Source organism: Amblyomma maculatum, chromosome 11 (assembly GCF_055883805.1).
Source record: "Amblyomma maculatum isolate TAMU_Amacu chromosome 11, ASM5588380v1, whole genome shotgun sequence".
Taxonomy (NCBI): Eukaryota; Metazoa; Arthropoda; class Arachnida; order Ixodida; family Ixodidae; genus Amblyomma; species Amblyomma maculatum.
Genome location: NC_139354.1, coordinates 157,349,184 through 157,492,638, shown reverse-complemented (window position 1 = coordinate 157,492,638; position 143,455 = coordinate 157,349,184). Strand labels below are relative to the sequence as shown.

At 47.1% G+C, this 143,455-nt stretch overlaps 1 protein-coding gene and 2 pseudogenes across 1 annotated transcript; 2 read left to right on the top strand and 1 right to left on the bottom strand.

The window, feature by feature from the left end:
• Positions 1–22,512: 22,512 nt before the first annotated feature.
• LOC146175253 (uncharacterized) lies at positions 22,513–35,842 on the top strand (annotated as a pseudogene).
• Positions 35,843–37,819: 1,977 nt separating this feature from the next.
• On the top strand, positions 37,820–86,194 carry LOC146175252 (TNF receptor-associated factor 6-like). Its single transcript, XM_084584689.1, has 3 exons — positions 37,820–38,437; positions 78,057–78,412; positions 84,756–86,194. The coding sequence occupies exons 1-3, from the start codon at positions 38,380–38,382 to the stop codon at positions 84,981–84,983; spliced, it is 642 nt and encodes a 213-aa protein (XP_084440815.1). The 5' UTR covers positions 37,820–38,379; the 3' UTR covers positions 84,984–86,194.
• Positions 86,195–122,231: 36,037 nt separating this feature from the next.
• LOC146175251 (uncharacterized) lies at positions 122,232–129,027 on the bottom strand (annotated as a pseudogene).
• Between the last annotated feature and the right edge of the window lie 14,428 nt (positions 129,028–143,455).

The following is a 143,455-nucleotide window of genomic DNA, read 5'->3' as shown; positions in this document are numbered from 1 at the left end:
GTGTACAGTGGGTCAAAGCTTGAGCAAGCTATGAACAGCTCTCTGTTCCGGCAGCCAGTCACCATGATGGGTAGCGCTGCAGTGCCTCCGGTCATATTATGTGACCAGGCATTTCCGCTGACTGCCAACCTGCTGAAACCATTCAGCCACCGGGCCCATATGAGTGCCGAACAAAGGCAGTTCAACTATCGCTTGTCAAAGGCAAGGCGAGTGGTCGAAAACGCCTTTGGCAGACTGAAAGCCCGGTTCCGCTTCATTATGAAGCGCATGGAATGCACAATCGACAATTCCCGGCTGGCTGTTCGTGAGTGCTGCATTTTGAATAACGTTTGCGAGGAGCTTGGAGATGCCGTGCTGCAGCAGTGGCTCACAGAAGTGGAGAACTCCAATGATGGCCTCCAGCAGCCGCAGCACAACACGGACGCAGAAGAAAGCACCGGCAGCGAGGTCAGGACAGCACTCGTCGAATTCTTCAAGCACAGATGATTTCACATGGCTGCTGCGGCTATGTGTACACTGCAGTGTACCAGGACAAGGATGTGCCGAGTTTGTCAGGAAGACACAAAAACGGTCCTTTTCAGGACCACCAAGTGTGTGCCTTGGCAAAGCCACAGTGCAGACCCCTCCGGAACCAGTTCCCTCTCTATAGTGTGTCATTATTTACAATACACACATCTAGGCAGTCAGATTACCTCCAAACTCCCTGTAAAGTCAGAATACAACTAATTTCTACTGCAATAGGACATAATGTACCAGAGCATGGCAGTACCTTATCTTGCATGTCTGTAATAACAGACTACAATGAATATTTCAGTGCAAAATCAATGTTTGAGGCAGTGGTGACATCACCTAATGTAGTGAAGAAACAGCTTGCATAGCATTGCTATAATTTCCACTGCATCGCCATTTCTACACACAACAGAAAATGGTGAAGCTGCTATACTTATACGTCGTTTCACAAGCTGTTTGCAGCACTACGAAAGCTAAGAGCGATCTGGGCCAATAAGGATAGCACGCATTGCGTGGCTGTGTTCCTGCGTGCCTATCGCTGACGGCAGCACAAAAGATTATGAGCATAGCCATGCAATGCGCACCACCCTCATTGGCCCAGATTGCTCTCAGCTTTCGTAGTGCTGCAAAGAGCTTCTGAAACGGAGTATAGTATTTTTTCCAGAGGCATTCGTAGCAACAGGCAAAAATTTAAATGGGCTAAAAGCACCATGTCAAAAGATGTGCACCATGCATCATAAGCAGCACTGGAATGTGTGTGTATCATGTATATTCTGGAGCAGACAAATGCTTCATCAAAGCATGTGCCTACCTTCTTACGAACGAGCTTTCAGCCAATATAGAGGTCTGATTGCTGGCGTCTCTTCTGGAGCACACTAAGGTCATGTTGTTATACTCAACACAGAAGTAGCACAAATTGTTAGCAGTGTTTTATTTTACTTCTGAAAGTAATTTTTCAATATATTAATGAGTTCAACTTGCAGAGAGATCTGTCGCTCCCTCTGTTCATATTCTTTTGCGCGGGCTGCAAGCAACTGTTACCGCAGAACCTTTTGCTCTTGCAGTTGTGCAGCTTGAGCTTCTGCTTGGCAGTTTCCCTGCCGCTTTCTCTTTCTTGCCAGAGGCGTAGGGTGTGGTGGTGCGGCACACGACTGCGGTGGCGTAGGCGGTGTGGCACATGGTGTAGGCTGTGTGGCACATGGCACAGGCTGTGTGGCGCATGGCGAAGGCGGTGTGGCGCATGGCGAAGGCGGTGTGGCACATGAAGTAGGTGGTGGTGCCACCTCGAAGTCCTTTGCGCCAGGGCTGCTGCAACGCAGGCCATCGTCCGTGCTGGGCAGGGGTGCTGGGATCTCCTTCAATGCGCTGGGATCTTCCCCTCTTTCCATTTGCAGAATTATCTGCATGGCAGTCATAAGAACATTATGCAGGAGAACTGAATAGACATCAAAAGATTCTTTTCACAAAGCTCCACATTTCTATTTTTTTCATTATTTGTTCTAAGAACAAGTACACAGTCTGTTGGACCTATAACTTTTACGGCTACTGATGGGTCGAAATACAAAACAAGCACAATGTTACTGGCAGACACGGTAAAGAAAAAAACTTTAAACGCACACAAACTACTACATTCTTACATTTCGATGGACATTAGCTAGTGTTTGATAATGGGTAGCCTATATTCATTTATGTACTTAGAAGAAGTACATGCAACTGCCCTTAATGACATGGCTATGCTGAAATAAACACTGCTTTGTTTACTTTACTCCTGTTGTGCTGTTTTCCTATGACATTGTGGCACGGGCAGTGTACTGAAATAAACTTCCTATACAGGCACCCGGCACAAACGCAGACGGTGCATCAGCTCCTGTTTTCAGCTATATGAATGCTGTTTGCGATTTCAACCCATTTCTGGGCATTAACTTCATAACAAGCACTGGAATGCTCTCTACTGGAAGAACACTAATAAAGAAAAGCACGCTGTGCAGCAAATACCACTGCTAAAAGCTGCAATAAATACTACCGCTTACTTCCTCAACTGTCCCGTCGCTTTCCTGCGCCGTAGTTGGGTCATTGAGTGGGAGCGTCCCCAGAAATCCATGAATTCTCTAGAAGAATTCCCAGGGTACAGCTCCCGAGCCCGTCGTTCGCTTCCTCAGCCACTGCCTGAAAAGTGTAGGCAGTGAACTGTTCAGAAAAGATAATACAGGAAAGTGGATTGGGGGGGAAAAAAAAGGGATTTTGCGCTTATCTAGCCTAGTGCATGCAAAACTATGCTGGCTTTGACCACTTCAGCAGGTGATGTTTACAAACTTGCAAAGGCTTGTGGAATCATTTTGTTAGCGGTAAAAACACGGACACAAAGAACACGATACACAAGGGACACTTAACGCTAACAAAATTATTCGAAGAAGAAATTACCAACTAGCCCAGCTTGCAGTTTTAACGAAGTTGCAAAGGCTCTGCGCCAACATTTTAACGCGACGGACACCATGAATATAAACCCCGTGCACAAAAAAAAAAACAATCACTTACCGGTATGTTTGGCCTAAATTCTCTATCTTATTGTGGACCTGGGCGCGCGTCCTGAAGAAGCCGTAATTCCGAAGGGCTGCAGCAATATCTTCGTAAATCCCCCCGTTCCTTTTCTGACGACGGAGGTCGTTGAGTCGATCTTCCCACAGATCTATCAGCAAATACCTTTCGCGCTCACTGCACAAGCGCCGTGACGCCGGCGCGACGGAAGCACGTTTTTTATCTTGTTCGAACGTCATGTCAAAAAAAAAAAAAAAAAAAGACACGTAGAGAAAAGGAGGGACAAAAACACCTGATAACCGCTGGTTCGATTAAAAAAGAAAACGCTTTAAATGAAATTGTAAAATTTAACTAAAGAAAGGAAGAAAAATATTATTCCTAACGATCGACAGCCATGCACCGTGGTTCGAGGACTACACCAAAATGGCTGTGCTTTTCATTGTGTTTGCTTTTCTTGGCGGCGCAGGTTACAGTGGTAGATAGCACAAATATAATGCCCCGAAAATAAAAGATGCATTTTTAAATTATTACGCCCACTAATATTTTACCGAGTAAATTAAAGATATGAAATAATAAAGCTTTTTAATGTTTTGGTTGCGTTGACCCACGCGAGGGTGCGCGTGGGTCAACGCTAGCAACCTTGCGTGACGTTCGATGGCCTTCGAAATCTCGATAGAGTTCTGAGCTGTTCCGTTGACTCGATAGACTATCGACTCAATGGCCGTTGAAAACACCCGTGTGGCAGCGTTCGAAGGCCTTCGAGTCGATAGACAATCCGTTCGAGGGCCTTCGAAATGGCCGTGTGACAGCGGTATTACCCTGAATGGCTGTACAATTTAAGCGTCAATTTGGGCGAGTGGCTAAATAGCACTGATTCCTACAGTGATAGGGACGCTGTAGTCGAGCGAATTCTTTTGGAGAAGTTTTATAACTGCCAAAGAAATTGGTTACAGGACCGAGGCGACATTAAGTCGGCAACTGAAGCTGCCGAACTCATTGAGGAGTACGCTTCGCGCCGACAATTCAGCAACCCAGCAGTGGATAGGCCCCGCAATCCCCAAGTTGAGTGTGAATAACCGTCAGGAAAGGCACTTTGCTAGAGTTGCAAACGAAGATGGGAAGTCCCTAGAAAGGACGGCAGTGATAAAAGTGGGGAAGTGACCAGCGCGCGGAACACAAAGAACAAGCTTGAGGCTAGGAAGCCGCTCACATGCTTTAGGTATAATGAGCAGGGTCACAATGCCGTCAACTGCCGGAAAGATTGCTTTCTCGTATGTCAGTGACTGCGATGGAAATATGAAGCTTTTGTAACCCTACATGCATGACCTAGTAGTCAACGGGAAGCCTTGCAAGGTACTGCGCGATTCGGCCGCAACGATTGATGTTGTCCATCCGGCGTATGTGTCGCCTTCCGACTATACAGGACAGTGTGCATGGATCCGCCAGGTAGTGGAGGAACAGAGTGTGTGCTTGCCAATCGCGAACGTGGTCATCGAGGGCCCTTTCGGCGAGTTAACAACCGAGGCTGCCGTTTCAGGAAAGCTTCCTAAGTGCTATCCGTATTTGTTTTCCAACAAATCGGACATGCTACTGCGAAAGAGGGGCATCCTTTTCGGAGACAGAGTTGTGCAAGCCTTAACACGTTTAAAGGCGCGAGAACTAGCTACACTGCTCATTCCAGAAAATTCCACAGCGGAGGGAACGGCAGTTAAAACAGTGCTCGATGCGGAAGACAGTGGGTCAGAAAACTTTGAGAGCGAGGCATCTCAGATAAGTCAACTTGAAAGTGAGCTTGATGAGACGCGGAATGAGGACGTTCTTGAGAGTAACCTCTTGCCGCCAGTGTCTAGTAATCTCACGAGACTTCTAAGTGGAGCCCGAGAGGACTTAGCTATGGAGCAAGCCAATCATCCCAAGATACAGGAGATAAGGGAGCGCCACCGCGCCACTAAGACAGTAAAGATAATTTCTTTCGAGATGAGAAAGGGAGTGCTGTATCGCTTATTCAAGGATAAGCGCGGAGTAGAGCGGGACCGATTAGTCGTTCCCCAAAAGTACCGCGAAGACTTACTGCGACTTTCCCATGGCAGCTCGTGGTCATGTCACCTTGGAATAAGGAAAACAAAGCAGAGGCTGTTGCAAGAATACTATTGGCCTGGATGTTTTAAGGACACGGAGAATTTTGTACGGTCATGCGACACGTGCCAGCGGGTTGGAAGTGCGCAAGATGAGTGGAAAGCTCCGAGGGTGTTAATACCAATCATTACCGAGCCGCTTCATCGGTTAGTAATAAATGTAGTTGGGCCACTACCTGTGACAGAGTCAGGATACCGTTATACCCTCACTATGTTATGCCCAGCCACAAAGTTTCCAGAGGCTGTTCCGCTGCTCGAGGTGACGTCCGAGAGTGTAGTGGATTCGCTGCTGTCAGTGTTTGCACGAGTTGGATTCCCTTTCGAGGTCCAAAGTGATCAGGGTAGCGTTTTCACAAGTGTCCTCACCACCTCATTTCTCGAGCGATGCGGCATTACGGTAGTGCATAGCTCGATCCACCATCCGTAGAGCAACATCGTAGAAAGATGGCATTCTGTTCTCAAACGCGTCCTGAGGGGACTGTGCTATGAAAACACGCGCGAATGGGATACTTGCCTGCCTGCAGCACTTTTCGCTTTGCGGTCAGTGCCGCACGAATCCACTGGATTTAGCCCAGCCGAGTTGGTGTACGGAAGGTCACTGAGCTCACCTTTGCGAATGGTGCGCGAAGCCTGGGAGGGGCGCGAAGACCCAACAGTAGTAGAATTCATTCTGAACCTCTTGAATCGCTTACATAACACTAAGGAACTCGTTGAGGCCAGCATGAAGTCAGCCCAGGCTCGTTCCAAAGTGTACTATGATAAGTAAGCCCGTCAAAGGACGTTTCGTATGGGGGACCAGGTGATGTTGCTGAGAGGTTCAAGGCAGAATAAGCTCGAAGTACAGTGGGAAGAACCTGCTGAAGTCGTTGCAAAGCTTTCTAACACTAACTACGCAGTGAAAATCCCCGGTAGGCGTAAAGAAGTGCGCTTGCATTGTATGGGCCATTCAAAACGTGCAGTGCTATCTTGGAGGGGCCAAATTCACCGTTGAGACGAACCATTGTCCCCTGGCTTGGCTGCAAACTGCGACATCGAAGAACAGTCGCCTTCTGAGGTGGAGCTTGATTTTACAGCAGTAAAATTTTAAAATAAGATACAAAAAGGGGAAGTTAAATGGGAATGCGGACGAGCTTAGCCGCTGTTTCTAAGCGGTCCGAGGTGCTCCTCACCATGTATCCAAATTGATACTCGGGTTTTTTTCGTGCGCTTGTATATATGTGACTATATGTAAAACAGCACGTTTGGTTTTCTAGGCATACGTGGGTCCTGAGAGTCTTGAGTGTGGGCTTTTCTCGGACAACGATGACAGTTTTCTTTTGACCAGGTCTCTTCAGACGGGAGCCGAGCGCTTGCTTAGAGATGTGGTTGAGTTTCAGAGACAGCTCAAACAGTTTGGCCTACGACAATCAAGACAACTCGACAAGCGACAGTGAGCTTCAAGCATTCATGTGCAGGCCACTAAGTCGTCTCTTCATGCAGCAGCTGCGACTGCTGCCCTCCGTGACTCTTCTGGCGGGGGAGGAGGCTGTTGTGACCGTGCATGGTCCGCGCTTGCGCGCCCTATTGTTCGCCTGTTGGCATGGTGTTGATATGAGCTGTTGGTGCAAAGGCTCTAAGTGAGCCTGTTTCCATGAATCTTTTTGTGTGAGCTGCTTTGCTTTGTCCAGACCCTGCAACTGCCAAATTGGCCCTGTCAAGGGAACATCAAGAAAAATACAAAGAAATGTTGCCCTGTGGGAAATACCCGGAAGTGCTTTTGTTCAACTGTTCACCCTTCGCGTCGAGAGGCGCTATTGTCAAGTGAGGAATGCCTATTGTCCAAAGAAGACGATCGGAATGACACGTCCCCTGAATTACAGGAGAAGAAAGGAGCATGACGAATACGGCCATTAGAGGATTTCCCGGGAATGCAGGAAAGAGTTGCAATTGCCGGAAAGGGACAATGCTGGGAGCAGTATTCGTGGCGCGCACGTACACTTGGGTTTCTGAGAAGGAAATCCACTTGCCGGAACCACCATATCGGATCTTTGCAGAAGAATAGAAATGTACCTCCTCGCCATTCCCATGCTCTACCCGCCAACAAGTGACCACGCCCGACGAAGCAATACCGGACCAGTCAGTGCATCAGACCATCAGTGCAGTGATGTGTTCGATTGGATGCCGATATCTGAGGGGCGTGCCCTGGAACTGGTTGGTCAGCATCTTCAGAGAGGGGCTGGACACAGGGGGTTTTAAGGACGCTGCAGAGCACGAAATGACGCTCTGAGCCCTGGGTAAACGGCTTATCTAGACGCTTCTCGCTATGAACTCTTAACGCTTGCCATTTGGCTGATATACCCTTTTTTTCATGTAAATAATTTTTCTCAAAGTGCCACATAACCTGCTTGTATATATTTTACCAACTTCGAAGATTCAATCCTTCATTAACCCGGAGTCTCTGCACGCTACCAAGTGAAGGCCGGGTCGACTTAGTCCCAGCGTCACGACACTGTTCATAATCCCAGTCTTCTATGGGGCTTTTCTCTATTGCTTCCTCTATGTCTGCTGCTATCTGCGCTATTTGATCGTCGCTTAATTTTGCGTTTAAGTTTTGTCTAAGTTCCATTTCTCTTTTCATCAAGGGCCCCATCTGCAGACTAATATGTTTATTATCACTTCCCAGACTGCACTCCCCTTATTAATAATATTAATAATAATATTAATAATGCACCACCCCGGCGGGCCCCTTCTTTGTCTATTTCCATTTTTGTGACCTTGCTATAAATTTCCTGCGACATTAGACAATAGTCAATGGTCGTCTGTCTGCCGCGGAATTCCCACGTGATTTGGCTTCACATTTTGTTTCTCTATTTACTATAACCAGATCGTGTCACTCACAGAAATCTAGCATTAGCTTCCCGTTACAATCCGCGTATCCATCCAGATCGCCGATGTGGCCGTTCATGTCCCCAGTAGAATAATATTGGCCCTGTTTCCAAACTGGCTTATATCGTTACTGAGAGATTCAACAAGATCCTTGTTTTCTTGCCTGCATTATTGTCCTGTTCCTAAATAAACTACCCCTAGCCATGTCCTTATGCCGGCAATTGTTCCTGAAGCCCAAATATGTTCTTTACAAGATGATTTAATTCTTTGCCAATTTGTTTCCTGGTGTATCAACATACCTATCCCTCCACCCTTTTTTTCCATTCTCGTTCTGTTGCACCCTTCCCAGACGTATCCTTCTATAAACGGCGAATCTTCTAGATCCCTGAGATGAGTCTCGCAAAGAGCGTACACACCTATTTTGTCATCCTTCAACTGCTGTTCTATCTCTAGCCATTTCGCTCTTTTTCTACCTCCTTGCATGTTTATGTAGCTGATCCTAGTGTTAAATTTCTTTTTTGTACTTTTCTTTCTCGACCTACTCTTTGCCATTTTTGGGGGCTCAGCCTCCATTATTACACTTTCTTCTGCTTCCCTTCTAACTACCTCTGTGCACGCAGTCCTCGCGGACCCCCTTTAAAAAAGCTACTGCCAAGCGCCAGCCGATCCCTTCTGTTAAAGTGAATGCCATCTCGCTGAAAAGCCCTACCAAAACCTGCTTTATGTACCTCCCTGTTTACCTCAACCACTTCGAAACGCTTCTCCAGGCTTAACTTTCTTATGTCCTGATTAACTGTCACCACGTCCTTTTCCATCTTTCCGTTCAATCCTAGCACCTCTGGTACTGTGCATACAACTATCTGCGTCTGCTGTGCTATCTCCCTAATCTCGTCAACTCCCTTAGCTAAACTTTCCACCGCTCCTGCAGCGTCACCATTTAGGACATCGTTTAGCCCCGCGGCTACTATTCCATACTGCGCTCTGCGGAATTCTTCAACAGCCTATTTTTACTCTCTTTCAGCACTGCCCTCATTGTTCTCCCTGGGAAGGCTCCAACCAACACTCTCTTTTCACCCTTTACAAGTTCCAAGATATCTCGCTTGCACCTGTTCATGTTAGAATCTCCGGCGATAAGCACTTGGGCCTTCTCTCTCCCTCTCCCAACTGTTGGCTCCTGCTTTCGGTTATCTGTGTCCTTATCTCTGGGATTTTCATTCTGCCTTACTTCTTCCTTTTTTTCCGGCTTCTTAGCTGCTTCTAAATAACTCTGACGGTTCGGATCCGCCTGACCTTCTTTGCTTATGCCTTCCATGCCAGTGCTGGCCCCAGCCACGGGGCCCGCATTGGAATGTTCGTCCTAGTTGGTTCCAAGGATAAAGTCGGCCCCTTTTTTTTCAGGAAGCTGTCCAAGCAGTTTCTGATTTTCCACCCTTGATGGATGGATGGATGGAATATAGGAGCGTTTCCTTTGAAACGGGGTGGTAGCAGTAGCTATCGTGCTCATTTTTCTCCCTATATCTTAATTATTGATTTAGAATGGTGAACTAAACCATCATTCTATTTATTAAATTTTGTTCCTACATTACTAACATTATGTCACTTCTCTGCTTTTAAGTCACTAATCTTCCAGACGTTTTTTGCTAGTTTCCACCGCCGGTTTATTCAACCGGCCACTGTTATCTCTAAACCCCAGAGCTTCAGGAACAGTGATTGCGCCTGCACATACTTCCGTATGGATACCATTACATTCGAGTATAATATGGGCAATTGTTTCACGGGAGTTTCCACATACAGTTCATGCGTCATCTCCATTGTTAAATTTCTTTTTGTAGCTGTGTGTTCTAAGGCACCCTGATCTAGCTTAAAAAAGTAGGGCACTGCCTCATGAGTTATCAAAGAAATCTTCCTTCCTGATCTGCATTTTCCACTTTCAGGATAATTCCACACTCTGTTTCTTTGGATATTGCGGAGTGGTGCAGCGTGCGCATCTCTGCAATTAGTTGTTCATTTGGGCTGTGGCGTAGTGCCCCCTGCATGCCTTGAGGCACTGCTTTGGAGTCAGGGAAAACTGACCATTCTTGGGGGAGTTCCTGGTTGATGTATTCGATTGCAGCCCGTAGGGCAACTAGTTCCGCGCCACTCAAAGGTGAGATGTGTAGTCTTTTGCTTTATCAAGACGGGCCTTGCCGGTACTGCCAGAGGCCCCACGGAGCTGGCTGACGTAACTGAGCCATCTGTGTACACATGTACAGGCAACCTGCAATGGAATTTGCTGAGACAGGTGGCGCCACCTGGCGGCTGACGGGAGCTAATATTGAGGCGGCGCAAAAGCTGATGCCATGTATGTTGCAGCCGCTGTGGTCCTTCTGCGTTCGCGTTTTGTTATCCCAGTGAGTGCGATTTACTCATTTAGTGACTTCAGTGGTCTCGTGCGATGCTTCGACTACTATGGATGCGAACAAGAATCAAAATAAGCGCAGGACCGGCGAGAAAGGAAGGGGAGGAGGATGAGAAAAGGCAGGGAGGTTAACCCGTAACAGCAACCGGTTTGCTACTTTGCACTGGGGGAAGAGGGTGAGTGGATGTAAAAGTTGTGAGAGGCATGGTTGAAGTTAGTACAGTCACATCACAGACATGCCACATTACATCACGTGACAGTCATATCACTTAACATAAAAGCAAAGTCATAATCTTTCGATTAGGCCTGTGCTTTCATAAATCGGAGCAGTGCCTGGTAGGCCTTCACCGCAGACGATCGCCGTGGCCAGGGACCTAAAATCTTAATTTCAGTCAACGGGCGTCCATCTAGATGCTCCAGAGTACGGCACAGACACTGTCTTTTCTCACTGTATATCAGTTCAGTTCAGTCGTTCAGTCGTTTCCGACTCTTCGTGACCCTATGGACCATGTCACGCCACGCTTTCCGGTCTCTCACTATCTTCCTAACATCACATAACTTCATCTGTGGTGCCTCGAGGATGCCATCTAACCATCGCGTTCGCTGCCTACCCCTTCTCCGGCGACCCTTAACCTTTCCCAACTTCAAATCTTTCTCCAGCGACTCCTCTCTTCTCATCAGATGACCAAAGTAGCTGAGCTTTAACTTTAGAATTTGACCCTCCAATGAGCAGTCAGGGTTTATGGTCGACAATATCGACTGATTTGATCTTCTGGCAGTCCAAGGAACTTTCAAGAGTCTTCGCCAGCACCACAATTCAAACACGTCAATTATTCGGCGGTCAGCCTTTTTCACAGTCCAACTCTCGCATCCATACATCACAAGTGGAAAGACCATAGCACGAGTTATACGGATCTTGATTAGGCAGACTAATGTCTCTGCTCTTTACTAGGCAGTCAAGGCTAACCATTGCTCTCTTTCCCAGAAGCAGGCGTCTCCTAATTTCATGGCTGCAGTCTCCTTCCGAGCTAATTTTGGAGCCCAAGAAGAGAAAATCTGTCACGGCTTCCACCTCTCGTCCATTGATTCTGCAGGACTTGATAGGGCAAGACGTCATGATCTTTGTCTTTTTAATGTTCAGTTTAAGCCCAAACTTCTCACTCTCTTCTTGTACACGCATCAGATGTCTCTTAAGTTCCACTTCACTTTCTGCCATTAAAGTGGTATCAGCCGCACATCTAAGGTTGTTCATACGTTTTCCAGCAATCTTCACTCCAGCTGAAGACTCGTCCAGACCGGCCTTCCTCATGATGCACTCTGCATATAGGTTAAATAGGCAGGGCGACAGTATACAGCGTTGCCTCACTCCTTTCTCAATACGAAACCAATCAGTAACACAATGCCCAGTTCTGTGGCCTCTTGCCCTTCGTACAGGTTACTGAGGAGACAGATGAGGTGAATTGGAACTACCATCTCTTGGAGAGCTTGCCACAATCTGCTGTGATCTACGCAGTCAAACGCTTTCGCATAATCAATAAAGCAGTAGATGGGTTTCTAGAACTCTCTTGCTTTTTCCATGATCCAGCGAAGGTTGGCAATTTGGTCTCTAGTTTCTCTGCCCTTGCGGAACCCAGCTTGCACGTCCGGAAGCTCCCGATCCACATACTTCTGCAGCCTACCTTGGAGGATTTTCAACATCACCTTGCTAGCATGCGAATTAAGCGCGATCGTGCTGTAGTTGGAACAATCTTTGGCACTGCCTTTCTTTGGAATGGGGATGTAAACTGACCTCCTCCAATCCTGTGGCCACTGCAGGGTTGTCCAAATCTTCTGAGATGATGTATGCAGAATGTTAACAGCGTCAAGGTTGAGGTTTTGAAGCAACTCAGCTGGAATGTCATCAATTCCGCTAGCTTTGTTAGCAAGGCTGGCTAAGGCCCATTCAACTTCACTCTTCAGGATGCCCGACTCGAGATCAGTAATCACAACCCTCTTATGCTGGGTTTGCACATTCGGGTCCTTCTTGTACAGTTCTTCTGAGTATTCCTGCCACCTCTTTATCTCTGAGGCTTCAGTGAGGTCCTTGCCTCGTTTGTCCTTTAGCGCGCCCAGTTTAGCACAGAAGCTTCCTCTCATATATTTTATTGTCTTATACAAAGCTCTTGTGTTTCTTAATTGGCAGTTGTCCTCAACTGCTTGGCACTGTATATTCAGGAAGGCATTCTTATCTCTCCTTGCTATTTTCTGAAAATCCGCATTGAGAACCTTGTATCTTTCTCTTTCCCCCATAACCTTTGCCGTCCTCCTTTCCTCAGCTATCTGCAAAGCCTCTTCAGATAACCAGTTTGCTTTCTTTCATTTCTTTTGCTTTGGAACTACCTTAGTAGCAACTTCTTGTATTATATCACGAACATCAGTCCACATCTCTTCGGGCTCTCTGTCTTCTAGATCTAATTCTTGAAATCGATTGCTCACTTCCACATCATATTCTAATGGAATTTGATCCAGATCATACCTGAAAGGCCTTCTAGTTTTCTGCGTTTTCCTCAATCGAAGTTTAATTTTGGCAACAAGAAGCTGATGATCGGTGCCACAATAGGCCTCAGGTCTTGTTTTTACTGCTTGTATAGCGCTTCTCCATCTCTGCCGGCAAATAATATGATCGATCGGATTCCTGTACAGACCGTCCGGTGAAGTCCATGTGTAAAGGCGCCTCTTGTGCTGTTGAAAATGAGTATTCGCTATGGTCAGATTGTTTTCTTGACAAAACTCTACTAGCCTCTGCCCAGCTTCATTGTGCTCGCCAAGACCGAACTTGCCTATAATTCCGGATATTTCTTCACTCCCGACCTTAGCATTCCAGTCTCCTATGAGAAAAACGACGCCTGATGATGGGGTGCGGTCTAAAAGGCATTGTAGGTCCGCATAAAATCTCTCAACGTCAGCTTCTTCATCAGTAGTGGTCGGTGCATAGACTTGGATAACTGTTATGTTGAAAGGGTGACCTTGGATCCGAAGTGAAATCATTCGGTCGTTTTTGGGGTTGTACCCTAGCACTGCTTTGCCCATTCTTCTGTTTACTATGAAAGCGACCCCATTCCTTCTCTTGGATTCGCGCCCACAATAAAAGACATAATGGTCGCCGGAGTTAAACTCTCCCATTCCAGTCCACTTGAGCTCGCTGATACCCAAGATATCAATGTTCAATCTGTCCATTTCTCGCTTGACATCCAGTTTACCTTGCGTCATAGATCTTACATTCCATGTTGCTATGTGATATATCTCCTTGCAACATCGGACTTTCCGGTCGCTTCCCGATACATCCACAACTGAGCGTGCTTTTGGCTTTAGCCCAGCCGCTTCATTCGTCCTGGAGCTGCTAGGAATCGCCCTTTGTTCATCCCCAGTAACATGTGGGACGCCTTCCAACCTGGGGGGCTCATCTTCCGGCGCCATATCATTAATGGTAGTGTGACTGGCCATACGGTTTTCTTGGCAGGAACTACTGGAGTGGGTTGCCATTACATTCTCCAGTGAATCACATTTTGTCAGAACTCTCTGCCGTGACCTGTCTAACTTGGGTGGCCCTACACAGCAGAGCTGACGACTTCATCGAGTTTCGCAAGCCCCTCCGCCACGACAAGACAGTGATCCATGAAGGGGTCACTGTATATAGGGCACTCACAAAGAATGTGGCCTATAGACTCGTCGCATCCACAGTTTGCACATGTAGGGCTGTCTGTCATAAAAGAATATGAGTTTGTGAATGCTACACCAACTCACAGGCGGCACAGCCAAGTTTCTTCGCGTCGGGTTATGCCAGGTGGAAGCCGGAGCTTCAGGTCAGGGTCCAGGGACTTTAAGTGGAAGTTCACAAACTGGCCAGAATTCCACGAGTGTGTGTTCCCGCGCAAGTGCGCGAAGCCTGTCCGCTGCGTCTGCCCTGGAAAATGGAATCAACACACAGTCGCCGTGTTGTTGGGCTCTTCGTGCGACCTCGTCCGCCCGAAGATTGCCCGCTATGCCGCTGTGTCCTGGAAGCCATTGGAAGAGGATGTCATGTCCTCCATTAATTGCACAGTGATGAATTTGTCGTATTTCCGCAAAAAGTTGTTCATGGGCTCCAAGCGAAGAGCCGCTTTTAAGGCTTGCAGGGCTGCTTTTGAATCTGTGAAAATAGATCACGGGCGAGAAAGACTGCCACAATCGCGAAGGGGATAGTGGATGTGAGAGCGTAATGTAACTGAAATTCGTTTTTTTATGGGGCCAATGGCGTAAAGACGCCAAGGAGCTAAAATAAGTCGATTCCCCGATGAGCGGAGGAAATGGTATAGACTTCTGACTCGAGGAGTCGCGCGCTAGTCGGGGCACTCTTCTCAGTACGCGCTCCACGCTGTAAAATCGGGCGTCTACTGGTTTATGCTGTGCAAGATAGATTGGCATTGTCATTTTAAAGGGCGTAACGTTCAGAAAAGCAACAAAGTCGCGCAGCCGCAACATAGAATTCCAGCCGCGTTTCATCGGAGGCGAAAAAAAAAATGCTCGTGGATCTGTGAACCAGATTTCTAATGCAGTGTCTATTCGGAACCACAAAGCCAAAATATTGTCACATTAGGCGGTGCAACGCATAAGGAAAGAAGAACGCATACGCATAAGGAAAGAAGAAGAAGACTCTCGTGAGTTTTGAAGAGAAGACGACGTTCAACAGCGTCGGCTGGTGCCTACAGAGAACGTCCGTTGGAAAGCCTTGTCTTCGGTGTCCGCCCTCTGCTACAAGCTGAACTACCCCGTAACACCTTGGTGGAGGTGCGGGGTAGTCATCGAGGTAGCACAGACATGTGGTCCATTTGAGCCCGCGTAATAGGGAGTCCATCATACGCTCGAATGTCGCAGGGGCATTACATAAGCCGAAAGGCATCACCTTGAATTGGTAGAGGCCATCCGGGGTGACAAAAGCCGTCTTTTCACGATCTCTTTCGTCAACAGAGATCTGCCAATATCCAGAACGGAGATCGATGGAGGAGAAGTAGTTAGCACCGTGCAGGCAGTCGAGAGCGTCATCGATCCTTGGAAGAGGGTACACGTCTTTCTTTGTTATCTTGTTTAGGTGTCGATAATCAACGCAAAACCTCCAGCTGTTGTCTTTCTTTTTGACGAGTACTACCGGAGACGCCCAGGGGCTGCTCGACGGCTCAATAATGTTGCTTGCCAACATTTTCTCTACTTCGTCCTGAATGACCCTGCGTTCGGAAAGAGCAACTCTGTAAGGCCGTGAACCTCTGCTTCCTTTTGACAGCCTGCTCCCGTCTGTCACCACTGCCAGCTCATATGCTCGTGACGCCATAGCCCGAGCTGATGCTGCTCGCGTTTTGGCTCGCAACCGAATCGCAGCCTCTCAGCACTCCCAGAAACGTCGCTATGATTCCTGTCATCGCAACACCGAGTATTCTTGCGGCTCTCTCGTGCTGCTCTGGACTCCAGCTCGCCGCGTTGGCCTCTCGGAAAAGCTTTTGCCCCGGTATACAGGACCCTACCGTATTTTACGACAAGTGACACCAGTGACATACGAAATTGTGCCCTTGCATCCCGTCCGCCATGCCTCTACACCACGCACCGAGACGGTCCATGTTGCACGCCTAAAACCGTATTACATGGACCCTGGTTTGGACGCTAGTACGCACCGGGACGGTGCTTTTCAGCCGCCGGGGTAGTGTCACATTAGGCGGTGCAACGCATAAGGAAAGAAGAACGCATACGCATAAGGAAAGAAGAAGAAGACTCTCGTGAGTTTTGAAGAGAAGACGACGTTCAACAGCGTCGGCTGGTGCCTACAGAGAACGTCCGTTGGAAAGCCTTGTCTTCGGTGTCCGCCCTCTGCTACAAGCTGAACTACCCCGTAACAATATGCTCAAAACTTCCAATTGCAGATTTGAATAAGCATAGCTGAAAAAGCTGAAGTGGTGGAGGGTGGCGGCCCGTGATACTGTGTACGCGGAGCATGGAACTTCGTTGTATCCTTCCGCGTCAAACATTTCTTCCAGCGACCTACTCAAGCTGCTCAAGAGTTTTTTGTCCCAGACGATAGACCGTTCCATCATTAGCAGCAACAGTAAGAAATCCTAACTCTAACGACCTCATTTACGGAAGCTTGCCGTTGATTGCCAGCATTTCCCGCCGGCTTCCCCTAAGCTTGAGGTACGGAGGTACAAAATGCATGCCAGTTGTTGTTAAGAGCTTTATTTTTCCAAAGATGTAGAAAGCCCCTTACTCCCCGGCCCCGGCACGCACAGTTTTCGTTGATGACGCACGCTACAACCGCACAATGCTTGCAATCACCACGACATCCGTAGCGGGTCGTGCCCCCTGTAACTTCCGCGGCACTGTCGAAAGGTGCACCACGAACAAAAGCGTTTGTCATGGTATTAAACTGTAAAGCAAAACAGCAAGGAAATTGTCATGTTGCTGTAATAAATAGCAAGAATAAAAAAAAGAAGAAACGGCGATCAATCTCTTATCAGGTTCTCTCTGCACTTTCAATGTTTGGGTATGAGGTGTGACCGCAATAGGTAAATGAAAAGCTACGTTTACAAAATTTTTTATTCATGTATTAATTTCTTCACATATCCGACTGATGCCCTGAGACAATAAATTTCGTTACAAAAAAAAAAATCTGCGTCTACTCACGCGAAATTCAATGTTGTGCTTCGGGTGTTCCGTCGCGTGCGGCGCGCACTTCGCGGTGACTTCGACACCGTTCACGTCATAAACGACCATTCTAGAACAGGCGGTGTCCTTTCGCCAGTACTGGTTTTCGGAAGTAGCTCTCAAGACATTCGATTGCCTTAAAACCGCAGAAAATAAGAGCCGAGATGTGGCCGAGGTGCTTCCCGCCGTACAACGCGAACGCAACCCGACTGCACCGGCCTCCTCAGATTACTCGGCGCTGCCGTTGGCGGCGCTGAACGCTGCGCTTCACTAATGGTCTTTGCGCTCCACTAGGATGGATAGATGGATGGAATATAGGAGCGTCCCCTTTTAAACGGGGTGGTAGCAGTAGCTATCATGCTCATTTTTCTCCCTATATCTTAATTATTGATTTAGAATGGTTAACTAAACCAACATTCTATTTATTAAACTTTGTTCCTACATTACTAACATTATGTCACTTCTCTGCTTTTAAGCCACCAATCTTCCAGTCGTTTTTTGCTAGTTTCCACCGCCGGTTTATTCACCCGGCCATTGTTATCTCTAAAGCCCAGAGCTTCAGGAACAGTGATTGCGCCTGCACCAACTTCCGGATGGATACCATTACATTCGAGTATAATATGGTCAATTGTTTCACTGGAGTTTCCACATACAGCACAGGCGTCATCTCCATTGTTAAATTTCTTTTTGTAGCGGCGTGTTCTAAGGAACCCTGATCTAGCTTCAAAAAGTAGGGCACGTACTGCCTCTTGAGTTATCAAAGAAATCTTCCTTCCTGATCTGCATTTTCCACTTTCGGTATAATTCCACACTCTGTTTCTTTTCCATTGAATTTATCCAATTTTTACCTTCTGTGTTTTTCACCTGTTCCTTAATGTTCTTTACTTCTCCGTCCTTGTTACTAGCATACTTACTAGTTAGTTTCCTAGTTCTTTTCCTCCATTTTGAGTCAACGCTTTTTAGGTACAGGTATTTAAATACTTTAGCTGCCCATCTGTTACTGTCCAATTTCTTCAGGCGTTCCTCATATAATATTTTACTCTGAGCTTCCCGTACTTCAAAAGATGCCCAGCCCATATCTCCCTGTACCGCTTCATTTGTAGTTTTACCGTGGGCACCTAGTGCTAATCGTCCAACGGATCTCTGATTTGTTTCTAATGTCGACTGTACCTCTGATTTTAGGCACAAAACCGCATTTCCGAAAGTAAGTCCGGGCACCACAATTCCTTTCCAAATACCCCTCAAAACCTCATACCTATTGTATCCCTACAATGCCTTATGCTTCATTATCCCGGCATTCCTTCGCCCTTTGGCCTTAAGTGATTGCTCATGCTTTCCAATGTATGCCAATCCTTCGTTTACCCATACCCCCAGATATTTATATTCTGCTACTCTAGGTATTTCAAGGCCTTGTATTTTAAAACCCTGATCAGTTGAGCCATTGAAAATCATCAGACCCGACTTAACGGCGCTGAAACTGAAGCCTAGAGCGTCCCCTTCGCCTCCGCAATACTTAACTAGAGTTTGTAATTCTTCCAGACTCTCAGCTAGCAGCACAGTATCGTCTGCATACATCAAACCGGGGAGGCGCTGCTCTACCGCCTTTCCACCTAATCTATATGACAGGTTAAAACCTAGGTTACTATCTTGTATCCTCCGTTCCAGGTTTATCATATAAAGCATGAACAGCACCGGTGATAGAGGACAGCCTTGTCTTAATCCTTTGCATACTTTGACATCTTCCATACTTCTTATCCCTTCCCACATAATTTCTACTTTGTTATCCCGGTATATTTCCTTTAGGAACTCTATTATCTCATAACCGATACCTTCTTCTTTTAATATGTTCCACAGGAGTTCCCTGCTTACGTTGTCGTACGCCCCGTTTATGTCCAGGAAGGCCAAATACAAAGGTCTATTTTCCACTCTAGATATTTCGATGCATTGGGTAAGCACGAATAGGCTATCATCTAAGCGCCTATCATTTCTAAAGCCGTTCTGAAGTTCTCCGAGTATCTTGTTAATTTCAACCCATGCTTGCACCTTTAATTTCACCGCCTGCATGGCTAACCTGTACATAACAGATGTTATGGTAATCGGCCTGTAGGATTTTATGTGCATCCTGTCTCCTTTCCCTTTACAAATCAAATTCATTTTACTCTGCCGCCAGCTGTCCGGAATTTGCTTATTCGTTATGACTGTTTCCAGAGCTTTTAACAACGTTTCCTTACTTTTTGGACCGATTTCATTAATCAGCTTGATCGGAATTCCATGTATTCCTGTAGATGTGTCTTTAGGAATATTTTTTCCTGCCTTTTTCCAGTTTAGATTGGTCAGTTCTAAGCTGCTTTGTATTGCTTCCTGATTTGCGGAGATTACCCTATCGTCTTTCTTAAATGACTCGGCTATAACTGATGTAATGTAGTTCACTGCGTTATCTCCCTTTAAACAATTTCCCTCGTTATCTTGAATCCGATCCTGCTTTCTTTGATTCTTCTTCCCTAGCCAGCTTATATGGTTCCAGAATTTTCTTGCTCCGCCTCTAGAGGCATCGTGTATATCAGCCATCCAGCGATCGGTGAACTGTCTTATTTTACTTTGGACGAGGGCTGCACTTGAAGTTTTTTTTGTCGATATGATTCCCATTTTTGGTCGATCTCATCCTGAGATACCTGTGCCTTCTTTGCCATTCGGTGTTCCCTTGAAGCAGCCCGTCGTTGTTCAATAGCTTCCCTGATTTCCTTATTCCACCAGCTCCGTGGCTTCCTCTTTCCATTCCAGCGGTTTGCTACTTTAACCTCCTGAATTTTCCTCCTTACGAGTAGTTCTACCTGTTCATAATTCCAGTCTTCCATGGGGCTTTTTTCTATTGCTTCCTCTATGTCTGCTGCTATCTGCGCTATTTGATCGTCGTTTAATTTTGTGTTTACGTTTTGTCTAAGTTTCATTTCTCTTTTCATCAAGGGCCCCATCTGCAGACTAATACGTTTATGATCACTTCCCAGACTACACTCCCATTCTTCGTCTATTTCCATTTTTGTGACCTTGCTATAAACTTCCTGTGACATTAGACAATAGTCAATGGTCGTCTGCCTGTTGTGGAATTCCCATGTGATTTGGCCTTCACATTTTGTTTCTCTATTTACTATAACTAGATCGTGTCGCTCACAGAAATCTAGCATTAGCTTGCCGTTACAATCCGTGTATCCATCCAGATCGTCGATGTGGCCGTTCATGTCCCCCAGTAGAATAATATTGGCCCCGTTTCCAAACTGGCTTATATCGTCACTGAGACATTCAACAAGATCCCCGTTTTCTTGCCTGCATTGATGTCCTGTTCCTAAATAAACTACCCCTAGCCATGTCCTTATGCCGGCAATTGTTCCTGAAACCCAGATATGTTCTTTACAAGATGATTTATTATTTGCCAATTTGTTCCCTGGTGTATCAATATACCTACCCCTCCACCCTTTTTTTCCGTTCTCGTTCTGTTGCGCCATTCCCAGACGTAGCCTTCTATAAACGGCGGATCTTCTAGATCCCTGAGATGAGTCTCGCAAAGAGCGTACACACCTATTTTGTCATCCTTCAACTGCTGTTCTATCTCTAGCCATTTCGCTCTTTTTCTATCTGCTTGCATGTTTATGTAGCTGATCTTGTGCTAAATTTCTTTTTTGTACTTTTCTTTCTCGACCTACTCTTTGCCATTTTTGTGGGCTCAGCCTCCATTATTACACTTTCTTCTGCTTCACTTCTAACTACCTCTGTGCACGGAGTCCTCGCGGGCCCCCTAAAAAAGCTACAGCCCTGCCTGCCAGGCGTCAGCCGATCTCTGCTCACGCCCTTCTGTTAAAATGAATGCCATCTCGCTGAAAAGCCCTACCAAAACCTGCTTTATGTACCTCCCTGTTTACCTCAACCACTTCGAAACGCTTCTCCAGGCTTAACTTTCTTATGTCCTGATTAACTGTCACCACGTCCTTTTCCAGCTTTCCGTTCAATCCTAGCACCTCTGGTACTGTGCATACAACTATCTGCGTCTGCTGTGCTATCTCCCTGATCTCGTCAACTCCCTTAGCTAAACTTTCCACCACTGCTGCAGCGTCACCATTTAGGACATCATTTAGCCCTGCGGCTGCTATTACCATGCTGCGCTCTGCGGAATTCTTCAACAGCCTATTTTTACTCCCTTTTAGCAATGCCCTCATTGTTCTCCCTGGGAAGGCTCCAACCAACACTCTCTTATCACCCTCTACACGTTCCAAGATATCTCGCTCGCACCTGTCCATGTTAGAATCTCCGGCGATAAGCACCTGGGCCTTCTCTCCCCCTCTCCCAACTGTTGGCTCCTGCTTTCGGTTATCTGTGTCCTTATCTCTGGGATTTTCATTCTGCCTTACTTCTTCCTTTTTTTCCGGCGTCTTAGCTGCTTCTAAATAAGTCTGACGGTTCGGATCCGCCTGACCTACTTTGCTTATGCCTTCCATGCCAGTGCTGGCCCCAGCCACGTGGCCCGCACTGGAATGTTCGTCCTCATTGGTTCCAAGGACAAAGTCGGCCCCTTTCTTTTAGTTTGAGTATGCTGTCCAAGCAGTTTCTGATTTTCCGCTCTTAACAAACGTACTTCATTTTCTAAATCATCCACACGAGACACTAAACTGCCCCTTTCTTGATCAAATCTATCCAGACGCGCACTCAGTACGCAACACCGACACAAAAAGTCGCTGCCTTCCGCTTCACCTACAGAGTAAAAACGCGTTTCTTTGAGATTAACCTGCGCCTGACACTGAGTGCACTTTACCTTCTTTTGATTGCACATCTTAAGCGCTCATCGACTGGACTATATCTATTACGAATTCTGAGAATATAAAAATTGCCAAAAGAAGACAAGAAACGACTAGCAAACATGCGTTAAAAACCGATTCTGCGAATGCCAATAGCCTAGAAAAAAAAATTATTTATCTAAACAAGATAGCTAAATAATGAACGCCAAGAAAACCTAGCTGCCGACACGAAAAAACCAGGCCGCTAGGACCAAGAGTTAAAATCTATTCGTTAGGCTGCACCTAACCTAACTAGCTGAAAACGAAATAAAGTTAATAAAAGAAAGAACTCATTTTTGACGCTTCGGAAGCTCCCGCTGTCGCCAGTCCGTCCGTTTCCGGTAGCCACGTGCAATCGGAGGAGCGATGGAACACGCGTCCGCACCACACGGCTGTCAACTGTGAACTGTAATCGTGCCTCGATGCCTATGGTGCTTCGATGCCAGCGCCGCCGTTCAGGGTGTTGGCAATCTTTGAACAGCCCCACGCCGCCTCTTGCTCGCTCCGACGGCATTTTGAAGCAAAGCGGCCGGTCGGAGTGGTCGCAGTTGCTCGGCGCAAGCAGAAGCGCTTGCTTTGTGTACTGCACAGTGATGGCCGACGTCTCGCGAGTGATTTTACTTTGTGTTCGACCGTATGAATGACAAGCTTGGTAACTCCACCGAGCCAAAATGACGGGCTTTTGTGTGCCAATGTGCACCGGGTCAACGCGTAAAGGCCTACGCTGTTTTCGCTTCCCCGGGGACTCGGAACGGAGAAGGAAATGGGAAGCTCAAGTTAAGCGGGATCGGTGGAAAGCAACTGACAGCTTATCTGCGAGGTAAGTTGCAAACAAGTTTAGTCTTATCAAACCGCACTTTGCAATTAAAATATACTTGTTGACGCCGCTACTTTGTAGGTAGCGTGAACTCGCAAAGAATAACGTCGCACACATTTTTGATGCTTTCACTGGAAGCACTGGCGTTTGTTTTACAGAGAAGTTCGCGTAAGTTGTATTTAGACTGCAGAGTCAACTGCAGCGTTAAAAAAAAATAGTAAGAATGAGTGTGAAGTGCCTGATATTTTCGACAGAAGGAGTGATTTGTCTCGAGAGCGTGGCTTTTATGTTGGTGTCGCTTGAAACACCGCGAGATCGTAGGAGATATTTTGCGGCTCTCATATCAAGGCGCGTGACGTTTTCTCTTTAAATTTGAAAATATTTGAACAGTACTATTCGCAAGTGATATAGACGATGTTACGGTTGCAGGTATATTTGATTTACGCTGTTCGTAAGCAGAGGTTTTTTTTTTTTTACGAAAAGGTGTTAAGCTCGGTAATTTACCAACATATTTTTTAAATCCCGTTTAGGCACCTTAAATAACTGGTTAATTTCTTAAACGCATTTAGTTTGTATCAGTTTAAGAAAACGTCAATACTCACATCTGGTGCCTTGTTTACTTTTTAGCGCCACTTTTACGAGGACCAGTTTGAGAGGAACCGGCAGGATGGGCGCCGCCTGTTAAAATCTACAGCTTTGCCCACGCTGTTTGACTTCAGCCGTAAGTAATAATTGTAAAGGGAAATAATGAAAGAGGGAGAGGGAAAGAGGGAAAGGAGAGAGTGAGAGGGAAAGATGGAGAGAGGGAATAAGGAAAGAGGGAGAGCAGAATGAAAGAGAAAAAGAAAGGAAAAAGGGCGAGGGAGAGATGAAAAGAGGGAGAAAAAAAGAAGCAAAGTGGCAAAAGGGAATGGCTGAAAGAGGGAAGGAAGGAAACGGGAGAGAGGGAAGGAGGGCAAGAAGGAAAGAGGGAGAATGAAAGAAGGAAAAGGAGAGAGGGAAATAAGGAAAGAGGGAGAGAGGGATTGCAAGGACTGCTACTATCTCGTTCGGCAGATTGTCCCATCGAAAATGTGACGCGTCTATTTCGCAGGTCGATAACTGCTCCGTATTCTCGCAGAAAGTCAATGCCGAGGATAAGGTCACGGGAACTGTCACTCAAAACGACGCAACTAACGACGAACGTATATCTGTCAATCTGAATACGAGCCGTGCACATTCCTTTTGGGGTAACTATATGACCGCCGGCGGTTCGAAGGTACACACCTGGCCAAGCAGTGAGCACTTTCCTCAAAACAGTCGCCATGCGACCACTCAAAATCGAATAATCCGCACCGGTGTCCACTAATGCATTGACTGGAGTACGACCGTCTAAAATAACAGGAATGTCCAGAGAAACGCTTTTGGCTTCCCTAGGGAACGGTACCAGCAGCTCGCGGTCGGATCGAAGCGGCGACGACGGGAGGTCTTCAACGCAGCGACTACCAGCGGCCTCGCCCCCGAAGGTCGCTGTTTTCAGTTTTCCCGACCAGGGCTAGACGAGCGGCCTTGTCCCTCTCGCGAGGAACCTTGGGTGGACGTCAATGAGCGCCTTGGTGAAGGGGAGCGGGACTGACGCTGCGAACGAGATGAACGCTGTTCCGCCAGATACTCTTCAATAACTCGGGGTCGTTGACCAACCCGGGGAGAAGGCGCGTCGATGCGGAAGCCGTGAAGACCGAGGCGTCGATAAGGACAATCCCGGTAAAGATGGCCTGGTTCACCGCAGTGGAAGCAGAGTGGACGGCGGTCAGGCGTGCGCCAAATGTCGGCTTTGCGTCGGGGCAGGGGACGTTCGTCGAAGTACTGCACTGGTTGTACTGAGGGCAGCGAAACTGTAGGCGGCGCGGGAATGGGTGGTGGTGAAGGAGGAGCCTGACTCTGCAGAACTTCAGCATATGTGGGACGGTTTTCGGTCCCCGACAGCAATGGTGGGCTCGTAACTATAGGCGAAAGAGGGCTCTTGAGCGCCTGTCGTACCTCCTCTTGCACTATAGCAGAAATGGAAGCTGGCGATTGCTGCATGGGGTTCCAGAACTTTCTCAGTTCTTCGCGCACGACACTGCGAATCAGTTCACGCAAAGCATCAGGATGCCGCTCGGAAGATGCAAATGACTCCGCAGTTGTGCCAGTATGGAGGGGTCGGTTATAAGCCGCGGCACGTTGTTGGAGCACCCTTTCCATTGTGGTGGCCTCCGCAAGGAATCCATTTACAGTCGACGGTGGGTTGCGCACAAGGCCTGCGAACAGTTGCTCTTTCAAACCCTGCATCAAGTGCCTGACCTTTTTGTCCTCGGACATGGCGGGATCCGCTCGCCTGAAAAGGCGCATCATGTCATCGACGTACGCTTGGACACTTTCATTGGGCATCTGGATGCGGGAGTGAATGGCACGTTCTGCATGTTCGCGACGATCCGCGCTAGTGTAGGCCTCGAGCAGTTGACGACGGAATTCCCGCCACGATGTTAACATTTGCTCTCGGTTCTCGAACCAGATCCGGGCGCCATCCTCAAGGCTGAAGTAGACGTTCCTTAGTTTGGCAGCATCGTCCCACTGGTTGAATGCAGCGACACGCTCAAACTGAAGGAACCAGTCCTCCACATCCTCAAAGAGGTCACCGTGAAAAGACTTTGGTACCCGAGGGGCCTGTAAGGTGTAGTTACAGGCCGGTGCGACGCCCGTTACCTGCTGAGCAGGAGCACTAGATGTCTTGGCGGCGGGTGATGGCTGAAACTCCGGAGGCAGTCCCTGGAGCCATCGACTGCAGCGATGCACGGGGGTGTCCAATGGCACAGGGCTGGCGCGACGTCTTTCAGATGGAGACTCTTGCATAGGTGATCTTACCCAGCACCTCCACCAGAATGTCACGTACAAGGCGATTGAGGATATCAAGAATATCAAGGGGTTAGCACCGATACAACAGCGGTGAGCAGCACAGACGCAAAACCCACAAGCGACACTTCGTCGTCCTTCACTCAGTCATGCGCCACCTAGCAACGCTAGGTGGCAATAGAGAGGGGGAGGGGGAACGAAGGAAAGTGGGAGAGAGGGAAAGACTGGAATAGGGAAATATGGATAGAGGGTAAGAAGGAAAAAGGGAAAGGATGGAGGGGGAAAGATGGAGAGATGGAAAGACTGAAAAAAGGGAAATAAGGTAGAGATTGACAGGGAATGGAAAGGAGAGGGCAAGAGGGAGAGAGGGAAAGACTGGAGATGGAAAGGAGATGGGGGAAAGGGGGAGGAGGGAAGACTGAAAGAGGGAAATAAGAAGAGAGGGAGATCGAAATAAGGAAAAAGGGAGAGAGGGGAAAAGGGAAGGGTGGAAAGAGAGAGGGAGAGAGGCAAAGCAAGAGAGAGCGAGAGAGAAAAAAAGAAAGAGCCTCACGTGAAGTGCTCCCTTAGAGCCTCAGCTGCAGCAGTCCTAAAAAACCGAAGCATTCGGGAGGTACCGGGTTCAACCCCTGGTGCTGCCGGTTACCCACCGGTTTTTCAATGGGTACAAATCCCGGCCACTTGCTCAGCTCTTCTGGGGTGAAATGCTTGGGAAAAGGCTGAAAGACTGAGAGAAATAAGGAGAGAGGAAATGAGGGAGGGAAAGTAGGAGAGAGGCAAAGACTGAAAGAGGGGGAGAGCGAAGGAAGGAAAGAGGGAGAGAGGAAATGATGGAGGGAAAGATGGAGAGAGGCAAAGACTGAAAGAGGGGGAGAGCGAAGGAAGGAAGGAGGGAGAGTGAAAGGTGGAACAGGGAGAGAGCGACAGAGGGAATGAGGGAGAGGAAAAGAGTGAAGGAGGGGAAGGGAGAGAGGTAGAGACTGCAAGGAGAGAGGGAGGAGGGAAAGATGGCAAGAGGGAAAGAAGGAAGGAGGGAGAGCAAGAAAAGGAGAGAGGGGTAGAGACAAAAGGGAGGGAAAGAGGGAGAGTGAAAGACTGCAAGAGGGAGAGGGAAAGACGAGGGAGGGAAGATTGAGAGAGGGAAATACTGAAAGAGGGGGAGAGCGAAGGAAGGAAAGAGCGGAGAGGGGAAGTGAGAGAGGGAAGGAAGGAGAGCGAGAGGGAAAGATGGACTGAAAGAGGAAAGAGAAAGAGGGAAAGGAAAGAGGGAGAGAGGAAAAAAGTGGAGGAAGGGAAGTGGGAGAGAGGGAAAGAGTGGAAGAGGGAAAGGAGAGAGAGGGAAAGTGGGAGGGAGGGAAAGATGGAGAGGGAGACTGAAAAAGGGAAAGAAGGGAGATCGAGAGAGGGAAGGGAAAGAAAAAAGAGGGAGAGTGGAATAGAGAAATAGGGATAGATGGAGAGGGAAAGGAGAGAGAGAAAGGGGGATAAAGGGAAAGAGGAAAGTGGGAGAGGTGGAAATAAGGAAAGGGGGAAGGAAAGAGGGATAGAGAAAAAGGGAGGGAAAGATGGAGAGCTAAATAGGGGAAGAGGGAGAGAATGAAAGAAGGATAGAGGGAAAGAAAAGACTGCAGGTAAGAGGGAGAGAGGGAAAGGAGAGAGAAATAGAAAGAGGAAAAGGAGGAGAGGGAAAGAAAAAGAGAGGGAAGGACTTAAAGAAGGAAGGAGGGAAATAATGAAAGAGGGAGAGTGGAAGAGGGAAAGGAGAGAGTGAGAGGGAAAGATGGAGAGAGGGAATAAGGAAAGCAGGAGCACAGAATGAAAGAGGAAAAGGAAGGAAGAAGGGCGAGGGAGAGATGGAAAGAGGGAGAAGAAAAGTGGGAAAGGGAATGGCTGAAAGAGGGAAAGAAGGAAACGGGAGAGAGGGAAGGATGTCAAGAGGGAAAGGAAAGAGGGAGAGTGAAAGAAGGAAAAGTAGAGAGGGAAATAAGAAAAGCGGGAGAGAGGGAAATATGGAGAGATGGCGAGGGAGAAATGGAAAGAGCAAGACTGAAAGAAGGAAAAGGAGAGGGAAAGGAGAGAGTGAAAGAGGGAAAGATTGAGAGAGGGAAAGATGGAGAGAGGGCGAGGGAGAGATGGAAAGAGGGAAGAAGGAGAGAGGAAAAGGGAGAGAGGGAAAGTGGGAGAGCAAAAAGGAGAGAGGGAGAGGGAAAGAATGAGAGAGGGGGATATGGAGAGGGAGAGCGAAAGGGGGAAGAGGGAGAGAGCGAAAGACTGAAAGAGGGAGAGAGGAAATGAGGGAAGGAAAGTAGGAGAGAGGCAAAGACTGAAACAGGGGGAGAGCGAAGGAAGGAAATGGGGAGAGAGGAAATGAGGGAGGGAAAGATGGAGAGAGGCAAAGACTGAAAGAGGGGGAGAGCGAAGGAAAGAGGGAGAGAGGGAAAGACTGAAAGAGGGAAAAGGGGGAGAGGGAAGGAGGGAAAGATGGCCTGAAAAATTGAAAGAGAGCGGGAAAGGGAAAGGAAAGAGAGGGAGAGAGGAAAATAGAGAGGGGGAGAGGGAAAGAAGGAAAGTGGGTGAGAGGGAAAGACTGCAATAGGGAAATAAGGATAGAGGGTAAGAAGGAAATAGGGAAAGGATGGAGGGGAAAGATGGAGAGAGGGAAAGATTGAAAAAAGGGGAAAGCAGGGAGAGGTTGACAGGGAATGGAAAGAAGGAAAGAGGGAGAGGGAAAGACTGGAAGATAGAAAGAAGGAGATAGGGGAAAGGGGGAAGAGGGAAGGTTGAAAGAGGGAAAGGAGAGAGGGAGATGGAAATAAGGAAAAAGGGAGAGAGGGGAAAAGGGAAAGGTGGAAAGAGAGAGGGAGAGGGAAAAAAAGAAAGAGCCTCAGATGAAGTGCTCCCTTAGAGCCTCAGCTGCAGCAGTCCTAAATAAACCAAAGCGGTGGCCTTGTGGTAGAGCATCCGCCTCGCATTCGGGAGGTACCGGGTTCAACCCCTGGTGCTGCCGGTTACCCACCGGATTTTCAATGGGTACAAGGTGCAGCGGTGGCGTAGCGGTAGAACATCCGCCTCGCATGCAAGAAGACCGGGGTTCAAATCCCGGTGCCGCGCAATTCTCCACCGGATGAAAAAAAAAAATCCGCGTGCTGATGGAATTGCATAAACAGGTTTGGGGTGCGACCTGATGCCGGTGAACACCTCGGGCAACGCACTCCCTCACCAGAACAGGAGTTGGCCACCCTGGTGCAGTAATTGGCCGCAACCTCCTATGATAAGCTCCATAAAACCCCGGCCCTCAGTCACCAGCGGCTGCGGAACAACTGACCACGGCGGCGGTCAGACCCGTGACGCAGCAGGGGGTGCTAAGAAAGTCTGGCTGCGCTGGACAGGCCCCATTGGAAACTGACCCTGGCAACGTTTAATGAAATTCAACAAGGTTGACGACTGGGCAAGTTGGTATAGGTTCATACTTAACCAGCCAAAAGACGAGACACAGCAAAGAGGAGGACAGGACAAGGCTGCAGCTGAGGCTCTAAGGGAGCACTTCAGGTGAGGGTCAAAGGAAGTACCTTTGCAAGACAAACAGAACCACCTTTGCAGGCTGCGAGGTTCGAAACTGGGTTTGGGCCCACTGCGGAGGAGGGGCGCGCAGCGGGGTTTACGGAGGTTCTCCCAAGCGCACACCCCTGAAAAAGCCGAGCGCCAGGCCGGGGGACGCTTGTACCCATTTTTACGGGTGGGTGTCCGGCGGTGGGTTTCGAACTAACCACCTCCCGCAGTCGAGACAGGCGCTCTAACCGCTTACCAGAGAGGCGACAACTAGGAGTAGGTTTCCTTGTCAATAAGTATATAGCGGGTAATATAGATGAATTCTATAGTATTAATGAGAGGGTTGCAGGCATCGTAATTCGGCTTAATAAGCGGTATAAACTGAAGGTTGTACAGGCCTATGCACCTACATGTAGTTATGATGACCAGGCAGTTGAAAGCTTCTACGAAGATGTAGAATCGGCAATGCGAAAAGTAAAGACGCAGTATACTGTACTAATGGGTGATTTCAATGCCAAGGTAGGGAAAGAACAGGCAGGAGACAAGGTAGTAGGTGACTATGGCATTGGTTCTAGGAATAGCAGGGGGGAGTTACTAGTTGAGTTTGCAGAGCGCAATAACTTACGAATCATGAATACCTTCTTCAGCAAACGGAAGAACCGGAAATGGACATGGAAAAGTCCTAACGGAGAGACTAAAAATGAAATCGACTTCATAATGTGTTCAACCCCCGCCATTATGCAGGATGTAGAGGTAATCGGGAAAGTGCGATGCAGTGACCACAGGATGGTGAGGTCCCGAATTAGCCTAAATCTGAAGAAGGAACGCAAAAGATTAGTAAGAAAGAAACCCATCAACGAATTAGCGGTGAGGGGGAGGGCAGAAGAGTTCAGGATCTCGCTACAGAATAGGTTTTCAGCTCTAACTGAGGATGGCGACATTACCCTAGAGGCAAGGAACAATAATTTCAGAGATATCATTACTGAGTGCGCGGTAGACGTAGGCGGTAGGATGGTTAGAGAGGATACCGGTAAGCTGTCTAAGGAGACGAAAGATTTGATTAAGAAACGCCAGACTATGAAAGCTTCCAATCCAACAGGCCAGATCGAATTGGCCGAGATATCGAAGCTAATCAATAAGCGCAAGGTGGCCGATATTAGGAAGTATAACATGGAGAAAATTGAGCATGCTGTAAAGAACGGGGGAAGCCTTAAAGCGGTAAAGAAGAAATTGGGCATAGGCAAAAACCAGATTTATGCGATAAGGGACAAGGCGGGAGACGTCATCACTAATATGGAAAAGATAGTCAAAGTAGCCGAGGAGTTCTATACAGATCTCTACAGTAGCCAAAGTAGTCAGGACCGTAATGAGATTGGCGGTAGGGAAAAACAGTCAGACGTTCCACCAGTGACGAAGGACGAGGTCAAGAAAGCACTAGAAACTATGAAAAGGGGGAAATCAGCTGGAGAGGATCAGATAACTACAGATTTGCTGAAGGACGGGGGGGGATATCGTGCTAGAAAACCTGGCCACCCTGTATACGCAGTGCCTGGTGTCATCGACGGTACCGGATCCATGGAAGAATGCAAACATTATCCTCATTCACAAGAAAAGGGACTCTAAGGACCTTATAAATTGCAGACCAATCAGCTTACTGTCTGTTACGTATAAGGTAATCGCTAATAGAATCAGGACAACCTTAGACTGCAATCAAGCAAAGGATCAAGCAGGGTTTCGGAAACGGTACTCTACTATCGATCATATCCATACCATCAATCAGGTGATAGAAAAATGCTCGGAATATAACCAGCCCTTATACATAGCATTCATTGATTACGAAAAAGCATTTGACTCAGTTGAAACCTCGGCGGTGATGCAGGCATTGCGAAATCAGGGGGTAGACGAGCCATACGTGAAAGTGCTGGAAGATATATATAGCGGCTGCACAGCAACCATAGTTCTGCATAAAGAAAGTAACAAAATTCCCATAAAGAGAGGTGTTAGGCAAGGAGACACAATCTCCCCAGTACTATTCACAGCTTGCTTAGAGGAAGTATTCAGAGACTTGGAATGGGAGCAGTTAGGGATAAGGGTAGATGGAGACTACCTCAGTAATCTGCGATTTGCTGATGACATTGCCTTGCTAAGCAACTCGGGGGATGAACTGCAAATAATGATTGATGACCTAGACAGGAAAAGTAGAAAGGTAGGCTTGAAAATCAATATGCAGAAGACTAAGGTAATGTTCAACAGCCTCGGGAAGGAACAGCAGTTTACATTAGGTAGCGAAATACTGGAAGTAGGAGGCGAATATGTCTACTTAGGACAGGTAGTAACCGCAGACCCGGACCACGAAAAGGAAATAACAAGAAGAATACGATTGGGATGGAGCGCATTTGGCAAGCACTCGCAGATTATGACTAGCAGCTTACCGGTATCGCTCAAGAGGAAAGTATACAACAGTTGCATCTTGCCTGTACTCACCTATGGGGCTGAAACGTGGAGGCTAACCAAGAGAGTTCTACTTAAGTTGAGGACAACCCAGAGGGCTATGGAACGAAAAACGGTAGGGGTAACATTAAGAGATAGAAAGCGTGCAGAGTGGGTCAGAGAAATAACTCAAGTTACCGACATTCTCGTGGAAATTAAGAAGAAGAAATGGACATGGGCAGGACATGTAGTGCGAAGAGAGGATAACCGATGGTCGCTGAGGGTAACAAACTGGATTCCAAGGGAACCCTACTGAAAAAATTGTATGAGGCAATAACCTCACATTTTCTCGCACAATTACACTCAATTCACATAAGAAATCACATATATTTCGCATATAATTGCATAAGGTCTCATAGTTTCTGTGTACATTATCATAAATTATGTACGATATTTTATGATAATGATGTGCACCGTATGAGAGTCTATGCGATTAGATGAGATTTTATGAGGCTATTGCTCCGTAGAACTTTTGGTTTTTCAGTAGGGAAGGAAAGCGTAGCAGGGGGCGGCAGAAAGTTAGGTGGGCGGATGAGATTAAAAAGTTCGCAAGGGTCAAGTGGATGTAGCTAGCACAGAACCGGGTTAAGTGGAGAAATATGGGAGAGGCCTTCGCCCTGCAGTGGGTATAATCAGGCTGATGATGATGATGATGAATAATTGTACTGGAGCACATTTCCAGCTGCTGGGTACAAAACAATGAGACCCATTCTTTTTATTAAAATTTCAGCTCCACCTAAGCGAAGAAAGCTCCCTGCAAAGCGGCCTGCCCAATGTGGGCCTGCTGATGAAGAAGGAACCAGCTCCTCCTCAACTGTAGCTACAGAATCTGGCATTGACGACTTGACAGGACTCACTCGGGACAGTATCTCTGCTTTCGAAGAAAGTGCAATTGAGCATGAGAGCAGTGAAAGTATTTCCTCGCTTTCATCGTGCGAGCTACGAAAGGCTTTGCAGACATGAAAAAGAAAAACGTTGAATTGCGCGAGAGCTTGTCTTCAGCGAAAAAGAAGTTGAAGATCGCAAACAGAAAACCAAACCGCCTGGAGAAAGGTCTCTCTACGCTCACTAAAAATTTGATCTTTTTGAATGAGGACCAGAAGGCTGCTTTGAACAGAAAGAGCCGGAAAGGTAGTGCATGAAGCACAGAAACCATAAAAAACCACTGCATCTGAAATTTGCTTGCGGCTCTGCAGGTTACGATTTGCTGTTAGAACAAGGAAACCCCCTTCCTTCACGAAAGACACTTTGTAGACGAATACAACACCTGTCGTTTATGCCCGGGGTCTTGAGTGAAATTATCAACATGATGAAGGTGAAAGTGGCTGCGATGTCAAACATTGAAAAAGACTGTGTGTTATTTCTGGATGAAATGGAGATTCGGAAAGGTGCCGAGCTAGATCGAAGTAGTGCTGGCTTTCTTGGCAAAGTGGCGTTCCCTGAAACCGACCAAGCAGCAAACCATGCACTCGTCTTCATGGTTGGGGGTCTTAACACGCGCTGGAAGCAAGTAATTGCTTATCATTATACAGGTGCTTTTGTTAATGGAGACGAGTTGAGAGACTTTGCCTTACACTTATTCAACCTCTGCACAGAGATTTCTTTGCGTGTGCTGTGCGTGACATGCGACATGGGGAGCTCCAACCGTGCGATGTGGCGTAGCTTAAACCTGCCTAGTTCCCGCTTTTCTGTCACTACATGCACAGTTCCTAATCCATTCGACAATTCTACGTCGCTGTTCTTTATGCCAGATCCTTCACATGTACTAAAAACATCAGAAGGCACCTCGTGCAAAAAGACCAGATGAAACTGAGTGAAGAAATAGTGGCGAAGTGCGATTTACCAAGCACTGATGTGTCGATTGAGTATACAGAAGCTGTCCTGAAGTTGGACACAGAGCAGTTAAAGGTAACACCTAACTTAGGTGCGCTGCACGTTTCTAATGGTCACTTCACAAAGATGAAGGTAGGGGTAGCTGTTAAGTTATTCAGAGGAGCACCTGCCTCTATCAGGTACTTTGTAGAGCGGAAAAAGCTGCCACCCGAGTCTGGAACAACAGCCTGGTTTTGTGAGGTGATTTTCAAGTGGTACACAATCATGACTGCGAGGCACCCTGTTGTTGCCCTCAGTTTATCGAATGAAAGTAAATACAAAGAGGCTGTCTCAACTCTGAAACTCGCTGTCGAAGTCGCCGAGAGTTTAGGCATTGGCATCAAAAAGGTGTGGAAACAATGTCAAGGAGGTGGGCTTATGTCCACTGCTGCAGTGCTTCAACTTCACGAGTTTCTGCTAAACAAGTGTGGCTACGCATTTTTCTTAACAGGATTGTTGGCTCAAGATTGCCTGGAAAATTTGTTTTCGGTGATCCGGATGATTTCTCCCGCGCCTAGTGCATATGATGTCAAAAATGCACTCAGAATTGTTCCAGTCAGTCAGTTCCTCAAAGTACCTAAGACGTCTGGTTATGAAGCTGATGACAGCAACTACTTAGTGGATTGCTTTTCTGCAGAGATTAAAGAAGTGCAGATTGAATTCCAAGAAACCTCATATGATGATGACTGCACAGAAGTCAGGCCATTGTCTCGCATCGAAAGTGACATCACTTGGCAGGCTGGAGTTGGAGTTTTATTTCTTTCTTTTACAAGAAAGGGGAAGCCAAGGCAAAAGGCGGCAAGCCTGACTGGGCCTTGGCTCCCAAAACAGATAACAACAGACAACAGCACACACCTCAAGTGTATATATAAAAAAACATGCAACACTTACATAGGATATGTAAAAGAAATGAATACATGCAGTATTCATTGGATATGCAAATCAACAGATCACGCTGTCAATAACAAATATTTACACTAAAAGCAAAAAATATTTACACAAAAAAAGATTATACTCATGAGAAAAATACAGTTACTACCACCATTGAAATTATAGGGGATATTCATTTAAATATTGTTTTACGTTCTTTTTAAATACCCTAGCTGCCAATGAAAATTCCACATTTGGTGTGTTGTTGATTAGGGATGGCATCTGAAAAGTTAATTTCTGTTTTCTATAGTTGGTTCGGGTAATAGGTACAAGTTTTTTTCGTGTTCGCAAGTCATACGGTACTGTAGATCTATTAGGTAGAGTAGTATACAGCCTATTATGGTGAATGTACTGCAGAAGACGAAAGTAGTAAATCTGATTAGCGGCTAATATGGCATATTTTTTAAAATAAGGGTTCTGTAGGCAAGTCGCTCGGTATACTTTAATAACCTTCAATAGCTCGAAGAGATTTTTTTTGAAGAACAAGCAACTTATTAATACTTGTAGAAGTTCTGGTTCCCCATATGAGAATGCAGTATGTTAGTTTGGAATAAAAAAGAGCATAATTTTTAACCAAACGGGTACCAAATTAGAAATTTTGTAAAGATATCCTACAATTCTACTCAAGTATTTTACTAAATTTAAAATGTGCGTATTCCATGAAAGCTTTTCATTGAACCAAACGCCTAGAAACTTGTGATTCGTAACTTGCTTTATAACGTTGCTGTTATATTTAATTACTATGCTACATTGAAGAGTGGTGTTGATTAGCCTAAATATCATTGGTGAAGCCTTTTATCAGCACTAAGAAACCATGCCCTGCCTGTACTGAGGCTCTCATTGCTGACGAGGCTTCCGATGAACATGCCCTTGTGCAGCTCAAGGAGTACAATCAAGATTCTAGGAATCTGGTGTATGTGAGTCGTGCAGTCCTGCAGTTCGTTTCTTCCTGTGAATGTCTCTTTAAGAAATTCTCAGAATAAAATTATATTTGTCGTTTAGGTCACCCAATCAAGACATTGACAAGTCTTATTGAACGATCAGTTTCTCTGCCACCTAGTGAGTGCACTGACCACCCAAGCATTATGACAAAACTGTTGTGCCGTTTTGTTATCATGCGACTACGTATCTACCACCGCTAGCTGAGCGAACCGGATGCATCAGACGACAGATACGGCAGCAAGACTGTGGCTGGCGTTAACTTGTCGTAAAGCAAATTGCTTTAAATGTTACGCCATAGTGTACAGGGCCTTTTCTTGCAACTCTACCTTTCATGCTTACTTTATATTTGCATTTTTTTCATGCTTTGTTTTCTTGTTGCGAAGGTTACACCACATTGTAAAAAGCAATTTTTCCCCTATGTTGTTTTCTTATTGCACTTCACATTAAATAAATAATTTGCAGAGCTTGCTTGTCTCCCTGTATTATCTGTTAGGGGCAACCCTGACAAGTTATAATACATATATGTTTGGAACAATAATAAGGCTCGACTTTAGGTAGTACTTTTTTTGTAATAGGCTAGCCTATTGCCACGGCAATTTTGAAAGCAACGTAGCAAATTCACGCATAGGCATCGTTAAAAATGCTGTTCTTTAACTAAACATTTATGGTCGTTTTTTTTTTTTGCGCACTTGATGGCTTATTAATGTCTATAACGTTATTTCGGCTAAAAAATTAAAAAAAAAATAGAATCCTGCAGTTTAATTAATGAGCAGAGTGGACTACATGTATGGCTTGTAATGAGTACATATGGGCTTGATAAAATAAATACGAAGGAATAATACGAGCAGAACCGTGCTTCACAAACAGAGGAATCGCAGAAGAGCAACCGGTGCGTGTATGTCAATGACACAAGCGATTTCTGCATGTGAGCGCAGCAAGAACTTTCCGTTGGTGTGCACCCATCAGAAAAATGAACCAAATGAAAATTTTGTGAAAATCCGTTTTGCTAACACCAAAGAAGGGCAACTGGCTTTCTTGGGCCTCGAAAACGCAGCCGCTGTGACAGCGTTGCAATACGGCAGCATTATTTTTGTATGCCAACGACGGTCTTTAACGGATGTAGCAGCACCGCTTTGAGCAGTAAACGGACGAATAACCCACAGGCACACCTTCAAATATTAAAACCCGGAGAGACATCAGTTGTTGCGAGCTTAGCACACGAAAACTGCAAGCACAACATAAGCGAAACCAAAGCGTGCGGGCGGCTTACGACGTGCTGCCGTTAACAAACCATGGACTTAAAAAAAAAAACGCAACACCACGCGGAAAAATAAGGCAATTTCTCCCATCGGTACGTAGTGACAACAAACCGCCGCCTGTGGGTTGGTGTAGCATTAACAAACTCGTATTCTTTTATGATAGGCATGGCAAACAGCCCTGCATGTACAAACTGTGGATGCGACGAGTCTATAAGCCACATTCTTTGAGAGTGCCCGATATACAGTGAGGAAAAGCAGTGTCTGTGCCGTACGCTGGAGCATCTAGATGGACGCCCATTGAGTGAAACAAAGATTTTAGGTCCCTGGCCACGGCGATCGTCTGCGGTGAAAGCCTCCCAGGCACTCTCCGCTTTATGAGAACCACAGGCCTAATCGAAAGACTATGAGTTTGCTATGACATGACTGTGACGTGATGTGGCGTGTCTGTTATGTGACTGTACTAACTTCAACTATCCCTCTCTCACAACTTTTATATCCACTCATCCCCTTCCCCCAGTGCAGGGTAGCAAACCGATTGCTTTTACTGGTTAACCTTCCTGCCTTTCCTCCTCATCTTCCTCCTTACTCATATTCGTACTCGCGCTGGACACCTGCACGCGGGGAAATACCCACGTCTATATAGGTTAAAATGTATATATGTATATAGGTATATACATATGCTTGTGCTTATCGAACATAAAAGCGGAAGATTCCACGGGCAACAGATGTGCATTTTCCTGCTTAATTCTCGTCAAATTTAATCAGCAATAGCACGCCTCTTAGTAGCGAATTGCAATCGTGCTCTAACCCCGGAACCTTCACTCAGAAAATCGAGGTAATATGTCCGCGACTCGCATTGAGTAGTGTTCTCGGTCAGCCGAATCGGATTGAATGGTCAAAGGTAGAAAAGGCCCTTTCTTACTTCACCCAGCCAAAGCCTTCGAGGAGTGAACGTGACGAACCACTCTCCGGTCACGCCACTCTTCAATACGTTATCTGGCCAACGCTGACGTCATCGCTCAATCAGCTTTCTCGCGTCGGCGGCCGCCGCCGTCGCTGGTGACAACGCACATCACGGCGCACAGCAACCGAAGAAAGCTGGCTAATGCAAACCGCATCAACGCGACACATCGTTTGCAAGTGCACACCGCCAAACCTGCCGCAACCTTTACTTCTTTGTTCTTTCTACCGTCTTTTCATCACTTTTTTTCTTTTCACTATTTTTAAACTTTATTCAAAGCGTGCCTCTAACGTTAGAAGCCTCGCGCGGACACCCTATCGATGCTATCTCGCTTGGATGCGCAAAGCTTTCTGGGTAACGGGTAATTTCCGCAGCGTGTCAGACGGCTGCCGTCTCTGCCCTTCGCGCGAGTGCGTGTGTCAGATTTTCTTTTCTTTCCCCGCTATCTTTTCGAGAACACGCCTCGTTCCTTAGCGATTTTTAGAAACCATGTCGCGAGTCTCTCTTCTTTTAGAAACATGTCAGCACCTTTAATCTCATTAGCGCGTGTTCTCCACTAACTGATGCCGGGACATTACTTTTTCTGACCGAATAAGCGTTTCCACGCTAAGCCTACCTGTTTTGTGCCGCAAGCGACGAAGGCTTACCGACGACAGGGCTGAGAAGGTTTCTGGAACGACGAACTGTCCCCGTCGAGTCGTTCACTTTGTTCCTACGATGTCTTCCGGTCGACGACAGACTTCTGACAAGACTTGCATCTTTTACGGCGTGGACGGTGAGCCAGTTTGGTGTATTTCTTTTTTTCTTTCAAGCGTGAAAGGTTTTTTGCACAAGAGTCTCGCGGGGCCCGCGAGTCATGAATACAGGAGCAGCTTGCACCTCACTTTAGTTTTCTACTGTAAAGCTCAATGTTTGAAGCGGTAAGACGCTTGATTTTAAACTTAATTACCGCGTACTCGACGCTTTGTTGGTCTCTCCAGCATGGTTGTGCATAAATGGCGTTTTCCGGGTGATTTCGGGAGAGTTGTAGACGACTCGGTTGTGCTGCTGGCCGACGACAAGCGTGGATGCGCAGTATCACGCGGAATGTGAGGTCAGACAGCTTCCTCCCCGCTTATGTGAGCTGCACTTGTGTCGCCTGGCGAGTCAAGAAATGGCATTGGCAGTCACGTGACAATTTCATGCAGTTTCGATGCACCTTCTTTAAAACCGGGCATATAAGGCGATTTTTTTTTTTTTGCTTTAACTGGCTTAGTTATTTCGCTTCTGTTATTTTATGAATACACAGGATTGTCTGCTGTTAGATCCACGACAAACAATTCAGCCTTCTGCTTTCACATACAATGCAGCCTTCGCAGCAAGAGCATTGTTTTCGCATAATTCGGCAAAATAGTGCAACTTGTGAGGCAAACGTTCACCGACGAAAGAATTTTACTAAACCCAGCTTAGCGTTTATTGCTTTTATTTCAGCATTGCAACAGCACTTTCAAAACTTCTATCCGCTTAACTGGGAGGATTGCCGGCATTTATCGATGATAATAAATAATAAAGAGAAGAACGGAACTTCCCTCGTGGTGGAAAAAAAATTTCGAACTTATTGGGTAAATTCAGAGTTCTTAAACTGTCCTGTCGTGATTGCGGTAGCTGCGCTATGCTTTGCATAATCCCTACATGCCGTCGGGACGTTTAATATATTCAGAGCAGGAGAGAGCTTTAGTTCCCGCATAATTTTGTTCTAGAATCATAATGCTGATATACTGTATGGTGATGTTACTTAGCAATAGAGGCGTTGTCGGGAGGGTACAGACAATTTAAAAAAAAATTAAAAAAAGAGAAAAGCAGCATTTTGATTATACGCACATATAAAAATAGCACTGCGCTGTCATTTATCTGGTTTGGTGGGGTGCTTTTTCGTTTTCATTTCTGCACTAGAGAGAATGAGCTTTGCCGCGGGCTTTTTACGGCCAGTATTAGCACCTAACAACAAGGACTCGTTAATAATTAAGAACCGTAATAATACCGAAGACATCGTTTTAGCCGGTATAGACGGATTTTGGTCTGGAAATATTGTAAATTGTTTGAAACACATTGTTGCATTGCTCCTTACCTGTAGTCGCACGTGGAATTGGCTTTGCTTCTTAAGTGGAGGCATTCTGCTCTTCTTTAGGAAAGCCTGGTTTTATTATAGGGATTGTTTATTTTCCATCTTTTTTCGTATTTTGAACATTATGGGGGGGGGGGGAGGGTGACCTTTGAGGTCCTTGACCATTGTACACTGGTGAGAAGGTCTCCCCTGGTACTTGATTGATTACGTTATTTGCCGTAAATACAGCACACGCACATTAATTGGCAACAAGCCATCCTTGGTCAAGCTGAAGCGTTATGACCAGTACGGTCTTGCTTCTTTAAGAAGGCCTTTATAATAATGGGGAATCCTTGTTAGTGATTCCGAGCTCTCCAGAAATGCTTCTGAGGTGGCGTTTAGGTGGTCTGGACTGTACTACAGGACAAAGAGACCCCTGTCAATGCGTGTTGATATTATGAAGGAAATGCAGACGCTATCTGATGCAATGCTCATTGTGTCGATGACTGCACTTCGGCTCAGTGCGTCGGCCCCGACAACGGGGAGTGCCCCTTCAGATAGCAGCCGCATCAACTTGGGCCCGCATTTTTGCACAGTCTAGTGCTGCCAAGCTCTGCTGAAGCCCGCCTTCACGTCGGATCATTTCGTCGCTTGCGGTGAATGACTGGCGTGCTCAGGTCCACCAAGCGCAGCTTCAACCACGTCTTGGTGCGGCTCAAGAAGCGCAGCAGTTCGGCTTCTGGTTTCTTGAAGTGATCCTAGGTTGTGAGGTTCTTTTCTTTGAATCTTCTGGCCACCTTATTCTGTGGCTTATTCAGAAACAGCAATCTAAATAGACGACCAGACTGACCAAGCTAACAACCAATACTTTTATGTACAGACGTGGACGGGACGAAAGTAGAACGAGCAAGTGGGACGATGGCAAAACACAAATTGTCAAAAAGTCACCAAGTTGTTGGATGGATAAGCCGGTACAGACGCTCCGGGTAGTCAGAGTTTTGAAGAGTCGGTGCAGTAGGGCCTCGTTAAGCCCAGCGGAAGGCTAGGCCACCGGACGGGGCCCAGTAGAGGCAAGAGGCCTCGGGTTGCCTTTCCACGGCCGATGCGTCAGGCCTCCCCGACGTGCCTGGGCTCAGCACAGCGCCGAACGCTCGTGTCAGTGAAGAGCTGGCGCTGTGGCACTCCCGGGCCCGACCACCGTTCCGAGTTTCGTGGACGACAGGAGAACAGGACAGGATACGGCCGGCAGGCCCCAGGTCTGGATCCCCGGGACAGGCCTGGTAGAAGACGCACCGCTCTGAGCTCCTTCGACAGTCGATCGGCTCCGCTGCTCGCCTGTTCTCTCCTGCCCGTGCCTCGCGCTCCTCGAGCACACCTTCACGTTTTTCTCTTCTTCTTTCCCCAAAAGTCGTTTTCTTTCTTCGTCTTGTATCAAATTATCATACGTTCTTCACAAATATGCCCCCCCCCCCCCTTTGCTAAGCTTTTTTTTTTCGGAAAAAAAAAACTTGGGGCCATGACACTGATACTCTTTCGGAGGACGACCGCACACCACTACACTGCTGCACCCATCACTGCACACCCCACAGAGTGGCCACACCATTGCTATTGTCTGCTGAGAGTCTGAGTCACTCGCGCACACAAAATAAAAAACATTCGTACTAATACAACTAACATTAACACTCAACACTTGTCAGAAGAAATAAACTCTAAGAAACATACTATGAACAGCACGACGACACCTCCAGAAGCTTTGTACGAAATGTGCTCTAAGACATATCTCCAACGGCGTTGGAAGACAGCACAGAGATTAACATTGTCCCCCGTATCGTACTCGATTCAACAGTTCACTATTCTGTATCGAGTCTCGGTTCCCCACTCCACTCTGGGACCAAGGTTCTTCTCTGAACGTTGACAACGGAGTTTTCGACTCGACGTTATCAAGAACTACGAAGGATGAAGTTTGTAGGGCATTCACTGGCTGGCGCTCTTCGTAGCTTTTTGTGTTAATGGACATGCGTCCAATGGAGCGTTCCTCAAGTTTCCTTTCGGGACAGTCCTCTGACATGCATCGCACGACCTCACAAACCGCTTAATGTCAGCTTGCACCCCTGGCCAGTAAAAGTCATCAAGCACTCTTGCGGTAGTTTTTCTGACACCCTGGTGGCCGACAAGTGCACTCCCATGTGCCTGCACGAGGACCTGACGGCGCAAAACCTTTGGAACGACCGCTTGTTCAATCGTTTTTCCTGGACAAAGTTGATAGGTCCGGTACAAAATGCCGTCACTTAGATGGAAGGTGTAGGCCGTCTGCCCTTTTCCGTGATAGGTTTTCTTGAGCTTGCGACGACACACGTCTAACCTGGCGTCCTCTTCTTGTTTCTTGCGAAATACAGACCGAGATAAGTGGAGTACAGTTTGAGTGGCATCCAAACCAGTCCCTGAAACTTTCGCCGCCAGAGCCTGGAAAGAAGCACTGGACCCATCATCCCTGGCAGGTATGCTTCTCTGGCCCGTCAAGACTGTTGGAACGTCGGCGAATGGGACGCTTGCACCCGGAACGTTGCCGATAATTACGTCATATAATGTCGTCGGCAGGCACCTAGCAATAGCTTTGCCTGTGAAGTATGGCGACTTGATAATAACCTCCGCCTCAGGCGCTTCGATGACAGAACCATTCGCTAAACGTAAAGATGCTCGCTCACCGGTATATGCAACCTCGGGCACCAAAGCCTGACGCACCATGATGCTATTAGAACCAGTGTCGCGCAGCACCGACACTGCTTGTCTGAACACTTCTCCATGCTGCACTGGCATGTTGTTAATACTCTGAGATGGACTAAGAGCCGAATCGTCCCTTCGAACTTCTAGGCATGTTGTTCCCAGCTGAAGACCAGGGCGGGAATCTCGAAGGGACGTGCAGCAAGCAGACGTCTCCCAGTCATTTGAATTTCCGTATCGACACAACTGGGTTTCATGCCCAGATTTGCGACATAATGTGCAATATGGGGGCTTCGGTTTTGTACGGCAATCCGCCGACCTATGTCCGATCTCTTTACAGATGAAGCATCGAATTCTAGTCTTTGGGTTTGGGGCTGCGTCCTGCGGTTTCACAGAATTCTGCTCAACTCTATCTTTAAAAATCGCGAGGTTATTCTGTCGCTGAGCCTCAAGAAAGTGATCGGCGGCCTCGGCAATCTCGTCCACCGTTTTACAATCACGTTCTCGCAAGAAGAGAACTAAACGATCGTGACAGCTGTTTAAAAACTGCTCAGCCACTATCATGTCCCGAACCACTTCAAATGTGCGACCTTGTCCTCGCATCTCAACCCAGCGGTCAAAAAAACTTGACAGCCTTGTGGTGTACTGGGAAGCTGTCTCACCATCTTGCGGCTTGCTTCCACGAAACTTCTCTCTGTAGCCCTCAGTCGTGAACCGAAACCTCCGAAGCAAGGCAAGTTTCGCTACATCGTAATTGACTGAGTCCTCAGGAGAGAGTCGTCCAAAGACTCTGAGAGCTTCTCCGCCGAGGCACAGACTCAAAGCCGTGGCCCACTTCTCTTTCGGCCAGCCCTGGCCAATGGCGACATGTTCAAAACGCTTCAAATACGCGTCCAAATCGTCCCTTTCCTCATTAAACAGGGGAATTAATCCATGAGGACTAATTGGGAAAGACGGAGCTGGTACGGTACCGTGCTCAGCGCTTCCAGCAGTAGGGGCGTTTTCTCCCAATTCCGCAAGTCGTACTCGTAGCTGCAAATTCTGGTTTTCTTGCTCCAAGCGCTGCTTCGCCACTTCAGGTTCTGCAGCTCTCTCTTCGCGTTCTGCAGCTCTTTCTTCCCCTGCCTTCTGCAATTCTTTCTCTACTCACTCGCGCAACTCGATTCCCTGCAAACCTATACGTTCCCCTACCGCGAGCAACTCTGGTGCACTCATTTTTCTCAAATCTCTAGCAGCGGGAAAATGTTGCTTGGCCGGCCTGGTCCTGCCGTGGACGCCAAAATTGTGAGGTTCTTTTCTTTGAATCTTCTGGCCACCTTATTCTGTGGCTTATTCAGAAACAGCAATCTAAATAGACGACCAGACTGACCAAGCTAACAACCAATACTTTTATGTACAGACATGGACGGGACGAAAGTAGAACGAGCAAGTGGGACGATGGCAAAACAGAAATTGTCAAAAAGTCACCAAGTTGTTGGAGGGAGAAGCCGGTGCAGACGCTCCGGGTAGTCAGAGTTTTGAAGAGTCGGTGCAGTAGGGCCTCGTTAAGCCCAGCGGAAGGCTAGGCCACCGGACGGGGCCCAGTAGAGGCAAGAGGCCTCGGGTTGCCTTTCCACGGCCGATGCGTCAGGCCTCCACGACGTGCCTGGGCTCAGCACGGCGCCGAACGCTCGTGCCAGTGAAGAGCTGGCGCTGTGGCACTCCCGGGCCCGACCACCGTTCCGAGTTTCGTGGACGACAGGAGAACAGGACAGGATACGGCCGGCAGGCCCCAGGTCTGGATCCCCGGGTCAGGCCTGGCAGAAGACGCACCGCTCCGAGCTCCTTGGGCAGCCGATCGGCTCCGCTTCTTCTTCTTCTTCTTCTTCCTTGACACTTGGCACACACCCACGAAGGGGGATTGGCCAGGGTTCAGTGTGGACTGCCAAATGACCTCCGCTGCTCGCCTGTTCTCCTCTGCTCGTGCCTCGCGCTCCTCGAGCCAACCTCCACGTTTTTCTCTTCTTCTCTCTCCAAACGTGGTTTTCTTCGTCTTTTATCCAATTATCACATTTTCTTCACATAGGTATCACGTTTTAGGGCTTGATGCTTTTTGTCCGGGCTGGCGGTGAAGAAAAAGTGATAAACAGAATTATGTCCTTTTTAGTGCATGGCTAGGACCTAAGTAAGCCGCATTAGAGCGATGTTATGGTGAGGTGTGGTGTGGTGTGGTACGGCAAGGTATATTTAGTGCCGTACGGTATAGCGTGGTAGACTGTGGTGTATTACAGTTTTGTAACGTACGAAATGATGCAGTATGATATGGTCTGGTCTGGTGCAGTATTGGACGTTAAGGAAGGGTGGGGTGTGGTAGGGTATATGTGCTATATGGTACGATACAGCAGGGTATAGTGTTATCGGGCACGGGGCTCTGGAGGTTCGCACCGGCTACTCTGGACACCTTAATAGACAATATGGTGCTTTTTAGGATGCTTGAACTTCACGCAGCATAGATGCTTTACTGCGGCCAGGATTTCTTGTTCCATATTTTCACAATATGGATTTCATATCATTCCCTTGGATACACCAAAGGAATAATATGAAATAGATTTGAATCGCATCATGTCTGAGTGAAAGCTTACTCGTGGGCTTTGTTTACTGCATGGTACACCTTAGGCAAACTCATAAAATGAGAAAAATGGTAAAGGCGTTATTTACTAACGCTTCTCGCGATTATTAGTAACTCAGAGCTTCACTGATAAGACTTGGTGCAAAAGGATATCATTCACACGTAGCTTTCGCACGGCTAACTGCTCGTTTGCAGGAGCAACGTTCTTCCGCGAGAAGCGTATTGTCTGCTTTCCGCTCAGATCCTATATTGATGTCAGTTACGACCTATCAGGCTCCCGACATATCAGTCATTCTCGTTCTCCTCAGTCCTACCTGCGTCTGGTGTATAATACTAAGGCTCTTTCCACTGACATTTACCTGTTGACGGACTGTGCCAGACTACCACGCTAGAGCGGCTGCTATGACAAAAGAAGGCAGATAGGCTCGAAGTGCATCTGCATCTGTTTTTTTCCTAACATTTTGCAGCAATTAAGAAAACTATTAGGCAGTTAGTCTTCTTGTTGCTTCTGCCTAGTGAAAAAAAAAAAAAAAACCTATGAGTCACAACAACCTCAAATTCTCATACTAACCTCGTACTAAACTCATATAAATCTTATACAATCTCATACTGAACTCATTCATCATATGAGAAATATATGAGAAATTTAGAGATTTGTATGAGTTTATTATGAGAAACCTGTATGATGTTATGACTCATACGGGTTTTTTTCACCAGGGCTCTTCGGGGGAAAGCTGCGGAGTCTTGCCCAATTGTAGCAGGAACAACTACAAGATCTGCCGATTGCCTGTATATTTGCGAGTCTCAAGCACCACCTTCATCATGAGCGTCTTCTGAAATACGCTGCAGAATCCGTAGTCAGTTGCTAGGATGGGCCCATTACTTAATGCTCTTCATATGTGTTGTTCTTTGTTCCCTCTCTTGCTCTTTAAATTCTCCTTGCTGATCACGAAAGCACCCTGTCGCTGATCACGAAAGCACCCTGTCCTGTTTTTTTTTATCCGTATTTAAACGGTACGCTCACCTTTCCCAAAATTCTGAATTTTCGGTCAAGGTCACCGTTTCGTTTTGCCTCACTTTCACATTGCATTGTCATAGATGTGAGTCGATCATTTTGCTGCGTACCTTTGCACCCTTTTATTCTTCTAATCCTTCCGACACACAATCAAACATTGCCGAAATCCCCTCCAAGCGATTAGTATGTGCGTTTGAAATATGCATATTACCAGTACTAATATATGAGGCTGAAAATCAGAAGCGTAGGAAAAAGCTTTAAAGTATGTACAGTGGGCTACACAATGTAATATGATAGCTGCGCCATCAATAAACAGTAACCAAGCAAAGCGAGTCAGAGAACAACCATAATTATATCTTATTCGATATCAAGATGAAATGGGCAGGGCCTTCAATAAGAAGGCGATATATCCGAGGTTTGCTAACAACACTATATTTCAATGTAAGAAAGCATAGTTTGGAATGCGCGCTACTTCAGTGGACGTAGAGGTTAGGAAGTTTGCGGCTAGCGTGGCAGTTGTTGGAACCACATATGGTTAATTACACAGACATAGGGATGGCCTTTGCCCATCATTACACGAATTTAAGCTGTTAAGGGCGATATCGACGACGATAGAAGACGTCCTGCGTTATTTTTGTGCCGATGTTAGCTTCCAAGTTGAATAGAGCGAGACTAACCTAATTACTGTCCCGTTGAAGCGGAGGTCCTCTGTATTCCGAAAGAAGTCACTGTGATTTTAGCAATGCAAGTAATCTCCCCCCTTAATTGAGCACTACTGAATTTGAGCAAAGGTCACGCACAACTTAGTCTCGGTCAGATCGCCTCTGCTTTTCAAAGACGACTGCGCGCATTTAGGAGGGAAATAACAGTTAGCAGAGGCGCAATACGAAAAGTATGCCGAATAAAACTTTCCTTAATACGAGTACTTTTAGGCCTAGATTATGATGTAACACGCCAAATGTACTGCATAAAAATTGTCAGATTGCGCAGCATCGCTAGATCCGTAATTTGCGAATTCGCTATCTAATCACAAAGTAAATGGCTTGGGTCGGTTGACCGGGCAGAATTTTTCGCCGTCCTGCAAGTGCGTTACCGTTCAAGGCAGGCGCCTGCAGGCTGTCCCTTGTGCTAACATCTTAACACGGCTGTTAGTGTTCTGCCCTTCGCAGAACACTAACTCGTTATTCCATCCACATTGTCTAAGTTCAGAGCAAAAGAGGCGCAATATCGAAGAAAAACAACAGACAAGCTATAGAGCGACGTGTATACGTTGCTTCTCGCCATGTTCGTCGTGCAGTGTCGTGAAGCGGTGACCGAGACGCCGAAGTTCGAGGCCTAACTGAAATCGGCGAAGAAAACGCTGCAGATCCACCTGCGTTTTGCGCGCGATTCGCCAGGCAGCTTGTTTTCGAAAGCTACGCACGGATTGTTGTAAGCGGACTTTCTCGTACTGCATCTCCGTTTTCGCGCGCAACGAGTTCAGGGTCTTTCGCGTACCCGACGCCGCCATACTGCCGTTTTCGTGGGCCTTGCAAGCCCACTTTGCGAACACCAAGCGTTACGCTCGCCTCGGCGACTCCGTAATTCCTTGTTTTCGGGAGCGCATCCCTCCCGTCGCATTGTGCCTGTTCACGGAGCGAGCGAGCAGCGAAGCGCGAGTGGCGAGATTGTTGGAGAGACCCGAGTGCGCGCAAAGCATTTTCCCGTCGTCGCCGCCACCGACAATGCAACCACCTCGGCATCGTGGTGGCCTAGCCTGTTCGGCGTGCGATAGCGGCAGCCGAATCTGCTGCCGACGCTTTCGCGTCATCACGCTGCGTCGCGCTGGAAGAATCAATCACGCCCGCGCGCGCGGAGGTGTGACTCCCATGGCGGGGAGGGAGCGAAACGGCGACAAGCGGGGCATCCCAAGAGCGGCACAGCGCACAGCGGACTGGGTGAAAATAATAGCTTGCTTTTGCTGAGCATAGTTGACGTCATTTTTGGTGTTGGCATCCCGAAAGTTCAGCGACAAAGTTTGATATGAGTACGGGCAGAGAAATCGTGTTAAGCGCGCCCCGCTCTCTATGGCAATATCTGAAAAGTTGCAACAAAGGTTAGCCAAGAGCATATTGGATTAAAATTTTATATCCTATTTTATTATTGTAGTATCATCTTCATTTCATTTCACTGCATGGCAAGTTTCAAAACGCATATTAGCAAATATCTTTTAAAAAAATTGCAGGCTTATCAAGGTTAAGCATGCGAAGCATGTTAAGCAGCTGCCTCAGTGTGGATGGGGCTAAGTAACGGAGACGTGGTTTTAGGTTAATCGTCGTACTTTATTCTTTGCAGCCCGACAAACGCACTCTAATGGTCCGTAAATGCATGACTCTTGGTTTGCGCGTCACTTACGCATACACGCCCGGCGCAAAGACGCTGGCGCGGTTGCGGGCACAGAGATTGACGCGACGGTGGGCGCGCGCCGCTTCATCCCTGGCGTGACGTCACATATCACGTGATGCAGCGATGGTGGCGCCGCCGCCGCGTCGCGCGCGACCATAGAGTTAATACAAAGAGTGGCTTTTTGGGCTTGTTGGTGCGTGAACATAGCGAGACTGTAGCGCACACACGAGAAGGACACACGAGAAGAACGAACAACACGAGCGCTAACTTCCAACAATCTTTATTTCAGACATGCAGCACATTTATACGCCAAAGATAGGAAATCACTTGTGCTGACAGTATCACCGCCGGAGAAAAGAGAGTTCTTTATCGCATAAACTAATAGACGGAGTGCTAACACAAGTCTCTCCGCAAGCATTTATCTTCTCAGCTTCAATTATCATTCGCGTGGTCATGTCAAAATTTCTTGCTAGCACAACTGTTTGTTCCAAGTACGGTTTGCAAGTTTTCGATTCACAAGAAAGAATATGATCAACAAGAGTACTACCCTTCCCATTCTTGACGTTACGTGCGTGTTCCATTAATCGCTGATTTAGGCACCGTCCTGTCTGTCCGATGTAATGGCCACCGCATGATAAAGGTATCTTGTACACTACACCTTCAATGCAACTGACGTAAGGCTTCAGATGACGAGTCGTGCAAGCTCGTGCTCCGTTACTGTTTGATTTGCCAATCTTGCACAAGGAAGCGAGTTTTTTTGGAGCTGAAAATACGACAGTTTCCCTTTAAAAGGGTGCACTGAAGCATTCAAGCAAAGTATGCACTGATGCATGTGAGAAAATATTCTGAGGTAACACAATCTTTGCTCCAACAGAAGACTGGCAACTTCACCACAAAGAGGGAAAACAGCTGCCCAGGTACACTGGTACAGCACATACATCAATCGTAATAATTAGCAGACATGCATTGCAATTCACAGAATGTCAAGAAATGTGATTGCTAGGTTAAGTGTACTGGCATTAAATGTGCAAGCATATTTTGCAGATTGCCGAGATTTATTTGTTGCTTCAATTATTTATTTTATATATACGGCCGCACCTTTGGTCAAGAAAAAAAGGGTGTGCAGGTGCCAGGAAAGGGATCAGATTAGATGTGCTAGGCTTCTCTCCTGGAGGAGCAAGGAGAGAATCAACCTCCTGTAACCAGTTGACGGTGGATTCATCCAAATGTGAAGGTCCGATTTTCGACGACCCAAAAGTTACCTAAACGGGCATCACTGCCAGCCGTCGACCAGAGCATATGCAAGAGAGGTGGTCATGTGTAGCCTAAGCATGGACATCTGCACGAGAGAAGGCAAAAAAAAGAGCTCACACTTTGGGTATCACATCAAAAATGTGTAAGCCCACTCAGCAACCAAAAATGACGGACATTGTGCATGCATACAACGCATGAATATGTCAGTGCAACTTAACAGTGTTGGCCGTTCGTGTCATATTGTAATTATGGTGCAGTGAGGCTTGCTGATGAATTAAACAGGCTTTGGTCATCACAAACCTCTCAGCAGCACCTTCCCACAATCAATCAGTGTCCTGACCTTTCAGTAAGACAGCTTTCTCTTCCTCGCATTGCTAGAATGCATCAGAACGTTCTTGCTCACAGCATATAAATACAATCATTATGATAAAGCTCACCATGAATGTAATTACGGTTTCTTCCCCTCCCCCCTTATCATCTTCCTGTACTGTATGTACAGCTTTTTTGACCTATCCACATCCAAGGAGCAAAGCGTCAGAGGGGGCACTAGAAATTTTCCTTTTGTGTATTGTAGGACGCAGCCTAGCTGACAGGTGGTGTTGGCGGTATTCTAGACGCTGCCATTTGCAAAACTATTAGGACGAGCAGCAAAACACGGGGCCAAGATGAGAAGACATCAACAGCATGACAGACCACACTAGTAGGACCAGATATTCGATCGCGACTAACGACGGACACAAAGATAACTGGGAAAGGGGGGCTAATTGGTGGTTAATGCTTTAACGCATATTGCAACCGCACGAAGGACTAAGAAGAAAACAGACAGGACGGAGCGCGAGAGTAGGTATGTGCCATCAACTTAGAGAACGACGACAACTGCAATATTAAATTTCCGCGCCCCTTGCTGTACAATTTCTTTTTGTCCCTTGTCCTTCCGCGGTTGCAATAGCTCAAGGCCACAAAGACGAAACCAACAAACGAATATATGAACTCATAAACGTACAACTAGGTTGGGGCTGGCATTAAGGCATGTTATCATTTTTAAATCGAAACGGAACAAATAAGTACGCCCAGAAGAACCTGGCAGAGGAAGAAAATCACAAACCATCACAATGCATTTAAACAAATTGAGAAATAAAAACCAGAGTGCATTTTCAAAATACTAACCACGACGAAAGTTCTATGAAAACTCGGGCCACTAGCCACCTCAGTCCGATTGTATACGTACTTCCGGATGATCCAAAGGCAGTGACTCGTATAATTTCGGGAAATGCAAGTAAGTAGTACATGGAATGCTGACCATACCAGTTACTTGCAGCATACTGCAGGCATGTTCCATCGACAAGGGGGGCTGAACTAGCGTCGCAGAGTCCACAGGTCGCGGAGACTTATGTTGAGGCATGAAAAGGAAAGAAAAATAAAGAGCCTCGGAGACTGGGAATATCACAGCATGCCGCTTGACGAACAGCAGTACGCGATAACAAGTGGAAAGGAACATGGCCACACAGCCACTCGGCTACGATATTCAAACTACGATGCCAAGAAACCCGTCCGCCACCATCGCCACAGTCAAGTCCGGCTTGCGAGCGATCACGGAGCCAACGACACTGGCGACCAGCTATCGGCCTATCGCTTTTGTATTTGGCGGAATCCAACCTCTCTATCTGATTTCCCTGAAGTTCCCACCTGTGCCCGCTCAGCTTGTCCCTTTCGCCCCATGCCATCACTACACACTTTGCTGGGCTGAACTTCAGTCGACGCTCGCTCATTCCCGCAGCACAAATGTCCAGTAGTCTCTGTAGCTCTTCTGGTGTCCCTGCGTGGACCGCAAAATCATCGGCATACACCAGCGCTGGTATACGTCGCTCGACCTTCACCCCGGCATCCAGATGCTCAAACCGACATCCGTGCCCAGACACCTCCAGCTGCTCCGTGACCCCTACGACGTACAACATGAACAGCAGTGGTGACAGTGGACATCCCTGTCGTAGCCCCTTCGGGCTCTCCAATAAGCTAGTCCTCTGACCTGCCCACTCCACGCACGCTCTGACATCGGCGTACAGCTCTTGCAGTAGCTCGATGCTGGACTCCTCAAGGCCAAAACCCCGCAGGATGCTCCACAATACGGCTCGGTCCACATTATCATAAGCCTTAGTGATGTCCAGGAACGCCACGAAGAGTGGGTTTCCCGTTTGCTGTGCTATTTCTATGCACTGTGTGAGGACAAATAAATTGTCCTCAATGTGCCGTCCCGCCCGGAAACCATTTTGGAGCTCCCCAAGAGCCCCATTTCTCTCTGCCTACGCTTGCAAACGGGCCTTTGCCACCTGTGCGGCCACTCTGTACAGTACCGGGGTCACTGCTATTGGCCTGTAGCTGTCCAGGCACTCTTTGTCACCGGTCCCCTTATACAGTGGCTTTATTCTTGTCAGTCTCCAGTCCTCCGGGATCTTTGCATCCTCCAGCACCTCTGCGACGGAGTCTTTCAACTTTGACTGTGCCTTTGGCCCCAGTGCCTTGATCAGGCTCATGGGGATGCCATCGCACCCCATTGCGGTCCTGGCCTCCACCCTCTTCATTGCCCGTTCCCACTCCCGATCCGTAGGTGCTGCACGAAGGTCTGCTGCAAGGTCTTCTGCTAACTGTCTTCAGGGCTCGCTCATCTCTCTTCCTTCGAGCTCCGTGTCCACCGTCGACCCCTGCATCATGCACCACCACTTCTCCAGGATTGGGATACAGGCCGGCCCTGTAACCGCCTCGCCCCCTGGGGCCGCTTTCAACGCTGCTGGGCTCTGGGTCTGCACTGTCTCCTTAACCCAGCGCCAAAAATGCTGAGGCGCCTGCCGGCCCGCCGCTCGAAGCTCATCCATCATCTTGCGATTAAAGATGTGGAGCCGCGACTGGATCAAAGCCGCTGCCTCCTGTTTCCAGGTCCTATAAAAGTCGCACGCATTGGCAATGGCCTCCTTGTCCTGCCCCTTGACAGCTTGGCGGTGTATTCTACTCGCCGCTCGACGCCGGAGTATGGCCGCTGCCACCTCTGGACTCCACCAAGCTTTCGCCCTATGATGGCCTCTGGTACGCCCCCTGCATGCCGTGAGCTGTCCCACCATCTCTCCTGTCATCGCGTCGTAGGAGTCTAAGAATGCCACTCTTGCCTCCAGGCCCTCTCCTATCTTTCGCAGCTCGGCCTCGCTAAGCCGCCCTTGTGTCGACTTCTGGGGCCGTTCCCGTCTCCGGTGCACGTGCCCAAACCGCAGGCGCAACCGATTGTGGTCGCTCCCCAAATTTCCTTCGCCCTCCTCATCGACGACCATTCGCTCTAGCTCCTCGTAGAGCCTTTCTGTCATCAGGCAGAAATCAATGGACGACTGCATGTCCCTACACGCCCAGGTTGTACGCCCCTCGCATTTGCCCGAGCCGTTCACCATGACAAGCCGCTCCCCTTCCACCAACTTTAACAGCTGCCTGCCGTTCGCGTCTGTGTGCCCGTCGAGGTCCTCGATGTGAGCATTAAAGTCCCCGACTATCACGAGTTCCGACTGCGCTCGAAGCGCTCGTATGTCCTGCGTTAGACACTCGTACACACCCTCATTGTACTCTACAGCCCCGCCCGAGCGCATGTATACCACTGCCAACGCCACTGATCTACCTCCTATGGCTCCAGCTAACCACATGTGCTCCTGGCACGACTGCCTGGTGCGACTCCACCTGCCAGGCTCCGCCCAGAAACACCCTACTCCTCCCCCTTGGCGTTCCGACCCTTGGCGGTTACAGCCCTCCCACCCGTATCCATCGACTCGAGGGGGAGTCTCTACTTCCCGCAGATGAGTTTCTGCCACTGCGAAAACGTCAATCTGGTGGTTTGCAAGTTCCGTGCTCAGCTCTGCCCACTTTTGCGCCCTCCGACCTCCTTGCATATTCAGGAAAGCGATAGATAGATTCGTTGGCCTTCGCTGTTTGCGGTGTTTACCTCTTCGTGTACAGGTTCCCACACTTGAACTACGCTGTCCCTGGGGTTGACGCTTACCCACGCCTGGTTTTGGGGAGTCATTATCTTCCAGCCCATCTGAGTCCCCGCGCCTCCGGTAGTAAGTCAGTACCCCATCCCCGCCTGAAGCAGCAGTTTCGCCAGCGCCCTCACCATTTTCTGAGTGCGCTGATCGTCCGATCGTCCCACCCTCTCGTGGTGGGGCCCCCTGGGGCTCCCTTTCGGTTTCGCTGCCCCTGCACCTTGCTGGGAACGGGCTTCTCGCTGGTAGCCGGTCCCCGACGGACGCCCTAAAAAAGCGCACGCTCGTCTGCCCAGCTTTCTTCCCAACTGCCCTGCAGGCTCTCTCGCATACAGCCGTCTGCCGGCTCCTGTCAGTGTCCCCTCTCCCCTGTGCCGAATGAACTCTACTCGTGGTCCCAGTTCCTGGCATGCACCCTCAATCAGTCCATTCGCCGTCCTGCATTTCTCTCGGACCTGTGCTTCCATTTCCCCGCCCTCTGGAAGCGCACAGATCGCATAGAAAAGATCGGGGAATTGTTCCTGCCCCTGCATCACCCATTTCCTCAGGGAGCCCACAATCTCCTCGGGCCTTGTTCCCTCCTCTACGTCCTCCAGCCCGGCATGTATGATCACCAGACATTGGTCATCCTGATGTGCCTGCATCTTCTCATGTACCCGCTCCATAGTGTCCGCCAGTGTCGCTCTCGCCTTTGTGAAGAAAGACACCCGACTGTCCCTGTCCACAACGGTCAGGGCACCCGTCTTCAGTCTAAACGCATTTTCGTCCCCGGCCACCAATACCTTTCGGGGCTGTATGGCCCGTTTCTCGTTGGACTCTCCTAGCTTCTGAGGGCTCTCCGGCTGCTCACTAGGCTTCCCGCTCTCCAGTGTTCCCGTTTCCCTCTCGCGCATCTTCTTCTCAGTGCCCTTCATCTGATGTTTCTTCCCGTGTGATTTCTCCTGATCCTCGTTGTTCGCCCTCCTGCCTACACTTCCGCCTCCGTCCTGAGAGTGAGGATCGGCGGGCCCCTGCAAGGAGTCGTTCTCCCCGGCGCCCTGCACTTCGGAGTGCAGTTCGCTCCCCTCGCTGACCTTATTCGTCCTTAGTCCTACTTGCTCGGGTTGCAGCCCTCCGATGGGTCCGCTGCCATCCGTATGACCTTCACTCCCCTCTAGCGGCCCCGTCGCCGTCCCTTCTGGCTCATACGACCGGCCCGGAAACGCTTTGCCCAACTCCCCCGACACCTCGTCCAGCCTGCCGAGTGCTCTAAGGGTCCCCACCCCAGCCTCTGGAACTCTTCTCCCTGTTTGCTTACTCTCCTCATCAGTTCCTGCACCTGCGCTTCCAAACTTTCGCGTCTGCCTATCTCTTGCTCCAGTTGGCGCCGTAGGTCCTCAACCCTCGACCTTTCCTCCGTGCCCGAGCCTTTCTCCGCTCTGGCCTCCATATTTTGTATACGCAGGGTCCACTCCTCCTTTTGCTGACTTAACTTGAGTGCTAACTCTGTCTCTATAACGCTCATCCTTGCACATCGCTTGCACACGTAGTGCGATGCGGCGTTAGCTTCTTCCACATTTTTAAAGGGAGTGTCGTGAAGCTGCAGCCACACGTCGCAGATCGTGCATGCGACCCAGTTATCGCCACCCTCCTCGCTCTCGGCATGCTGATTTCTCCGTGGCTTACCCATGCTGTGGCCCGGCTTCAAAACTCCCGCGTTTCCGCTTGTCGTGACTCACTGCACTTTCACCACTTTCACCGCCTCACTGCTCTTTCCGGAGATCCATGACGACTTCAAACGCTGTCACCAGCAGCGCCACCTCTCGTCGCCTTGGCGAACACCTTTGCCGGGGTGTAGTAGCCACTTGAAACACAGATGGCACCACACGAACCCGTCACCGCCGCAACAGCAAAAGGCCTAGCACGCCCCCAACCGAAAGACCGAGGGGTTCAAGCCCTTCGTGGTCTGCGTTCCTCCACCACTGGGAGCGGACGTGCGTTTCATGGGCTCCGTTGACAATCTTCGATTGCGGCGGATTAGAATACTGGATCACCATATATTTAGCATCCACGGGTTGCCTTCAACACTTGACATCGCCTGATACCACCAGTGAGCCTGTGAGTGCCACATTTTCGGCTGTCTGACTTCTCGCTACCCCGTGAAGAGCGCTAACCCTAACGGCCAAGGGGTTGGGGTGCCTTACCGCCGCGGAGACGCCGGTGCGCCCGCGGATGCGCGACATAGTGTTCGCGCTACGCGGGTCTAACGACGCTCGCCAGTGAGTGCTCCCGCTTCATTGATGACTACCACGACCACGATGAATTGTCTAAGAGGCTACGACCCGACGGAGATAGACTTCACTCATGTACCAACATCCCAGCAGCAGCTGATGCCCCCGCAGGATCTCCCGAAGGAAGACAACAGCCATGGCTGGAGCATATGGTCCCGGCGCAACAACGACAGAGCGGCGCAAGCTGAATCCACGCCTCCCAAGAAAGAGCAGGAGAACAAAGAACACCGAGAGCCTCCTGCACCGAGACCTCCGCGTCTACCGAGTCTCAGGAATTTTCCATACAAAGTCATCATCCGACCTAAAACCACGGTGGATCTGCAATCTGTGGCTCCACGCTCCTACGATCTCGAATTAGGGATCCAAGCAGCCCTCAACACCCCTCTAAAAGAAAAGCCAACGCTGCGCGTTGTTAGCCAGCAGAACATTATAATGGTGTGTACTCACTGTGAGGAAGACGCGTTCCGCCTCGCCAAGCTTAATTGTCTGCACCTCGACGGCAAGAGTATAACGGTCACCGCCTATGTTGCCTTGCCAGATGATGTCTGCAGGGGTGTCATACATAATATCAGGCCTGAAGTGAGTGATAACTCTATCTTCCAAGACGTGTCCTCACAAAGCCATTCCATCCTGGGAGCGCGCCGACTGGGCAAGACTACGTCGGCAGTCATCGTCTTCGCCGGGCAGAAGGTTCCCTTCACGGTCAACTACGGGTGGTCAGAGCGCCGCTGCTACATCTACCGGAAAACAAGGGCGGCTTGTATCAACTGTGGAACGCCAGGTCACCGAGCAGATGTCTGCCCGAAACCCAAGGGGGCTGCTTGCCAAACCTGTGGAACGCCGAGTCCAGATGAGACGCACGAGTGCACACTTGTTTGCGCGCTGTGCAAGGTCCCGCACAAGACTTATGCAAGAGACTGCAAGGAGAAATTCCAGAGACCGCTGAACAAGAACGCTAGTGCCGCGTCATCAAACGCGGCATCAACAACGAAACTTGAAGATGAAGAAGATAGGAGCAGGCCAAGGCAGAAGAAGCAGCCTGCACAGCGACACAGAGGAGCGTCGTCATCAGTCTCCCGCTCTCGTTCCGCCTCCCGCGGCCGTTCCAGCTCAAGACGCCGGGCAACAGGCTCCACCCAGAACGCCAGTCACGTGGAGGCGGGTAAAGAACAAGGGAAGGAGAACCTCATCAAGACCACCGGGGCGCCGAAGAAGACGTCCTCGGGTCAGCTTTCAGATTCGAAGGTGAGCTTTGCAGAGTGGCCTCCCCTCCCCTCAGAATAACACGGAGTTGGCAGCACTCAAAAAAGAGATAGAAAGTCTGAAAAAACAAGTCAGTGCTTTAACAATCCAAAACCAAGAGCTTAAGCGAGCTACTACTAGCGCAATAACCCCAGTAACTCAGCCGACTCCTCAAAACCAAAAACAGCAGGTAGTACCTAGCTCCCAGCCCGCCTTAGGCGAGGTCTATCAACAAATTATCCAAGAACTGAGGTCCTTCAAGGAGGAGTTTCAAGCTTTTCCAATTTGTGAACACCCAATTCCAAGAAATTCGAGAGCAGATTGCAAACAACCGACGATACACGGAGACGGCAATTTCTGCACTTCGGAAGGAACATGCGTATAAAAGACATAAGTCGAAATTCGCTCATACAATGCAAGTGGACGAGCCATCCGATACGGATTCAACATGCCAGCCAAACCTAGAGTAAAGATCTGGCAGTGGAACTGCCGGGGATACAGGAGAAAGCAGGCTGCTCTAAATCTACTTATATCCCAGGAGTCTGACCCACCGGCAGCTATCCTAATTCGAGAACCCCACCTAATACCTATTAAACTCCAAGACTATGTCACTTACCAGCACGACCAGTTAACTGCCACGTTAGTGCACAAATTATACACAGCCATATTGCACGACCCTTTCGAGCCGGATATTGCGCACTGCTATATAACTATTCTTCCTCTCCAAAGAGGAGCGGCAAGCACGCACGTATTGAATGTATACAGCCCTCCTAAAGACAGGCACGCAAAATTGGGTTCCCTCATAAAGAAATTTCTGACCTTAGTGGGCCATTCCCCCTGCGTGATTGGGGGCGACTTCAACGCACCACACCCTTCATGGGGCTACCCGGCAGCGACACCAAAAGGCAGAAAACTGGAAGAAGTAGTGACGCAAGAAGGGTTATCGACCCTCACCGATCCCACTTACCCTACGAGGCTGGGAAACAGTGTCAGTAGAAATACGTGTCCTGACCTGACGTTCACCAAGAACATACAAAGCGCCATTTGGAAGAATACCGAACAGCACCTGGGAAGCGATCACTTCATACTCTCTCTGGAGATAAGCACAAATGCGTGCAAGCGCAAAATAGGTATCGCAAGAGTTACGAACTGGGACAGGTGGAGAAAGGCCCAGACATCTCCTGCAAACCCTATTACCGACCTAGAGGAATGGGTTAAAGATGAGGTGCACACTTTGAAAGCCTTTACAAAAGAGGTCTGCACGACAGAGGACTGCCCAGCGGTCGATCCGCACCTTCTACATTTATGGGAAGCGAGGCACTCATTGACAAAGAGATGGCGCAGACAGTGGCTTAACCGCAAACTCAAGAAAAAAATAGAGGAGATAAACAAAAAGGCAGAATCCTATGCCATATCCTTAGCCAGACAGAACTGGAATTCGCTCTGTGATGGTATTCAGGGGAAGCTAGGGGTGTCAAAGACTTGGAAGCTCCTACGTGTCCTAATCGACCCCAGCCGCAGCAAGTCGGCCACTAAAGACAGGCTCACGAAGATCGTACACGCCACTCCGGGTACGGACACAGAGTTGATGGAAAAGCTCAAGACCAGGTATCTGTGCACGGACCAAGTCGTGGAACAGCCGGAGTATTCTGGGCTGCCGAATCCCGAGCTGGACATCCCACTCACGAAAGAAGAAATTAAAGCAGAAATCGCGGCCATGAGAAAAAATGCAGCTCCAGGTCCAGATCAGATAACAGCGAAGCTCTTATTTAACCTCAGCGATGACACCATCACCTCGCTGGTGGAATGCTTCAACGAGCAGCATTGGGCTACAGGAACGTTACCAATATCCTGGAAGACAGCCGAGGTTCGGTTCATTCCGAAGCCGAACAAACCCCTTAAACTGGATAATCTAAGACCGATATCGCTGACCTCGTGTTTGGCGAAACTCATAGAGAGGGTCATCAACACGAGACTGAGTAGATACTTAGAAGATAACAACCTCCTACCTAACACTCAATTCGGCTTTCGCCCACACCTATCAACACAGGACGCCCTGTTGTACTTGTACAAAGACCTCCTTGAGACACCTCCCAAGTCACAGACAAGGGCCATCCTGGCACTTGATTTGAAAGGAGCGTTCGATAACGTTCTACATTTTTCGATAACGTTCTACGTTCTACATCCTGCAAAGCCTCGCCGATACCAACTGTGGCGCAAAAACCTACAACTATATCAAAAACTTCTTATCAGCCAGGCAAGCCACTATAAGCTTCGGTTGAATAAAATCAGATCTCATCACTCTAGGCCCGAGGGGAACTCCGCAAGGGGCGGTACTGTCACCCCTCTTGTTCAACTTAGCTATGAAAGATCTACCAAGCCTTCTTTCCGAAATTCCCGGCATCAAACACACATTGTATGCGGATGATATCACTGTCTGGTGCAACTCGGGGAGTGACGCCGAGATCGAGGAGCGTCTTCAAGCAGCAGCGGACACGGTGGCCCGGTACGCCAGGGAGAGAGGCCTCCAGTGTGCGCCGGAAAAGTCCGAGTTGCTAATTCTGAAGAACCCGAGGACACCCCTAGCACAGAACATCTCGGTGTATATAGAGAGCCACCCAGTACAGAAACCCACGGAGATCAAGATCCTAGGGCAGTATATCCCGCAGGGGCGACAGAACACCACCACAATGAAGAAGCTTACAACATCCACCGAGCAAATCCTCCGGATGATACATCGTATCCGAAATAAACACCATGGCATGAAGGAAAGGGACACCATCCGCTTAGTGCAAGCTTTCGTGATCTCGCGGATAATGTACGGGACGGCATTCCTTAACCTCTCCAGGTCGGAAATTGAAAAGTTGGAGACACTCATCAGGAAAGCCTACAAGACGGCCCTGGGGCTACCGAACTCCACGCCAACGGCCAAGCTCATGGCTCTAGGAGTACATAATACCCTCGAAGAGATGTGGGAAGCACAATGGGTCTCACAACTCAATAGGCTCGCACTTACAACACCCGGCAGAGAACTGCTCAAGAAGATCCATGTTAATCAGCCCTATACAATTGACCAAAGGGAAGAGGTCCCACGCGATGTGAGAAGACGCATCAACGTGTACCCCATTCCGCGGAATATGCATCCCGCATATAACATCGAGAGGAGGATAGCAAGAGGGGAAGCCCTGCAGAAGAAATGGGACAACCAGACTAACACCCTTTACGTGGACGCAGCAGGACCACACAATGGAGTCATGACTATCGTAGTCTCAACGCCTGCGGGGTCGATGATGAACTGCGCCTCGGTGAAAACATCTAACCCCACTCACGCAGAGGAGGCAGCTATTGCATTAGCTGTAGCATCTAACCCCAACGCCGTTGTGCTCACTGATTCCCAAAACGCCTGTCGCAACTTCAATTACGGATTAATTCATAAGTCAGGGTTGTCATTGCTAACTAAGCACCCACCCAACCAAGCATCAATCATCTGGTTTCCCGGTCACCTGGAACTACCAGGAGGAAACGAAGCCGCTCACAGGCATGCCCGAGCTCTTCTATACCGGGCGTCTCCCCCTGATGACCATAAAGGGTGCCGTGACCTGATAGGTTTAGCAGTGTATGCTGACAATCTCGCGCCATACAGAACAGCCAGAAAGGAGTACCCAACACCACACAAATCCCTCAATAAGTTAGAAGAGAACATCCTTAGGAGACTACAAACCAACACATACCCAACACCAGCTAAATTACACCTGTGGTACCCTACACTATACTCTCCGCAGTGCCCACACTGTGGAGAGGTAGCTAACCTCTACCATATGGTGTGGGCACGCCAATTTAATCCCTTAGTTGACCCCATTCCCAACCCCTCGGAGGAGCAGTGGGAGGCTATTCTGCTCAGCGATGATCCTGACCGTCAGCACTGGCTGGTGGGGAGGGCCAGCGCAGCAGCAGCAGCCAATGGACTACCGGACTAGGCGGCCCACCCACATGTTCTGAGAATACTGAATAAATAAAGATGTTTTCAATCAATCAATCATTCAAGCCCTTCGTCGCGCTAGCCGCCCGTACCGTAGGCCTCGTCCTGGCTCCGAATGCCATCGACCCCGGCGATGCAAAACTCCGGCGAACAGCACGGTCACGGGAACCACATCGACAGGCCTCGAGGTGCTCGAGGAAACCTTACATTGGTCGCCATAACAACTCCATTATCACACTTGCAAAATAACATCAATAACACTAAGAGAAAAAAAAAATGTGTCAAATATAGCCACATTTAACTGTTCCAAAACATGCACGCGAAGTAGTGAATTATATTGTATTTCGTGTTATGACGAGTAAACAAAATAATTTGTAATGTGTCTAAAGGCACATGATTGTATGTGAACAGTAGCAGTAGTCAGGCAGTCAATAGGTAGCAGCGTAGCAACACAACGCAACCACAGCGACATTAGCAGCATGGCGCATTGTGGCGCAGCACCATGCGCAGCACGGGAAAACACTTGTACACGGTGGTTTTGAATCCGGACATCATCAAAGTGGAGCCATAGAGCTTTCATCATCAGGAACGTTGTAAACTTCGGCAGTGGATCATGGTTCGGACCAGCGGACGGAGACCCGAGGACGACGAGCAGCGTAGGCGCGGTGTGTTCCATGCAGTGATAACTAAAAGATGACCCTTCGTTTAGGACTCCATACGGGTGTTGTAGCTAGAACGCAGCTCAGGGCTTATTCCGAAGCACACGTCTCTGGCAAGGCTGTAAACAACCTAATATTTGAGACGGGGCCTGCTGTCCTAAAACGACTAGCGTACCGCAGCTTTTTTCAGATGCCTGCGGCTGTTTCGTTGGAGATACTCTGACGATGCGCGAGTGCTGCCATGGCTTTGTGAAAACTTTCAAAAGCTGCATTTCAAAATGCGCAAAATAAGAGAGCTAGATAATGCAACCATAGTACATGCTCTCTAGGTAAGTATGAACTTCATGCTGCAAACTGAATTATAGCTTAATTATTCAGCAATCTTGATTCAAAGGTAATTGCGTGAAATGTAGGGACAAGGAAGAAATAATAAAGCCACCATCTTCCACAACTGCACAAATGTAACGAGCGCTCATATTTTGCACAGTTTTGCATAAAGTTCTCACGAGCAAACTTCTTTCACCTCCCAGTTATGAGCATGCATTGTGTGCCCGTTATTGCTTCCAAAGCATTTTATAACACCAGTACAATTAGTCATACCTTGCTAACAGGTACACATTGATTCTAGACTCAAACTGCCTCATAAAAAGTTTCCTGTTATCAGAAATCTTGATGAAACAAAGATTAAATGCAGTGTCAAGCCAAGTTTGTAGCAGTCAATTGTTCAGTTCTTTCATGTGCAATATCGTGGTTGACATTTCATGCAAATGATTTAACACCTTGACGTGCCTAGTGAGTTATGACAAAACATGGTATAGGCTACATTCATATCTTTACAGTGGAACTGTGTTTGTTAAATAAGTGTCTCGTGTCGCACTTAATTGCTGTAGAATTGTTACTGAAAGGGCCCACGAAAAGCCATTTATTAAAACTAGAAAACGCGTGCAAGCAATCAGTACCTCTGCAATGCAAACATTTTCAAGCTACCTGCATTAGCACTGATCGTATCGGTGCAAAAAATTACTCTTGTCCCCATCAACTCAGCGCATGCCACCATGCCCTGTCCCGCCTACCTGCCTGCATCACCTGGGAGTGTCCAGTTATTTTGTGCACCCAGCAGACCCCAATAACATCATTGAAGAGTGAGCGCACGAGAGGCGTCACCTTATTTGATTGCGAGCAGTTGCCTGGAGCACTTTTTAAACATTATCTGCAAAGCTTTGAAATTTGACTTGAGTGCTCACAAAGACCACCTCCGTGAACTTCTTGCATTAGAATATTACCATCGAAGCACTCATCAGCTCAGCATGTTTATCAGCTTCAAGCAGGTAGGACAACTTTATAGACTGTGACTGTACTGGCTTAATCAAGCAATTCTTGAAGCTTTGTGAGGGGTGTGACGGTACCTCTGAGCATGTCCATCTGCTTCATTCTTTTGCTTGCCTGTGCCCGCAATGAACATGAATTCTTTCCTGCTGAATGATAGTCATAAAGGACCTATGAAAATGCCTTTCTGGGCTGTGTTAAATGCTTCACAAATTTTCCTGATTGTCGTTGCTTTTGCCACATGTCAAAACCTACTTTCTCAAGCACTGACGCACATTTACCTCCATTTTTCAATGATATGCTAGGTCTCCTAGGGCACCACTCACATCACACTTGTGTTCAACAGCACCACTTCCACACAGTATCAACATTACAGCGGGCCTGACATAACGGAGACAATGTTTAGTTCAGGGTCATTTCCTTCTTGCATTAACTGGAATAGTCCTTTCCGCTTGCAAAGGTAACAATTTCTTTTTCCAACGGATGCCAAGCGTTGCCCTTAAGTGGACTAATGAAACTAAGACATTTGCGGGGGTCAAGTGGATTCAACAGTGCAGGACCTGGTTAATTCGAGAAATACGGGAGAGACCTTTGTCCTACCTGGGCCTAGAAGCAGTGTGTCCTACTCAAGATCCAAGGGTCTTGGAGGGCTGGATTCCGATCTCACCCTCTTATCTCAAAGGCAAAGTCTGAGTTTGCAGCACTTGCCAAAGTGGCCATGCCGTATAGTCTTCTGCCATAAAGACAACCTGATACCCAGTAAGCGCCCGGCCATGACAGCTGCCAACTACTTTCTGACAAAGTTAAAGTGGAAAGACGGGCTAGTTGGTATTGGTATGATGACTGCGGGTACAAAAACACAGGATGAAGGAAGGAGACAGGCGCAGGATGAACGCTTCGTCCTGCATCCTTTGAAGCATTTGCCCTGCGTCTGTCTCCTTTCTTCTTCCTGTGTTTTTTGCACTGAGATGCATATTTTTTTCTGGCAATGGCATGTGATTTTTCGCTCATGATGCTGACACATTCCATAACGCTGACAGCAAATTTTATGCAAAACACTGCAAAAATTTTGTTTTTAAAATTAAATTTTAAATTTTAAAAGTTTTACAGGCTTCCCACGCGAATTCAGTTGAGTGGTACCTTCTCGTGAGTGCAGAATAAAGCTCGCTCGATGGCCAATTGGCTGCTGTTGCCTTTTTGTCCTACCAAAATGTTTGCTCACCTATGCCAATGTCAAAATGACATTGCGGCAAAGCGAGCCAGTTCCAAATCAAACAGTTTCATGGTGTAGCGCCTTCCCCTGGCTGCGCAAAGACTGCGGCCAAAGCATGGCCGCTGGAAAAATGAAAAAGGACGCCGGCTGGCAGTGGCACTTGAAACCACAGTTGGCTGGTCTGTTCTAGTCTAGATCCTTATCAGCTGTCTCGTCCTTCGCTCCTGAGGTCTTCAGCCTGCAATGTATTCGGCCCCTCTGCCTTTTTGCATAATGCCAGCCTTGCCTCGAGCCCAAGTAGCATTTAGCTTCTGCGGCATTGTTTTGATATGATAGCTTAAAGACTTCGTTTTCCAGAAAATCCAGCAACAGCAGTAATATTGATGTGAGCGAAAAATCATGGGCATGCCTCTGGCAGGTAGCAGTTGGCAGGTGAGAAGCCGTGCACTGACTGGTCAGCAGGTTGTCTGTCGCCACGAAGCCACAAGACATGGCCGACTTGGAACTCCTGACTCAAGCAGCTTCTTTGAGATGGAGGGGGAAATGAGAATCGGACCCACCGGAAGCCTTCTATACTGTAACAAGAATCTCCCATTGATAGCGCAAGCTACAACACCGATGCATCGTATCCTCATCGATCGGAGCAGCCAGCTGGAAGCCCCAACCGAGTGCCGTGCGCCGAGTGGAGTGGTTGGCAGCCATTATCTCCCTCCTCACACAGAGCAGACAACTGACGTTACATGGCATCTCTTCTCTAGCTGCAACACAGCAGGCCCACACCTGTGTAGCCTAGACTAGTTGAACCTGTTATGCCCATTTAAAAACTGCTCGAGTAATTCATCCGTACTAAACAGGCATGAAACAGATAACGAGTCAAGCACATTACTCCTATGCCATGCAGGCACGTTCTTGGTTGAAGCAGGTCTTTTTAGCTATGGCTGTTGGTGTTTCACGTAATGTGGTAGCTCACGAGTATAAGCTAATGAGTAGGTGTGGGATGGTAGTGTCACAAATTCAGGAATTGGTGATTCAGCGAGTTGTAAAGTAATGAGGATCTGCAGGGGAAGCCATTAAAACTATCGCATTAGGGCTGATGTCTTCCAGTTTTTTTTTTTCTCTTTTCTTGTGCTTTTTTTTTAAGTTTGATTTTTTTTTTATTTTTGAGGAAATATGCTAAAAGGAACCTATAAAGGTAATTATTGTCATTGTAATGCAGTACACTTCTAGGATTTTTTTTTGTTGGTATTCAAGTCAAATTTTAAATGTCTCTGCATACCCCCTTTAATTTACAAATTTCTCAAAATTGCTTTTCGCAGTCTATTTGGACATCATCTCACGGCCTACTCTTAGCTGCCTCCTACTGACATAAACATGGCCATCTGGGACCAAATGATGCAGGCAAAATGGGCCACAGTGGGGAATGGTTGTGACATTTTCTTTACTTTTCTCATCGGCATGTGTTGAGTTGAAGGGAAAGGAGGGGCATTATTTTTTACCTCCATCTGTGTTAGTAAAACCAGCTTAAAAATTTGTGTCGTGGAAATGAGTGATGAAATACTAATCGTTAGTGCACCTTTTCTAGCCACAGCAAATACCTTTTCATTGTTCCTTTAATCGAGCTGAACTAGTTCGTTCATTATCACAAAAATGTATGCAGCTTTGCTTTCATCTATTTGTTCCTTCTTTGTTGTGGTTTCCATGCAGCAGTTTTATAACAACTTCATTCCTTTCGTGCACAGACAAGGGTAGGAAAATGAATGGCTCGTGACGACATGCATGTGAAAAAAAGCCAAAAGTGATTGAAATCAAGTAAAGCATATGGAAATTTTTATTGTTGTTTCACAGGATATTCAATGGAAAATTATTACTTTAATCGTTTTTTACCTGAAAGATTACGGTGGAAGTAGGAGAGACGGCAACTATATATAAATAGAGAGATCAAAGCTACAGCAGTGGCTGTTAAACCTTGTTCGTCCGAGTATACTAATTCGGTTGTGCATAGCCGAATATTGAGATTGCTCACAAGGGTCACCCCCAACCAATGCGGTAATAGGCCTAATACCACGAGTGCCACTCGGAATGCGATTGAGTGGTGAGAGTAGCAGCTGTACCAAAACCCTTTAGTCCTCCTCTAGGAGCACCAAAGGGTTCTAGCCAGAGCCACTGTTAAAGGTATACTGCAGGGAATTTGCAACTTTCTCTGAAATCGCTGAAATTGCATTCGGGAGATGCAGTTATCAAAAGCTGTTTTGTGCACTGCTTTGAGATTATGGTACTGGCAAGTTATATTTTGTAGAAGATGGCTGTAAAAGTGTGAACTTTCCTTAGAACTAGTGCTAGGTAGTTTTTAATGAGGAATTATATACAACTCTGAAAAGTTTTGTTGAGCAAAGGAAAGAAAGAAGTTCTGTAAAGAACTGTATTAACACGATAAGTACAAACCATCTTCTCTTGGTGACGTGTCAGTGTATTGCCACCTGGTGTCCCCATGTTCATGCTGCGCCTGGAAGAAGAGGACACTGAAGTTGACTCTCGCGTGCTGTGTGCCGAACTTCGCCTGCTGGTACAGCTTCGTCCCGGCGTTTTAGTCAAGTCTAGCCCTGTTGTCTGTGACATATTTTGGTGTCGGCGCAGGGTATCGATCCCAGTATATGTCCCGCACTCCTCCGCATACCCAGGATTCAGGTCCTGTGCCAATCGACACTCCTGTTCACCGCGCTAGCCGGAGGAACCTAGGCCTACCACCTGAGCACGGGCCGTTGGAATTCACCACCGCAGCCGCCCCTCGACCTGTCATGCAAACTCCAACGTACTACACTCTACAGAGCCCACGACTGCCTAAAACTTTCCACGGCTGTCAGACGGAAGACGTCGAAGACTGGCTCACCCAGTTTGAACGGGTCGCCGCATTTAATCAGTGGGACGACGCCGCAAAGCTCAGGAACGTCTTCTTTAGCCTGGAAGATGGCGCTCGTACCTGGTACGAGAATCGTGAAGGCGTGCTAACATCGTGGCGCGAGTTCTGCCGCTGCATCCTGGACACCTACACCAGCCCGGATCGCCGAGAACGAGCGGAAAGGGCCTTACGCGCTCGAATACAGATGCCGAACGAGACTATAACCATGTACGTGGAGGACATGACTAGGTTGTTCCGACGATCTGACCCGGCCATGCCCGAAGAGAAAAAGGTGCGCCATCTCACGCACGGCGTTAAGGAACAACTGTTCGCTGGGCTCGTGCGCAACCCGCCGAGCACAGTTGCCGAGTTTGTTTCGGAAGCAATCACGATGGAAAGGATGCTCCAGCAGCGGTCGGCGACCTACGACAGGCCGGTACTCGCCGCTTCGCTCACTGAGCCGCATTCGGCCTTCGGGGCTAGTCCGGATCTTCTTCGCGACATCATCCGCTCCATTTTGCGCGAAGAGCTCCAGAAGCTTTTCGGTGCTCCCCAGCCGACGGTCAGCTCTGTCGCTAGTATTGTCCGAGAAGAACTCCAGCAAGCACTTCGGCCTTCGGTACCAGCTGCTAACCCGCCATCCTTTTCCACCGAGTCCTGTCGGCCAACGTTTGCGGACATCTTGCGACGTCCCCCGACTGATTCCACGCAATTACTGCCACCCGACCAAGGCTCACTTTATTCAGCCCACCCCGAGCCGTACATCGACAACCGCCGACCACCCCAGCGAAAGGCAGACCTGTGGCGTGCCCCAAATCGGCAGCGCCTGTGCTTCCACTGCGGGGAAGCTGGTCACCTGTATCGACAGTGCCCATATCGACAACTGGGACTGAAGGGTTTCCCCATCGACATGCGTAACCCTCCTTTAGGCCAACGACCCCGGGATATTGAGGACTACGTAGCCCAGCAGCGCATGGCGCCAACTTTTAGACGACAGTCACGATCTCCGTCTCCACGCCGACTATCCTCGCAGCCCAGCTCATCCGGGATGGCGCAGCGACGGTCGCCTAGTCCGAGCCGGGAAAACTAAAGACAGCGACCTCAGGGGGCGAGGCCGCTTCAAATCGACGCGACGAAGACCCCCCGACAACGCGACCTGTGAGTGACCGCGACTTGACGGCCCCGACGACAGTTCGTACACGTGAAGACAGACTCTCGCTGGATATACCCGTGCTCCTCGACGGCTATAAGGTTAGCGCATTGGTAGACACTGGTGCTGATTTTTCGATTTTAAGCGGGAAGCTAGCGGCACTTCTAAAGAAAGTGATGACGCCATGGTCTGGCACGCAGATTCGAACCGCTGGCGGACATGTCGTAACTCCGAGCGGTCAGTGCACGGCGAGAGTCCAAATTCGCAACTCCACGTTTGTTGTCAGCTGCCTTGTGATACCTGACTGCTCCCGCGACTGTATCCTTGGTGTCGATTTTCTCCGGGAGTATGGGGCCATTATCGATCTCCGGAAGCGCACCGTGACCTTTTCGACCGAGAAAGCTGATGATACTGACACCGCAGACCGCCAAAGCCGTGCCCCTCTTCGAATTTCTGCCGAGAGCGTTTCTATTCCGCCACGTTCTAGTGTTTTTGTGACTGTTAACTGCGATGAACTACGTGACGGAACGGCGGTCGCTGAGGGCAACCAGTCCCTTTTGCTAACCCACGGCGTCACCTCGGCACGGAGTCTCATCCATCTGCATAACGGCCGATCTAAACTCCTGGTGACTAACTTTACGAACGAACCCCGCCATCTTTTCCGCGCTACTACAATCGCATTCGCGGACGCCTTAGCGGACGTTTCTGAATGTTTTACGTTTGGAGAAGTTGAAAATGTGCGCCCATCCCTTCATCGTCTGGATATTAGTACAGATCTCTCGGAAACACAGCAGCACGATCTGCGTTCTCTCCTTCTAAAATACAGTGCTTGTTTCGCGACGTCATCGAAAATTCGGCAAACGCCTCTTGTGAAGCACCGCATAATTACTCCCGACGATGCCCGCCCTATACGCCAGCAGCCGTACCGCATCTCAACGACGGAACGTGAAGCGATTCAGACACAGGTTCAGGAGATGCTTCGTGATGGTGTCATCCAACCCTCCAACAGTCCGTGGTCGTCCCCTGTCGTGCTGGTGAAAAAAAAGGATGGTACCCTTCGCTTCTGTGTTGATTATCGAAAATTGAACGACATCACTAAAAAAGACGTCTACCCGCTGCCCCGTATCGACGATTCGCTCGACAAGCTTCGCCGTGCCCAGTACTTCTCCTCCATTGACTTGAAGAGCGGGTACTGGCAGATTGAGGTCGATGAGCGGGACCGCGAAAAAACAGCTTTTGTCACCCCAGATGGACTGTATGAGTTTAAAGTGCTGCCATTCGGCCTATGTTCAGCGCCGGCTACTTTTCAGCGCATGATGGACACCGTTCTCGCCGGCCTCAAATGGCAAATCTGTTTAGTTTATCTCGACGACGTTGTGGTGTTCTCTGAAACCTTTGGAGAACACCTCGAACGCCTTCGCGCAGTATTAGACGCCCTCCGGTCAGCTGACTTGACGCTCAAGCCCGAGAAGTGCCACTTTGGCTACAAAGAGTTGAAGTTTCTCGGTCATCTTGTGAGTGCCGCAGGCGTTAGGCCAGATCCCGACAAAACTGCCGCTGTTGCCAAATTTCCCGTTCCTGCCACGAAGAGGAGCTTAAAACGTTTCCTGGGTTTGTGTGCGTACTACCGCCGCTTCATCGCCGACTTTTCCAAGATAGCCGCACCCCTGACCCGCCTCACGCGGGATGATACACAGTTCGTGTGGGCTGCCGAGCAACAGGAGGCTTTTGCGGAGCTGCGCAGACGACTGCAAACTACCCCTGTTCTTGCGCACTTTGATGAAGACGCTGCCACCGAAGTCCACACCGACGCCAGCAACATCGGCCTTGGCGCTGTACTCGTACAACACCAAGCTGGCGTGGAAAGGGTCATTGCGTATGCCAGCCGCACGCTCTCCCGCGCTGAAACAAATTATTCCACTACGGAAAAGGAATGCCTCGCGGTTGTGTGGGCAACTATGAAATTTAGGCCTTACCTCTATGGCCGTGCGTTTAAAGTCGTTACTGACCACCATTCTTTGTGTTGGCTGGCCAATCTCCGTGACCCATCGGGGCGCCTAGCACGATGGAGCCTTCGCCTCCAAGAATTTGATTACTCCATTGTGTACAAATCTGGTCAGAAGCACGAAGATGCTGATGCGCTCTCCCGGGCACCCATCGGATTTGTCGATAACGTCACGGATGACAGAGGGTTTCTTGGACTAGTGAATGCCTCAGACATAATGACCCGACAGCGAGCTGACCCAGAACTTCGACCTGTCATTGACCACCTGGAGGGTCGCGCTGCTGACGTCCCCCGTCAGTTTGGAAGGCACCTGTCTGCATTCTGTCTTCGGAATGGCGTTTTATTCAAGAAAAACTCCAGCACTGTTGATCGAGCGCACCTCCTTGTCGTGCCGGCCGACCTTCGCGACGATATCCTTTTTGCTTGCCACGATGAGCCCACATCCGGCCACTTGGGCTTTGCACGCACACTCGCTCGAGTTCGTGAAGCCTATTATTGGCCTAAACTTTCTGACGCTGTACATCGCTACGTCAGAGGCTGCCGCGAGTGTCAGCGTCGAAAGGTGCCTCCTCTCAAGCCCGCGGGTTTGCTCCAACCTATTATTCCACCTCGGTCGCCGTTTGACCAAGTCGGCATCGACCTACTGGGCCCATTTCCGCTGTCATCGATGGGTAACAAATGGATTATAGTCGCGACTGACTATCTCACACGTTGTGCGGAAACCAAGGCAGTGCAGCGGGGCACATCAATTGAGATCGCCCAATTCTTTATGCAGCAAATCGTGTTGCGTCATGGTGCACCGTCCCTAGTCGTAACCGATCGAGGCACCGCGTTTACGGCACAGCTCATGCATGACGTGCTCGAGCTTAGTCATACCAGCCACCGAAAAACTACTGCATATCACCCGCAGACGAATGGCCTCACGGAGAGACTCAACAAAACCATCGCCGACATGATTGCAATGTGCATAGACTCGCAGCACAAAAACTGGGATGAAATTCTCCCCTACATCACATATGCCTACAACACGGCCACCCAAGAGACGACGCGTTTTACGCCATTTCGCCTAGTCTACGGACGTGACGTTCAGACGATGTTGGATGCCATGCTTCCGAGCTGCACAGATGATCATCCACTCACGCCAGACGCCGAGCAGTTTGCTCAGCGCGCTGAGGAAGCACGTCAACTTGCCCGCATTCACATTCAACAACAGCAGGGCACGGATGCACGCCGCTACAACCTCCGTCACCGACACGTAGCATACCATCCTGGAGAGAAAGTTTGGGTTTGGACCCCGATGCGTCGGCCCGGCTTGTGTGATAAACTGATTTCTCGTTACTTCGGACCTTACGAAGTTCTGCGCCGAGTCACGGAAGTGACTTACGAAGTTCGTCCAGTGGGTACTGTGCAGCCCTCGCGTCGGCAACCACGCTCCGTGGTCGTGCACGTTGTCCGCATGAAGCCCTATTTCAGGCGGTAGTGCGCTATGCGCTTGTTTCGTTGTCGCGTAGGGCACCTTACCCCGCCTCCGTTATCTATGCTGTCAATGTGCTGGTCTTTCGTTTCGCTTACATTGGCCATCGCTCGCGCTCCGTCCCTTATTTCGTTTTTTTTAAGAGGGGGAGTAATATGCCACCTGGTGTCCCCATGTTCATGCTGCGCCTGGAAGAAGAGGACACTGAAGTTGACTCTCGCGTGCTGTGTGCCGAACTTCGCCTGCTGGTACAGCTTCGTCCCGGCGTTTTAGTCAAGTCTAGCCCTGTTGTCCGTGACAGTATGTTGTGCCTCAAGGCTCCTGTATTGTGCTCTTTCTGTGATGGGTTCCTTGCGACATAGGCAAGTGGCTTTGCCTTATGAGTGACCTTAAAGCAAGTCGCACTTCCTTTAGTTTTGCACTTGTACAATCAAGAACAAAAGACGAATTATAGGGTCATTCAGCACTACACATCTTGCATCTACAGTACACCTAATGTGGAAAGCCTGGGAGTGTTGCCAGCAATCTCTCTGTTATGCTTTTCTCACTCCGAATTTTTTTTTATACTGTCGTCAACAGTTGAAAACGCAGCTGAGTTGATGCACATAATTTTCGGATAATGATTGGGTTTGTCCGCACATTCACGAAGCATGTTTGGGTAGAAATACAGAAAAATACCGAGTTCTCACTATACACTAACTATCTTAAACGCAGTGGCGAACTGATTATAATCTTCATTTATCGGAATTTGTTTTTGGCAGAATCACAAAGTGGCGGAAATATGTGTAGGTGGTTTCTTCACATTCACATTCAAGAGACTAACAGACCAAAATGTGTCATAAATTATGATGGAAATGGAAAGCTCTTGCCTTGCAATTGAGGACAGCAGTACAGGAAGCAAAAGGATTTATTTATCACTGAAAATCTTATAAAATGAGCTAGAGTGTTACATTGCTGTGAAACCTTGCCGTTACCGGTGCATCCCACCATATGGCCACATCTCGGTGAAGTATTAGAGTGCACATGATTTTTTTCTTTTTCTTTCACGAGTGTTCATGTTCTATTTTAGTTTATGCACTCTCTGGCCATCACTCTGCTGATTATAAATGCTCCCTTCACTTCGCCAGTGAAGTGCGTCTAGCTTCTGTCACTCAGTGGAACCACAATGTTTTGCATTTCTTGGCTGCAATGGCGACCACGGTCATTTAATGCTTGCATAGACTTAGGCGTTTGTCAAAGTGCCATAACGGCTGGGTGCGGGAACTCATATATATATTATTCTCTTCTGTAAAAAAAAAATGAATGTCTGGCAGCAGAGCCTTCTTTTTATATTAGCTTTCAATACATCCTAAGCATCTGCGGCCGCGATAGCAAGAAGCGTGCTCGGCGGTCGTCAATCTACGAATGCTGGTTGCATTCGTCGATGTTCAATTGAAAGGCGGCGAGGAAACATCTAGATAAAGCCGCAAACGTGTACGTGTACCGTGTACCGTCTACTTATATTTGCGATATATGGGCTTCAGGGTTCGATAAATATCGCCAAAACTTTCCTGGATGCAAGTGATAAAATTAGATAAGGTTGTCAAAAAAAATCGTTTCCCGCACGGTTCTGATTTCCGGTTTTGGCTTGCTCGCAAGTGACAAATCGTAGCGCGATTTCCTTTCTCTTCAGGCATTCAATGCAGTCTTCGTTTGAGGTGAATGTAATACTCGGGTTTTCCGTTCTCGTTTTTTTTTTATTCCTGTGGGCATACGTTTCTTCCGGTACTGTGTTATCGCTCTTTTTTATTGTAAGCCCAGTTTTTAGACACAAAATCTTCACAAGAAAAAGTATCAAAAATTGCTTCTAGGGGATCCATGATGCCTACATCTTCTGCCTTGCTATAGTCCTTGATAGTGATTGAAGAGGTCTGTCATTATGATCAGCGTTGTGGCGAAGGCGAGTTAAAGCGAGAAAAGTAATTCGTGATCCGAAATTCTGCTTTCCTCACCAATCTGCAGCCGGGGAAAACTGTAATTACAAAGCTAGATCTAGCATTGAAATAGGTTGTCCTTTGATACGCGTCCGATCGCAATTCACTGCTTGAGAGAGCCAAACCCTAAACATTATATCCAGCTTTTCACAGTTAGTAAGTTTTATTCGTTTCGATTGCTAAGTTTGTCCATTGGGCACCTGTTCGATTGAAGTCGCCTCTTGGTATGAGTTTTTTCGGGCGTTAACCTGATGTGAAGTGTAAGGACTGCAGGTAAGTTATTACATACTGTACCGCGGTATGATTGTCACACGAGGCGGCGAAATGGGAAAATAGCCCCAGTTTAACACAGAAAAATGAAACGCACGGAAACACGGAAAAATTAAAAATACGTACAAAAGCAAAAAACGGAGTTAAGAATAAAGAGATGGAGGTGCGGCTGGGGATCTGCGTGGTTGGTGGTTTCAGCTGCGGCCAGAATGAATGTGTAGGATTGACGGCGCTATCTACAGCAGAACTCAATGCTTTAGCATAGGCAGGTCAGTCATTCGACTAAGTCGCGTAACTTAGGTAGCCGGAGTCAACTGCAAATCTGACGTATCGTACAGAGTAGCCGATAAGTCCTTTTAATTTTCTATTTTGAACCAGTCGGTAGCACGTGTTAAGCCAGCTAGAAGAATGCTAGGTTTAAGGTTTTCGATTGTTCTGCCTCTATCTTGACTACTAGAGAGGAGCTTTGATATTTGCCCTTTTCTTTCACGCGAGCCATTCTCTCCCTCGCCCAAGTATGTCACGTGCACAGCACACGTAAAATCCACGTGCGTCAGGTGGCTAGTTAAGTCATTCAATGGCGATCTTCACTGCTGACTGCCATTGAGTGACTTAACTGTTTTAATCTTTGGATACTTTCAAATTGCGCGCCAATCGCAGCATCTGACACTCGCGGAATCTCGCTATCATCCTTACGGTAGACAAGTGGAATGTTCTATGGTGCGGGGACAAAGGCCTCAGAGAACACTGGCTAATTAAACTGCTTCGTGTCTTTGTAATCAGCAGGATAGCTTATGCCAACCCCTTTCTCAATCTCAGTCTTGGTGATGTAGAGAAGTTAGAGAAAATAATCAGAATGTCATTCAAAAGGGCTTTAGGCATCCCCCCCAACTCATCGGCCGAGAAGCTTCTAGCTATGGGAATACATAATACCTGGGAAGAGATTGCTAAAGCGGTCAGGGAGGCCCAGATTTGGCGGCTCAACTCCACTGTATTTGGCCGAAGAATACTACAAGAACTACAGCTTCAGTCAGGGGAGCCACTCAATGTCGCTGAACTCCTGGAGCTTGAGACGCGGAAACTATTCAAAATTGCACCGATCCCTAAGAATGTGCATCCGATTCATGACAAGGAACGAAGACAGCATAGAGCAAAATTTAGTCAAAGCAAACTAATAAACGACCCTCCTGAGGAATAAGCCTATTGCGATGCTGCCTGCGGGCTAGAAGGGACCACGGTCATAGCAGTGGTAGATGGGAACCACTCCCAGAAAGTAAAATGATCTATTAATACGCGTAACGCTTTAATAGCTGAAGAGGCTGCGATAGCGCTAGCATGTACAGGCACTAAAGCCAAACCTATCCTTTCACATAATAAGACGGCTGTTGGGAACTTCGGCAAAGGCCTAATTTCCAAGCAGGCGGCCAGTCTACTGAGAAAGCACCCGCTAAACCGGGAGGTTTGTCACCTGGGTTCCACCTCAAGAGGAACCAGTCAGTCAGGCTGCCATCGCCTCGCTCGAGATGTATACACCCGAGCGGCCATAGAGACCCCGCTACCCGGTGACAAAGACCCCCTCATCACCTACAAGGAGCTCTCTGAGACTCCCAGGCTAAACATAAGGATCTATCCACCACCCGATAGGTTCCAAATACCCTAGGAATGCAGGGCCTGGCGAAATATTCAGGCTAATCGTTTCTTTCCTTATGTTACTCTGCATAATGAGTTGATAGGGGACCCAGAGGATTGCAATCTCTGCAACGTACCTCTGAGTCAAAATCATCTAATCTGGCAATGCCACGATTCTCCAGGAGCTAAAGAAACTGATCCCCTTGATCGAATTACCTGGGAGTCTTATATCCGCAGCTCAAATGCGGATGAAAAAAAAAAAAGAACGTCCTACGCCTGGCGGAGGAGGCTTACTGCAAGACCTTCTCTGCGGCTAGGGCGCAGGAGAGCCGGCAAGGAGACCCTCCCCCTGGCTGAGCCCCTGCCCCGAGGTCCAAGTCGGTGCAAATAAAGTCTTCTCACTCACTCACTCAAGTCACTCAATTGGAGTTACGTCAAGGATGTGACGTCACCCATCTAGCTATGAGGATCAAGAGAGAACGAGTGGGCTTCAACGCCGCCGGGCGGCGCTTCTTGACTTCCGCGAGTGACGGATGCTGTGCCTTGCCTTTTCTGTAAACGAATTATAGAACGCCGGTGAAAGACGCGCTCGACAAGGAAGCCAAGGAGAGTTTTGCTGCTGGCGAAAGGCGCAGAAGACTGGAGAAATTAACTTCTGATTCCGAGGTAGTCACTGCTTTTCGCTACGTATATCCAGGCATAGCAGAGCTAAGCCATCTTTAATTTTTTTGTTTTACAAAAGGTCACCCGCCTGCCTCGAGAAGTCGGCAAGCAGGGTCAGTACTGACCGGCGACGCGGCTCCGAACTTTCAACGAAAAATCAGGTTTCCGTTGTCTCCGCCGTGGGCACCGAGGGGGATTGAGGTCTGAAAGGGCAGCTCGTCTCCGTCCCGAATGGAAGGGGGGGGGGGGGAGGCTTCGGCGCCGAAAACGCGAAAACGAAAAACCAACCACAAATATAAAGGGCAACCACGGAGAGCCATAAAGAGCTGCTACAGCACGGTGAGGATTCGCAGAAGGCATGAGAAAAAAAAAACACCAAAAGAAACATGCAGCTGTCAAGAGGGGCTGAGGATTTAGCTGAGGGCAGTGAGATAGTGAGACAGTGATTTTGAGCAAGCGGGAAGTCGGAGGCGAGGGAAATACCGCCTTTTAAACAGGAATGGGACTAGGCTGTCTTGTTTGGTCCACTCCCTCCGCGGCCGCCGCGAGTTGTCGCAATGAGTCCGCTCGTCATCCAAACGCCCTTGAAACTTAGTGCTCGGAAGTGGCTCCTTGCTTTAGCGACTCCAGCTGGATGGGCATTGCTACGAAATGTAGCCCAAGTTCGTAATGTTCGTGCAGAAATGTCTTTTCGAACCGGAAAATGATATTGTAGACAAAATCCAGAATTCCTTCCAGCGATGGTGGTTGTTTTGATTGGCGGTGGATGACAATACGAAAACATTTCGGGGAGGGGGGGGGGGGGGGGGGGGGCTGAAGCCCTTTAAGCCTATCCCCCGTTCCCCTAGCTACGCCCCTGTCCGATAGGTATCGAGTTAATGCTGGTGTTTCCAGGGTACGCGCACTTATACAGGCCCGGTCCAACATTGAAATGGCGTGGAGTCTCTGGCATAAATTAATGCACGTGTTTTCAAGCACTCCTCACAACAGAATAATTCGTTCTGTGAGAATATCACACTTGCCCAATGCGAGCCTTTTCGCGTCTTTAAACAACAATTCATTTCGGACCCCTTCCTTCCTTCCTCCAACTGCCCAGCTGCACCCGGTGCGGACCCCCCCCCCCCCCCCCCCCCCCCCTCGCTATGACACTGTGGCCGAAATGGATCCCTTTGGCGCCTAGACCTGCCTCGGCCGGAAAGTAACCTCGCGAAGGGCGACACTAGTGCAGTACGACCCAACGGTACGACCGAAGAGAGGGACGACTACTCTCCTTCGAGGCTCACTTCCGCGAACCGATCCAAACAACCTAGCCTAGCCTAGTCGTGCAGACGAGCAAAAGCTAGACGAGTCCAAGTGCACGCGAAGAAAAAACGAGGGGGAGGGGAAGTTGGAAGGGGAGTGCGATGAAGTTGGGAACTTGGGACTGCAGCTCCTGTGACCTGTTGTTTGCCGTCTCTGCTTCGCCGTCGTTTTCTGGCTGGAGCGCGCATACTGCTGTCGCTGTGCTCTCGTGCCTGTGACACAACCACGCATTAATAGCTCGCTCTTATCTGCTGCCATCATCAGGCGACCAAGCACAAGTCGAGGTGATTTCCTCTCATCTGTTCGACGCACCCAGAGCTGCAATCCCACCAGACATGGCGGACAGAAGCTACCGCCTCTGCGGCTTTGCAAGCGGCGTCGACTGGAGGCCTGTTACCTTCAAGGAACCACTTCCGCCTGCGCGGGTCTGCAATTTTTGTGACTTTGTTCCCAACAGAATGGCCTGGCTCCCCCGTGGGCACGTCTTGTGCTCGACTTGCGTCGAAAGCAGCGCTGGGGACAACGGTCATTGTACCTGCGCCTTAGACGGGGAGCCATTTGAACTGGACACGGACGTCTCCTGGATATCGACTTCTCGTGACCACCTAGCCAAACTGAAGGTACGCCTCCGACCGTCCATACCGTTGCTGCAAAATATTTAATAGGCCAAATATTGAATAATCATTGATATTTTTTTTACATTTAATTAGGTAGTGGTATTTGTTGATTACAGAGTTTAAAAGATTGCGCACGGCTGTACGCCTCAAGCTTTGAAAAAAAAAAAGAAAAAGAAAAGACAATTTGGCCTCGGTGTTCATCCCTTAAAGCCACTGTAAAGTTTATTACCTGTGTGGCGATGACGCCACACCTTTTTGAACGGGCAATCACACAAAGGGATGTGAGCAAATTAACGAACAGGAAAAAACAAAACAAGAGATAGATCTGCTACCTTTCTTCTTGTTAATAGAATGATCATGTATTTCTAAACACCCGCACTTAGAAGGCTAGCATTTCGAGAACCATTAGTTTGTCATATTGACTAGTAACCCTAGTCATTTCACCACTATTACGGAAATTATATATAATTCTCTTCGTGAATAACTTATTGTCACAAAGACTGGTTCAATATCAAACGCGTTAATTGCTATTCATTACACAAAGCACGTGCCTCATACTGCGCAGAATAATGTAATTCTTTATCTTGATATGCCAACTGAATCCGATCAGGCAAAGTCTGTCGATAAATTATGAAGCGAACGCTTCACTACGATCGGTAGTTCGAGTCGTTGGGTATGTATACGGTTTTCACCTTGAGGGAGATTTAGATATCACACTTCTGTGTTAAGCCTGGTGGTCGCCATGTGATTTTGGAGCACTGTTACGTAGGCCTATGCTCTGTTCGGCAGTTTTCGTGCCGGACCTTCATGCATGTGTTGACGTATTTGTACTTATGTTTTTGAGAGCATTTCTGAGCTGGGTGTCCTAGTGTTGAACTGCGTGGCGCTTTCTGATTCCTAGAAGGAGAGCGTTAGCTCTAAAATGCGAGCACTTCCTTCGAACCCCCCTCTGAGTTTACTTGTGGAAAGGGGCATGTTCTCGACTCAGGAGCTCGGGACCGCGCTCGAGGCCCTCTTTCTGGAGCGACTCCTTCGATAGGGCGCTCGCGCTGGCCGAGAGCTGGGAGCAGCGGTTGCCAGTTAGACTGCGGGGACCCGGAGTCCTTGTTTCTCTGCTTGAGCTGTCGGCGCGGCCGATCGCGGCCACTTGCCATTCGTCTCCGATTGTTGCTCCATTGGGGAAGCAAATTCGTCTTGACTAGGAGGAAGCATGACGTCACGCGGCCAACCTTCGCAAGCTAAGTGCCTATGAAGACGCTCCCACCCCCTTTTTTCGCTCTCCTAGTTAGACCCGTTAGACCCTATGTTTTGATGTCGCTGCGTTTTAGTGCGCGCGGCTGTATGCTGTTTCTTACATTAACTAGAGGGAAAGTAGAGGGCGCTTCACTTCAGCCACCATGGGAGCGCTAAGAATCATGGGCCAATGCCCTACTTGATGCGGGTATAGTGTGTAATGCGGGACAGTCGGTTTTTCTAGGGTGCATGGAGTGGAGTTACTATGATGTTTTTTTTTTCATCATCATTATTTCGAGGTGCGTATATAGACCGCAAAAGCCATAGTAGCGAAGGCGCAAAAGCAGACGTCGCCAATAAAAGGTTTCTGTTTCCCGAAATGCCATAAAAGCTTTCTTAAGTGATTGTACAACCATAAATATTTCCGAAACGTTTTTTTTTCTTTCAAAATGTGCCTATTAAGTGCAAAACATTGGTATTTGTTCTGCTCAAAACTAGCCAATTGGAGAAAGAGCCATCGCTTGGATAAATCTCACGCTGGGTGCGTTCCAATTCTTAGACGTCTAGCAAGACTGCTTCTTAGACGTCTACGTAGACGTCTACAGGTTCGCGTATTGGAACGCGTCTACCTGTCTACGCCTGGCGTCACCTCGCGGCATAAAGGTTGAACTGAAACGTATGAATAATTATTATAACGCTGTTTTCTTCAAAGATTTACGACAATACAGGTGAAGATCACGTTTTTAACGGTTTGCCGCTTTTTTTGCAGCAACAATATTACATGTGTAATCGCCGCAACGTAGATTGACTATTAATAGGTTAACTTGTAGCAGACAGACCTCTCATGCAATGAGCTCGCTCACGAATTGACGGAAGAGAACGCTAGTCCGTTTTTCCTTTTTTATTATAGATGCTGAAGTGTACATGCTTCTCAGATGTCTCATTCACACAGCTGTAATAATGAAAACATGCAAAATACTGTAAACTTGAGGGGATTACAGACGAAGGTAATAACCGGCTACAGCAAACGAAAAACTTCATGCCGTTACACCTGTTGTCTGTAGTCACTAGACGAAGAAACCAGACAACTCGTTTTAATAACGTACAGGCACAAAAAAATCAATGCGCGACAAGTCAGCATCGTCAGGCGAGTTCGTTCTTCCCAGATTAACTGAAAATCCGCGGAAGAGTTTGACACGGTTACTACAGCAAGATAGAAACACACACGTGCGCCGTACAGCAGCCGTCCTGACTCCCGGTGAGGTGCCCAGAAAGCGACGAGTTCGTCGATAACATTAAGACTGAAGAAACTCGTCAAGTTAAAAAAGAAGACCAACAGCATCCAACGCACGCTTTCCTCTCAGAGCGCGGTAGAAGAATCTGCAGTGCTATGAATCTCACGACCATAAGGACAGCTAAATTAGCCTCTAGCTAGCGCATACATTGACGTAACAACTCACGTTTAAAAGATCGTTCATATTGTAAAAGAAGGCTAGGTCGAGACGGCGAGGTCGTAACGGCAAGGACAGCCAAGCCTTGTCTTGCGTTTTAATCCGATCACGAACCCAGGCGCGCGCCGGAGCCGGCGCCGCGGGACGATGATGATGGTATGTACAAATGAAAGAAGAAGATCATGGCATGTACAAATGAAAGAAGGTCCACAGAAGGCTCACAATATGCATACTCCGGCGTTCGCAAAGAGCACGACCACCGTACAACTCCTGCAATTACCGCACGCACGACTCGCTCAGCGCGAACCGCGCTCTGTCCGCCATGTTTAGACAGCAAAGTAGTCTGCATCGATGTTGATTTCGGCGAAGTCGTCTTCGCGAGACTGCTTCGCGAGAATTGGAACGCGTCTCAAGATGGCGGCTGCTCGCGTAGCCGTCTAAGTAGACGTCTACGAGGGGGTATTGGAACGCACCCGCTGTTTTTATCTCTTTTTGAATTTTTTAGTCACAATAGTGAATGTTAGGACGTTATTTACGGTAGAACAACGTTTATCTCTGCATTAGTTTTGTCCAAAGATTGTAGTTATGCACTCGGTAGCTCTCCGGCCGATGATGCTTTGAGCGCCATTGGTGGCTGGTCGTCTGGAAACTCCATGTAAACTCCCACAGATGGCAGCACAGCTTTCCCTCTAGGCAAGAGGACGGCCGGTCTCGAGGGAGAGCGCGTTTCTCTTCTCTTCGTCGCATCCGTTCGTCGCATCCGTGCGAGGCTTATGAGACGGTCGCTGCCAAACAGTTCTAGCTTTTTTTGAATAGTGCTCACTCTCTTCTCTTCCAATGTCTGCCGGTAGCCGTAATGGATGAAGAGGTTTCAAAAAAATCTGCAGTGAGCTTTTTTGTTCAGGAGCCGATTTGTTCCTCCTTGTGAGTTTCGCAGCAACTTATAAACTTCTTCAGCCATTTCTGACACTGCCTTTACAAAAACATACGAAGGGTAAAAGAAGCGCCGAGTACAGTGTGAGCTTCGTACATCAGACTGGCGAGCGAACGAGAGCGACAGAGGAACAAAAACATGCGCACAACAACAACAACAACAATAAAAAAATGGCTATGGTCTAGCTTCCGTTAAACCGAATATGTCGCGGTTGCTTCACGCGGCTACATCAGGTAAAGCATTGAGTTCTGCTATACGGTCTCCGGCTCCATGCCGTAGCTCTGGGCTGGAAGTGCTCAGTGCACCTTATATATTCGAGACTTCACGTCCGTAGTCAAGTGGCACAGTGTCACATCTGACACACGGCGACCCCACAGTGTAATTCACCCCTCTTACACTCTCACTTAAATCTTGACCTTTGATCTTTAACTTGACTGCGGTCCAGGACTTGGGACACGGCCGTCTGGGAAACACACCACGAAATCCCGCATTGCCTGTGAAGTTCAAAAACAGCGGCGCACGCGTGGCTTCCGCTCAATGTCACATAACACGTCACCCGCATACTAACGATGCGCGCACATGTGTACCCATTCTAGGATGCACCTCCACATCGTCATCTATTCGGCCCTCTTTCGGCTCCTCTTCCTCTTGCCCAGTGCAGAGAGCCGGCCATATATCAACTTTCCGGCTGACCTCTCTTCCTTTCCATGAAATACATTCATCTATCTATATATCCACCCCCATTAAATACCCTGATAATGATGGCCTTTGAAGGCTTTCATGGTAAATAGGTAAATACATATAGACACATTCTACACACATATTTATTCCTTTAAATTGTTCATGGAATATGCCTATCTGCGGAACTACGAGAAGCAGCGTTTGGGTGAATGAGACAGTAATTACACTTTGTGTAAGAGTTTGCTCATAATGCTTACAAAGGTAAACCCAGCGAAGGAGGCGCATAAAGAAAACCTCTGAACTGAACTATTCCGAAGGTGCAACAGAAGATCACGTCCTAATAACAATGTTATGTGCTCCTCGCATATTGCCATAGAAAAATAGTTTCGTTCTTTTTTTTCTTTTTTCATAGATACCTTCTTTCTGTTTGTTCAGAGCATGTGCTGAAACGAGGTCTGTCTAGAAGGCACTAAAGGCTGGTAATGTTTGTTTGGTCACAACTATATTTTTTTTCATTCTAATCGATTTCAAATATATTAATTTGGCAAGCATACATTTTCTCTGTGCTAAGAGCCCTTTTTGTGGGTGCTTCACCAAGCAAGAGCTTCTACGCTCTCAATCGCTCCTTATCCACCGTTTCTAATTGGGACTTCATGGCACGTATGCCCGCTGCTTGACCCCGGGGCCCGTCATTCCTCTTCCATTATAGTGCTTGGAGATTATTAGCCTTCGGTTGTTGTAGGTAATTTCATCTTCTCTTTCAATCACTTTCATCTTTAGAACTTCTTTAAACCTTTCCCATGTGGCTTCGAATTCGGTTTCGGCATGTTATTCTCTATTCCAAAACATCATGAACAAAGTCTGTAGAAACTTTATCGCCCAACAGCTGGTCCCAACTAAAATCTATTCTTTTATTTTTTTTCTTCCCAAGCGCGACTGAAACTGAGCAGTGATCACTAAAGGACACGGGAGTCATGTCATTATCACAACAAAGACGCAAAATTTACAATAAAACATTAGCAGCCTTGTATAATCCCTCGAAAATGAGCGTACCGAACAGTTACACACTCACATACATCATCTCGGGCGAAGTCATTTAACATGTCATTAAGTACAATGGTACTTTCATTTCTAAAAGGTACTTTGCGTGATTGTGTCCCTACAGAATAATACGCAATTAAAATTTCGAAATCCTAACGTTTTTTGACGCCCAACGACAGGCCACGAAGGTTCATTGGTTCCAAGCGCGTTAGAGGGGAGGGACACTACGGAACGCGTTTTGATATGTCCGTCTTACTAACTTACCTTTAGGATCTGTAAAGATGGTACAATAATAATAATAATAATCTTCACAACTTACAGATAGCAAACTAAAAAACCTTTAAATGTTTGCTGAAACAAAAGACAGTGTTAAAGGCACTGTCACTCTTGCTCTTTTAAAGTGAAGCTTAAGCGTCGTCATGATTTCGGATTCAAATTTTGGTCCAAGTTTCTTCCAGAAAAAGCCTCGACCTCCACCGCTAACAAACTTCCAAAAAACAAATAAAGTTTTCAATCAATCAATCAATCAGTTAAAGTTAACGATTTCTAAAAAAAAAGGATTAGTGAATAAAATGATAAAAATGTACTGTTGTCAACAACTAACATTTATTCGCAGTAAGGTAGGAATGAAGCGCATGGCACATAGTGCAGGCAGTAATGTTACAGTGCTACGATTTGTGCACTCAGTGAGCTCCTAAATGGGCACTGTGCGCTTGACTGTCCGCATCCTTGTGAAATGGAGTTGCAAGTTGACTGCTGAAGATGTCTTGCCTGTGATTTTTATGAAACGAGGATTTATATATATATTTGACTGTCCGCATACTTGTGAAATGGACATGCAAGTTGACTGCTGAAGATGTCTTGCCCGTGATTTTTATGAAAGGGGGTTATCCGGTGCCTTTTGGTCTTCTGTGATGTAGTGTACTGTAACCCTTCCCGTGCTCCTAGATTTTTCGCTAAAAACTGTTAAAAATTCCCTTCTGTAATTGTATTCCAATGTACACAGGTCTGTTGCTGGAACAGCGAGCACGGCTGCAACTTCGTGGGCCCGCTGGGAGAACTGCTGGAGCACTTCGAAAAAACCTGTAGCTTCCACACAGCGTCATGTCCTCGCTGCCAGGACGCACTTCTCTGGAAGAACCTTCCGGCACACTACAGAGCTAAATGCTCGGATGTCCAGAAGCCCCTGTCATCACTGAACTCAATCGTGCCACCACCTGCCACAAAGTGCTGACATCGATACAGAGCAGAGTGAATGAACTAGGAGAGGTGCTGGGCGGCCTTAGCTCCAGTGTCGAAAATAATATGAACATTACATGCACTGATATATTGGGAACACTGCTAGAAAATGTCTCGACTGTGACCGCAGCCTCAGCTAAGCTCAAAACACTGCTGGGGAAGCATTCGAAATTCCTCGACAATTTACGGCTAGCTATGCTGAGCGTCCAAACTGTAGGAGCTGCGCCGAGCGAGAGGCAAGATGCCATAGCATCATGTATCGGCAGCAGCGATGCTGCCATGGAGAAGGTGATACTCTGGACCGTATTAGCAGACTCACAACGCCTACGCACGACTGGCGAGCTATTTGCGCAGTATCACGCGGTCCCCGGTCGTGCGTGTAGCGTGCATTTGGTGTGCAGAATCTCTCTTTTTTACGACGTCATCGCTGTGTATGGAGAGTCTGAATATCCAAATTATTGGAGCGTGGCGTCAGTTAAGATCCTCAATTCTGACCCGGCAATCAGCGCTTCATACTGGCTCGAAAGCAATGCATATGAGTGTGACCCGCGTACTCAGCATCCTTTGCTTTTCAAGACTTGTTCAAGTGGCCATGCCAAAGAAGTATGTAATAACTATCAGTTTGACTTCCTAGTCACCATGAAACGCTGTGATCCGTTATCATAATTTTCCCACAGCATAAAAGCTGCTTCTCGCCAATTTTCGTAATCATATAGAGTGAGAAGACACGGCATCTGCAGTCTTTTCGAGCCGTTCGGTATCGATTTTCCTCTAAAAGTTAACATTACTCCTAAAGATGCGTATATATCTGAATGCCTCTGTTATCTTTCGTAAAAATATGTACTTTTCTTCTATAGATGTTGCGTTCCAGGAAGCAAGTCGAAGGGATGAGCACTGTAGTACTCAGGTTGCTAAGGAAGAGATTGCGAACCGCACAGCGTCCTCTAAGATTCTGTAGGCAGCACCTATTGCTTCCGATTGGCAGCGCCACTGCCAACTGTCAATAATTTAGGACCAATCAGAAGGATTGTACTCATTAAGCGAAATGATATGCCTTCAATAAAATTTCAGATGGTTTTGTGATATGTGCTTTATTTATTAATTGTTATTGTTGCATTGTTTTAAAAACATTCCTTGCTGAAAACCGTTGTTTTTGGTAATATTGTAAATTAAAAACGACAATTGATAGTATCGCAATTATTTTAGTTCATTGCACAGCTAATGGCTTTATGTACATAACTGCAAGAGGAATTTTCCTTGTGGTCAGCTATATTTGACTTATGACTGCTGGCGTGGGATGCATTATTAGTACATTTTTCGAAAAACAAAAATGAATTTTTTTTGTATTTAAACATTCTGATTAGAATATAAAAGGCAATCTTTAAATATAGATCACTAATTTTCTTTTTGTATTCGCTACCAAAACTCTTCTGAAATGTGGCATCATACCTTAACCCCGTTCTGTGCTAGCTGCATCCACTTGACCCCTGCGAACTTCATAACCTCATCCGCCCACCTAACTTTCTGCTGCCCCCTGCTACGCTTTCCTTCTCTTGGAAAAACCAACGACGCCCCTTAAATCCGATGTCGCTTTAGGATTTGAAAACTCCGTATACTATTCAGAAAATACACATTAATTTTGGATCGTCATGCAGTAATACAGGCTGCCTGTAATTAACGACAGCTTGATTCGGATGAGCTATAAATAGCCTAAAGGTTCCATGGTCACATTTTGGATGTGAATGGTACAGTAGCCTATCATCGGATATTCGCACACAGAGACCGTGACGTCATTACAATATGCATGTGCAATGGTTGGTGGCGCCAATGCCTGTTATATTATTTGTGGTCAGTTCTTAGCACGTAAAGACTGCATTTTTTTTGCTAAAGCAGTGTGTGTAATTAAAACATGGAAATCTGTCATGATGGGCAGACAAATCCAATTTCCAGCGTTCTTTTACATTATGGCGTGCACGTAGCGCCATCATGCGTGTGGTGTACGGAATAAGATAGACAGGGTATGGATAGACAACGATGTTGCCGACGAACTATGACTGCAACTTGAGGCCCGCGCGTTTCGGCAAGATGGCTGGCAGCGCTTCTACGTTCCGGAAGGATTAATAAATAAAAATGAGTATAGCAAAAAGCGTGAGAAGCAAATGAGTAGACTGTGCGAACGGGGCGCGATAACGCTATCGCGTTCCATTCTTAAAAGCGAAGCTTAAGAGTCCTTCAATTTTTTGTTCTTTTTCTTCTTTCCTCCTTTCACTTTCGGCCTGCGCACCAGTTCTGGTGGCGACCCGTTTCAAATGGAATGGCCCTGAGCATCATCATCATCATCGACGAGAAGAGACTCGCTCTTGATGTGAAATGACAGGTTGACGCTCGGTATAACTTCGACAACGTTATTAAAAAAACTTCGTATCAAAGAATATAAAAGCTGATTCTTAATTTCAAACATCCCTCTAACCGGAACGCAAAGACATATTTCTCGTTTATAGTGGAAACTTGCCAACGTTAAAAAAATATTGTTGCTTTAAAAATGACAGAGAACGGTTCAATAAGGTGCCAAAAAACTTTATTTGCATTCATAGATAGAGTCTGCGGCATAACACCTTTAGAATCCCTCCTTTTGAGTGCTGCCTTAGTTCCAGTCAACTTCGCCGTCGCAATAAACAACATTTAATAATTGCATTCAAAATTAATCAGCACAAAACCACTACCATGTTTTACTGTAAGTTCAACGCAATTTACACGTTTTTTTATGGTTAACGTGCAGTGGAAGCAAGTATAGCAAATGTCTAGTTTGTCAACGGTGCACAGCGCGCAAGCACAGAAATTCACAAGACGGGCAGTTAACTCGACGGCATCAACGCCTGTTTCGTCGTGTTCAGTCCTTTTGTGGCATGCGTTGGTAGCAAAAGAGGAGGAAAATATTCAGAGAAATACATTTCACACGAAAAAATGGCTGAGAGATACAGTACATACGAACATCAGCCCGGAAGGTTGCGTGCGCCTTTGAGCGATTGCCGCAAACAAAACTGCCCCTCGCCACACTACAATGTAGAGAGATTATTCAGACGACAGAAGTGCAGTGCCGCACCACTTTAACCAAAAAGTCAACCGTGTGTACTAGTCCATGCTTCTGGACATGAGGACAGCCCCTACAAATGTACCTCAAGCGAGGCAGAGGGCGTAGTATATCTTTCGACGCAATCGAGTTAATCCAAAAGGATGGCGAATTCAGAACTTCTTCAGAACGTAAACATGTTACGGAAATTAATTCGCACTCCTCGGGCTTTGTCGACTCAGCGTGCACCACGATCATGTCAGCTTCCTTTGAAACTTTGCACACCATGCGCAACTCACTATACTCCGGGGTTCCGACTGGTTCTATTACAGTCCAGTTCAGTTCAGGCGTTCAGTCGTGTCCGACTCTTCGTGACCCTATGGACCATGTCACGCCACGCTTTCCGGTCTCTCACTATCTTCTTAACATCACATAGCTTCATCTGCAATGCCTCGAGAATGCCATCTAACCATCGCGTTCGCTGCCTACCCCTTCTCCGGCGACCCTCAACCTTTCCCAACATCAAATCTTTCTCCAGCGACTCCTCTCTTCTCATCAGATGACCAAAGTAGCTGAGCTTTAACTTTAGAATTTGACCCTCCAATGAGCAGTCAGGGTTTATGGTCGACAATATCGACTGATTTGATCTTCTGGCAGTCCAAGGAACTCTTAAGAGTCTTCGCCAGCACCACAATTCAAATGCGTCAATTCTTCGGCGGTCAGCCTTTTTCACAGTCCAACTCTCGCATCCATTACAGTACTGTACCACATATCATTGTCAGGTTTATATGTTACGGTCCAGACAATTTGCTCTTCGTTCCCGAAATTGTTATCTTTCCCATGCGCACCTTGGGAACCCTGCTGTGTCTCAAATCTTTGTTGCACCCTTATGGAGGTCTCTGTGACGGCTGACGTGGTTTCGTGCGACGACGCCAAAAGGGCACCACTCGATTCCGTGGTGTCTCGCACTGGGCCCCCGTCTAGAGGACCATCACCTCTGTTCTGTGTGGCTTCCGCTATCTGGCTGCGCCCTTGGACACTCTCGTCCCTTTGCTCGCCTTGTTGAAATTTGGCATGATGACCGGCCAGAACCTCGGCCAGTTCATTCGCCCCGCTTCGTATCGATGTCAGGACGTGGTGGTAAAAGTCTGTGGGCAGGGCTAGCCGCTCTGCAGTCTACTGCGGCTCCACTGCGGGCTCCTGAACACTCCGCTCGTGCGATGGCCCAATGGAACATCGCGCGCTGTATTGTCCGGGCAGTTCCTTCCTAGGAATGGTGTCCTGGCAGCGGGGGGCGTATATCCGATCCCAACAAACGAATGCGGCGCGAGGGGGAAAACGAAGATGGAGAGGGAGAAGAGGCCGTCGGCTGGCTGTTACGAGCTGCGGTCGGCACCCCCATTCCACGCTAGCGACCCGTGCCAACTCCAACTCCTTCTCGGCGCCCGTGTTGTGGTGGCAGCAGTAGCAGTGCGCGATGCGCGTTGTTGCGTGGATGTGTGTGCGCGCTCTTGTGCTATACTTGTGCCGCGAGTTTTCTCCAAAGACCGCATGAGGCTAGTCATCTTGTCTTGCCCCGGATGAACTAAATGCGATTTGTGCATTGATTCAATCGCTGGCGCAAGGCCGCTCCACGAAGCCCTTCGTGGCTCAGACGCAGGTTTGTTACACACCGCTTAGATGCAAATCGGCCCCGAAATGCGATCTATTTTATGAGGGAACCCAAGCCTTGTATTTCGGCAAGATCCCCACTAAGGTACGACTGTATTACTTACGCCCTCCGGTGAAGAAAAGACCTGCATTTAAAAAAAAGCAAACCGTCCGCAGCTGTGCTTTCTGACCGCCTCTACTGCGTGCAGACACGTTCCGCCGTGAATGCAGTGAGAATGATTTGTGAATTTCGCAAGGCGACAATGAAATGAAAGTGCGGAGATTAAAAGCACTTGATTGCTTTCGGAATGACGCGTTTTGTTCTACTGACAGTAATGTGCGGCTTCTGCAAGCTCTAAATGAAACAGTTGTGATTGAAGTTTGGTTATGTGTAAAGCACGAAGTTCGTTACTCGTCCGCTTTCGTGAATGACATGCACGCCCTTTTTTATTTGATCTTACACGTTTGGTTTTCCTTAGGAAGGCTTCAGCATCACCAGTGATTACCGAGCTTGGGAACCCCGCCATAGCAAATCAATCCACTTGCTTTTCAAAGCTAGCTTGCATAGTATGTTCACACGGCTTCACAAGAGCAGACCCAAGGCAGAGGTTAGCAATAGCGCGTTTCACAATCTTTGAATGAGCCGAGGAATAATGCAGCAGCTCCTTCCGTGCTCGAGGCGAGTATTGCCAACACACATGATGCTCGCCCAAGGTAATACTTAAATCTATACTTAAACTGAAAATATCCTCGCAAAGGGAGTTCACGGGTAAAACACAATCCCTGCCCCTCTTCTTGAAAGTTGGCTAAAACTGGGCTTACAGTATCTGCGTAGGTCAAATCTTTCTGTTCTTTAATAACTATTAGAAAATCATCAACATACCTGAAAACGTTTAGTACTTCCTTCTCAGTCAAACTGAGTTCTAGGGTGCGGTCATTAAAGGCTAAAAAAAATGTTAGCACAGGGGCTACGCAGGATCTCATGCAAATCCTTTGTCTTTGTCGGTAAAAGCTGTTATCAAAAGATACAAACGTCACACTGAGATGAAATTATAGCAGCTTCATAAAATTACTAATTGACACACCTGAGGAGTTCTGAAATCAACTGTGCCGCTGCTCTCTATGGCCTCCCTTACAGAAGTGAGCAAGGAAGGCATCGTGGGGCTGTCACATGAATATGCATTCATGCACTTTGAACTCGGGTGACAACAGTTTCTGGACCAAAAAGGTACATTTAACCTAGCAGCAATGAACATTTGTCAGTATCCTTCCTTTAACTGTGCTTTGTAGGCCATATCTGTTAGCAGCTTCCTAGCACCCTCTACAGACAAAAGCTTGTGGATGTGTGTTATCAAACAGCCTGGTAGGTACCATAGGTTTTGATGGAACCAATAAGCTTGAAATGTTTGTGAAAATGTTATGAACTCTGGGGACTATGGTTTCTGGGCCAAAAAGGTACATTTAACCTAGCAGCAACAAACAATTGTCAGCATCCTTCCTTGAACTGTGCTTTGTAGGCCATATCCTACCTGCAACTCAAGTCTGAAGAGGTCTGTACCCACATTATGGCAGTTGTCCAGCTGTCCCCTTTCTTAGCAACCGAACTCTCGTCTTCATTCATGCTGCATATACATTTAGTATGTTTCCTTTTTGTTGTGGCATGAAAGGATTGGATAACCACAATATTTAAGATGACTACTGGCAGAGCACTCCAGTATTAAATTTAACAAGAACTTTATGACGTCTTAAATTACACAGCAGAGGTCAAACTGATTGAAGCACTATTGATTTTCTAATGTACCGGTGAAAAACACAAGAACACACAATTTCAACAGGGAACTTTTTTTTTTAAACCAAATTATAACAGCTCGTGCGTGCTGTTCGGATGTCATTGCCGTGCAGTAAACAAATTGAAGGAAATTGCCTGTCAACAAAAAGACAGGCAATTTCCTTCAATTTGTTTACTGCACGGCAATGACATCCGAACAGCACGCACGAGCTGTTATAATTTGGTTAAAAAAAAAAGTTGCATGCATCTGCTCTGGTGTATGTATGTAGGGTATGCTGTATTGCTATTTCTAAAGAAAAAAAAACACTTTGACCAAAATGTGGCTTTCCTGGCTTAGGGAGAGCGAACCACTTTGCGGCTCTTCATCTATTTACAAACAAACACTCTATTACCATCAAGCAAAAAGCCAGGCTTGCTAACCAAGTGTACATATGTTTTACAAAGCTAGAATTTGCATGTTTCCATTGTAGTTTGTACTGCCTTGCAGTGGATATCTACTGGGGGAGGCAGTAAGTTACAACTGGTCGGCCCCACAGCTACAAATAAATATAGCAACGACATACCAAACCCCCACAAAAATACTTATCATCGATGTGTGACCGCTTACAGAGTAAAGGATAAAAAATAATGATTTAGGCAACCAGCGCCAAGGCAAAGACGAAATTGAGTCGTGTTGTCCATTTTGGCCTTGAAGTCGAACCAACTTGCCCAACAGCACAAGTCTCAATCGAACAGTTTGAAGCATGAGCGCTCAAATCTTGAAGCAGTAGTACAACAGTAGAAACTTCAATTAATGACGGTGGCACCACCAAAGAAATATATGGATCTAGCGCCAGTGCAGTCAAACCAGACAGGCAGACGCTTTAAAACTCGGATCAACATTATGCTACTAGCCAGAGCCAAGTACTTGCGGGCAAATCATGCGGCAACAGCCGTAGACACCCTATGGTAACAGCGGACCGCGTCCGTGAAAACCGCATACATTCAGAACATAAATATCTGTAGTGCATTTCCGTAAGCACAAGACAATTCACGAAAGCCAGTAGTTTAAAATCCGGCTTAATGTGGAAGCAGACGGTGCCTGAAGTAGTCATCAGAAAACCAACATCGCTTCAGCACTATTGCTGGGAAAAAATGTGAACTTGCAGCGCAACTGTTTCCACACTCGTTTAAGGTTAATTTCAAAAGAAATGCTTTGCAAACCGGGAGGAGCAAAACAAACCTCTGAGATATTCTGAGGAGATAGCGAGCTCGCTAAACTGGGCGCAGCCATGGCGATGATGGCGATGGCGATATGGTCGTACCCTTTTGAACGGGCGATCACCCAGTGGGATCTGACCAGAAAAAAAAGACACACACACACACACACACACACACACACACACACACACACACAAAAAGGAAAAAGGAGAGTACAGATGTTAGTTCACTCCACGTCTTTACGCCGCTCTGGCCGCACTGCTCCTCGTGTCCACCAGAACTCCAAGCTATAGTGCTCTCTAGAAGATTGGGCAGTGTGTCGACAGCGCCGCGCAATGCATGGGAGCGGGGGGCCGCTTTTGCGATGACGGAGGCGCCACAGCGCAGAGGGCGCCACCAGCAACTGGTGTGTCAGCCGTCCGGGCGCCCGCGTATGCGCGCTGTGCGGCGGGGCTGATACCGCGCGGACTGTACGTTCTTGTTTGCTTGTGCGTCGTATCGAGCTGTTCGCGACCAGATTTTACAAATATGCCGGTTAACGGTGCTCAATACTGTTAGCAATCACCTAATTTATTTTCCATTTTGGCCGTCGGCAACACCTCGGGGAAGTAACATGACAGGAGTTGGCTCCGAAGAAAACAGCTTGGAGAGGGCCGGCGTACGACTCGCACAGCACGCTTCACTCGCCGTACAGCTTGCTTTAGCATTCCTAAAGCACCTAATTCACATCCAGAAATGTAGTCGTTTTGAAAAGAGGGCAGTTTGGAGGCAGGATGTATGAAGAAGGGAAACATACAACACGTGCGTTCGAGCGCTGACTAAAACTGGTCACAGTAACCCCATTATCAAAACAGTCCAAAATGGTATATTCCGTTGTTTTTCACGCCAACTATGCCGACTACAGTACGTCACTGAAGCCACAAGAGAAGTCAGCATTCACTTGGATATGAATTAAATGTGGAGTACTCCGCATGGAGGTAGAGATATAGTAAAGTAAGGACATGAAAAACGAACGACACCACGCCAACTGGCTACTGAATAACGGAACACAGTGGGTCAGGAAAGGTGGAAGAAGTGGGAGGTAAAGGTTTCACAGGAAAATAAAAAAAAACGTGTCGCCTACCAGGGAGGGAGAAAGGGGTTGGTTGAAAGCACGCAGCGCCGTGAAAAGAGCGACCGCGAATGTGAATAAAGGTTCAGAATTTTTGTGCGGCACGGCAAACGCACGACGAAGAAAGCAGGCAGCTAAAGAGGAAGAAAAATGGAGATATATTAAAAACAATAAAAAGAGAGGAAACAACCGAGCATAAGAACCAAATGAAGGCCCGGGAAGAGGAAAGCAGTGCACAAACAGGCTGCAATAGAACGCGTATAAAGATATAAGCATCGAAATTTAAGAGACAACAATTTGTGAAACTGTACACTAATCTAAGAACACACCATTTTCTTTTCGCTCCATAAGTTGAAACATTGTTGTAACGGGTAGCTTTATAAATACCCAGAGATGTGCGCTATACTTAAAACATTTAATATCAATGCGTTATAGTTTAACAATGACCTAATTGTTCCAGAAAATGTTTCCATTCTAGGGTGCGCAAGCCACCGGTAATATGCAAGCAAGTCATTGCCTCCAGAAGATCGCTCTAGTCCTGTTTTATGTATACATACAAAAAAAAAGAATAGCTTTGAAAAAGAAATGACGGAAAATAGAGGACGCGAAGGCTATAGGGTACGCTTAATTCGCTTCCGCTAGATCATCCTTCTGCGAAAGAGAGGTTGTGAGGTCGGCACGGTTTCTCACCACGAACAAAAATAGCGCCATAGGTTCGAAGCTAGGTCGCAATTTACTCAAAAATTTGGCTCGGATGCACCGTCCTTTTCGACTGCTTTGCACTTCAGATTTTGCAAACTTCCTGTGTGAAGGTGAAGGTTCAAAAAGTTTACCTACTTGGATCACCAGAAAAGCTCCCACTTGAAGCAATGAAATTTGATGTGTTTTTACGGCTTCGCTCTTTGCGAAGTATAGCGAATCACGACAAGAGTTCCCAAAGGGAAAATAATTAAATTCCATTGGAAGTATTTCACGTGTAATATTAACCTTGGTAACAATTACAGTCTGGTTAGTACTGCAAAGAGCACCCGCGGCAAGAAGCAGATTATTTATAGTTCGGTAAGCAGTAGTTGCAAGTATATCCAGTCGATTACTCATATTTCATACCACACACTTAAAGAATAAACACGCATTATGTCCGCATTTGATTTCGGCATTATATTAATTGCTTGCGTATTAGGTGCTCGTCATCTTTTTCGCATTTTTTCGCTTTCTCTCGGTGCGCGCCAAGAACTGCATCATACCTGCAATTCGACGCGCAATTATCAGTGCTTTTATTTTTGTTTGTTTGCTCTGTACCATTTGATGCCAGTAAAGCGTCCGCACTCAAGTGCCCACTATGAACGTATTACGTATGTGACGGGTTTAATTTTTCATATTTTATTTGAAGTAATGCCCTAGCTGTACTTGACTTTTTGTCTTTTTTTTTTTTTCATCTAAGCAGCTGCATGGTTCACCCTTTGGTTAGTGGCACGCAAACAAATGTCCGCGATATACGTAATTGTTAATCACGAAGAAAGAATAAATGCTTGAGTCGCGTATACCTTGTTTATTTTTTTTTTGCCGGTAAATACCACAGTGCTTTAAATTAGTACGGTAGTGAATAAATGTGTTTTGCTCGCACACTGTATAATTAATTTCTATAAGCGGTGATTAGGGCACATAAAGAACACCGATTGAAGAGATATATTACAGATTACTGACGATTTAAGATAAACGTTGTTATGTATTAATAAGCGTAAGCTGCAAAATGTAAGCAGGTGTTCGTAAATAAGGTTTGTAAAAAATAGGTGTTCCTAAAGAGGCCTTACGAAGCACAAGCTTTGATTCGCATGTACACTGTTTTTCTCCGCGTGTTAATAGCACTGCTGGACAGCAGCCTTTATTCCCTTACGGGATTTACGAATGCAAAACACCACGCTTCATTGCAAACATTAAGTACAAATTGCTCATCTGGACGATTTGTAACTGTCCGCAGGAAGAAATGTTGAGAGTTTCAGATAGCGATTCAAACATCGCGCGCTGCTCCGAAGGACTACCCAAGCGTGCACGATGTCTCCCGATAGACGTAAAAGAATGGCAGGGATCAGTTTAAGCACCTGGAATAAGTATCCTCTTTATTAATTATCACACTAATTGCGTACCGTCTGAAAATCGCTCCAAAGAGAACCGCAACCCTCCTCTGTACCCCCGCTATCCCGCGGCTGCTACGCGCCGAGCGGCGAACGTGGCACCCCTGTTGAACGTCGCGCCCTCTCGTGGGAGTCGGTTCTTGTCATCGCAAAAGCGGCCCGCTCTTCGGCGCCGGTCGTCACACTGCCCAATATTCTAGAGCACTATATTCTAGAGCACTATATCCAAGCGTCTCTTCGTACATTCCACGACTGCACCAAGGGATAACACTCCGCTTCCCTCTTCATGTGACGCCGCGGCCCCGCGGCCCCGTCGGTGCTTCCCTCTGCCGTGTCAGCCGTGTTGCCTGCGAAGCCAAGGGCGACCGGCAGCGACGCCGTGCGAGGGGCGGGAGAAATCGCAACACATCCAAGTATCACGTGCTCCACAGTTTCCTCCTTCGCTCCGCAGAGGGCGCAGTCGGATACGCACTTGATAGTGAACCTAGATCGCCACTGCCGCGTCCTCAAGGCTCCACACCTGGCTTCAGCCAGTAGCCCGCTCCCCACGGAGTTGTCATACCATGGTTCAGGACTAATCCCTGTCTTCTGCGCGCTGTACAATGCCAGGGATGACTTCTCCTTTGCCCTGCGCATCCACTCAGCTGTCTCAGCTTCCTTCACCTTCAGCTTGAGCTTCTTCCCCTGGCTCACCGCCGGTGCATCCGAGAGGCATACTGTTGGCAGAAGGTACCGTCTCTGCAGCCTCGCTAGCCGCCTTGTCCACTTCGTTGCTATTCCAGCATACACCAGGTGGATTAGCGTCTGATGTGCCAGGTTACTTGCCGGGAGGCGCATCAGTCGGTCCTCATATTTTGCTTTGGCCACCGCCTCTCTCGCTGAGAAAGAGGACCATCCGACCTCGCCCTGAATTCCCTCCACCGCTATGTGTTTGGGCACCCCTAAAGCTATCCGGCCGACTGCCTTCTGCTGTCGCTCAAGAAACTCCCGGGTGCCGGCGGAGATGCACAGAACTGCATTTGAGTATGTTAGCGCTGGCACCGCCACCATTTTCCATAGGGCTCTCGTCACCTCGTAGCGGTTAAACGCCCAGAGCGACCGACGGCCCAACATACCCCTACAGCGTGCCGTTTTCCCCCGCATTTCCATCTCGTGTTGCCCGAGGTAGTTTGCCCCTGCCGACAACCGGACGCCAAGGTATATGGCGGAATCCAACCTCTTTATCTGATTTCCCTGAAGTTCCCACCTGTGCCCGCTCAGCTTGTCCCTTTCGCCCCATGCCATCACTACACACTTTGCTGGGCTGAACTTCAGTCGACGCTGGCTCATTCCCGCAGCACAAATGTCCAGTAGTCTCTGTAGCTCTTCTGGTGTCCCTGCGAGGACCGCAAAATCATCGGCATACACCAGCGCTGGTATACGTCGCTCGACCTTCACCCCGGCATCCAGATGCTCAAACCGACATCCGTGCCCAGACACCTCCAGCTGCTCCGTGACCCCTGCGACGTACAACATGAACAGCAGTGGTGACAGTGGACATCCCTGTCGTAGCCCCTTCGGGCTCTCCAATAAGCTAGTCCTCTGACCTGCCCACTCCACGCACGCTCTGACATCGGCGTACAGCTCTTGCAGTAGCTCGATGCTGGACTCATCAAGGCCAAAACCTCGCAGGATGCTCCACAATACGGCTCGGTCCACATTATCATAAGCCTTAGCGATGTCCAGGAACGCCACGAAGAGTGGGTTTCCCGTTTGCTGTGCTATTTCTATGCACTGTGTGAGGACAAATAAATTGTCCTCAATGCGCCGTCCCGCCCGGAAACCATTTTGGAGCTCCCCAAGAGCCCCATTTCTCTCTGCCCACGCTTGCAAACGGGCCTTTGCCACCTGTGCGGCCACTCTGTACAGTACCGGGGTCTTTGCTATTGGCCTGTAGCTGTCCAGGCACTCTTTGTCACCGGTCCCCTTTACAGCGGCTTTATTCTTGTCAGTCTCCAGTCCTCCGGGATCTTCGCATCCTCCAGCACCTCTGCGACGGGGTCTTTCAACTTTGACTGTGCCTTTGGCCCCAGTGCCTTGATCAGGCTCATGGGGATGCCATCGCACCCCATTGCGGTCCTGGCCTCCACCCTCTTCATTGCCCGTTCCCACTCCCGATCCGTAGGTGCTGCACGAAGGTCTGCTGCAAGGTCTTCTGCTAACTGTCTTCGGGGCTCGCTCATCTCTCTTCCTTCGAGCTCCGTGTCCACCGTCGATCCCTGCATCATGCACCACCACTTCTCCAGGATTGGGACACAGGCCGGCCCTGTAACCGCCTCGCCCCCTTGGGCCGCTTTCAACGCTGCTGGGCTCTGGGTCTGCCCTGTCTCCTTAACCCAGCGCCAAAAACGCTGAGGCGCCTGCCGGCCCGCCGCTCGAAGCTCATCCATCATCTTGCGATTAAAGATGTGGAGCCGCGACTGGATCAAAGCCGCTGCCTCCTGTTTCCGGGTCCTATAAAAATCCCACGCATTGGCAATGGCCTCCTTGTCCTGCCCCTTGACAGCTTGGCGGTGTATTCTACTCGCCGCTCGACGCCGGAGTATGGCCGCCGCCACCTCTGGACTCCACCAAGCTTTCGCCCTATGATTGCCTTTGGTACGCCCCCTGCATGCCGTGAGCTGTCCCACCATCTCTCCTCTCATCGCGTCGTAGGAGTCTAAGAACGCCACTCTTGCCTCCAGGCCCTCTGCTATCTTTCGCAGCTCGGCCTCGCTAAGCCGCCCTTGTGTTGACTTCTGGGGCCGTTCCCGTCTCCGGTGCACGTGCCCAAACCGCAGGCGCAACCGATTGTGGTCGCTCCCCAAATTTCCTTCGCCCTCCTCATCGACGACCATTCGCTCTAGCTCCTCGTAGAGCCTTTCTGTCATCAGGCAGAAATCAATGCACGACTGCATGTCCCTACACGCCCAGGTTGTGCGCCCCTCGCATTTGCCCGAGCCGTTCACCATGACAAGCCGCTCCCCTTCCACCAACTTTAACAGCTGCCTGCCGTTTGCGTCTCTGTGCCCGTCGAGGTCCTCGATGTGAGCATTAAAGTCCCCGACTATCACGAGTTCCGACTGCGCTCGAAGCGCTCGTATGTCCTGCGTTAGACACTCGTACAGACCCTCGTTGTACTCTACAGCCCCGCCCGAGCGCATGTATACCACTGCCAACGCCACTGATCTACCTCCTATCGCTCCAGCCAACCACATGTGCTCCTGGCACGACTGCCTGGTGCAACTCCACCTGCCAGGCTCCGCCCAGAAACACCCTACTCCTCCCCCTTGGCGTTCCGACCCTTGGCGGTTACAGCCCTCCCACCCGTATCCATCGACTCGAGGGGGAGTCTCTACTTCCCGCAGATGAGTTTCTGCCACTGCGAAAACGTCCATCTGGTGCTTTGCAAGTTCCGTGCTCAGCTCTGCCCACTTTTGCGCCCTCCGACCTCCTTGCATATTCAGGAAAGCGATAGATAGATTCGTTGGCCTTCGCTGTTTGCGGTGTTTACCTCTTGATGTACGGGTTCCCACTCTTGAACTACGCTGTCCCTGGGGTTGACGCTTACCCACGCCTGGTTTTGGGGAGTCATTATCTTCCAGCCCATCTGAGTCCCCGCGCCTCCGGTAGTGAGTCAGTACCCCATCCCCGCCTGAAGCAGCAGTTTCGCCAGCGCCCTCACCATTTTCTGAGTGCGCTGATCGTCCGATCGTCCCACCCTCTCGTGGTGGGGCCCCCTGGGGCTCCCTTTCGGTTTCGCTGCCCCTGCACCTTGCTGGGAACGGGCTTCTCGCTGGTAGCCGGTCCCCGACGAACGCCCTAAAAAAGCGCACGCTCGTCTGCCCAGCTTTCTTCCCAACTGCCCTGCAGGCTCTCTCGCATACAGCCGTCTGCCAGCTCCTGTCAGTGTCACCTCTCCCCTGTGCCGAATGAACTCTACTCGTGGTCCCAGTTCCTGGCATACACCCTCAATCAGTCCATTCGCCGTCCTGCATTTCTCTCGGACCTGTGCTTCCATTTCCCCGCCCTCTGGAAGCGCACAGATCGCATAGAAAAGATCGGGGAATTGTTCCTGCCCCCGCATCACCCATTTCCTCAGGGCGCCCACAATCTCCTAGGGCCTTGTTCCCTCCTCTACGTCCTCCAGCCCGGCATGTATGATCACCAGACATTGGTCATCCTGATGTGCCTGCATCTTCTCATGTACCCGCTCCATAGTGTCCGCCAGTGTCGCTCTCGCCTTTGTGAAGAAAGACACTCGACTGTCCCTGTCCACAACGGTCAGGGCACCCGTCTTCAGTCTAAACGCATTTTCGTCCCCGGCCACCAATACCTTTCGGGGCTGTATGGCCCGTTTCTCGTTGGACTCTCCTAGCTTCTGAGGGCTCTCCTGCTGCTCACTAGGCTTCCCGCTCTCCAGTGTTCCCGTTTCCCTCTCGCGCATCTTCTTCTCAGTGCCCTTCATCTGATGTTTCTTCCCGTGTGGTTTCTCCTGATCCTCGTTGTTCGCCCTCCTGCCTACACTTCCGCCTCCGTCCTGAGAGTGAAGATCGGCGGGCCCCTGCAAGGAGTCGTTCTCCCCGGCGCCCCGCACTTCGGAGTGCAGTTCGCTCCCCTCGCTGATCTTATTCGTCCTTAGTCCTCCCTGCTCGGGTTGCAGCCCTCCGATGGGTCCGCTGCCATCCGTATGACCTTCACTCCCCTCTAGCGGCCCCGTCGCCGTCCGTTCTGGCTCATACGACCGGCCCGGAAACGCTTTGCCCAACTCCCCCGACACCTCGTCCAGCCTGCCGAGTGCTCAAGGGTCCCCAGCCTCTGCAGCTCTTCTCCCTGTTTGCTTACTCTCCTCATCAGTTCCTGCACCTGCGCTTCCAAACTTTCGCGTCTGCCTATCTCTTGCTCCAGTTGGCGCCGTAGGTCCTCAACCCTCGACCTTTCCTCTGTGCCCGAGCCTTTCTCCGCTCTGGCCTCCATATTTTGTATACGGAGGGTCCACTCCTCCTTTTGCTGACTCAAATTGAGTGCTAACTCTGTCTCTATAACGCTCATCCTTGCACATCGCTTGCACACGTAGTGCGATGCGGCGTTAGCTTCTTCCACATTTTTAAAAGGAGTGTCGTGAAGCTGCAGCCACATGTCGCAGCTCGTGCATGCGACCCAGTCATCGCCACCCTCCTCGCTCTCGGCATGCTGATTTCTCCGTGGCTTACCCATGCGTGGCCCGGCTTCAAAACTCCCGCGTTTCCGCTTGTCGTGACTCACTGCACTTTCACCACTTTCACCACTTTCACCGCCTCACTATAGTGCCTAGAATATACTGCCTGCCAGTATATTCTAGGCACTATAGCCTCACTGCTCTTTCCGGAGATCCGTGCCGACTTCAAACGCTGTCACCAGCAGCGCCACCTCTCGTCGTCTTGGCGAACACCTTTGCCGGGGTGTAGTAGCCACTTGAAACACAGATGGCACCACACGACCCCGTCACCGCCGCAACAGCAAAAGGCCTAGCACGACCCCAACCGAAAGACCGAAGGGTTCAAGCCCTTCGTCGCGCTAGCCGACCGTACCGTAGGCCTCGCCCTGGCTCCGAATGCCATCGACCCCGGCGATGCAAAACTCCGGCGAACAGCACGGTCACGGGAACCACATCGACAGGCCTCGAGGTGCTCGAGGAAACCTTACATTGTCGCCATAACAACTCCATTATCACACTTGCAAAATAACATCAATGACACTAAGAGAAAAAACAAAATGTGTCAAATATAGCCGCATTTAACTGTTCCAAAACATGCACGCAAAGTAGTGAATTATATTGTATTTTGTGTTATGACGAGTAAACAAAATAATTTGTAATGTGTCTAAAGGCACATGATTGTATGTGAACAGTAGCAGTAGTCAGGCAGTCAATAGGTAGCAGCGTAGCAACACAACGCAACCACAGCGACATTAGCAGCATGGCGCATTGTGGCGCAGCACCATGCGCAGCACGGGAAAACACTTGTACACGGTGGTTTTGAATTCGGACATCATCAAAGTGGAGCCATAGAGCTTTCATCATCAGGAACGTTGTAAACTTCGGCAGTGGATCATGGTTCGGACCAGCGGACGGAGACCCGAGGACGACGAGCAGCGTAGGAGCGGTGTGTTCCATGCAGTGATAACTAAAAGATGACCCTTCGTTTAGGGTTTCCATACGGGTGTTGTAGCTAGAACGCAGCTCAGGGCTTATTCCGAAGCACACGTCTCTGGCAAGGCTGTAAACAACCTAATATTTGAGACGGGGCCTGCTGTCCTAAAACGACTAGCGTACTGCAGCTTTTTTCAGATGCCTGCGGCTGTTTCGTTGGAGATACTCTGACGATGCGCGAGTGCTGCCATGGCTTTGTGAAAACTTTCAAAAGCTGCATTTCAAAATGCGCAAAATAAGAGAGCTAGATAATGCAACCATAGTACATGCTCTCTAGGTAAGTATGAACTTCATGCTGCAAACTGAATTATAGCTCAATTATTCAGGAATCTTGATTCAAAGGTAATTGCTTGAACTGTTGGGACAAGGTAGAAATAATTAAGCCACCATCTTCCACAACTGCACAAATGTAACGAGCGCTCATATTTTGCACAGTTTTGCATAAAGTTCTCACGAGCAAACTTCTTTCACCTCCCAGTTATGAGCATGCATTGTGTGCCCGTTATTGCTTCCAAAGCATTTTATAACACCAGTACAATTAGTCATACCTTGCTAACAGGTACACACTGATTCTAGACTCAAACTGACTGATAAAAAGTTTCCTGTTATCAGAAATCTTGATGAAACAAAGTATAAATGCAGTGTCAAGCCAAGTTTGTAGCAGTCAATTGTTCAGTTCTTTCATGTGCAATATCGTGGTTTACATTTCATGCAAATGATTTAACACCTTGACGTGCCTAGTGAGTTATGACAAAACATGGTATAGGCTACATTCATATCTTTACAGTGGAACTGTGTTTGTTAAATAAGTGTCTCGTCTCGCACATAATTGCTGTAGAATTGTTACTGAAAGGGCCCACGAAAAGCCATTTATTAAAACTAGAAAACGCGTGCAAGCAATCAGTACCTCTGCAATGCAAACATTTTCAAGCTACCTGCATTAGCACTGATCGTATCGGTGCAAAAAATTACTCTTGTCCCCATCAACTCAGCGCATGCCACCATGCCCTGTCCCGCCTGCCTGCCTGCATCACCTGGGAGTGTCCAGTTATTTTGTGCACCCAGCAGACCCCAATAACATCATTGAAGAGTGAGCGCACGAGAGGCGTCACCTTATTTGATTGCGAGCAGTTGCCAGGAGCACTTTTTAAACATTATCTGCAAAGCTTTGAAATTTGACTTGAGTGCTCAGAAAGACCACCTCGGTGAACTTCTTGCATTAGAATATTACCATTGAAGCACTCATCAGCTCAGCATGTTTATCAGCTTCAAGCAGGTAGGACAACTTTATAGACTGTGACTGTACTAGCTTAATCAAGCAATTCTTGAAGCTTTGTGAGGGGTGTGACGATACCTCTGAGCATGTCCATCTGCTTCATTCTTTTGCTTGCCTGTGCCCGCAATGAACATCAATTCTTTCCTGCTGAATGATAGTCATAAAGGACCTATGAAAATGCCTTTCTGGGCTGTGTTAAATGCTTCACAAATTTTCCTGATTGTCGTTGCGTTTGCCACATGTCAAAACCTACTTTCTCAAGCACTGACGCAAATTTACCCCCATTTTTCAATGATATGCTAGGTCTCCTAGGGCACCACTCACATCACACTTGTGTTCAACAGCACCACTTCCACACAGTATCAACATTACAGCGGGCCTGACATAACGGAGACAATGTTTAGTTCGGGGTCATTTCCTTCTTGCATTAACTGGAATAGTCCTTTCCGCTTGCAAAGGTAACAATTTCTTTCTCCAACGGATGCCAAGCGTTGCCCTTAAGTGGACTGATGAAGCTAAGACATTTGCAGGGGTCAAGTGGATTCAACTAGTGCAGGACCTGGTTAATTCGAGAAATACGGGAGAGACCTTTGTCCTACCTGGGCCTAGAAGCAGTGTCCTACTCAAGATCCAAGGGTCTTGGAGGGCTGGATTCCGATCTCACCCTCTTATCTCAAAGGCAAAGTCTGAGTTTGCAGCACTTGCCAAAGTGGCCATGCCGTATAGTCTTCTGCCATAAAGACAACCTGATAGCCAGTAAGCGCCCGGCCATGACAGCTGCCAACTACTTTCTGACAAAGTTAAAGTGGAAAGACGGGCTAGTTGGTATTGGTATGATGACTGCGGGTACAAAAACACAGGATGAAGGAAGGAGACAGGCGCAGGATGAACGCTTCGTCCTGCATCCTTTGAAGCATTTGCCCTGCGTCTGTCTCCTTTCTTCTTCCTGTGTTTTTTGCACTGAGATGCATATTTTTTTCTGGCAATGGCATGTGATTTTTCGCTCATGATGCTGACACATTCCATAACGCTGACAGCAAATTTTCTGCAAAACACTGCAAAAATTTTGTTTTTAAAATTAAATTTTAAATTTTAAAAGTTTTACAGGCTTCCCACGCGAATTCAGTTGAGTGGTACCTTCTCGTGAGTGCAGAATAAAGCTCGCTCGATGGCCAATTGGCTGCTGTTGCCTTTTTGTCCTACCAAAATGTTTGCTCACCTATGCCAATGTCAAAATGACATTGCGGCAAAGCGAGCCAGTTCCAAATCAAACAGTTTCATGGTGTAGCGCCTTCCCCTGGCTGCGCAAAGACTGCGGCCAAAGCATGGCCGCTGGAAAAATGAAAAAGGACGCCGGCTGGCAGTGGCACTTGAAACCACAGTTGGCTGGTCTGTTCTAGTCTAGATCCTTATCAGCTGTCTCGTCCTTCGCTCCTGAGGTCTTCAGCCTACAATGTATTCGGCCCCTGTTCCTTTTTGCATAATGCCAGCCTTGCCTCGAGCCCAAGTAGCATTTAGCTTCTGCGGCATTGTTTTGATATGATGGCTTAAAGACTTCGTTTTCCAGAAAATCCAGCAACAGCAGCAATATTGATGTGAGCGAAAAATCATGGGCATGCCTCTGGCAGGTAGCAGTTGGCAGGTGAGAAGCCGTGCACTGACTGGTCAGCAGGTTGTCTGTCGCCATGAAGCCACAAGACATGGCCGACTTGGAACTCCTGACTCAAGCAGCTTCTTTGAGATGGAGGGGGAAATGACAATCGGACCCACCGGAAGCCTTCTATACTGTAACAAGAATCTCCCATTGATAGCGCAAGCTACAACACCGATGCATCGTATCCTCATCGATCGGAGCAGCCAGCTGGAAGCCCCAACCGAGTGCCGTGCGCCGAGTGGAGTGGTTGGCAGTCATTGTCTCCCTTCTCACACAGAGCAGACAACTGACGTTACATGGCATCTCTTCTCTAGCTGCAACACAGCAGGCCCACACCTGTGTAGCCTAGACTAGTTGAACCTGTTATGCCCATTTAAAAACTGCTCGAGTAATTCATCCGTACTAAACAGGCATGAAACAGACAACGAGTCAAGCACATTACTCCTATGCCACGCAGGCACGTTCTTGGTTGAAGCAGGTCTTTTTAGCTATGGCTGTTGGTGTTTCACGTAATGTGGTAGCTCACGAGTATAAGCTAATGAGTAGGTGTGGGATGATAGTGTTCCAAATTCAGGAATTTGTGATTCAGCGAGTTGTAAATTAATGAGGATCTGCAGGGGAAGCCATTAAAACTATCGCATTAGGGCTGATGTCTTCCAGTTTTTTTATCTTTTCTTGTGGTTTTTTTAAAGTTTGATTTTTTTTTTATTTTTGAGGAAATATGCTAAAAGGAACCTATAAAGGTAATTATTGTCGTTGTAATGCAGTACACTTCTAGGATTTTTTTTGTTGGTATTCAAGTCAAATTTTAAATGTCTCTGCATACCCCCTTTATTTACAAATTTCTCAAAATTGCTTTTCGCAGTCTATTTGGACATCATCTCACGGCCTGCTCTTAGCTGCCTCCTACTGACATAAACTTGGCCATCTGGGACCAAATGATGCAGGCAAAATGGGCCACAGTGGGGAATGGTTGTGACATTTTCTTTACTTTTCTCATCGGCATGTGTCGAGTTGAAGGGAAAGGTGGGGCATTATTTTTTACCTCCATCTGTGTTAGTAAAACCAGCTTAAAAATTTGTGTCGTGGAAATGAGTGATGAAATACTAATCGTTAGTGCACCTTTTCTAGCCACAGCAAATACCTTTTTATTGTTCCTTTAATCGAGCTGAACTAGTTCGTTCATTATCACAAAAATGTATGCAGCTTTGCTTTCATCTATTTGTTCCTTCTTTGTTGTGGTTTCCATGCAGCGGTTTTATAACAACTTCATTCCTTTCGTGCACAGAGAAGGGTAGGAAAATGAATGGCTCGTGACGACATGCATATGAAAAAAAGCCAAAAGTGATTGAAATCAAGTAAAGCATATGGAAATGTTTATTTTTGTTTCACAGGATATTCAATGGAAAATTATTACTTTAATCGTTTTTTACCTGAAAGATTACGGTGGAAGTGGGAGAGACGGCAACTATATATAAATAGAGAGATCCAAAGCTACAGGAGTGGCTGTTAAACCTTGTTCGTCCGAGTATACTAATTCGGTTGTGCATAGCCGAATATTGAGATTGCTCACAAGGGTCACCCCCAACCAATGCGGCAATAGGTCTAATACCACAAGTGCCACTTGGAATGCTATTGAGTGGTGAGAGTAGCAGCTGTACCAAAACCCTTTAGTCCTCCTCTAGGAGCACCAAAGGGTTCTAGCCAGAGCCACTGTTAAAGGTATACTGCAGGGAATTTGCAACTTTCTCTGAAATCGCTGAAATTGCATTCGGGAGATGCAGTTATCAAAAGCTGTTTTGTGCACTGCTTTGAGATTATTGTACTGGCAAGTTATATTTTGTAGAAGATGGCTGTAAAAGTGTGAACTTTCCTTAGAACTAGTGCTAGGTAGTTTTTAATGAGGAATTATATACAACTTTGAAAAGTTTTGTTAAGCAAAAGCTGTAAAGAACTGTATTAACACAAAAAGTACAAACCATCTTCTCTTGGTCACGTGTCAGTGTATGTTGTGCCTCGAGGCTCCTGTATTGTGCTCTTTCTGTGATGGGTTCCTTGCGACATAGGCAAGTGGCTTTGCCTTATGAGTGACCTTAAAGCAACTCGCACTTCCTTTAGTTTTGCACTTGTACAATCAAGAACAAGAGACGAATTATAGGGTCATTCAGCACTACACATCTTGCATCTACAGTACACCTAATGTGGAAAGCCTGGGAGTGTTGCCAGCAATCTCTCTGTTATGCTTTTCTCACTCCGAATTTTTTTTTATACTGTCGTCAACAGTTGAAAACGCAGCTGAGTTGATGCAGATAATTTTCGGATAATGATTGGGTTTGTCCGCACATTCACGAAGCATGCTTGAGTAGAAATACAGAAAAATACCGAGTTCTCACTATACACTAACTATCTTAAACGCAGTGGCGAACTGATTGTAATCTTCATTTATCGGAATTTGTTTTTGGCAGAATCACAAAGTGGCGGAAATATGTGTAGGTGGTTTCTTCACATTCACATTCAAGAGACTAACAGACCAAAATGTGTCATAAATTATGATGGAAATGGAAAGCTCTTGCCTTGCAATTGAGGACAGCAGTACAGGAAGCAAAAGGATTTATTTATCACTGAAAATCTTATAAAATGAGCTAGAGTGTTCCATTGCTGTGAAACCTTGCCGTTACCGGTGCATCCCACCATATGGCCACATCTCGGTGAAGTATTAGAGTGCACATGATTTTTTTCTTTTTCTTTCACGAGTGTTCATGTTCTATTTTAGTTTATGCACTCTCTGGCCATCACTCTGCTGATTATAAATGCTCCCTTCACTTCGCCAGTGAAGTGCGTCTAGCTTCTGTCACTCAGTGGAACCACAATGTTTTGCATTTCTTGGCTGCAATGGCGACCACGGTCATTTAATGCTTGCATAGACTTAGGCGTTTGTCAAAGTGCCATAACGGCTGGGTGCGGGAACTCATATATATATTATTCTCTTCTGTAAAAAAAAATGAATGTCTGGCAGCAGAGCCTTCTTTTTATATTAGCTTTCAATACATCCTTTTTGCCCGCCTGTGATTGACATTTTGCTCATTTATCATGGTTTCCAGCTTCTTCATACAAACAAAAGACATCAGTAACATCAACTGATGAAAATATTCTTGGTAAAAACTTTTCTACAGCATTTCTAACAAAAATTTCATGGAATGATTACCTTAGAAGTATGTTTTTCATTGTGCCGAAAAGATTAGGTGTTTAAACTTTTGTAAGGTGTGAGAAATGTACTCATTTTGCAAAGCCATTGTTGTTGCACGTTGCAGCCATAAAAAGTTTGCAATCTGCAGTTCTCGTAGGACGTAAATTCACTAAGGTGTAAACAAAAAAAAATGAGAGATATAATTAGCTGAGGAGGAAAAACTCGAAAGCCCATCATATTCTCCACTGTAGCCATAGAAAAAAGTCTAGCTCTTCCGCACGATGACACAGCTAGGCAGCTCCGAATGGCTTTATTAACCACTGGCTGTTTGTGTCACAGGAACACTTTTGTTCCTAATACAGTGTGCATTAAAAAACGTTTTGCTTTTTGTCCTGTAACTCATTACATGATGGAACTGAAAGAATTTACATTTAAAATAACGCTTAGAAATGAGCTCTGTCCTACTTCACACATTTTGATTCAGTTTTCACTGGTGGCAGCACGCTAACTGTGACTGGTGCATCTGTTGACTAAACTATCAGTGAACAGCAGTTGATGATTTTTTTATTCTAGGAAGCAGCTAGAAGTTCAATGGCACAATGTTGGTACTGTGGGGGGCACGAGGTAAACCAGCAACTTTTGATGTACAGACTGATGCACAGACGTCAGCAAGTCTGCCCGGACTGCTCGAACACCAACCTGTCGCACAAAGAAAATGAAATTTTTGAGCAGGGGCCCAATTCTAGGAACAATGATGGCGCTATACTGAAGGTGCATAGGCATACTACTTGCATTTTAGGAAAACGTAGCGCAAAGAAGACAAGGACAAAAAGAGAAGGAAACACACACGAGCGCTTACTCACAACTGATTTTTTATTCGAAAAGCAAACAGAATATATAGGATACAAGATATTATCAAATACATCTAAAAAAAGTGGTGAGATTGACAAGAAATTGACAAAAATGTGGAGAAAGGCAAGTCTGCAAAGATACACGCGTGAAAAAAACTACTTTCCTAAAATGCGAATGCACCAACTCGCCCAATTTAGCATTCTTGTGCATACTACTTGCACTGACAGCTACACTTTACCACTAATAGAGCAGCCCAGACAAAATTTCACTTTGTTCGCTCCGCAGCACACCTCTCCAGCACTGTAGACGTGCCGACGACTGCACTAGTGGTGAAAGTGTGTTGCTATTGCTAGCGGGAAGGACTATACAACCAAGGCACAGCAAAAGCCAAATATTATAGTGATTGTGTTCAGCCATTTCGCTGCTAATATGTTATTATTATGCTATTATGAATCAAATCATATAAGAATACCCAAGTACAGATGCAGATCTGCTAAGCGAACTCCGAAGCAGATATCTCAATACCGGTAGCAACCCCAATGCTACCTATGAGTACAAAGGGGTTCCTAATGAAGACTTCGACAGAGAGATCACGGAAGCGGAAATTTGGGCCGCAATTCGCCATTTACATACTGCCTCTCAGCAATTAACGACCTAATGAATGAATATTGGAACAAAGGTGAACTTTCGCAGATGTGGAAACACGTGAAGGTTGTCTTTATTCCTAAACACAAAAAGAAACTAAGCATACAGAACTTAAGGCCCATCTCTCTTACGTCGTGCTTAGGTAAACTTATGGAACATGTTATTCTAAATAGGCTTTAGAACTACACAGAAGAGAATGACCTTCTGCCCAGCTCAATGATTGGCTTCAAAACTCAACTCTCTACTCAGGACGTAATGCTTCAGTTGCATGCAGAAGTGATAGATCCCCCTAACAAAACCGGAACCAAAGCGATTTTTGCCTTGGATCTGGAAAAAGCCTTCGACAATGTCTCTCATGAAGAACGGAAGAAGAACGGAAATCTGAGCTAGTTGGTGCATTGCAAGATCAAAAAACAGCGCGGCTACTTGTGACAAACAGAGAAGGGAGAATAACGGTCTCTCATGAAGCCATTCTTCAAACCCTCGCCAACATAAACGCAGGGAACAAAACCTTTAATTACATTCCTTCCTTTCTCTCGGGAAGGACTGCGGGCAGAGCTAAGTATCCCAGGACTTGCATCGGACAAAATAGCAATAGGAGACAGAGGAACCCCGCAAGGATCAGTCCTCTCTCCCTTGTTCAACCTAGCAATGATAGGTCTGCCTCCCAAACTTGAAGAAATCCAAGATCTTCAACACTCCCTATATGCTGACGATGTCACCTTGTGGGTAGCAAAAGGTTCGGACGCTCACATAGAGGAAACGCTTCAAGAAGCAGTGAATGTAGTCCAGTCATACACTGACCAGATTGGGCTGAAATGCTCACAACATAAGTCTGAAGTGAGAAGGAAAACGCAAGACAAAGTAGAGATAAAAGTCTGCCTGCACGGACTACCCATACCCACAGTCGATACTATTAGAGTGCTCGGGCTCTACATCCAGAGCAATAGGAAGACCAATGTTACTATCAACAGGCTGGAAATGACTGTGCGATAAATCACTAGACTGATACACAGAGTAACGGCAAGAAAGAGGCTGACATTTGTCGTCTTATCCATGCCTTTGTACTAAGTCGATTCACATACTCTGTCCCTTATCTCCGCCTCATTCAATCTGACAAGGAGAAATTAGACACTCATTAGAAGCACCTACAAGGCTGGGCTAGGTCTACCCAGAAACACTGCAACCGAAAAACTTCTCTCACTTGGGATACACAACAATGTAGAGGAGCTGATTGCAGCTACAAAGACTAACAAACTCTAAAGCAGGCATACAAATTCTCAACCGCATGAGAATTAATGCCGAACCACTAGCCAACCACTAGGACCACTACCAAGAGGAGCTGGCGACAAAATTATCTCCAAACCTGTGCCCAAAAACATGCATCCCTCCTTCCATGAAGGCAGGAGGAAAGCTAGGGCCCTAAACAGAAAATACCGAAATCACGATGGGGTGGTGTATACCGACGCCTTGGATTACTATATGGCTGACGGTGCTGTTGCTATCTTTGTAATTAAGCAGTACAGTAAGTAAATGCGTATCAGCTGCTTCGGTCAAAGTCCGCTACTCGGACCAGGAGGAAGAAGCCGCAATCGCTTTAGCCATCGCTACAGCAGATGCGGACATAATTGTCACTGATTCAAAAACTGCCATACGTAACTTCTCGCGTAGCAGAATATCAAATACTGCCAGAAACAACCTCGTGGATATCAGACTCGACAGAGAGATAGAACTCGTATGGACACCTGCCCACTCAGGGTACCGAGGCAATGAGGCTGCTCATCAACACGCTCGAGGTTTTGTCGGCCGAGCGGTGAGACCTAATGCCGAGGAACTTGAAATGGAAGAACTGCTCACATACAGCGACCTACAGCGACATACCCCTGCCAGCATTTCAGTTCATCGGGACAGTTTGCCCATATGATAACAGTAGCAACTAGTGCAGCTCCCTCATGACTGCATGGGCAGCAAGACCACAAGTATGCTGCAAGGGAATACACTGTCAAGGTTAAAACATGCCGAGTTATTACTTTTCTTGCTTCGTGCACACTGACTACAAATGAATTACTTCTCCTCTATGTGAAAACAGTAATAGACTTTGTTTCATGCATTTTGCCTCGCTTAACTGATCAGTATTAGGCACATACCTTCACCAGACATTGCACTTCGGGCTGGTAGCAGAAATAAATGAATTAATATATTGTACCAATAAATTATTATTAAACATTTACCACTTTGTTCGCAAGAAAAAAAAAACATTTTTGCAAATGTGTGTAACATCCAAGGCTGATTTTGTTAATGCCCACATCACATTGACACAGATAAAGTAACATAGTGTGTACCAGTGAAAAGAGTGATTTCTAGTCTGTGTTTGTGCTAGGCTTTGTTTCTGCTGCTGTCTGCAATCAACAAACTACATTTCTAAGGATTGCATTTGCAAAAGAAAATGCTAGGCTGAGGACCTGGGTTCAGTTCCAGCCATACATATCAATGAAGGTGAAATGCAAGACACATTTCCAATGTCAGTGCACACGAAGAACCTCAAATCAATGGCATTAATGCAGAGCTGTCCACTATGACGTCTCTTATAGGCAGTTTTTCTATATCACTTATGGAAGTTAAACACCATATCCCACACCGAAGGAGAAACAACACTTTCTTTACTGACCAAATAAGTGAAAAAGAAACGAAACTTGCGATTGCCCTGGCCTTTAACCCTGATGTTGAAGGAAAGGAAGTGTATTCAGAGGCAGCAGCTGGTGGTGGCAATTTCCACCTGAGCATGGATATTCAATGAATGCTTGTTTTAATCTGCAAGTAAATCTCTAGAAGGAAAATTGTTGAAGGGCGACATCTGCAGGTTTTGTTGATGCTGTATTGCCATTTATGACACTGTGAGCACCCTTTCACTCTTATCTACTACCCTGCGAAACTAAGAAGCAAACAAGATAGCTTTGAACAGCGCCACATTGCTGCAATACCTAAGCAACAGCTGCACGAGCTGTTTAAAGCCACTTGCAAAATACACAAGTCATTTTCACTAAATGCACGGCGGAAGGTGTTTGCACGCAGTAGAGGCACTCAGAAAAGTAATGTATCAGCTTTTGGGGTTGAAGCACGGCTACGGACGGTAGCCTTTTTTTTTTTTTTAAAGCAGGCCTTTGCTTCACCGGGCGGTTTAGGTGAGGTTCTCACCGAAATACAAAGCATGCGATAGCATTTCGGAGCCGATTTGCATGTTAACGATATGTAACACAAACCTGCACTGAGAGCCACGACGGGTTTCATGACGCGGCCGTGCACCAGCGATCGAAAACGTGCACAAATAAACCGCATTTAATTGATTCATGGCAAGACTAGCCACTAGAGCACTAGCCTCATGCAGTCTTTGGGGTAGTCTCGCGGCACATCACGCACACACATCCAACGGATAGCAGCAACGTTACTAGAACAAACTCTAGCAGTCAGCACAAGGGATCTTGCGGAAATACAAGGCTTGCGTTCCCTCATAAAATAGATCGCATTTCGGGGCCGATTTGCATGTAAGCGGTATGTAACAAACCTGCGTCTGAGCCACGAAGGGCTTCGTGGAGCGGCCTTGCGCCAGCGATTGAATCAATGCACAAATCGCATTTAGTTCATCCGGGGCAAGACAAGACGACTAGCCTCATGCGGTCTTTGGAGAAGACTCGCGGCACAAGTATAGCACAAGAGCGCGCACACACATCCACGTGACAACGCGCATCGCACGCTGCCACAACAACACGAGCGCCGAAGCCCATGCCTTGAGTCGCTAGCGTGGAATGGGGGTGCCGGCCGCGGCTCGTAACAGCCAGCCGAAGGCCTCTTATCCCTCTCCATCTTCGTTTTCCCCCTCGCGCCGCATCCGTTTGTTGGGATCGGATATACGCGTAAGTGACGCGCAAACCAAGAGTCATGCATTTACGGACCATTAGAGTGCGTTTGTCGGGCTGCAAAGAATAAAGTACGACGATTAACCTAAAACCACGTCTCCGTTACTTAGCCCCATCCACACTGAGGCAGCTGCTTAACATGCTTCGCATGCTTAACCTTGATAAGCCTGCAATTTTTTAAAAAGATATTTGCTAATATGCGTTTTGAAACTTGCCATGCAGTGAAATGAAATGAAGATGATACTACAATAATAAAATAGGATATAAAATTTTAATCCAATATGCTCTTGGCTAACCTTTGTTGCAGCTTTTCAGATATTGCCATAGTGAGCGGGGTGCGCTTAACACGATTTCTCTGCCCGTACTCATATCAAACTTTGTCGCTGAACTTTCGGGATGCCAAACACCAAAAATGACGTCAACTATGCTCCGCAAAAGCAAGCTATTATTTTCACCCAGTCCGCTGTGCGCTGTGCCGATCTTGGGATGCCCCGCTTGTCGCCGTTTCGCTCCCTCCCCGCCATGGGAGTCACACCTCCGCGCGCGCGGGCGTGATTGATTCTTCCAGCGCGACGCAGCGTGATGACGCGAAAGCGTCGGCAGCAGATTCGGCTGCCGCTATCGCACGCCGAACAGGCTAGGCCACCACGATGCCGAGGTGGTTGCATTGTCGGTGGCGGCGACGACGGGAAAATGCTTTGCGCGCACTCGGGTCTCTCCAACAATCTCGCCACTCGCGCTTCGCTGCTCGCTCGCTCCGTGAGCAGGCACAATGCGACGGGAGGGATGCGCTCCCGAAAACAAGGAGTTACGGAGTTGCCGAGGCGAGCGTGACGCTTGGTGTTCGCAAAGTGGGCTTGCAAGGCCCACGAAAACGGCAGTATGGCGGCGTTGGGTACGCGAAAGACCCTGAACTCGTTGCGCGCGAAAACGGAGATGCAGTACGAGAAAGTCCGCTTTTCAACAATCCGTGCGTAGCTTTCGAAAACAAGCTGCCTGGCGAATCGCGCGCAAAACGCAGGTGGATCTGCAGCGTTTTCTTCGCCGATTTCAGTTAGGCCTCGAACTTCGGCGTCTCGGTCACCGCTTCACGACACTGCACGACGAACATGGCGAGAAGCAACGTATACACGTCGCTCTATAGCTTGTCTGTTGTTTTTCTTCGATATTGCGCCTCTTTTGCTCTGAACTTAGACAATGTGGATGGAATAACGAGTTAGTGTTCTGCGAAGGGCAGAACACTAACAGCCGTGTTAAGATGTTAGCACAAGGGACAGCCTGCAGGCGCCTGCCTTGAACGGTAACGCACTTGCAGGACGGCGAAAAATTCTGCCCGGTCAACCGACCCAAGCCATTTACTTTGTGATTAGATAGCGAATTCGCAAATTACGGATCTAGCGATGCTGCGCAATCTGGCAATTTTTATGCAGTACATTTGGCGTGTTACACCATAATCTAGGCCTAAAAGTACTCGTATTAAGGAAAGTTTTATTCGGCATACTTTTCGTATTGCGCCTCTGCTAACTGTTATTTCCCTCCTAAATGCGCGCAGTCGTCTTTGAAAAGCAGAGGCGATCAGACCGAGACTAAGTTGTGCGTGACCTTTGCTCAAATTCAGTAGTGCTCAATTAAGGGGGGAGATTACTTGCATTGCTAAAATCACAGTGACTTCTTTCGGAATACAGAGGACCTCCGCTTCAACGGGACAGTAATTAGGTTAGTCTCGCTCTATTCAACTTGGAAGCTAACATCGGCACAAAAATAACGCAGGACGTCTTCTATCGTCGTCGACATCGCCCTTAACAGCTTAAATTCGTGTAATGATGGGCAAAGGCCATCCCTATGTCTGTGTAATTAACCATATGTGGTTCCAACAACTGCCACGCTAGCCGCAAACTTCCTAACCTCTACGTCCACTGAAGTAGCGCCCATTCCAAACTATGCTTTCTTACATTGAAATATAGTGTTGTTAGCAAACCTCGGATATATCGCCTTCTTATTGAAGGCCCTGCCCATTTCATCTTGATATCGAATAAGATATAATTATGGTTGTTCTCTGACTCGCTTTGCTTGGTTACTGTTTATTGATGGCGCAGCTATCATATTACATTGTGTAGCCCACTGTACATACTTTAAAGCTTTTTCCTACGCTTCTGATTTTTAGCCTCATATATTAGTACTGGTAATATGCATATTTCAAACGCACATACTAATCGCTTGGAGGGGATTTCGGCAATGTTTGATTGTGTGTCGGAAGGATTAGAAGAATAAAAGGGTGCAAAGGTACGCAGCAAAATGATCGACTCACATCTATGACAATGCAATGTGAAAGTGAGGCAAAACGAAACGGTGACCTTGACCGAAAATTCAGAATTTTGGGAAAGGTGAGCGTACCGTTTAAATACGGATTAAAAAAAAAACAGGACAGGGTGCTTTCGTGATCAGCGACAGGGTGCTTTCGTGATCAGCAAGGAGAATTTAAAGAGCAAGAGAGGGAACAAAGAACAACACATATGAAGAGCATTAAGTAATGGGCCCATCCTAGCAACTGACTACGGATTCTGCAGCGTATTTCAGAAGACGCTCATGATGAAGGTGGTGCTTGATACTCGCAAATATACAGGCAATCGGCAGATCTTGTGGTTGTTCCTGCTACAATTGGGCAAGACTCCGCAGCTTTCCCCCGAAGAGCCCTGGTGAAAAAAACCCGTATGAGTCATAACATCATACAGGTTTCTCATAATAAACTCATACAAATCTCTAAATTTCTCATATATTTCTCATATGATGAATGAGTTCAGTATGAGATTGTATAAGATTTATATGAGTTTAGTACGAGGTTAGTATGAGAATTTGAGGTTGTTGTGACTCATAGGGTTTTTTTTTTTTCCTAGGCAGAAGCAACAAGAAGACTAACTGCCTAATAGTTTTCTTAATTGCTGCAAAATGTTAGGAAAAAAACAGATGCACTTCGGGCCTATCTGCCTTCTTTTGTCATAGCAGCCGCTCTAGCGTGGTAGTCTGGCACAGTCCGTCAACGGGTAAATGTCAGTGGAAAGAGCCTTAGTATTATACACCAGACGCAGGTAGGACTGAGGAGAACGAGAATGACTGATATGTCGGGAGCCTGATAGGTCGTAACTGACATCAATATAGGATCTGAGCGGAAAGCAGACAATACGCTTCTCGCGGAAGAACGTTGCTCCTGCAAACGAGCAGTTAGTCGTGCGAAAGCTACGTGTGAATGATATCCTTTTGCACCAAGTCTTATCAGTGAAGCTCTGAGTTACTAATGATCGCGAGAAGCGTTAGTAACGAAGAGAATAACGCCTTTACCATTTTTCTCATTTTATGAGTTTGCCTAAGGTGTACCATGCAGTAAACAAAGCCCACGAGTAAGCTTTCACTCAGACATGATGCGATTCAAATCTATTTCATATTATTCCTTTGGTGTATCCAAGGGAATAATATGAAATCCATATTGTGAAAATATGGAATAAGAAATCCTGGCCGCAGTAAAGCATCTATGCTGCGTGAAGTTCAAGCATCCTAAAAAGCACCATATTGTCTATTAAGGTGTCCAGAGTAGCCGGTGCGAACCTCCAGAGCCCGATAACACTATACCCTGCTGTATCGTACCATATAGCACATATACCCTACCACACCCCACCCTTCCTTAACGTCCAATACTGCACCAGACCAGACCATATCATACTGCATCATTTCGTACGGTACAAAACTGTAATACACCACAGTCTACCACACTATACCGTACGGCACTAAATATACCTTGCCGTACCACACCACACCTCATCATAACATCGCTCTAATGCGGCTTGCTTAGGTCCTAGCCATGCACTAAAAAGGACATAATTCTGTTTATCACTTTTTCTTCACCGCCAGCCCGGACAAAAAGCACCAAGCCTTAAAACGTGATACCTAGGATCACTTCAAGAAACCAGAAGCCGAACTGCTGCGCTTCTTGAGCCGCACCAAGACGTGGTTGAAGCTGCGCTTGGTGGACCTGAGCACGCCAGTCATTCACCGCAAGCGACGAAATGATCCGACGTGAAGGCGGGCTTCAGCAGAGCTTGGCAGTACTATACTGTGCAAAAATGCGGGCCCAAGTTGATGCGGCTGCTATCTGAAGAGGCACTCCCCGTTGTCGGGGCCGACGCACTGAGCCGAAGTGCACTTTCGGGTGGATGAATGCGCAGTCATCGACACAATGAGCATTGCATCAAATAGCGCCTGCATTTCCTTCATAATACCAACACGCATTGACAGGGGTCTCTTTTTGTCCTGTAGTACCATCCAGACCACCCAAACGCCACCTCAGAAGCATTTCTGGAGAGCTCGGAATCACTAACAAGGATTCCCCATTATTATAAAGGCCTTCTTAAAGAAGAAAGACCGTACTGGTCATAACGTTTCAGCTTGACCCAGGATGGCCTGTTCCCAATTAATGTGCGTGTGCTGTATTTACGGCAAATAACGTAATCAAGTACCAGGGGGGACCTTCTCACCAGTGTACAATGGTCAAGGACCTTAAAGGTCACCCCCCCCCCCCCTTCCCATAATGTTCAAAATACGAAAAAATACGGAACATAAACAATCCCTATAATAAAACCAGGCTTTCCTAAGAAGAGCAGAATGCCTCCACTTAAGAAGCAAAGCCAATTCCACGTGCGACTACAGGTAAGGAGCAATGCAACGTTTCAAACAATTTACAGTATTTCCAGACCAAAATCCGTCTATACCTGCTAAAACGGTGTCTTAGGTATTATTACGGTTCTTAAATATAAACGAGTCCTTGTTGTTAGGTGCTATTACTGGTCGTAAAAAGCCCGCGCCAAAGCTCATCCCCTCTAGTGCACAAATGAAAACGAAAAAAGTACTCCACCAAACCAGATAAATGACAGCGCAGTGCTATTTTTATATGTGCGTATAATCAAAATGCTGCTTTTCTTTTTTTTTTAATTTTTTTAAATTGTCTGTACCCTCGCGACAACGCCTCTATTGATAAGTAACATCACCATACAGTATATCAGCATTATAATTCTAGAACAAAATTATGCGGGAACTAAAGCTCTCGCCTGCTCTGAATATATTAAACGTCCCGACGGCAAGTAGGGATTATGCAAAGCATAGCGCAGCTATCGCAATCACGACAGGACAGTTAAAAAACTCTGAATTTACCCAATAAGTTCGAAATTTTTTTCCACCGCGAGGGAAATTCCGTTCTTCTCTTCTTTATTATTTATTATCATCGATAAATGCCGGCAATCCTCCCAGTGAAGCGGACAGAAGTTTTGAAAGTGCTGTTGCAATGCTGAAATAAAAGCAATAAACGCTAAGCTGGGTTTAGTAAAATTCTTTCGTCGGTGAACGTTTGCTTCACAAGTTGCACTATTTTGCCGAATTATGCGAAAACAATGCTCTTGCTGCGAAGGCTGCATTGTATGTGAAAGCAGAAGGCTGAATTGTTTGCCGTGGATCTAACAGCAGACAATTCTGTGTATTCACAAAATAACAGAAGAGAAATAACTGAGCCAGTTAAAGCAACAAAAAAACAAAAAACGCCTTATATGCTCGGTTTTAAAGGAGGTGCATCGAAACTGCATGAAATTGTCACGTGACTGCCAATGCCATTTCCTGACTCGCCAGGCGACACAAGTGCAGCTCACATAAGCGCGGAGGAAGCTGTTTGACCTCACATTCCGCGTGATACCGCGCATCCACGCTGGTCGTCGGCCAGCAGCACAACCCAGTCGTCTACAACTCTTCCGAAATCACCCGGAAAAAGCCATTTATGCGCAACGATGCTGGAGAGGCCTTCAACAAAGCGTCGAGTACGCGGTAAATAAGTTTAAAATCAAGCGTCTTACCGCTTCAAACATTGAGCTTTACAGTAGAAAACTAAAGTGAGGTGCAAGCTGCTCCCGTATTCATGACTCGCGGGCCCCGCGAGACTCTTGTGCAAAAAGCCTTTCACGCTTGAAAGAAAGAAAGAAATACAGCAAACCGACTCACCGCGTCCACGCCGTAAAAGATGCAAGCCTTGTCAGAAGTCTGTCTTCGACCGGAAGACATCGTAGGAACAAAGTGAACCACTCGACGGGGACAGTTCGTCGTTCCAGAAACCGTCTCAGCCCTGTCGTCGGTAAGCCTTCGTCGCTTGCGGCACAAAACAGGTAGGCTTAGCGTGGAAACGCTTATTCGGTCAGAAAAAGTAATGTCCCGGCATCAGTTAGTGGAGAACACGCGCTAATGAGATTAAAGGTGCTGACGTGTTTCTAAAAGAAGAGAGACTCGCGACCCGGTTTCTAAAAATCTCCAACGAACGAGGCGTGTTCTCAAAAAGATAGCGGGGAAAGAAAAAATCTGACACACGCACACGCGCGAAGGTCAAAGCGACGGCAGCCGTCAGACACGCTGCGGAATTACCCGTTACCCAGAAAGCTTTGCACATCCAAGCGAGATAGCATCGATAAGGTGTCCGCGCGAGGCTTCTAACGTTAGAGGCACGCTCTGAATAAAGTTTAAAAATAGTGAAAAGAAAAAAAGTGATGAAAAGAAGGCAGAAAAAACAAAGAAGTAAAGGTTGCGGCAGGTTTGGCGGTGTCGCGTTGATGCGGTTTGCATTAGCCAGCTTTCTTCGGTTGCTGTGCGCCGTGATGTGCGTTGTCATCAGCGACGGCGGCGGCCGTCGACGCGAGCAAGCTGATGAGCGATGACGTCAGCGTTGGCCAGATAACGTATTGAAAAGTGGCGTGACCGCAGAGTGGTTGGTCACATTCACTCCTCGAAGGCTTTGGCTGGGTGAAGTAAGAAAGGGCCTTTTCTACCTTTGACCTTTCAGTCCGCTTCGGCTGACCGAGAACACTACTCAATGCGTCGCGGACATATCACCGCGATATTCTGAGTGAAGGTTCCGGGGTTAGAGCACGATTGCAATTCGCTACTAAGAGGCGTGCTATTGCTGATTAAATTTGACGAGAATGAAGTAGGAAAATGCACATCTGTTGCCCGTGGAATCTTCCGCTTTTTTGTTCGATAAGCACAAGCATATGTATATGTATATACCTATATACATATATACATTTTAACCTATATAGACGTGGGTATTTCCCCGCGTGCAAGTGTCCAGCGCGAGTACGAATATTAGTGAAGAGGAAGATCAGGAGGAAAGGCAGGGAGGTTAACCAGTAAAAGAAATCGGTTTGCTACCCTGCACTGGCGGAAGGGGTTGAGTGGATATAAAAGTTGTGAAAGAGGGATAGTTGAAGTTAGTACAGTCACATAACAGACACGCCACATCACGTCACAGTCATGTCATAGCAAACTCATAGTCTTTCGATGAGGCCTGTGGTTCTCATAAAGCGGAGCAGTGCCTGGGAGGCTTTCACCGCAGACGATCGCCGTGGCCAGGGACCTAAAATCTTAGTTTCACTCAACGGGCGTCCATCTAGATGCTCCAGCGTACGGCACAGATACTGCCTTTCCTCACTGTATATCGGGCACTCACAAAGAATGTGGCCTATAGACTCGTCGCATCCAGTTTGTACATGCAGGGCTGTTTGCCATGCCTATCATAAAAGAATACGAGTTTGTGAATACTACACCAACCCACAGGCGGCGGTTTGCTGTCACTACGTGCCGATGGGAGAAATTGCCTTATTTTTCCGCGCGGTGTTGCGTTTTTTTTTTTTTTTTTTTAATTCCTTGGTTTGTTAACGGCAGCACGTCGTAAGCCGCCCGCACGCTTTGGTTTCGCTTATGTTGCGCTTGCAGTTTTCGTGTGCTAAGCTCGCAACAACTGACGTCTCTCCGGGTTTTAATATATGAAGGTGTGCCTGTGTGTTATTCGTCCGTTTACTGCTCAAAGGGGTGCTGCTACATCCGTTAAAGACCGTCGTTGGCATACAAAAATAATGTTGCCGTATTCCAACGCTGTCACAGCGGCTGCGTTTTCGAGGCCCAAGAAAATCAGTTGCCCTTCTTTGGAGTTAGCAAAACGGATTTCCACAAAATTTTCACTTGGTTCATTTTTCTGATTGGTGCACACCAACGCAGAGTTCTTGCTGCGCTCACATGCAGAAATCGCTTGTGTCATTGACATACACGCACCGGTTGCTCTTCTGCGATTCCACTGTTTGTGGAGCACGGTTCTGCTCGTATTATTCCGTCGTATTTATTTTATCAAGCCCATATGTACTCTTTACAAGCCACACATGTTGTCTACACAGGTCATTAATTAAACTGCAGCATTCTATTTTTTAATTTTTTAGCCGAAATAATAGTTATAGACATTAATAAGCCATCAAGTGCGCAAAAAAAAACGACCATAAATGTTTAGTTAAACAACAGAATTTTTAACGATGCCTATGCGTGAATTTGCTACGTTGCTTTCAAAATTGCCGTGGCAATAGGCTAGCCTATTACAAAAATAAGTACTACCTAAAGTGGAGCCTTATTATTGTTCCAAACAAATATGTATTATAACTTGTCAGGGTTGCCCCGAACAGATAATACAGGGAGACAAGCAAGCTCTGCAAATTATTTATTTAATGTCAAGTGCAATAAGAAAACAAGACATAGGGGAAAACATTGCTTTTTACAATGTGGTGTAACCTTCGCAACAAGAAAACAAAGCATGAAAAAAATGCAAATATAAAGTAAGCATGAAAGGTAGAGTTGCAAGAAAAGGCCCTGTACACTATGGCGTAACATTTAAAGCAATTTGCTCTACGACAAGTTAACGCCAGCCACAGTCTTGCTGCCGTATCTGTCGTCTGATGCATCCGGTTCGCTCAGCTAGCGGTGGTAGATACGTAGTCGCATGATAACAAAACGGCACAACAGTTTTGTCATAATGCTTGGGTGGTCAGTGCACTCACTAGGTGGCAGAGAAACTGATCGTTCAATAAGACTTGTCAATGTCTTGATTGGGTGACCTAAACGACAAATATAATTTTATTCTGAGAATTTCTTAAAGAGACATTCACAGGAAGAAACGAACTGCAGGACTGCACGACTCACATACACCAGATTCCTAGAATCTTGATTGTACTCCTTGAGCTGCACAAGGGCATGTTCATCGGAAGCCTCGTCAGCAATGAGAGCCTCAGTGCAGGTAGGGCACGGTTTCTCAGTGCTGATAAAAGGCTTCACCAATGATATTTAGGCCAATCAACACCACTCTTCAATGTAGTATAGTAATTAAATATAACAGCAACCTTAAAAGCAAGTTACCAATCACAAGTTTCTAGGCGGTTGGTTCAATGAAAGCCTCTCATGGAATACGCACATTTTAAATTTAGTAAAATACTTCAGTAGAATTGTAGGATGTCTTTACAGAATTTCTAATTTGGTACCCGTTTGGTTAATAATTTCAATTTATTATGCTCTTTTTTATTCCAAACTAACATACTGTATTCTCATATGGGGAACCTATTAATAAGTTGCTTGCTCTCCAAAAAAAAAGCTCTTCGAGCTATTGAAGGTTATTACGGTATACCGCGCGACTTGCCTACAGAACCCTTATTTAAAAAAATATGCCATATTAGCCGCTAATCAGATTTACTACTTTCGTCTTCTGCAGTACATTCACCATAATAGGCTGTATACTACTCTACCTGATAGATCTACAGTAACGTATGACCTGCGAACACGAAAAAAACTTGTACCTATTACTCGAACCAACTATAGAAAACAGAAATTAACTTTTCAGGTGCCATCTCTAATCAACAACACACCAAATGTGGAATTTTCATTGGCACCTAGGGTATTTGAAAGGAACGTAAAACAATATTTAAATGAATATCCCCTATAATTTCAATGGTGGTAGTAACTGTATTTTACTCATATGTAATCTTTTTTGTGTAAATATTTTTTGCTTTTAGTGTAAATATTTATGTTATTGACAGCGTGATCTGTTGATTTGCATATCCAATGAATACTGCATGTATTCATATCTTTTACATATCCTATGTAAGTGTTGTATAATGTTTTTTTTATATAGACTAGAGGTGTGTGCTGTTGTCTGTTGTTATCTGTTTTGGGAGCCAAGGCCCAGTCAGGCTTGCCGCCTTTTGCCTTGGCTTCCCCTTTCTTGTAAAAGAAAGAAATAAAACTCCAGCCTGCCAAGTGATGTCACTTTCGATGCGAGACAATGGCCTGACTTCTGTGCAGTCATCATCATATGAGGTTTCTTGGAATTCATTCTGCACTTCTTTAATCTCTGCAGAAAAGCAATCCACTAAGTAGTTGCTGTCATCAGCTTCATAACCAGAGGTCTTAGGTACTTTGAGGAACTGGCTGACTAGAACAATTCTGAGTGCATTTTTGACATCATATGCACTAGGCGCGGGAGAAATCATCCGGATCACCGAAAACAAATTTTCCAGGCAATCTTGAGCCAACCATCCTGTTAAGAAGAATGCGTAGCCACACTTGTTTAGCAGAAACTCGTGAAGTTGAAGCACTGCAGCACTGGACATAAGCCCACCTGTTTGACATTGTTTCCACACCTTTTTGATGCCAATGCCTAAACTCTCGGCGACTTCGACAGCGAGTTTCAGAGTTGAGACAGCCTCTTTGTATTTACTTTCATTCGATAAACTGAGGGCAACAACAGGGTGCCTCGCAGTCATGATTGTGTACCACTTGAAAATCACCTCACAAAACCAGGCTGTTGTTCCACACTCGGGTGGCAGCTTCTTCCGCTCTACAAAGTACCTGATAGAGGCAGGTGCTTCTCTGAATAACTTAACAGCTACCCCTACCTTCATCTTTGTGAAGTGACCATTAGAAACGTGCAGCGCACCTAAGTTAGGTGTTACCTTTAACTGCTCTGTGTCCAACTTCAGAACAGCTTCTGTATACTCAATCGACACATCAGTGCTTGGTAAATCGCACTTCGCCACTATTTCTTCACTCAGTTTTATCTGGTCTTTTCGCACGAGGTGCCCTCTGATGTTTTTTAGTACATGTGAAGGATCTGGCATAAAGAACAGCAACATAGAATTGTCGTACGGATGAGAAACTGTGCATGTAGTGACAGAGAAGCGGTAACTAGACAGGTTTAAGCTACGCCACGTCGCACGGTTGGAGCTCCCCATGTCGTATGTCACGCACACCACACGCAAAGAAATCTCTGTGCACAGGTTGAATTAGTGGAAGACAAAGTCTCTCAACTCGTCTCCATTAACAAAGCACCTGTATAATGATAAGCAATTACTTTCTTCCAGCGCGTGTTAAGACCCCCAACCATGAAGACGAGTGCATGATTTGCTGCTTGGTCGGTTTCAGGGAGCGTCACTTTGCCAAGAAAGCCATCACTACTTCGAACTAGCTCGACACCTTTCCGAATCTCCATTTCATCCAGAAATAACACACAGTCTTTTTCAATGTTTGACATCGCAGCCACTTTCACCTTCATCATGTTGATAATTTCACTCAAGACCCCGGGCTTATACGACAGGCGTTGTAGTCGTCTACAAAGTGTCTTTAGTGAAGGAAGGGGGTTTCCTTGTTCTAAAAGCAAATCGTAACCTGCAGAGCCGCAAGCAAATTTCAGATGCAGTGCTTTTTTATGGTTTCTGAGCTCCATGCACTACCTTTCCGGCTCTTTCTGTTCAAAGCAGCCTTCTAATCCTCATTAAAAAAGTCCAAAATTTTAGTGAGCGTAGAGAGACCTTCTTCCAGGCGCTTTGTTTTTCTGTTTGCAATCTTCTACTTCTTTTTCGCTGAAGACAAGCTCTCGCGCAATTCAACGTTTTTCTTTTTCATGTCTTGCAGAGCCTGTCGTAGCTCACATGATGAAAGTGAGGAGATACTTTCACTGCTCTCAGGCTCAATTTTACTTTCTTCGAAGGAGATACTGTCCCGAGTGAGTTCTGTCAAGTCGTCAATGCCAGCTTCTGTAGCTACAGTTGAAGAGGAGCTGGTTCCTTCTTCATCAGCAGGCCCACATTGGGCAGGCCGCTTTGCAGGGAGCTTTCTCCTCTTAGGTGGAGCTGAAATTTTAATAAAAAGAATGGGTCTAATTGTTTTGTACCCAGCAGCTGGAAATGCGCTCCAGTACAATTATTACTTACGTCTGAAGTAAAAAAACATGGGCAAAGCTGTAGACTTTAACAGGCGGCGCCCATCCGGCCGGTTCCTCTTCAAAAAGTGGCGCTAAAAAGTAAACAAGGCACCAGATGTGAGTATTGACGTTTTTTTAAACTAATACAAACTAAATGCATTTAAGAAATTCACCAGTTATTTAGGGTGCCTAAACGGGATTTTAAAAAACGTTGCTAAATTACCGAGCTTAACACCTTTTCGTAAAAAAAAAAAACCTCCGCTTACGAACAGCGTAAATCGAATATACCTGCAACCGTAACATCGTCTATATCACTTGCGAATAGTACTGTTCAAATATTTTCAAATTTAAAGAGAAAACGTCACGCGCCTTGATATGAGAGCCGCAAAATATCTCCTACGATCTCGCGGTGTTTCAAGCGACACCAACATAAAAGCCACGCTCTCGAGACAAATCACTCCTTCTGTCGAAAATATCAGGCACTTCACACAGTTCTTACTATTTTTTTTAACGCTGCAGTTGACTCTGCAGTCTAAATACAACTTACGCGAACTTCTCTGTAAAACGCCAGTGCTTCCAGTGAAAGCCAGGGTTGCCAGGTCCAAAAAACGAAAAGTCGCCACAAAAATGGGAAAAGTAGCCAGAAAGTAGCCAACCAGAGGAAGAGCAATAAAAAGTAGCCAAAAAGGAGCCATGAGGCCATGCATGGGGCAGTAAATAGAGCGCTCACTGCAAAAAGACAACCAAAAACATTCGTTTAATCGTCATTTTATTCCAACGCTCGTGAAGAAACAAATGCCACTTGCGTCTTATAGAAACTAAATCACGTAGAAAAGATTTCTGAAAAAAAAAAAAACTGGCTGCGTAAGACTGCGATATTATATAAACAGACATAAAACTAAACTGACCAGATAAACACACATGTTATCAGAAACTTGTCTGTGATGATTAGAAACAATATAAAATGCATAAAATTATGTCCACGAAAATGTAAGTATAAAATGTTAGTGGAGTTGGATGTCTCAAACAATGTCTACAAAAGGAGAACACGATGAAAGGAAACTGCAACCACTCAGGTGCGATGTTCAGGCCTGCCGTAAATAGTTGAGTTGACCTTCTCAATCATCGTTTGGGTTTATCAAGGATATGGCCAATGTGCAGGGGGTGTTCACATGATCACACACACTTCTTTTTGATCATGACTACTAGGCGTTGGACGGGAACCTTCGGTTTCTCAAGTATAATATTACATTATCGAGAGGCGTTTACCTTGCCTAGAGATATAGAAATCATTCTTTCATAGGTATACCGAGTATATTCGTAAGCTTCCTTGACACTAGTGCCTAATAATATTCGGCGAATTGCGGTCAATGAATGGTTGTCCGCGCTCCTTGATCGCATTGAAAGTGCGCAACTGTTTTATTTTGCGAACAAAGTATAAGTGCAAAAGCCACTTTCACACTGATGAGACAAACCTATGGACGGAAGATGCACTCATGACTAATTTATTGTCAGCGGGTGCACGCTAAATAAGACGTACTGCAAGCAAATATGCACGGGCAAAGAAAAACATTTCGAAGCAGTTCGTGGAAAGCCTAGTTAGTATGTTAGCTCTGTTGTGATTTTTATCTAAGTTTGGCTAGCTAGCATAAACCTTTTACATTTGCCCTTAGTTTGCCATCTATAATGCAAAGTTTGGCTTTAAGTGCAGTTAAATAATTAGCACTAATTAATTTGGTTCGATAACTACCACAACTCATTTGCACTCAACCTAAGCTTTCGAAAGGTATATGACGATGCATATAGCTCACTAACGCTAACTAATATGGATTGCTAACTAATTCAGAGCATTTGGAGACATCCTAAGCTTTTCAACGGTATATGACTTGATCGTCTAGCTCAAAGTTTGGTTTTATACAAAATTAAATAATTAACGCAGATTAATGAGGATCACTAGCACAGTGCCATTACACTTGGCCTAAGCTTTCCAGCGGTATATGACTCGATGCTGCAGCGGAAATTTGGGTTTCAAGTGCGATTTACTAAATATCATTTAATTTCGCCCGTAGTTGGTCAAAATAAGTGTATAATTAACCAATGACCCAAACTCAAGGTTTATCACGTGACATATACTATGCTTAGCCAAGATAGCTTGAAAGTAGCGAAATAAACTAAGCGGCCGCTTTTACTTTCTCTGATCTTAAAGTTCAAAGCACCAGCCTGGGTCGTTCTCTCGTTTTGCGAAGTTTTACCGCGGTGACGGAGTTCACACTAAAAAAAAAAGATAAAAAAACCCAAACACAGCCAGACAGAGGCAGTACTAGACCCTGCAGCGCAGACCTGGCCTAAAAACGCGCGCTTCGATCACTCACTGCTGCCGCCGGACGGCGGGCGCCAGGGAGAAAAAGCGTGTCGTGCGCAGAGCTCGTAGCCGCCGCGCCCCTTAGCCGCGCGAGGAGAATTGAAGAGGAAAGCGCGGCGCGGAGGAGAGTGTCGCTACTTTCAAATTATCAAGGGGTTTTAGCGGATGGATGTTAAGAGCGTCCGCTTTGAAACACAGTGGGGACAGTCGTCACCATGCAGAGTTAGTTGTATTGCAGTGCTACCGTTGATAGATTTGCTATCTGTCTATCTATAAAAACGAGCATCCTGAACAGCGCGCAAACGGGCTCGTTGGAATAGGCGAAAATTTTTCAAAGTAGCCAGAAAGTAGCCAAGTAGCCAACCTAAAATTTTTGTCGCCAGGCGGCTCAGAAAGTAGCCAATTTGGCGTAAAGTAGCCAAATCTGGCAACCCTGGTGAAAGCATCAAAACGGTGTGCGACGTTATTCTTTGCGAGTTCACGCTACCTACAAAGTAGCGGCGTCAAGTATATTTTAATTGCAAAGTGCGGTTTGATAAGACTAAACTTGTTTGCAACTTACCTCGCAGATAAGCTGTCAGTTGCTTTCCACCGATCCCGCTTAACTTGAGCTTCCCATTTCCTTCTCCGTTCCGAGTCCCCGGGGAAGCGAAAACAGCGTAGGCCTTTACACGTTGACCCGGTGCACATTGGCCCACAACAGGCCGTCATTTTGGCTGGGTGGAGTTACCAAGCTTGTCATTCATACGGTCGAACACAAAGTAAAATTACTCGCTAGACGTCAGCCATCACTGTGCAGCAAACAAAGCAAGCGCTTCTGCTTGCGCCGAGCAACTGCGACCACTCCGACCGGCCGCTTTGCTTCAAAATGGCGTCGGAGCGAGAAAGAGGCGGCGTGGGGCTGTTCAAAGGTTGGCAACACCCTGAACGGCGGCGCTGGCATCGAGGCACCCTAGTGGATGGATGGATGGAATATAGGAGCGTCCCCTTTGAAACGGGGTGGTAGCAGTAGCTATCATGCTCATTTTTCTCCATATATCTTAACTATTGATTTAGAATGGTTAACTAAGCCATCATTCTATTTATTAAATTTTGGATGGAATATAGGAGCGTCCCCTTTGAAACGGGGTGGTAGCAGTAGCTATCATGCTCATTTTTCTCCATATATCTTAACTATTGATTTAGAATGGTTAACTAAGCCATCATTCTATTTATTAAATTTTTGTTCCTACATTACTAACATTATGTCACTTCTCTGCTTTTAAGCCACCAATCTTCCAGTCATGTTTTGCTAGTTTCCACCACCGGTTTATTCACCCGGCCACTGTTATCTCTAAACCCCAGAGCTTCAGGAACAGTGATTGCGCCTGCATCAACTTCCGAATGGATACCATTACATTCGAGTATAATATGGTCAATTGTTTCACTGGAGTTACCATATACAGCACATGCGCCATCTCCATTGTTAAATTTCTTTTTGTAGCTGCGTGTTCTAAGGCACCCTGATCTAGCTTCAAAAAGTAGGGCACTGCCTCTTGAGTTATCAAAGAAATATTCCTTCCTGATCTGCATTTTCCACTTTCGGTATAATTCCATACTCTGTTTCTTTTCCATCGAATTTATCCAATTTTTACCTTCTGTGTTTTTCACCTGTTGCGTAATGCTCTTTATTTCTCCGTCCTTGTGACTAGCATACTTACTAGTTAGTTTCCTAGTTCTTTTCCTCCATTGTGAGTCAACGCTTTTTAAGTACAGGTATTTAAATACTTTAGCTGCCCATCTGCTACTGTCCAATTTCCTCGGGCGTTCCTCATATAATATTTTACTCTGAACTTTCCGTACTTCGAAAGATGCCCAGCCCATATCTACCTGTACCGCCTCATTTGTAGTTTTGCCGTGGGCACCTAGTACTAATCGTCCAACGGATCTCTGATTTATTTCTAATGTCGATTCTACCTCTGATTTTAGGCACAAAACCGCATTTCCGAAAGCAAGTCCGGGCACCATAATTCCTTTCCAAATACCCCTCAAAACCTCATACCTATTGTATCCCCACAATGCCTTATGCTTCATTATCCCGGCATTCCTTCGCCCTTTGGCCTTAAGTAATTGCTCATGCTTTCCAATGTATGCCAATCCTTCGTTTACCCATACCCCCAGATATTTATATTCTGCTACTCTAGGTATTTCATGGCCTTGTATTTTAAGACCCTGATCAGTTGAGCCGTTGAAAATCATCAGACCCGACTTAACTGCGCTGAAACTGAAGCCTAGAGCGTCCCCTTCCTCTCCGCAATGCTTAACTAGAGTTTGCAAGTCTTCCAGACTCTCAGCTAGCAGCACAATATGGTCTGCGTACATTAAACCGGGGAGGCGCTGCTCTACCGCCTTTCCACCTAATCTATATGACAGGTTAAAACTTAGGTTACTGTCTTGTATCCTCCGTTCCAGGTTTATCATATAAAGCATGAACAGCACCGGTGACAGAGGACAGCCTTCTCTTAATCATTTGCATACTTTGACATCCTTCGTACTTCTTATCCCTTCCCACGTAATTTCTACTTTGTTATCCCAGTATGTTTCCTAGGAACTCTATTATCTCATAACCGATACCTTCTTCTTTTATTATGTTCCACAGGAGTTCCCTGCTTACGTTGTCGTACGCCCCGTTCATGTCCAGGAAGGCCAAATACAAAGGTCTATTTTCCACTCTAGATATTTCGATGCATTAGGTAAGCACGAACAGGCTATCATCTAAGCGCCTACCATTTCTAAAGCCGTTCTGATGTTCTCCGAGCATCTTGTTACTTTCTACCCATGCTTGCACCTTTAATTTCACCGCCTGCATGGCTAACCTTTAGATAAGAGATGTTATGGTAATCGGCCTGTAGGATTTTATGTGCATCCTGTCTCATTTCCCTTTATAAATCAAAATCATTTTACTCTGCCGCCAGCTGTCCGGAATTTGCTTATTCGTTCTGACTGTTTCCAGAGCTTTTAACAACGTTTCCTTACTTTTTGGACCGAGTTCATTAATCAGCTTGATCGGAACTCCATGTATTCCTGTAGATGAGTTTTTAGGAATATTTTTTTCTGCCTTAGTTTTAAGCTGATTTTTATTCTGATACCTTGTGTTGCTTCCTGATTTGCGGAGATTACCCCATCGTCGCTCTGAAATGACTCGGCTATAACTGATGTAATGTAGTTCACTGCGTTGTCTCCCTTTAAACAATTTCCATCATTAGCTTGAATCCGATGCTGCTTTCTTTGATTCTTCTTCCCTAGCCAGCTTATATGGTTCCAGAATTTTCTTGCTCCGCCTCTAGAGGCATCGTGTATGTCAGTCATCCAGCGATCGGTGGACTGCCTTATATTACTTTGGACGAGGGCCTGCACCTGAAGTTTCTTTTGTCGATATGATTCCCATTTTTGGTCGATTTCCTCCTGAGAAACCTGTGCTTTCTTTGCCACTCGGTGTTCCCTTGAAGCAGCCCGTCGTTGTTCAATAGCTTCCCTGATTTCCTTATTCCACCAGCTCCGTGGCTTCCTCGTTCCATTCCAGCGGCTTGCTACTTTAACCTCCTGAATTTTACTCCTTATGAGTAGTTCTACCTGTTCATAATCCCAGTCTTCCATGGGGCTTTTCTCTATTGCTTCCTCTATGTCTGCTGCTATCTGCGCTATTTGATCGTCGTTTAATTTTGCGTTTACGTTTTGTCTAAGTTCCATTTCTCTTTTAATCAAGGGCCTCATCTGCAGACTAATACGTTTATGATCACTTCCCAGACGACACTGCCCTTCTTCGTCTATTGCCATTTTTGTGACTTTGCTATAAGTTTGAACTCATCTTTTCTAGCGCTTCTTTAACACACAAGGGACATTAGATGAAGGAGGAACACATAAGAACAGGACGGACGCTAGTCTTCAACTGTCGTTTATTGAAGCAACATGTCATATATACAATCCCAAAGTGCACATCACGCATGCGTAGTGAGGGTGCCACGCTTAAGGTACGATAGCTCTTTATCAGATAAATACACAGATGGAGTGCTGACACAGTTTTGGCCTTGTTTATTTATACATAGGGCTTCGACAATTTCCCTTTGTGATTGAGCCTTATTGGTTGCTAGTACGCGCGTGTTCTGAAGGATCGGTGTGCAGGGTACGGGGTTTGGGTCGCCGGGGTGTTTTTTGAATAGGCACCGTTTGCAGTGATCAGCGAGATTCCCCCCAGCTGATATCGATCCCGCAGCCAAACGATGCTCTCTCAGCCTATCATTTAAGCATCGACCTGACTGTCCAATATAAACCTTGCCACAAGTGAGCGGAATTTCATACACGACACCGACCTTGCACGGGACGAACTGCGTTTGGTGCTTTTTAGCACAAATCGACTGTCTTGCCGTACCGTTCACAAGAGGGCACAGCCGCACAAGCTTTCTTAGGGCAGTCAATACAAGATCGACGCCGCACTTTTTTGCCAACTTTTTTAAACGGTGCGACACGTTGTGCACATAGGGCATAGACACAAGTCGAGTACGCCGATGGGGATCTTCACGGTTTTGTCGCCGTCCGATTCTCACTTCTTTCAGAAGCTTTTCAGCCACAGATGTAATGGTTTCTTCAGGAAACCCAGCGTTCTTTAGGCGAAGGTTTTGCAACGCCACGCTTTCAGGGATGCAATGTTGACAGGACTTGATGAGAGCAGCGCGGATGGCATTCATTGCGATGCCTCTCTTAATCAGCTTGGAATCAGCTCTCTTAATCAGCTTGTTCCTCCTTCATCTAATGTCCCTTGTGTGTTAAAGAAGCGCTAGAAAAGATGAGTTCAAATGCTTTCCAACTCGCCCAAGTTTCTGCCTTATTAGGTACCATTTCTAGTACAATGGGCCCTGTCGTTTATCCTGTGTTACCTCCTAATTTCTCAAGTGTTATCATCAACCACATCGCAGTAGCAACGTGCCACGCAAGTACGTTTTCATTTGTGCTCAGGAATCGGCTTATACTTCCAGAAGTTCGTTCCTTCTTCTTTCCGGCGTCCCCATCTCCAAGGCATGCGATTAGGATTATGAAAAATATGCGAGGTGAAATGTGGAGGCAGGTGCGCCATCTGCAAGGTGTTCTGCGAGCGCATGCGGCAACTATGGAGCCATATGCAGGAGCCAGCAAAGAGATGGTGAAATCATGGAACCGCGAAGCGTCATCCAAGACGGAGTACCTGTGGGCCACAAGTGTTTCACAGCTGTGCGAATGGAAAAGGACCAAACAAACGAATTCATGCAAGCAAGACCAGGTTTTATGCCTCGACACGTCGGTACCCAAGGAAGTGGAAATGGTGCTCAGCTTCGGCCCCAAGTTCTGCACAGAGCCCAGGATGACTTCTGTGGAGTCCGTAGTGAAAAGGATTTCAAGTAAAGCCGACGAAGAAGGTGCATCTCCGAAGGCGTCTTCTGAAAAAGAACTCAAAAAAGTATGAGTGGCCGCGTCAAAGATGCTGTTCAATATCTACGCACGAACAATCTTAAGCTACTAGTAGCAGATAAGGAAGGTGGTTTTGTGGTCATGTCAAATGATCTGTACGAAGGAAAGGCAAATAGGGCAGTAACTAAGAATTTCATTACCCCGACTATGACTAGCCACAAAGCAAAAAGACAGGCGTTAAGGTTGTGTAGAGAGATGGGATTGGAAAACTTGGGCAAGAAGATCAGGGACAGCAAGGAAACGGCGCTAAGCGTTTTCTTCACCGCGAAAACGCATAAAGATGATGTACCGCTGAGGACAATTGTAACAGAAAGGGGGGCATGGCAAGGCGTTCTTTCTAGATTCTTGCAAGCGAAATTAAGTCTCCTGAAAGTGAAGGACCCTTTTTTGATTTCAAACTCAAATGAGCTAGTAAGTTATCTTAAGACTCACCAAGAATCTTTGCAGTTCAATTTTGCTTTTTCCATATATGTAAATGACCTTTTTTATTCTATACCACAAGGGGATATCATGACTTCTTTGCGCGACTGCATTGAAAATGGCACTCCAGTTGCATTTCAGAATGATATTGGAATGTCAATCGATAGCTTTTTAAACCTTGTATCGTTTTATCTTTCATCGACTCTTGTTAAGCATGAAGATGCAGAATATATTCAGAAGGACGGCATATGCATTGGTTCCTGCATCGCCCCAGCACTTAGTGATATATTTTTAGCCTATTGTGACCAACGTATTTTTGCGCGGATAAACACTGACAAAGTAAAACGCATTTTTAGATATGTTGACGACTACCTTGTGGTGATGAATCTTGAAATGTTTGACAATAGGGAAGAGATGGTGGGAAATGTCCTTGATGTATTCTACTCCAGTAGCCAAGGTTTAACCTTCACAACGGAAATGCCAAGTGACGATAGGTTACAGTTCCTTGACATATGCATAAGATTTGAAAGGGCACGCGTTTGCTGGCTGTATCAGCCGAGCACAAAAAAAGAAATTCTTAACTACCAGTCAGCGCATTCCAAGCTGATTAAGAGAGGCATCGCAATGAATGCCATCCGCGCTGCTCTCATCAAGTCCTGTCAACATTGCATCCCTGAAAGCGTGGCGTTGCAAAACCTTCGCCTAAAGAACGCTGGGTTTCCTGAAGAAACCATTACATCTGTGGCTGAAAAGCTTCTGAAAGAAGTGAGAATCGGACGGCGACAAAACCGTGAAGATCCCCATCGGCGTACTCGACTTGTGTCTATGCCCTATGTGCACAACGTGTCGCACCGTTTAAAAAAGTTGGCAAAAAAGTGCGGCGTCGATCTTGTATTGACTGCCCCAACAAAGCTTGTGCGGCTGTGCCCTCTTGTGAACGGTACGGCAAGACAGTCGATTTGTGCTAAAAAGCACCAAACGCAGTTCGTCCCGTGCAAGGTCGGTGTCGTGTATGAAATTCCGCTCACTTGTGGCAAGGTTTATATTGGACAGTCAGGTCGATGCTTAAATGATAGGCTGAGAGAGCATCGTTTGGCTGCGGGATCGATATCAGCTGGGGGGAATCTCGCTGATCACTGCAAACGGTGCCTATTCAAAAAACACCCCGGCGACCCAAACCCCGTACCCTGCACACCGATCCTTCAGAACACGCGCGTACTAGCAACCAATAAGGCTCAATCACAAAGGGAAATTGTCGAAGCCCTATGTATAAATAAACAAGGCCAAAACTGTGTCAGCACTCCATCTGTGTATTTATCTGATAAAGAGCTATCGTACCTTAAGCGTGGCACCCTCACTACGCATGCGTGAAGTGCACTTTGGGATTGTATATATGACATGTTGCTTCAATAAACGACAGTTGAAGACTAGCGTCCGTCCTGTTCTTATGTGTTCCTCCTTCATCTAATGTCCCTTGTGTGTTAAAGAAGCGCTAGAAAAGATGAGTTCAAATGCTTTCCAACTCGCCCAAGTTTCCGCCTTATTAAGCTATAAGTTTCCTGCGACATTAGACAATAGTCAATGGTCGTCTGCCTGTTGCGGAATTCCCATGTGATTTGGCCTTCACATTTTGTTTCTCTATTTATATAACTAGATCGTGTCGCTCACAGAAATCTAGCATTAGCTTCCCGTTACAATCCATGTATCCATCCAGATCGTCGATGTGGCCGTTAATGTCCCCCAGTAGAATAATATTGGCCCCGTTTCCAAACTGGCTTACATTGTCACTGAGACATTCAACAAGATCCTTGTTTTCTTGCCTGCATTGATGTCCTGTGCCTAAATAAACTACCCCTAGCCATGTCCTTATGCCGGCAATTGTTCCTGAAACCCAGATATTTTCTTTACAAGATGATTTAATTCTTTGCCAATTTGTTCCCTGGTGTATCAACATACCTACCCCTCCACCCTTTTTTTCGTTCTCGTTCTGTTGCACCCTTCCTAGACGTAGCCTTCTATAAACGGCGGATCTTCTAGGTACCTAAGATATTTTGTCATCCTTCAACTGCTGTTCTATCTCTAGCCATTTCGCTCTTTTTCTACCTCCTTGCATGTTTATGTAGCTGATCCTAGTGTTAAGTTTCTTTTTTGTACTTTTCTTTCTCGACCTACTCTTTGCCATTTTTGGGGGCTCAACCTCCATTATTACACTTTCTTCTGCTTCACGTCTAACTACTCTGTGCACGTAGTCCTCGCGGACCCCCTAAAAAAGCTACAGCCCTGCCTGCCAGGCGCTAGCCGATCTCTGCTCCCACCCTTCTGTTAAAATGAAGGCCATCTCGCTGAAAAGCCCTACCAAAACCTGCTTTATGTACCTCCCTGTTTACCACAACCACTTCGAAAGGCTTCTCTAGGCTTAACTTTCTTATGTCCTGATTAACTGTCACCACGTCCTTTTCCAGCTTTTCGTTCAATCCTAGCACCTCTGGTACTGTGCATACAACTATCTGCGTTTGCTGTGCTTTCTCCCTGATCTCGTCAACTCCCTTAGCTAAACTTTCCACCATTCCTGCAGCGTCACCATTTAGGACATCGTTAGGCTCGCGGCTACTATTACTATACTGCACTCTGCGGAATTCTTCAACAGCCTATTTTTACTCTCTTTCAGCACTGCCCTCATTGTTCTCCCTGGGAAGGCTCCAACCAACACTCTCTTATCACCCTTTACACGTTCCAAGATATCTCGCTTGCACCTGTTCATGTTAGAATCTCCGGCGATAAGCACCTGGGCCTTCTCTCTCCCTCTCCCAAATGTTGGCTCCTGCTTTCGGTTATGTGTGCCCTTATCTCTGGGATTTTCATTCTTCCTTACATCTTCCTTTTTTTCGGGTTCTTAGCTGCTCCTAAATAACACTGACGGTTCGGATCCGCCTGACCTACTTTGCTTATGCCTTTCATGCCAGTGCTGGTCCCAACCACGTGGCCCGCATTGGGATGTTCGTCCTCGTTGGTTCCAAGGATAAAGTCGGCCCCTTTTTTTATTTTGAGGAAGCTGTCCAAGCAGTTTCTGATTTTCCGCCCTTAACAAACGTACTTCATTTTCTAAATCATCCACACGAGACATTAAACTGCCCCTTTCTTGATCAAATCTATCTAGACGCGCACTCAGTAGGCAACACCGACACAAAAAGTCGGTGCCTTCTGCTTCACCTACAGAGTCAAAACGCGTTTCCTTGAGATTAACCTGCGCCTCACACTGAGTACACTTTACCTCCTTTTGATTGCACATCTTAAGCGCTCATCGAATGAACTATATCTATTACGAATTCTCAGAATATACAAATTGCCAAAAGAAGACACAAGAAACGACTAGCAAACACGCGTTAAAAACCAATAGTGGAGCGCAGCGTTCAGCGCCGCCAGCGGCGGCGCCGAGTAATCTGAGGAGGCCGGTGCGGTCGGGTTGCGTTCGCGTTGTACGGCCGGAAGCATCTCGGCCACATTTCGGCTCTTATTTTCTGCAGATTTAAGGCAATCGAATGTCTTCAGAGCTACTTCGAAAACCAGTACTGGCGAAAGGACACTGCCTGTTCTAGAATGGTTGTTTATGACGTGAACGGTGTCGAAGTCACCGCGAAGTGCGCGCCGCGCGCGACCGAACACCCGCGCGCACAACACTGAATTTCGCGTGAGTAGACGGAGACTTTTTTTGTAACAAAATTTATTGTCTCAGGGCATCAGTCGGATATGTGATGATGAATTAAGAAATTAATAAATGAATAAAAAATTTTGTAAACGTAGCTTTTCATTTACGTATTGCGGTCCCACCTCATACCCAAACATTGAAAGTGCAGAGAGAACCTGAGAAGAGATTGTTCGCAGTTTCTTCTTTTTTTTTGTTATTCTTGCTGTTTATTACAGCAACATGACAATTTCCTTGCGGTTTTGCTTTACAGTTTAATATCATGACAAACGCTTTTGTTCTTGGTGCACCTTTCGACAGTGCCGCGGAAGTTACAGGGGGCACGACCCGCTACGGGTGTCGTGGTGATTGCAAGCACTGTGCGGTTGTAGCGTGCGTCATTAACGAAAACTGTGCGTGCCGGGGCCGGCCTCCTACATCGTTGGAAAAATAAAGCTCTTAACAACAACAATTGGCATGCATTTTGTACCTCCGTACCTCAAGCTTAGGGAAAGCCAGCGGGAAATGCTAGCAATCAACGGCAAAGCTTCCGTAAATGAGGTCGTTAGAGTTAGGATTTCTTACTGTTGCTACTAATGATGGAACGGTCTATTGTCTGGGACAAGAAACTCTTGAGCAGCTTGAGCAGTCGCTGCAAGAAATGTTTGACGCGGAAACTGTACTAACTTCAACCGTGCCTCTCTCACAACTTTTACATCCACTCACCCCCTTCCCCCAGTGCACGGTAGCAAACCGGTTGCTGTTACGGGTTAACCTCCTTGCCTTTTTTCCTCATCCTCCTCCCCTTCCTTTCTCGCCGGTCTTGCGCTTATTTTGATTCTTGTTCACATCCGTAGTAGTCGAAGCATCGCACGAGACCACTGAAGTCACTAAATGAGTAAATCGCACTCACTGGGATAACAAAACGCGAACGCAGAAGGAACACAGCGGCTGCAACATACATGGCATCAGCTTTTGCGCCACCTCAGTATTAGCTCCCGTCAGTCGCCAGGCGGCGCCACAGGTCTCAGCAAACTTTATTGCTGGTTGACTATACATGTGAACGCAGATGGCTCAGTTACGTCAGCCAGCTCCGCGGGGCCTCTGGTAGCACCGGCAAGGCCCGTCTTGATAAAGCAAAAGACTACACATCTCACTTCTTTGAGTGGCGCGGAACTAGTTGCCCTACGGGCTGCAATCGAATACATCAACCAGGAACTCCCCCAAGAATGGTCAGTTTTCACTGACTCCAAAGCAGTGCTTCAACGCATGCAGGGGGCACTACGCCACAGCTCAAATGAACAACTAATTGCAGAGATCCGCACGCTGCACCACTCCGCAATATCCAAAGGCCACGACATCATCTACCAGTGGCTGCCAGGACACTGTGGCATTGCAGGAAATAACCAGGCGGACCACGCTGCCCGTTCTGCCCACAACGACGAACTTCCAATCCAAATTCATTGAATGAGAGCCGACGCAGCGAGTGGGCTTCGCTGTTTGGCTGTGGATCTGACACATTCAGCGTGGAACACCGGATAGTTCTTCAACCGTCGCCTCAAGGCATTGGACCCCGGACTACGCCTGCGTATTCCACACCACAAAACAAGTCGTGAAACAACGTTACTGTGCCGTCTATGGCTTGGCGTTGCATTCGCAAACAAATGCGCCTTCCTGATCGGTATGGCTGACAGCCCTGCTTGTGAACGATGTGCCGTTGATAAAACGATTGAGCACCTCTTTGGGATTGCCCTGTTTTCGCAACTGAGCGACATAGGCTGCGTACTACATTGAATCGTCTGGATACCCGCCCCTTAACGGAAGGGAAGATTTTGGGACCACGGCCACAAAAGTCATCTGCTCTCAAAGCCTACAAGGCACTTCTTCGCTTTTTAAGAGAGTCTAGCCTGATTGACAGACATTGAATTTCTCACCTGCTATCCTCTTCAACCCTCCTCCCTTTAATCCGCCATTCCCCTTGCCCAGTGCAGGGTCAGTTCAGTTCAGTCGTGTCCGACTCTTCGTGACCCTATGGACCATATTACGCCACGCTTTCCGGTCTCTCACTAATCTTCCTAGCATCACAGAACTTCATGTGCAGCGCCTCGAGGATGCCATCTAACAATCGCGTTCGCTGCCTACCCCTTCTCCGGCGACCCTCAACCTTTCCCAACATCAAATCTTTCTCCAGCGACTTCTCTCTTCTCATCAGATGACCAAAGTAGCTGAGATTTAACTTTAGAATTTGACTCTCCAATGAGCAGTCAGGGTTTATGGTCGACAATACTGACTGATTTGATCTTCTGGCCGTCCAAGGAACTCTCAAGAGTCTACGCCAGCACCACAATTCAAACGCGTCAATTCTTCGGCGGTCAGCCTTTTTCACAGTCCAACTCTCGCATCCATACATCACTACTGGAAAGACCATAGCACGAGTTATACGGATCTTGGTTGGCAGTGTAATGTCTCTGCTCTTCAGTAGGCGGTCAAGGCTAGCCATGGCTCTCTTTCCTAGAAGCAGGCGTCTCCTAATTTCATGGCTGCAGTCTCCTTCCGAGGTAATCTTGCAGCCCAAGAAGAGGAAATCTGTCACAGCTTCCACTTCTTGTCCCTTGATGCTCCAGGACTTGATAGGGCAAGACGCCATGATCTTTGTCATTTTATTGTTCAGTTCAAGCCCGAACTTCTCACTCTCTACTTGTACGCGCATCAGAAGGCGCTTGAGTTCCACTTTACTTTCTGCCATTAAAGTGGTATCATCCGCATATCTAAGGTTGTTGATATGTTTCCCAGCAATCTTCACTCCAGCTGAAGACTCGTCCAGATCGGCCTTCCTCATGATGCACTAAGCATATAGGTTAAATAGTCAAACGCTTTCGTATAAGTGCAAGGTCGCCAACCTGAATTGATTCTGAAGGGCACGGCGGCACTCTTCCGAGCATCATGTTTCACCATGTCTGGATCGCTGTGCAGGTTCTTTTCTTCGTGCCGCCGCCGTCAAGCTTCAGTCGACCTGATTCGCCTGGTTTGTCAGGACATGCGGTATGGGTTCCTGGATCTTCATGCAGCTCGTGGAATCAACCGCTCTGGTCACAAGACTGCCCTACCTTTATCATCGCAGAAAACAGAATACCGCATGGGCTTCACTGCTCAGTGACGTCAACGGAATACGCCATAAAAGGCCCGGATTCTTCGCATCGTCTCAGAGGGCACGGCGGCACTCTTCCGAGCATCATGCTTCACCATGTCTGGATCGCTGTGCAGGTTAGATTTTACAATCCGTTTTCTTCTATTCGGACAAATTCTCGTGCGCTCGTCATGCTGCCGTGCCCTCGGCGATGTGCTCAGATTGCTATTGAGTGTTGGTGTGTTTTGTTACTCCTGCTTTGTGGCGATGTGGAAAGTAATCCCGGCCCCAACGTCACAGAAAAAATAAATGCCATCCTTGACGAACTTCAAGAGATAAAAGATGCTGGTAGAGTACGTGATGCTACCCTTTCCGAACTAGATAAAAAGCTTACCAAATTAGACGAGGTCTTAGAGTTAATCAAAGCGAATGAATCTAAAATAAAAAAACTCGAAGAAACGATACACCATCTTGAAGAAGCATTGTTGGCTCAGAATAAAAAACTTGTTGATTTTGAGGACCGTGCTCGGCGGAATAACCTTTTGGTTTTTGGTATTAAGGAAAGCTCGAACGAAAATAGGCAGGATCTAGAAATCAAAGTTGTCCGCCAGGTTTTCGAAGAAAACCTTAGGGTCAGTGTAAGTTCAGTGGAACGCACTCATAGAATTGGCAAGCCATGAAAGTATCATACACGACCTGTGATTGTTCGCCTATACAACGACAATGAAAAGATAACCCTGTTTAAGAACTGTTCAAAACTAAAGGATTCCGGCATATCAATTTCTGACGATTTTTCTCAAGAAACCTTACAGATAAGAAAGAAACTGTGGCCGTCCGGATTAGCTGATAGCGGTCCGAATGACAAAATGAAACTTGTTCACGACAAGTTGTTTCTAAACGATGATGTATATGTATGGGACAGTGATAAGAACAGCAAAGTTTTGTTTCGCAAAAGTACGAAATCAGATGATTGACGTTCTCAGGCTAAAGAGAAGCCTGCGTAGAAGCTTCTTCGAATTGTTTGTTTGAATGCGCAAAGTGTGCGCAATAAGTCAGAAAAGCTTGAATGTATTTTGCTCTCATACGATCCCCACGTGGCCATCATCACAGAAATTTGGCTTCACGATGATATCCCGGATAACTGCGTATTTCCACCTTCATATATCTGCTATCGAAAAGATCGCGAAACAAAAGGTGGCGGTACTGCAGTCCTTGTGAAACATGGGCTTTCATCCTTTGCGTTACCAGAAGTTGACAATGCTCACGAAAGCGTATTTTGCAAAGTTGAATTTAGCGGCAGCACAGTCATTATTGCGGGTGTTTACAGGCCACCGGGATCCCCACCAGAATTCTTACTAAAGCTCTACGACCATTTAGAAAAATACCGTGATAAAAATATTATAGTGGCTGGAGACTTTAACCTTCCAGCTATTAATTGGGTGGAAATGAAATGTGCATCAGTTGACGCCCACAGTTCTGAAGTGTTGCTTGACATGCTACTTGCATATAACCTCACCCAAACAGTTCTTGTCCCAACACGAGTGACAGATGCTGCTTCCTCAATTTTAGATCTTTTACTTTGTTCTAACAGCATTCAGGATCGTACAACACAGGTTCACGATGGTATTTCTGACCATAGCCTCATTTACTTTACCTGCGGTTTTCCACGGGGTTCGGGATCTTGCAAGCCGAAACCTGTTTTTGTCAAGAATTACTCAGCTGCTGATGATCTCCAAATTACGCATTATTTAGAGAATTCCCTTTTTTCGTTTCATGACGATGACATTGAAGCATTATGGACTAAGTTTAATGCGTGCTGTCACTATTGTATAGACAAATTTGTTCCTGAGAGATTGAAAAAGGTTGGTCGAAGGAGCCCTTGGGTAACCAGAGAGCTGCTTCATTTAAAGCGCAGACTAAAACGCCGTAGAAAATTGAAGCGAATTAATGTTGATGTAGTTTCAGAGCTAAAAACAACCCTAGAATATAACATGCGAGAATCTCGAGAACGCTATTTCACTGAAACTCTTGGCAGGTTCGCTTCAGAAAGCCCCCGAAAATTCTGGCAGTTCCTTGGGAACAAGGCTCATCGGCGGATTGAGCATGTAGCAGTAGGTGGTAATATGGTTACAGACAGCAGGGAGATAGCACAAATATTCAACTATCATTTTCAAAGTGTATTTTCAAAGTCAGGCAAGTGTTGCGAAGGTGTTCCCGCACCTAGTGAATCACGCACTGTGTTCATATCCTTGGAGGGTGTAATTGAACTGCTACTACGACTAGACGCGAAAAAATCAACAGGTCCGGACAAAATTCCCGCCATATTTCTTAAAAGATACGCGGAGCTTATGGGCAGATTTCTCGTCATAATTTTCAATAAATCCTTAGAATCTGGTAAAGTACCGACCGATTGGCTTCTGGCTCGTGTAATCCCAGTTTTTAAGAAAGGTAGCCTTCTAGAAATCAGTAATTATCGACCTATTTCACTTACGTGTATTTCTTGCAAGGTGCTAGAGCATATTCTGGTGAAACATCTAAATACTTTCTTGGATAAGCATAGTATTATAAATAAAGCGCAACATGGCTTCCGAAGGGGCTTTTCTACTAACACGCAGT

Excerpts from the sequence above, each read along its gene's own strand:
- LOC146175252 (XM_084584689.1), top strand. The coding sequence starts at position 38,380 with ATGTCTTCCGGTCGACGACAGACTTCTGACAAGACTTGCATCTTTTAC. Across the intron at positions 38,438-78,056 it reads CATCTTTTACGGCGTGGACG|GCGACCAAGCACAAGTCGAG; the intron begins GTGAGCCAGTTT and ends TGCCATCATCAG. Across the intron at positions 78,413-84,755 it reads ACCACCTAGCCAAACTGAAG|GTCTGTTGCTGGAACAGCGA; the intron begins GTACGCCTCCGA and ends CAATGTACACAG.